Source organism: Sinohyriopsis cumingii, chromosome 1 (genome assembly GCF_028554795.1).
Source record: "Sinohyriopsis cumingii isolate HCF-2022 chromosome 1, ASM2855479v2, whole genome shotgun sequence".
Classification (NCBI taxonomy): domain Eukaryota; kingdom Metazoa; phylum Mollusca; class Bivalvia; order Unionida; family Unionidae; genus Sinohyriopsis; species Sinohyriopsis cumingii.
Window position 1 is genome coordinate 184,469,107 of NC_142961.1, and position 144,179 is coordinate 184,613,285.

Genomic DNA, 144,179 nt, shown 5'->3' on the forward strand with positions numbered 1-144,179 from the left:
ATCCCAGGAATCCGGTGATACTGGTAATGGTATCGAAATGTTCATCGTGATGATAGACATGAATGTATTTTCCGTCCTTAAAATCTTGGCCTCGAAACAACAGAGACCCACGCATTTCTTGAGGGTGCACTTTCAAGGTGTAGCGTGGAGCTAGGGCATCTTGCAATTTTTGCATTTCAGGAATGCCACAGGGTGTGTCTTTGGACAGTCCGGCTTGTTGTAACAGGAGTTCTGCTTCGTTTCGTTGTTTGGCTCGGTCCGATCGTTGAATAGTTTTCCAGGTTCTTTTCCATTCTACCGTGTCGTTCTTGTTGGCATAGGTTCGTCCCACCACGATGGCACGAGCTAAACACATCTGGTCTTGAGGGTTGTGAATTCGGACGAGACTTGTTTTGGTGTTGCGAAGGTTGTCCACCAATAACATCTTTTTGCGTCCTGTCCCTTGAGGAAGAGAGACGTGGGCCATTTTCAGTGTGGCTTTACCATCGGTGATGTCAAACTGGTCATTAGATTGTTGTACGTGTTGAATCTTGTCCATGATTTTGGAAGGGGTTAGTTCTGCGGGTCTGCTAAACTCGATCCAAACAGGGGATTTCAAACCGTCGTGATCTATGGATAGTGTCAAGCGATCGTCTTCTTTGGGTTGACATTGTCGCTTGAGTGTGGTGAGCAAAGAATCCCACATCTCGGTGATAAACCCTTCTGCTTTCTCCAAGGGTACGTCGGCCTTGAAATCTTTAAACTTCACCGTGTAGGTGTAAGCCGTGGTTCTAAATTTTCTAGAGGAGCGCTTTTCCGTCTTTCGAATGGAATAGTACTTTTCAGGGTTGACTAAGGGTGGTGAACTTGGTTTAGAGGGTTCGGATTCTGGTTCACTCATGTCCTCTTCAAAATCACTGGCATGAATTTGTGCCAAGATTTCAGCCCTGGTACGAGGCGATAGATCACGTTTCTGCCTCTTACTTTCTTCTTCTTCTTTCTTCTCGAATGAATAGGATCGTTTCATCTTGAGTGCAAAACGTCAAATGACTCAAGTTCAAACACCATAGACTAATTTATAGTCATGGCAAACCAGCGTATATAAAAAGGGTGTGTCTTGTCCTTTCACTATTCATTTCACTCTCAAACCGAGGAGAACGATGGAAGAGACTAGCCAAATCGAACGTTTCGTCAGAGCTTTGCGAGGGGTCATTAGAAAATTCTCTTCAGACCAGCCGACAGACTACTCTCCTTCCTTTCGAGATAAGAGTCAGGATACTTGCTATACCTGTCAGAAGAAAGGGCATTGGTCTTCAGAGTGTCCAGACCGTCAAAAAAGAAAAAAAACAGGGGCTAAAAAAGACAAAAGTCAAGATACCTGTTATTATTGTAAAGAAAAAGGACATTGGTCTCCAGATTGCCCAAAAAAGAAACAAGAGGAGTCAGAAGAAAAGAAGGATTCTTCAGAAGAAGAGAGGGATTCTTCGGAAGAAGAGAGGGATTATTCGAAAAAAGAGAGGGATTCTTCAGAGGAAGAAAGAAGACAATTCTATTTAAAAGAAGCAAAGAAACAGGAGAAGAAAAGAAGAAGGGAAGAAAATGAGGAAAAAACGGTGAAGAAATTAAAAAAACAGAGAGACTAAACAAGGAGAAAGAAGAAGTCAATGAACTTTTAATTAAAGTGTTGTGCTGTGAATTGGATTGTAAAAATGGATAAAAGAATACATGAATGATATAAGGTAAGTGTCTTTGAGTTTTGATTTTAAAATAAGAAGCTACACTCACGCACTCATACACAGACACGTACTATAAGGGTAAAATGGGTGGGGTTTATTTTTGAGTTATTGGCAAATTGAAATTGTATTTCTTTTCGAGAAATGTGGGTGGCCCTGAAAAGGGCCTTTTTATTTTGGTGTAGGGGTGAGTTTAACCAATCAACTTTAACTGCCTTAAGCCTTTGCCACGGCCAAGGCCTACTTCTGATGATTGGGTTGAAATCACTAAGGGTGGTACGATAGGCTTAGTCACAGGGTTGGCGTGTTTAGCTCGGGAAGGTCGTATTCTCTTCGGTCGTGATAAAGAAGTCTGATACATTTGTTTCAGACTTCTTAACTCCGCTAAAATGTCCAACAGTACCGTAGCCGTTTGATTTTCACCCTCTTGTTTCTTTGCTGCTACTTCTTCTTGCTGTTGTTGCTGTTGTTTTTTTCTTACCTCTTCTTGTTGCTGTTGCTGTTGCTGTAGGAGAAAAGCTTGTTCCGCTTCCTTTTGTCGTTGCATAAATTTCTCCAATTCTTCTTTCTGTCTCTGTCTAAAATTCTCCACTTGCGGTAATGAAGAAGGTAACGAAGGTTCCGGAACAAATTCTTGCGAGGTAAGAAAATCCACAAAAGCCCAATGTACCTCTTCTGAAAGTAAGTCCGGGTTCCCTTGGGCAGTCTCCCCTGCTGGTGCACCCCAATGGATCGTTTTCTGAGTTTCCGTCATGTTGAATCACTGTCGCATAGATTGACTGCACACAAGCGCTAACGAATCTATATAGACCACGTGACGTCACAGACTGCTCTCTTCGGATTGGATGCGAGCTGACTGAATTTTGTAACGCGTGTTCGGATTGGTGAATGAATTCAATCGGTTTCAATCCTTCCTGTACCTATAAATAAGCGCAGTTCACTGCATTGATTCACCTATTCTCGTCGCTTCAAGATGTGGACCACAGTTGAGTCATCCACCCTTGTGTCTTCGATGATGTTTAGGACGGACATGCTCATGTATGTCAGGTCCAAGTGGACTGTTGTTGATAGGACAGATACTAGTCAATGGATGAGGAGAGTTTACATAGAAAGACAAGGATGTCTCAAGAGGGTACTTGTGTATGGACCGGCAGTTAGAAGGAGTTTAAGAAGAAGAAGAAGAAGATGTGACAGATGCCATCTATGTTAATATTAATATTAACATAAACCCAAAGGCCCTTTTCAGGGCCAGCCATATTTCTCGAAAAGAGATAGCCTTTCCATTGCCTACCCTTTTTTTAAATTTAAATTTAAATTTAAATTTAAAAAAATAAAAAAAAAATATCCCATATTCAATTCCCCTTGTCCCTAGACAGACCCAAACTCTATTCCCCATGTTCAATTCCCCTTGTCCCTAGAGTGACCCACGATTTTTCTCCATGTTCAATTCCCCTTGTCGCCAGAGTGACCCACGATTTTTCTCTATGTTAAATTTCCCTTGTCGCCAGAGTGACTCACGATTTTTCTCCATGTTAAATTTCCATTGTCGCTAGAGTGACCCAGGGGTCTCTGTAATGCTAATTCCCATTGTCGCTAGGGTGACCCCATTTACTACTACAATGAATAGAAAATTGTTTGCATTTTTTATTTGACTACAACTTTTATACATATAAGGAATATACGTCTATTGGAGCCTTCTCATTCTTTTCATCTTGAGGCCAATTATTTACATTAGAACTCATTGTTTAAACATTAGCGAAAGTTGGTAAGAAGCACAACTGTTCATATATCAATTCAAGTCTGTAACAAATAATATTGTTGATATCTCTATTCAATTCTATTAATGTTCATTGACCCTTACATCTCACATTATGTCGTTAAACGATAATTATGATATATTAGGCAATACATGACACTGCCTGCTCAACTTACTGGACTCTATGTCAGCTGAAGTGGACTTCAAAGACACTTGCAGCAGTAGTGAATGCGGCATTTAATGAAAGCACACTATAGGTGGCTATGCAATTGAAATGTTTCAGCTATTAGTACTACAATAGAAATCAGTTAACTATTTTTTAAAGATAATTTTGAAGACACGAACACTTAAATGGAGTCTCTTAAATGAAGACAGAAATAAAATGATAAATATATTAAGTTTCATAGCCATGCAACTGTATGTTATTATTTGGTAACATAGATTAATGTATACCGTTCACAAGTGCCAACATATATATTTTATTTTCTTATACATAGTTTATTACCCAGAAGATCACATGTGGGTATACAAAGCAAAGGATTGGACATAAGTTTTTCAACTTGCAAGTGTTACTCCATTATAAACATAATTAAAGAACACAAATGAATGAGTTCTCGAAAAAAGTCACGACAGTTTACATACATACGATGAATTAAATAAAAGAGATGAAAGAATGATAAAGTCAGAAGGATAGTGATTCGTGTTAACTGGAATGTAAAATTTTAAATAACAATGGGGATGAAACAAAACGTAAATATGTTTCTGAATCTTTTTCTCTTAAAAATAAATTTCTGCATATAAATCTTATACAACTAGTTCGATGAATTTACTTCATTTCTGTAACGTCTCTTACATTACAGTATTTTCGTCTACATTACTGTCCATTCCTGTCCATTACTGTCCATTACTGTACACAACTGTGTTTAGGGAGACCGTACATTGCGATGATTACATTACACGCATTTTTTTTTTTTGGGGGGGGGGGATTTCTGCCACAATTTTTACAATCGACAGCGATATATAAGTTTTATCTGGAAGTTCATGATGACAGTTAAGGTGCAGATCAGTCAATAATCTTGATTGACACGACTTTGGTTAAAAAAATTACCATAAAATCGTCGTTATTTTCTCTCCTACACTTTTCTATCTATATTTGTTTTTCTCAGCGTCTTGTAAGTAAGCGGCTTTGCCAGTCAACTACAGGGTCAAAACGGACCGGTACAACTCGAGATCAAATATGTGGTTATCAGAAATTCTCATAAGAACAGATGATTGTATTGGACATTCAAGACAAGAAAACAATCCCATACAAAATCGTACTACTTGCTTAAAGAAATGTTCAATTATGGAACTGTACGTGTGAAGCAAAGTTCAAACATTTTGATTTAATACTACATATAGGGCCAAATTTTTATTTCAATTTATTGCAATATTGTATCGATAACTTTTACAGAAATGTATGACGCAATTGAATATTTGCAAGAAATTGACATAAAAGCAATCGATCATCTCTCTGTGGATCCATACACTATAATGTGAGATATATGAATAGTGCATATTCATACTTTTTTCTCTTTGTTAAACAAAATGGCAATGATTTGTTTATATAAGTACGTATTCCAAGGTCAGTAGCTTCAAAATCTTCATCCTTAGACAAAGTCACAGCATTTGTGAATGATACATAAATTGTTCATGTTGAAGATATTGAAAAATATCATTAAAATATATCTGTAATGGAAAAAGTATAAATGACGATGAATAAAATGTTATAGGTGAAGAGAAGAAAGAGGCACAAGTATCATATTCCTGAAGTTGACCGATATTCGCCTGGGGTAGTTCAGTGGGGAGTGCCTCAGTAATCTACAAAAACTTAAAATCGTATGACACGTCAAGCTCAGTTGAGATTGGAGGCATGGGAAAGAGTTGTGATTGTAGAGACTCGAATTCGCTTCTTAATTGTGATCATCAAAGTTTCCTAACGTATTAAATAAATCTAAGATAGAAAACAAGTAAAGGTAGTGTGAAAAATACAATGCGATCGCGATTCTTTCTGATATCGGTACTACAATCTATGTAATCTGTAAAGGTCCGTTGTTTGCTATCAGTACTTTGTTTCAGTCTGTGTGTTCATTATTACTGACCAGTGTTTTAACCTTTGCAGCTGTGTTTTAACAAAATATGTAAAAATGTCATTGACATAGAAGTGAATAGATGTGTATTTTAGAAAAGCTGTCTTCTTCTTTTTCGTTATATTATTATTATTATTATTATTATTTATCAATCTTTTTAAACGGTCCTTTTTAACCCGGGCCTTTTACGTCCAGGTCCTTTCTGACCCGTTAATGGCCTTTCTGGACCAAGCCTTTTTCAACCCGGGCCTTTTCCGTACCGATCCTTTCTGACCCGTTACCAACTAGCCAATGAGAATCCGGTGCTTTATCCGGTGATTGTATTGGACTTTGTTTAATATTATACATCATATTGCTGTACTAGTGAACTTTATTTATGCATAAGGTACGTACTAATTCTTTTAGCTACCTTGTCACGGGAAAAGTTCAAATTAGCTGCCAAAAAATGAATGTAAAAAAGAGGCCACGGTGGCAGTGTTGGTTCAGTATAACAGCCACCATTTGCATAAGGAATTAACCTGATTGCCTCAATCAAAATCTCACACTCATGTTTTCTACAAAAATCATTAGTTATTTTTTATTTGTATCTTCCTCTTAAAATTATTCTCATTTTTCTGCAATAGGTTATTGTCGGGTGAAAATTAACCAAAATAAAATGTCCAGTGAAACCTTAATTCTTGAAAACGAAACTAGACTAGTTGAGCACATGCGTGATGTATCCGTCTAATATTTCTTCGGAAGGTATCTAACGTTTTAAATGGTGAATCATGAATGCTAATCTACAACTTGTTCGTTTGCAATGACCTCAACAAATGTGGGCATATTAAGTGTACCATTGTAATTTGCATGCTGGTATTTCATTTTTATGTCAGTTATTCAGTAGTGGCTTGAATATGGATACATATACCGAAAAATCCAGAAATGTCGGTTTCGGTTTGGCTTAACATATGCAATTATAATGAAACAACAAACATACTAAGAAAGCGTTGTTTTAGAGGCGACTCAGTGTTAGAATTTCAAACTGTTCTGACCAGGATAAAGAAATTCAGGTAAGAGAGTATTCGTTGAACGTCCTCTCTGTGCCTATCCTTGATTAGTGCCCCCCATTTCTCACGACCTCACGCACTTATTTCGAAAGTCCAATGTTATCAACTGGGTCAATCAATACCTTACGTTGATAGGCATAGTGTCGTAACCTAAAGTGCTGATTAAGAAATATTAGACCAAATAAAACATAGACATGTACTACAATTCAAATGATCGAAAGCACAATCGAAAAGTCATATTTAACTGATGCCATATTTATCGAAATTGTGTGGTCCTGGTGTGAGTGTTGTCAGTTTAACTTCAAAGGCCCCTGTTATATCCTAGAATGTAAGACATAACACATGCTATTTTTGTTTCAACGCGCAAACCATAAATATCAGCGTCAAGGTCTTACATGTATGACTAGTGGGAAAACAGCGGGGCTAACAATTTGATAAGTCATACATTAATACAAGGACACTTCTCTCCTTTCTCGCACTACCTATTTTAGAATCAGCGCTGATATTTAAAATTGCATTTTGCATATCATAATAAATTCGTTACAAATATTTAGCTCAGGCATTCGACTTTGTATTGCATTTAAAATACAGTAACGTACCAACTCATTACTCTCGGACTACCATCGCATGAATCGAATAGGGCGAATTAACCTTCATTTTCAATATTACGGTCGGAGTCTTTCTACAGGACTCCGTCAGGCAGAAGTCGAAGTGAGCGGAGTCTTGGAGTCAGGCTTGTGTGGTAATATATGGTGTCAATATTCTGTTGCTACAAATGGTCTGATTGTTACAGGTCACCTAAGGTCAGCTCCAGGCTTTCGCTCAGTTGTGACCCTATATGCTTTATGATAACATTAGCAGCAGTTGTAATCTAACCATTAAAGCAGTTAGACCAAACTATCTTTTGACATGTATCAAAACATAACATGGTGTCAGAAGTGAAAATGTTGGAATAACTTGGATTTATACCAGTAAGAAGTATATCGCTGTAACAATTCTGAAATTTCGATGCACACGTTTATGTGTTAATTGCGACATCGTGGAAAAACTCAATTAGCCACCTGAAATGGATTTCAATTCACACCATCTAGCAAAAACTTGGAGGAGGTGAGTAGTGAAGGGGGGCACTCTACGTACAATGGGAATTAGCATTAAAAACACCCTTGGGTCAATCTACGTACAATGGAAATTTAACATGGAGAAAAATCGTGGGTCAATCTACGTACAAGGGGAATTTAACATGGGAATAAATCGTGGGTCACTCTACGTACAAGGGAATTGAACATGGCAATAAATCGTGGGTCACTCTACGGACAAGGGAAATTTAACATGGGATTTTTTTTAAATTTAAAAAAAATTTTTTAAAAAAGGGGTAGGCAATGGAAAGGCTATCTCTTTTCGAGAAATATGGCTGGCCCTGAAAAGGGCCTTTGGGTTTTCTTCTTCTAATTTCTTCTTTTCCTCCACCAAGTTCTTATTTTATCTCCTACACTCTTCTTCTCTTTCTTTTTTTTCTTCTCCTCTTCTTTCTTCTTCTCTTCCTCCTCTTCTTTCTTCCTCTTTTCATTTTCTTCTTCTTTTTCAATTTTTTCATTCCATTCTCTCATCCTTATCCTTTCCTCTTCATCCTCCTTTTCCTCCTTGATTTCTTTCAACAGATCACTAATGATTACCTTCATTTTTCGTAAATTGTTTATCTCCATCTTCACTCTATGGGGACTATATGAGTAGTGATCCTCGTTTAGGTTAACCAACATTTGCTCAAACATTCCTAAATTGTCCATGACGTTTTGCAATTTTTCCATTTTGTTAAGGTGGTTTGACGCCATCTTATTTGTATTCTTTGCAGAATGGTTTGAACAACTAATACTGTGGGTTCTTATACGAAAAGCGCGAACGTGAAGGAAAACATCCCCCTGAAACATAAAATGGATCTTACCTAGATTATGACCCAACATCGCGCGTACGTGAAGGAAAACATCCCCCTACTTTCTCATTTCATATAATATAACCCTAACTATACTCTCCACATTTGCTAAAAAACCCATAATCTACTATTCACACAAACATACCTTAGCTCTTACTAACACACCAACACACTAACTCATACCCTCACACTATCATAAAAAGAGTTAGTGTTTATTTTTACACTACTCTACCTACACACATTGGCAAATTAATAGTTATTTCTTTTCTAGAGTATTGGGTAGCCCTGAAAAGGGCTGTTTTTTTAAACTCCAGATGCACCTATCTAATGGTTGCACCTTCCTGGCCTGGCGCCGCACACGCATCTTCTTCCCCAGTCTTCTTTCACCTTTCTTCTGGGGAGCGCAGAGGGAGGATGATTCGCTTCAGCACCCCAATCCTCTGTTTCAGGAATATTAAACGACATCCTCTCTTCTCTTTTCTTTTCCTCCTCTTCCCTCTGTCTTCTCTCCTCTTCTTCCTTCTTTATTCTTGCTTCTTCTACGATAGCCTCCGCTGATAGTTCATTTACTATCCGCCTGGCATATTCCAGGTGCATCTGGAGTTCTAACAGTTTCACTATTCTGCTAGTCATTCTTCTGGCTGTGTTGATCAATCAACAAGGGTAGCTGGACTGCCGAACGAGTTTCAATTTATACTGAAAGCGCGTACGTGAAGGAAAACATCCCCTAAAAAACATAAAATTCATCTTACCTAGATCATGACCAAAAAACATCAACAACGCGCGGACCTAAAAGAAACACTCGCTCACTTTTTTATGCTACCCATCACTTCAATAGACTATCCACATACGCAAAGCAATCCAATCTAACCCAAAATATAAACCTCTAACAGCCCAAAAAAACAAACATCATTTTAATCTACTATCCACACCAACCTACTTTATCACTTACTAACACAATCACACCAACACATACCCTCAAAATTTTTAAGAAAGATTTAGTGTTTATTTTCACACTATTCTACCTGCACACATTGGCAAATGGATCGTTATTTCTTTTCTAGAGTATTGGTTAGCCCTGAAAAGGGCTGTTTTTTGTTTTGCTATGGCATTCTTTTTTAGTTTCTAAGAATGCGATGTCCTCTGAGGATAGACTTTCTGGCAATAGGTCTGCTTCTTCGGAAAGAGAAGAAGAATTCTTTGGTGTCGATACGACAATCGACAAAGCCTCTGTCAGCTTCAGGTTGTTGCTGCTGCTGTTGTTGTTGCTGCTGTTGCTGCTGTCTCTGAAGTCTGTACTTCTCTGTCCATTCTTCTTTCTCCTTGTTCATTTCTTCTCTGAAAAGCTCTTCTATCAGGTCTTCAGTGATTTTTAACATTCTCACATTCTCTATTTCTTCTGGCTTCGGTATCAGACTGTGTCTGACCCTATGCAAATTCACGTAGGCTTCGTTGAGCTTAGCTAGTTTGGAGCACATCTTCGTAGGAGGATGAGTCGACAATGGATGGTTAGACTGGAAACAACCCCGGTTCTTAAAGTGAAAGCGCGGACGTGAAGGAAAACATCCCCCACACGGTTTTCGATTCGCAACGTTCAGTGATTGTCATGAGAGGGATAGTAAGAAATGAAAGAGCATCAATTCAACATTCTTCTAGCTAAACAAAAGACAAAAGCATTTTTTCAAAACACAACATTTTTTATTCAAAAATCACTTAACACTGAACAACAACATTTCTAACATTTTTAACAATAATCCAACACTATAACATCTAACAATTTTTTTCAAATCAGAAACATTTTTTTCTTCAAATACTAACTACTTTGAACAGGGCTGACAACGTTGTGAATGAAATTGTGATTTCCACTGTTGGAAATCATTAGGCCATTGATGGACACTACGTTTCCTAGCTTGAGACAAAAGATAAGCATAATGGTCACAAAACCATCGATCTACTTTCACATCATTTCTAGCAGAAGAACGAGGATCGAAATGAGTCACTAAATGTTCTAAGGAATAGCCCAGGCTGCGATGATGCAGAAAATACACACAGTACTGTCCACACACCAAGGAATCTGTGCCTTGTAATTTCACGTTATTGAATCGGGTGGTTTGAGCATTTCTTCTCATAAAGTCGATGATATCGTCTTCCAAAGGGGGCAATCCGTACGAATCGAAATATTCCACACATCCTTCTTGAGGAAAGTAGACGGCTACCCAGTGGGTTCCTGGGAGATGACTTTCGTCCGTGTTGATCACGTAAGCTTGATGGTCTTTAGGTTTGCGATGAGGGAGTTCATCTTTAGCACAGACGACAGGATTCCAAGAAGCCGTATACGAACTATGGTTCAAAAGGTAATAAAGTTCCCAGGTATCCATTGATTTGTGTTTTTTTTTCTTCTTCACAGGTAATAATAAGTCGTCAATTCGATCCTGACTTTTTGCTTGAAAATGTCTGACGAATAAACGGTTATTCGTTCTGTTTCCTCACTCTGATTCAGGAGAGCTTCGATACGATGGATCTCTTGAGTGGTTAATGGTGGACAAGAATGTTCACGCAAGTCTTTATACCACTGGTGCAACACGTCTTTGTTTGAGATGAGACTCCAAGCTTCGTCCAGATACTCGTCCAATTTTTCTTCTTGACTCAACATCAGGCATTTATCGTGTTGAATTTGACTGGGATGATCGTTTTGACATCCATAACAATTTTTCTTGATCAATTCCGTCATTTTGTCGACCAAGTGTTTGGCAAAACAGGAGACTAAATGGGCTTCTTGTTCTGGCCATCTCGACTTCATCATGACAATTTCTTCGTCTTTGTCTTGGGATTCTCCTTCCACGGTCTCCTCACATTTCATGTCCAAAGTTTCTTCACTAGGTAAAGAGGGATAACAGTCTTCCATGGCTTCTAGTAATCTAGAATGACTTCTCTCAAACTGTTGATTTCTATCGTATTGTCAAATTCTGCATACAGGATCACGTTCAACGTTGGATCAGCAGGGTCTCGATTTGCAAACTGAATTTCCACACGAATCTGGCCAGATTTTATAGGGTGGAAATGTCCCTCGTCGCTGCCTTGGTCTGGAGTGAAATCGAAAGCCCACAAAGCGTAGCCTCCTGCATAATCTTCGTACGTAATACCGTGACTGGTATTGGTTCCTAACTGTCCGGTGGCTTCGTACAGGGACAAGTACGATCTCAAGTAATTGTTCTGGGCAAAGTTAGGCTCAAAGGGTCGTGTACACAAGGTCTTGCCGTCACGACTGACTTCGATTTTGGACACGCTAGAGTGTCGAAACTCAAAAGGATTTTCGTTGTGAAGTCCATTGAAAGCTGAATTCCTGACGATACCAACGATCAAACGCTTGGGTAACTGTCCTTGGAACAGATGATCTTCGATCATGGATCGCTGTCCAACAGGAATGGTGAACGTTTTCACTTCCACACGTCTTATGGGATACTTGGCGGTCGTTCTGCTCAACGTCTGACTGATGTCGTTTCCCACTTTAGGTAACACTTCCACACGGCGTACGTAAAGTCTGGCTTCTTGGATAACAGTTTTGTATTCGTTGGCATGGGCCATCAAATGGAAAGCGGCAGTGCTACGATTCAGTCTCAGGCGAATATCAACTCCGTTCAGTAAATACTTTTCTTGTAACCACATGTCCAAATGCAAACGATCCATCAGTTCTAAACTACGTCCTTGCAAAATTTTAGTTCTACGTGTGTTAAACCCCACATTGTGATCATTCCCATCTTCTGTCAGGGCTGTGTCGCTAAACGTGCCTGCACCTGCCGTGTCAGGTTTCCATACCACGCAAGCATCCAGATGAGTATTCTTGGCTTCTTTTCCGTACGTCAAGAGATTTTCCAAGTAGGCACGATACGGGTAAGTATCCATGCTGCTGCTGACCAGTTTGTTATTCAAGTACAAGTCCACTTCGCTGAACAAGGAATGCATGAAATTGTTGACGGGCGCTACCCTATCATTGGCTCCAGGATTGGTGTTGTCAGTTTTGATCACTTTGACTTTCAAATACAGGTAACTGCTATTCAGATCGATGTAATCTTCGGGTTGTCCTTTGATTTCGAACTCGATGGGAGCGGAATCCGTCAAAGAGGAGACGGGATGAAATTCCACCCACTGGGATTCTTGCATCGTCATCATGGTGGGGGGCATGGCAAACATATCCAGTTCCGTCTTGGAACAAGCACATGACTCTCGGTGCATCATTTTTCTGTGTCTCAATAATCGAAAACGTCTAAGTCTCGAACGGTTCTTCTTTTCTTGGCTTTTCTAGCTTGAAGTCTGGTGAAAGGGTGTTTTCTTCGTCGTCTCTTTCTGCCTTGTCCTTGCTGAATGCCTGACTCGGTAGCGTGCAGGGCATTTATAGGTGTGTCTCGTCGGCCTAAAATGTCTTTACCCGTTTGCAGCAGGACATTTTTGCCTGCCCTCATGAAGGCTTCTTTAGGGTTTTGTTTGTCGATGATGACATTTTGGAGAAATTCTTTGCCTTGCGTCAGTGCCGCATCTTTCAAGGCGTGCAATCCGCGTGTCACCATCGGTTTCAACACCGGGGCCACCGAACGAAAGGCCGATTTTAACATATCTCCTAAACCGTGTCCTCGCTGTCGTGCAACCCCTTGGTACACTGGATACATGACTTGCTTACGAATCGTGAGAGAACCGTTTTCGAAAATGGAGTTTCACCGTGACTTTTCCTTTGGTGAATGGAATATTTTGTCCCAAATCTCCTTTTATAGTAATGTTGACCGTGTCCAAATACGACTTGCTGACCGGCAAATAATGAGGATGGACAAATTCGCGGTGAACGTGATAAGTGTTTCCACCTTCCTCGTCAGCGTTTGCGGCAGAATCCACTTTGAAAGGAATGACACGCAGTAACGGCACGGAGGTGTGTCCCACCACGTTGTATTCCACCACATCGGAGTACACGAACATCAAATTCAGTCCTTGGTTCAGTTCTACTGGGGTACGAAATAACTTGCTAAAAGACTCGTTGTCGTAAACGATGGGTGATTCGCTGTTCTTGAGTATGCTCATTCTCAGGTTCATGTCTCCGCCCAACATGTCAAACAATTCAGGACAAAATAAAATGGACATGATTTTACTCCGCTCAAATTTCATCGAGAAGCGACGAGCTACTTTGTGGTACTCCATGGTGACACTTTTGTTGACATGCTCCAAAGCTTTCCCAAACACACCATTAAACTTGGCAGCTATCATGTTGACCAAATGTTGACCACTGAAATAATAACCTGGGGAAATGAAAAAGTGGTAGGTCCACTTTTGAGTTTTCTCATTATAGGTTTTATTGTCATATATGACTTTCTTATTCAACTCCTGTTGCAATGACTCGTCATGAACTTCCACATGAAAAAAATTTTGATTGGGAAGGACATTGAGGACTTGGGTCGGGTGAATGATTTCCACTAAAGCCACTTCCCAATGGGCTTCGTGATCTAAGGGGATGGCTTGAGGTAATTTGGCCGTGTAACAGCACAACGTGTTGTGGGGAAACACCTCCATGGAACTGTCACTGGGTAAGGTTAAGTAAAATTGGTTTTGGTGACTCATAATTCCAGAGTTCTGTGGCTGTCCGAGGGAATATTAGTGGATGTCAGAGGTGTGTCTCCGCCCAAAATGGGGTTCTGGTTGTTGTTGGAGTGGTGACTGACACTGGCACTGGACACAACGTTCCCGTTTGAGGAGAATTTCAGGGAGGGATTGGGAAGCAGGTAACCGATGCAACTGCTCAATAAAATGGTCCACAATTGTTTGTCTCCTTGTTGCAAACTCAAATTGGCGATGGCTGCCCCGATGACACAATACACCACGAAGATTTGGCAGAAAAAGACGATTTGCGTTTTAGGCACACGTTCTCCACACCACACCCACAAGGGTTGTTTTTGTAAATCTTGCACAGAAGAACTAGGGGAAGAAGGACTGGTCGACGTAGCTGCATCTGCTGCTGTGTGAAAGGGCATGATGGTCACTTCTTCTTTTTATAGTCGATAACTTGCGAAGCGTCGATCCAAGAATCGAAACTGGGTGGATATCCTTTCCAACGTACTTTGACTTCTTTGACACGTCGTTTGCCCACTTTACGGGTTCTGCGTTCGAGAATGCTTTCGATGTCGTACACGTCGTCTTCTTTTTTGGTGACACGTTGTAACTCGGGGAAATAAAACGTTCCTTTGAGTACTTCTCCGTTCATGTCTTCCAATTTATAGACGGCAGGATGACGGCCATGTACTCGTCCAGTGACGCGAAACAGTTCGGTCGTCCAGTTAGGTAAGTAACCTTTGTCGAAAGTGCGTTTGGTTTTGCCAATGCGCACCCAATCTCCTACGGTCAACTCTCCACTTTTCTTGGGGACAGCCCTCGTCGGGGACGTACCGAACAGGCGCTCGAACACCAGCACTTCGTTGTCGGGAGTCACGTCTTGCGGGGCACGTCCGATGCTTCGATGGTAAGATTGGTTGTACGCTTGCACCAGGTGCGGTAAGATGTCGATGTACTTCAGAGTGTGGTGATGCGTAAAATATTTCCACATGCGTTCTTTCAAAGTGCGTTGAAAACGTTCCACGATGCTGGCTTTGGTTTCGGGATTCTCGGTGGTAAAAAAATGAATGTCACGTTTCTTTAATTCTTTTTGGAAAGCTTGGTTCAGAAATTCGGTGCCTTTGTCCGTTTGCCATCGAAGAGGGCGACGACCGCTTTGTTTCAACACCCGTTGCAGGGCTCGCACTAACTCGCTGCTCGATTTGGATGTCAAGGGCACGACCCAGGCAAATTTGGAAAAGACGTCGATGACACAAAACAAATATTTGTAACCACGATTGTAGCTGGCCAAATGAGAGACATCGGCTAAATCGGCTTGCCATTGATGATCGATGCCTTCCACTCGGGTGCGACTTCTGGCAAACTTGCGTCGAATGGGTTTGTGTAAAGTGTAGGTAGCTTGTTCTTGTAACCATCGTTGCACTTGAGGTAAACGGAGACTTTTCAGCCGCGTTTTGGCAGCACGATACAATTTTTGAACTCCTGCGTAACCTGCAGGATGCGAGGGATCGTAGTAAATGCTGGCTAAGACTTTTTCCATTTTTTATTTTGTGTGTTAATAAGTCACCCACTCTTCGGTGATGCTACTTTGGGTGGGACGAAAGGGTGGTTTGGAAACGGATTTACGTGTCCGATGGGCTACGGGAGTAGAAGTCGAAGGTAGTGGTGGTGGAGGTGGAGGTGGCAATGGAATGACTTTGGTTTTCTTTTCTTTTTTCACTTCTGGTTTCCCTTCTTTCTTTTTCACTTCTGTCGAAGAAGGCGTGGACATCATCTTTTTAACCCAAGCTTTCATTTCTTCTCGTTGGGGTGTAGGGGACGGGGTCAACAAGGATCCTGCAATCTTACTCGAAATGGGAGCTGCTGACGGTGTTTGAAACACTTCGCGCATCTCTTCTTCCTCAGGTCTTTGTGGGGTAGCATCTCTGGTAACCCTTGGGGATGGTAGTGGTGGTGGTGGTGGTAATGATGGTGCTGGACTTTTCATCAAGGTCTTAAAATCTTTCAAAGTGGGTAGAGCTGTTTCGTCTAAAGCTTTCTGGTGAAAGAGTTGCAGTCGTTGCAAGAGTTGACCGTACTTTTGCGATTTTTCTGTTTCGGACAAATCTTGGCGATCCATCAAGGACTGCAGTTCGTGTTGTAACTGGGACATCTCGCTCAAATTGGGATTGGGAGGTAAATGCGGGGTGCGTTGTTCTTGCCACCGATGGTATTCCATCCATCGTTTGTAAGGCACTAAAGCTAGTTTTCGTCCTTCCATGGGGTTGTCAGGGATGAATTCTGAGATCTTGGGACTTCCGAAGGCCTTTTTATCTTGCTCCCATCAGTCCTCCCAACATGGTTCCCAAGACTCCTTTTAGTATGGGGCCTAACAAGAGAGGTAAAATGCCTCCACGTTGGACCAACATCTTCTTTTTTTGACGAATGGGAATTTTCTTTTGAACCATTTTCCGAAGAACGTGACGATGTTTGCCTAAGCATTGTTTCTGGTGTTTGGACAAAGGGATCGTGCCTTTCAAAACGTTCAAACAACATTCGCACACGGTATCGATGACCTCTTTGGAGGCCGTTTGAATGAGTTTTTTTCGTAGGGGTGGAGAAGCTTTGGACAGGACAGATAACAGGTCCCCATGTTTGGCTAAACGTGGTGGCAGTCCTTTCCTTTTTTTTCCTTGGGGTTTTCTGGAGGGTGACATTTTTGCTTGTGGGTTCCGGGACATTCACCGAACAGACACTAACGTCGATGACTTAACGCACACCCTTTTATCTTTTTTTCTGGGACTATCGCTTTGTCATAAAGGTGACAATGTTTTTCCGAAAATCGCCAAGGAATCCTCCCCTTTGTTGACACCTCTTTTTCTTGGAACGACTGTGTCTTTTTTTAGGGTAACGTCGATGCTTGGCTAAGCGCTTTGTCGGATGACGCGTCTGCCTTTGTCTCTTTCTTTTGTGGCTTCTTGGAGGTGACATCTTTTACAAGTTCACTGATACCCCGACTTGGTCACAGGTCTTTTTATACTGGAACTCGTCGCCACTGATTGTCTTTACGTTTTATCAGTTTGAGGACAGGCATGACACGTCGTGCAGGGGTACGTAACGGACTAAATCGAGCCAGTTCTTGCTTGGACAAATCCAGTAAACTTTGTAACATGCCCGATCTTTCATGGACTTTGATTTTGGGAGAAGGTACTTTGTGAGCAGCAGCCACTACCGCTAAATTGGAAGGTCCTGCCACTGGGGAAGTTCTTTTGGGGGTCATCAACGGAGAAGTTCTTGGTGTAATCAACGTCTCCAAGTACTCTTCAGTTCCTGGTGACATCAACGGAGAAGTGGACAAACGTGAGGCTGCCGGAGACGCTGTGGTAGGTCGTGGCTTGCGAGTGTAAGGTTGCGTCCTGGCCGAAGTGCCTCTCTTGCGACTAGTTTTCTTCTTCTGTGGACTTTTCTTTTTTTGAGGACTTTTTCTCTGTTTCTTTTTCTGGGGGCTTCTTTTCTTTTTCCGGGGTGATGGTGGTGGTGTCTGGTAAGAGGAGGGTCCTGCCACTGGAGAAGTTATTCTTCTTGGGGACTTGGTCTTTTTCTTTTTCTTCTTGGGGCTTCGTTGGACTTTTGTCTTGGGGATAACTTTGGGGGCATTAGGATCCCATCTTAAGAGTGAGCGAATGATGACCCCTCCTAGAGTACCGCTCCCTCCAGGTTTCAAAATGATTTGTTTTTTGGTTTGAGTGTCGATGCGGGGATCGGCCAGTTGGACCAAAGCGACTTTGTTTCGATCGAAAAAGCGTTTGGTTTGATGAGGAATCTGAATGATTCCTTGGAGTAATTGACGTGCCGTCACCGTGAACCATCGTAAGACTTCTTTGAGACTAGCTTCTAAGACACGGGCTCGTGTTTGTGGATCTTTTTCTCGGCTGATGCCATACAAGGCACGAATCAATTTGACGGGAAGATGCGACTGAAGGGACGTCATGTTCACACTGTGTGAGACAGACGAAAAAGGGTCTGAGGTTTTTATAGATTTTTTTCATGGGTGGAGTGAAATGAAGTCGAGGACGGAGACGTGTACAGGACAGGCCCTCCGTCTTGGCACCAGTGGTGAAACAAGTGGGTACGAAATCGCAAATCCTCGGGGGTCGTAGGTTTCAAATCGACGAGTAAATAGGCGTGTGGAGTTTGAGTGGCATCGTCGTACGCCTGAGTCAGCCAAGGCGTTCCTAACTGTTTGGCTAAGACTTGCACTTGCGATTTATCTCGAGGGCTTTTAAACAAGACCACGTAATGCGCATTGAGACTGATGGTGCGATGGGCTTTACTTTGTTGAAACAAATTTTGGGTGATGTAAACGACACTGGCATTACGGTGATGCCCTTTGCGCGTGAACCACAATTTAATTTCTTCTTCGTCTTCTCCTAACATGTCGTCGAAAATGACCAAATGGGTTAGACGGGAGTCAGAGACGATGCCATCGTCTTCTTTAGGAATGCCTTCCACAAACACGATGGAATCGCCTTGACTTTCTCGCAAGAGGTTGTACGCCGATTGCCACTCTTTGTAACACCACACGATCCGTTGAGGGGGCCGATCGATCAAATGATGTTTATGTTCGATCAAACGTTTGACGAATTCGGTTTTGCCTGAACCGCTAGGTCCAGCAATGAGCATGTTAAAGGGATGGCGAAGATACAAAGCCTCCCAACTGGCACGATCTAAGTGTTCGTCGATGACTTTGACAGTAGAGGAAGAGGGAGCAGAGACAGCAGAGGTAGCCATGGTATGAGAAATGTCACTTGTGACACGAAAAAACAAACAAGACAAGAGTTTATATACTTTTTCAGAACACGTTTATTGAATGTTTCAAATATGAACACGAAAGACAAAAATACATACAACCCAAATAGTGATGTACAGGAATATAAAACACAGCAAAGCGATCAAAGTGGAATATAAACAAGTGTCTGTACAACATGTTTTGGTTAACCAAGATGTCCTAGGGACAGTGTGTAATGTTCTTACAGTCTCTACATGAGGTATTGTCACACAAGTGTCCTCCCGGAATGACCTTTCAGGCATGTCCATGACAGTCCTGTCCTGAAACGAGTGGTTGTTCTCGGTGACGGGTTCTTCTGGCACCGTCACTAACACGGGTTGAAAAGTAACTTTTTTCCTTGAACAACTCTTGTGCATACTGGGCCACTTCTTGGGTCCAAGCCTCAAAACCCCCCTTTTTCCAATCACGAACATCTGTCCAATGGGGATGTAAGTCACAAGCTACACACACATCGTCATACACGTCTTGGGTCGCTAAAAGTTGACGAATCTTTTTTTCCTGTTGAGGTCGAGAAGTATCCAGATGAAAACGCAAGGCTTTGAGCAAAAGGAGTTTTTCGTGACCATTTAAGGCCATGGAGGTGGTAAGTACTGATCGTAAAGAGTCCACAAGGAATCGGCTGGTAAACGAAATCCCAGAAAACAAGTCACTAAGACACACACCACTTGTCGTCCCAAATTGAATGGATATAGTTCTTGTAATAATTGATGGTAATGATCCACGGTTTGAATATGGTCATTGAGTTCCTTCCACGGAATCTGTTGAATGATATGTGACATAATCCGTGGCATGGCAACTTGATTTTATAGTGTCTTTGTTTCGGAAGCAATAAAGGTAATTTCTAACCAAACACGTTCGTTCTCCAGTAGGGAATTTAAATGTTACATACTGTAACTGAAACGCCAGAGTTTGTCTAGATGTTTCGTCTTTTTCTAAGCAGATTCCATGTAACAAATGTTGGTAATCCTTTAACTCGTCTTCCTCAATACGTTGCAGTAAGTGAATCTCCAAGTAACCAAAATTACGAACGTCTAGCCCATCATCATCATTCATATACTGAAAGTATTCAACAAGGTCTGACCAGTGAAAAAATTTCTGACGAATCAGTCCTCTTATACCATTCAGGTACCAGTGGTTAAAGATCTGGTGACGTAACGGATGCAATTGTTCTTTACGTTTCACTTGTATTTTCACCAACTCTCGATAAATCCTTTCTCTCAACTCCTCAGGCAAGCCCAAAATGTACTCTTGTAAAGTATCCATAAGTATATACACTGTTTTTGGAATCGCTGGGTGGTAGCCAATAGCCTCGTTTAACTTTGTGCCTAATGTAATATCCACTCATAATCAGTCTTCTTGTACTTTGGAACAGAGCATAATTTAAAAACGGATGAATCACTTTGAGTTTGCGTTTCACTTGTATTTTGATCAGTTCTCGGTAAATGCGTTCTCTCAACTCCACAGGCAAAGCACGAATGTTCTCTAGCAAAGTATCCATGAATAGGTCATACTAAATCCTCTTTGGTCTGACACAAGAAATGTACTCTTTGCACAAACATGGTTTCACTTCAGTGTCGAATTTAAATCGTTGAGTCACTAATCTACACATTACAATTCGTTCAGAAGTTTCCTCTTTCACCAAGTTGACATTGTGTTCAAGATGTTGGTAATTCGTTAACTCTTCCTCTGGAATTCGATGCAGTACGTTTACAATGATGTAACTACAATCGTCCATACCAAACCAATCCTTTTTAAAACTAGAGGATCGTTGATCAATGTCTGTCCGATGGAACACTTTCAATTGAATCAATCCTTGTATAGCCTTCAGGTACCAGTGGTTCAAACACCGGTGACGTAACGGATGCAATTGTTCTTTACGTTTCACTTGTATTTTGACCAGCTCTCGGTAAATGTGTTCTCTCAACTCCACAGGCAAAGCACGAATGTTCTCTTGTAAAGTATCCATGAACAAATTATTATGGTAAGAAGTTACTTCAATGTCTCGGTCCCACTAAGGGTAAGTAATGACAATTCGGTGACCATCGAGCATGTTCAACGTAGGCCGAATCTTGCGGTTCCCAGTGGTGAAGTGACACACCGCAACTGAAGCACTTGACTTTATCTCCTTCGCCCAAGTAGAAAAATCCGGCTCTGGCTAATTCTTCGGGGGTCGGTCCTCCCAGATACTTTGGCCATTTTCCTTTGAACGATTGAAGACGATTTTCAAAGTCGCAGTATTCCGACAAACGCACAGGAAACGAATATTCGTCTTTCACAGGTTCGTTTCGATGAGGGTTGGGTGACATGAACAGGAGTTTGCTCAGGGCTGGATGACATCCGTAGGGGGGTAGACGTGAAGGTGAACATTCCCCTTTAAAACGAAACCCAGTAAAATGTCCAAGAGGACGAGCAGCATCGCTTTCGCACCCCACAGGTTTGACACGCACAGCATCACTTTCCATGATAGGGGTAGGGGCACTAAAGTTCCCATGATGCTTTACGGCATCGCTCAGGTCACAACGTACAGCATCGGTCCCATCGCAAGGCTCACAATCGCACTCGTCTGCAAACTCCGTTACGCAATTACAATGGTAACCACATGGACAATCACAGTTTCCTTCCGGACATTTTCCGTCGCAATGCATGGGTCTTATCCATCCAGTATTAGTCGCACTAGAGAAAGATACAGCTTTTTTACAATCCCCAAACTGGAACGATGTCTTTTTCAAAGTATTCATCTTGTTCGCTCGGTCTTGGTAGTCACAATGAACTATCGATCTTGCCTAGGGTTCCTTTTTTATATACAGACCAATACCGACGTGACCGTACGGCAACGTAAAGTGATTGGGAAGTCGCACTCGCTTCTGGTACACGATTTGATAGACTTTTTCCAAGGGTCGACTGACGATGTGGTGAGTGGGTAAACGTACAATTTTGTTCGGTTGGTAGGTGGTCACTTTAAAGTTTCCATCCTCTCCCGATTGCAAGGCTTCTTTCAATACCCCAAAGTTGACCACTCGACTGGTACGATAATTCAGAGTCAGTCCTTTCACTTTGCACGTCGTGTGCACTTCTCCTTGTTTGTCCCGGTATTCGTAGCCGTAATTTTTGGGACCGCCACTGACAAAACTTAGAATCTTGTCGTCGGGATGCTCGTCTGTCCAGGCTCCTAAACGGTCTCCTTCGATGTTAGGGTGATGTTGAATCGGGTGATGGATGTAAATGCAACTGTCCGTGTCAAAGTACAGGACGCGTTCTTCTAACAGTTCTAAAGCTTCGTACAATTTTAAGCGAGCATGAGCTGTCACGTAAGCCGCAATGATGACATTTCCAAAAGGGTCGTCTTGTACAAAGTCCAGATCTTCTTCGTAATTGACCAAGATCAAATTCTCTCGAACGACGTCCACGTGTTTCATGTATTTGGTTTTGTCGTGAATCATCTGGAAGTAGCGGGAAGGTTCTGTCAAATATTCCGTCTTGGGTAAACACGGTCGTTGTGCCATTTTACCCCACAAGCAATTTAACATCACTTTGGCAAACGATCGCCTGCCTTCGTTTTTCTCGATGTGGTCTAAAGTGATGCCTTCTTGTTCGTAGTATTTCTCTTTGAATTGTATTTGGTCTTCGGGAGTGTGACACCAGGAAGGATAGCCGCTGGCTTCTTGTTTCAGTTTCAAAAAGGCATCCACGTAGTCGGCGAAAATGCCTTTCTGACTGGGATCACCCTTGCAGTATTGTTGTGTCTTGGGAAAGTGGCAAATTTCGTACACTTCTAACAGTTGGTATCCCATGTCGAGAGCTTTGAACAATTCTACGCTGACCCAGGTTCCCGTCAAGGCCCGTTCTTCCTGGCTGTGCTGACAAGGTTGGTCTTGGTTGCACGTTTCGGCACAAGTACGGCACAAGGGAAACATCAGTTTGCCTTGACAATGGTGAGGTAAGACGGGATGGTAGAGGTTCGTGGGAGGCAAAACTTTGCACTTGATCAAGCCTTCGTATTGTCGAATATTTTTCAGGTCGATGTGTTCCGTCAGCAATTGCGGGTGCCCTACAGGAAAGCGACAATATTTGCACACGTAGGGATACAGCGAACACACGTCCAAGTATTTGATTTCTTCTCCTTTCTCTTCGTCGGCTTGGTACAGCAAACAGGTGGCATTGGTCCTTCCTCCGTACAAACTATCCCTCGGGTTCAGCGGGTCCATGAACTGGTAACTTTCCACGAGGCGTTTAAACTCGGGATCGGTTTTCATACGGTGATCGTACTCGTGTTCCCACATTTCCACCACTTGGTATCCTTGCTGTTCTAACTTTAGGCGTCGCTGACAAGTGTCCTGGTACAAGTCTTCCATGGTTCGTTGCAAAAACTGATTTTTAGTGCCACGGTCAGGGTAACAGACGGGACATCCGTGAAATAAGCAACCGTTAAACTCGTACACGATCTTGGGGTTTTCTAAGTCCCAGCCATCGACCGAATACGTTCCGATGGTCTTTTCGCCTCCTCCGTTGCGGGCATGCTGAATCCACTTGTCTTCCTTGTCGCACAAGTAATGTAACCAGCGTAGGGCTTTGACCGAGTATTGACGTTTGACAAAGTGGGTCGTTTGAGGACTGATGACAGCCACGGTCTTTTCAGGCATGAATCGTTGTCGATACACTAAGGAACACGCTTTGGCAATGGTGCAAGCTTCTTTCAAAGGATCGACCCCTCCGTGTTCCATGAACAGTTCTCGAAATTTTCCACAGCAACGCCGTAAAATGTCCACGTCGGAACGACAATACTTTAGCATTTCTTCCTGAAAGTCGAAAGGGTCGGAGGCGTGAGCCTGGTACCAAGCGTAGAAAGCTTCTCGTTGTTCGGTACGCATGTTGTCGGGGTCGTAATAGTGAGCCTCAGGTAAATGGGGTAGAACGGCGTGTTGATTGGCTTCCGTATTGAAAAAGTGTGGAAAGTACCCTTTAGCCATTTCTGTCATTCCAAACGTTTTAGGCATTCGACTCAAAGGCATGGCCAAATAGCTCATCGAATCTTTAAACTGTACTTGTCCCACTTGCATGAAAATGATTTTGGCTCCGTTCAAAGTTACTTTAGGACGCTCGGTGCCTTGTTCCGTATAGTACCTCAAAAGAAACTGTCCATCGTATCCGGAGAAATTGTGAGCCATCACCGTGGCATGACGATGACAATCTCCGTAACGTTCGATGTCCTCTTGGCTCCACGTCTTGTCGACGGGGTCTAAGGCCCATTGGGCAAAATCGGCTAACGTGTTCGGTCCCCGAAAGATTTTTTCACGCCCTCCGGGTATCTTGCTGCAGTGAGGGCAATGACTGAAGATAGGTTCTTGAATGCACTTCTCGCACGCTCGATGAGCCACGCAGAAATTAGGAATGTGAATGCCGGTCTCTTGCATGCATTCGAAATCGAAAAAGATGAAATTGCCTTTCTTCTTGTGACCGTCCTCTTTCTCTGGTGAGGGTTGGTATTTTTGCACGTAACATTGGTGTTCCAAGTCCACGATGTGGTGACAAATGTGACATTTTTTCTTTCCTGAACATACGTGTGCCTTGGTATTATTGGTACGTATGACTTGTTCACACGTAGGGCACAATCTCAGCAGTTGACAAGCGCATTTCTTCTGTGAACCTTGCGTCTTCAAATGTTGTTGGTAACAGGTAGGGCTGACAAACGTGCGCAGACAAGTGGAACAAGGCACTGGTTCTTCGCTCAGACAGGGTGAAGAGGCCAAACATCCTGTGCATTTCGATCCACAATGTTTGTGTTGCTCTCGATTGTTATAACCATGGTCACATTTCTCACAATAATAAACATATCCCAGGAATCCAGTGATACTGGTAATGGTATCGAAATGGTCATCATGATGATAAAGGTGAATGTATTTTCCGTCCTTAAAGTCTTGGCCTCGAAACAACAGAGGTCCGCGCACTTCTTGAGGGTGCACTTTCAAGGTGTAGCGTGGAGCTAGGGCATCTTGCAATTTTTGCATCTCAGAAATGCCACAGGGTGTGTCTTTGGGCAGTCCGGCTTGTTGTAACAGGAGTTCTGCTTCGTTTCGTTGTTTGGCTCGGTCGGAACGTTGAATAGTGTTCCAGGTTCTTTTCCATTCTACCGTGTCGTTCTTGTTGGCATAGGTTCGTCCCACCACGATGGCACGGGCTAAACACATCTGGTCATGAGGGTTGTTAATTCGGACGAGACTCGTTTTGGTGTTGCGAAGGTCGTCCACCAATAACATCTTTTTGCGTCCAGTCCCTTGAGGAGGAGAGACGTGGGTCATATCCAGTGTGGCTTTACCATCGGTGATGTCAAACTGATCATTAGATTGTTGTACGTGTTGAATCTTGTCCATGACTTTGGAAGCAGTTAATTCTGCAGGGGTGCTAAACTCGATCCAAACAGGGGATTTCAAACCGTCGTGTTGTATGGAAAGTCTCAAGCGATCGTCTTCTTTGGGTTGACATTGCTGCTTGAGTGCAGTGAGCAAAGAATCCCACACCTCGGTGATGAACACTTCTGCTTTCTCTAACGGCACTTCAGCCTTGAAATCTTTAAACTTCACCGTGTATTTGTAAGCCGTGGTTCTAAATTTTCTAGAGGAGCGCTTTTCCGTCTCTCGAATGGAATAGTACTTTTCAGGGTTGACAAAGGGTGGTGAACTTGGTTTAGAGGGTTCGGATTCTGGTTCACTCATGTCCTCTTCAAAATCACTGGCATGAATTTGTGCCAAGATTTCAGCCCTGGTACGAGGCGATAGATCACGTTTCTGCCTCTTACTTTCTTCTTCTTTTTTCTTCTCGAATGAATGGGATCGTTTCATCTTGAAAGCAAAAAGTCAAATGACTCAAGTTCAAACACCATAAACTACTTTATAGTCATAGCAGACCAGCGTATATAAAAGGGTGTGTGTCTTGTCCTTTCACTATTCATTTCACTCTCAAGCCGAACACAACGATGGAAGAGACTGACCAGATGGAACGTTTCGTCAGAGCTTTGCGAGGGGTCATTAGAAAATTCTCTTCAGACCAGCCTACGGACTACTCTCCTTCCTTTAGAGATAAAAGTCAAGATACTTGCTATATCTGTCAGAAGAAAGGGCATTGGTCTTCAGAGTGTCCAGACCGTCAAAAAAGAAAAAAAACAGGGGATAAAAAAGACAAAAGTCAAGATACCTGTTATTATTGTAAAGAAAAAGGACATTGGTCTCCAGATTGCCCAAAAAAGAAACAAGAGGAGTCAGAAGAAAAGAGGAATTCTTCAGAAGAAGAGAGGGATTCTTCAGAGGAAGAGAGGGATTCTTCTGAGGAAGAAAGAAGACAGGTGAAGAAAAAGAAACAAGAGAAAAAAAGAAGAAGGGAAGAAAGCGAGGAGGAAGAAGAAGAGGAAAAGAGTGTGACGGTGAAGAAATTCAAAAAACAGAGAGACTAAACAAGGAGAAAAGAAGAAATAAATGAACTTATTATTAAAGTGTTGTGTTATAAATTGTGAATTGGATTGTAAAAATGGAGAAAAGAATAAATGAATGATATAAGGTAAGTGTCTTTGAGTTGTGATTTTAAAATAAGAAGCTACACTCACGCACTCATACACAGACACGTACTATAAGGGTAACATGGGTGAGTTTTTTTTTGAGTTATTGGCAAATTGAAATTGTATTTCTTTTCGAGAAATGTGGGTGGCCCTGAAAAGGGCCTTTTTTCTTCATGGTGTAGGGGTGAGTTTAAGCAATCAATTTTAACTGCCTTAAGCCTTTGCCACGGCCAAGGCCTACTTCTGGACTGCGTAATGTTGATGATGATTGGGTTGAAATCACTAAGGGTGGTACGGTAGGCTTAGTCACAGGGTTGACATGTTTGGCTCGGGAAGGTCGTATTCTCTTCGGTCGTGATAAAGAAGTCTGATACATTTGTTTCAGACTTCTTAACTCCGCTAAAATGTCCAACAGTACCGTGACCGTTTGATTTTCACCCTCTTGTTTCTTTGCTGCTACTTCTTCTTGCTGTTGTTTTTTTCTTACCTCTTCTTCTTGTTGCTGTTGCTGTAGGAGAAAAGCCTGTTCCGCTTCCTTTTGTCGTTGTATAAATTTCTCCAATTCTTCTTTCTGTCTCTGTCTAAAATTCTCCACTTGCGGTAATGAAGAAAGTAACGAAGGTTCCGGAACAAATTCTTGCGAGGAGAGAAAATCCACAAAATCCCAATTCACCTCTTCTGAAAGTAAGTCCGAGTTCCCTTGGGCAGTCTCCCCTGCTGGTGCACCCCACTGGACCGTTTTCTGAGTTTCCGTCATGTTGAATCACTGTCGCATAGACTGACTGCACACAAGCGCTAGCGAATCTATATTGACTACGTGACGTCACAGACTGCTCTCTTCGGATTGGATGCGAGCTGACTGAATTCTGTAACGCGTGTTCGGATTGGTGAATGAACTCAATCCGTTTCAATCCTTTCTGTACCTATAAATAAGCGCCGTTCAATGCATTGATTCACCTGTTCTCGTCGCTTCAAGATGTGGACTACAGTTGAGTCATCCACCCTTGTGTCTTCCATGATGTTTCGGACAGACTTGCTCATGTATGTCCGATCGAAGTGGACCGTTGTCCACAGGACAAACACCAGCCTGTGGATACGTAGGATCTACGTCGAAAGACAAGGATGCCTGAAAAGAGTGCTGATGTACGGACCAACAGTAAGACGCAGCCTAAGGACAAGAAGAAGACCAATGCGGTGCCATTTATGTTAATGAATACATTAACATAAAACCCAAAGGCCCTTTTCAGGGCCAGCCATATTTCTCGAAAAGAGATAGTCTTTTGAATTGCCTACCCCTTTTTTAAAAAAAATTTTTTAAAAATTTAAAAAAAATCCCATGTTAAATTCCCCTTGTACGTAGAGTGACCCACGATTTATTGCCATGTTCAATTCCCTTGTACGTAGAGTGACCCACGATTTATTCCCATGTTAAATTCCCCTTGTACGTAGATTGACCCACGATTTTTCTCCATGTTAAATTTCCATTGTACGTAGATTGACCCAAGGGTGTTTTTAATGCTAATTCCCATTGTACGTAGAGTGCCCCCCTTCACTACTGAGGTGGAAACAGGCTATGCAGTTTTACTTAGATGTTGTGCTTGCAGATAAAGAAGATAAAGTTTAATTCGGTTTTTTCCTATATATTATTGGTCAAGATGATAGAGACATTTACAACAGTTTACAAATGAGGGCAATGGAACTGAAATAATTGTTCCACTTATCAAGAAGTTTGAGTACTACTGAAGATCAATTGACATTACAAAAATCACTGGCTATTTGCAGAGCAGATGAATAATCCAAAAAGCAGATTCAAAATATGCAAAGCGAAGTAGCTGCATCAGAAGTTCATGTTGTGAAAATGAAGAAAAAAGAAAAGAAAATAGCACAACCAAAGAAAGCAGAAAGTTGTATATGAAATCAGACTCCAGACTATTCAGCTGTGGTAAATCTGGCAAATTACATGCAAGAGGTAGGTATCCAGTGTATGGAAAAACTTATTAGATGTGTAGAAAACATAATCATTTTTTGAAATGCTGCAAGAAAAAAAGGGTGCCTGGTATGCAAAATTCTCCAGTGAAAAAGAAAGAAACATCTTTTGTAGGAAATATGACAAAAGTAAACACTGAAATCAGTGATAAAGAACGCTATGACCTCTGACTCTTCATGGTACTGATGTCAGATTTAAAATTGATACTGGCTTGCAAGTAAACATCATTCCAAATCACATTTTTGAAACAATGAACATTGACAATGTTGAAGTAAAACCAACCAAGACCTGTTTCACAAGCTACACTGGTGACAAACTAATTGTCATAGGCAAATGCAAATTAAACTGCATGAATCAAGAACTTGATTTTTATATAACAAAAACAAATCAACCGCCTATTCTTGGGTTTAAAGCGTCTCAAGATTTGTACTTAATACAAGTAGATTGAAATGTTCAGAGGAATAAGGACAATCATATCATGAAAGAATTTCCCAGTGTGTTCAAGGGTCTAGGATGCTAATTATATTATTACAATCTTAATCGCAAACGTATGGTCAAACGCTAAAATCTTTGTGTCACACGTATAAATAGTAAACATTGGCCTCCAAGCAAGTTGTTGGTGCGGGAAAATTAGAACACGCACCATCCTAATCCGTTATCCTAGCAGGTGAAGGTAAGTGCATTATTTTCTTGTTGAGCATAACTTATTCTATGTAAAAACTAGTTATATCAACGGTTTATTGGTGTTCATTAATGATTGCATATACCGCGTAGTGGAAATCTGAGGTGCCTTCAATACGTAAATTGCCTCCAAAACAAAGATGGCGGACATCGTGAAATACAATGAACATTGTACATAATGTGAATGATACAGAACATTTGTTTTGTAATACATCGAACTTAACATAGTCTCAGAATGTCCAATTGTATATGAAACTAGTATATGTGTGATTTACAGCATTGAAACAATGTAAACCAATGATATGACACATTGGAGGTGCCTCCAATACGTAAATTGCCTCCAAAACAAAGATGGCGGACATCGTGAAATACATTGAACGTTGTACATAATATCAATCATACAGAACATTTGTTTTGTAATACATCGAACTTAACATAGTCTCAGAATATCCATCTGCATATGAAACTAGTATATTTGTATTCATGTAAAATTCGTAACAATATCATGAAAGAATTTCCCAGTGTGTTCAAGGGTCTAGGATGCCGGAAACAAAAATATAATATCACAATTGACAACAGTATGAAACCTGTCATCAATCCATCAAGTAAGGTTCCTACAGCTTTACGAGAAACACTTAAATCAACTTGGGAAGAGATGGAATGGACAAATGTAATACGGGAAGTAGATGAACCAACATAATGGGTCTGTTCATTTGTAGTTGTTGAAAATCCCAAGTCGGGAAAACTACGAATTTGTCTAGATCCAAGAAATTTGAAACAAGCTGTCAAGCGAGAACATTATCAACTTCTTATAATTGAAGATAAAATCACAAAGATGGATGGATCTAATGTTTTCTCCAAACTAGATGCCAATCATCTATACTGGCAAATACTCCTGGACCTTCTTCAAAGACAATTGAGTGAACCAAGAATTATACCAGCGAGACAGAATCCACTTGTCCAACAGAGGTACTGCCTTGCTTCTTAGGAAAAAAGACCAGTACATAAGACTTATAAAAGGGGTTAGGTATGAGTCAGAAAACTGCTTGTACTGTAGAGTGCACGGTCATGTAACACAGCGGTGTCTGCATGGAAAACAGATTCATTGCCATCATTGTTACGAACTAGGACATAAACAAAAGTTGTACACATACCTATAGGTAGAAGGCAATTATTTACAGGCCTATGCAAGACATATCCAGCAACTAAATGCCTTAGAATATTTGTATACTTTTCACTGTAATAATTATAATTATATAAACAGGTTTCAGGCACTATCTGATTTGTGTACAAAGTACAACCTGTTGACATGTAAACAACTATGATACTGTTCATGTTACTTCTCCATCTGAGGCTCCTCGTGTGTCCAATATCAATGTTGTCTTGTAGGTATGTAAATCAGTCTCATATTAAACATTCTCGTGTATCCACTATATGTGGTCATCGTATAACAGATGGATCTTGTATGTTATCTTCTTCATGTGTAAATAATTAAGGCAATGTAAAGAAATCTGTCAATCTAAAAACAATACATTGCATGCTACCTTGTCTGAAAATCAATCCTCTGGTCAAAATTGTCGTGTCTTTGGCGTCCTCAGAAGAGGTCTGCAAGTAGTTAACCTTAATATTCAACACATCCTCCCTAAACTGAATGAGATAAAGTTAATATTACAGCAAACTAGATCAGTCAATATTCTAGGTCTATGTGAAACCTTTCTTTCCGATGATACTGATGATTTGGCTCTCCAAATACAGGGGTTCAGCTTTGAAAGAAAACATAGGAAATCCATTGGGGTGGGGTTATTCTTCTTTATGAAGACAGTTCCATTACTTATAACAGACGTGCTGATCTAGAGACTACTATTGGGGTAGAGAGTATCTGGATCGAAGTAACCCTTGCCCAATCAAAGTCAATACTCATATGTTCAGTCTACAGACCACCTAGTTCCACAGCTGATTGGATTGATAGATTTGAGGTGCAAATTCAAACAGCATTACTAAAGGAAGATTTAGAAACTATCATATTAGGTGATTTTAACATTGACTACATGAAAACTCCACCATTAACATGGATAAGTAACTTTGAAACTTCCAAATTTATTCAGTTAATTAACACCCAAAATAGGGTAACAGATACAAGTGCTACTGTCATTGATCATGTCTATACTGATAAACCTGAAAAGACAAGTGAAATTAAGGTGCCGGTGTATGTATTGAGTGACCACAACCCAGTCTGTATAACAAGACATGTTCCAAAGTCATCTAAAACGGTCAATACATTGAAATACAATACTGGTACTTTAAATAGTTTTATGAGGAAATGTTCTTAAATGATTAAGTTTGCAAACCCTTCCAATCAGTCTGCAATATAGCTGATGTCAACACTGCCTTAGACAAATGGTATCAGATGTTCATTGCCGCATTAGACAAGCATGCCCCAATTAAAACAAAAAGAGTTAAACACCAAATTACACTCAAGCGGATTACCCTAGATATCAATCAGGCTAGGGACCTAAGAGATAATTTCCACAAGAAAAAAGACATGAAAAGCTAAAGAAAGTGGAGGAATAAAATAAGCACCTGATAGATAAGGCAAAAGAGAATTATTTTTCAGTAGCTAATGTTAGTGCAGCTGATGTTTGTTTTATAAGCTAATTAAGGTGAATATTAATAAATCCTCTAGATTGGATGGTATTATATATAGCTAAAAGTACATAATACATTTAAAATACTTCATGTGAAACAAGTTAGGTACTTTTAGTTACATTTAATGAACCTAACTGGAAAGGTTACTGAGTTATATATAGAATAGAATTTGCCATGCTATGTGGAACAAAGTGAAAAATCCATTCCGAGGTATTTATCTGGCCTCGTCTTATACTCAGCATTGACTCATATATGGATGAAGGATGGAGAATTTGCCAAATTTGCTGATTACACTCATACTCTACATCGACTTATAGGCCGGCAAATACGGTATATTCATATGTTGTTTTCCTTAGGTGCAAATAATTAAAATACCCCATGTTTTTGGTTTTGCTGGGATGTTTCCAGGATATATGATTACTTACAGAGTCCACTTTAGAACTAATGATAATTATGTTTATTTCAGACTAAGAAGAAGAGGCCATCACTGAAATATTGTGCAATGCATTTTCCGTTGGCATTCCTTTACTTACTATTCGGCATAGGTCATCTGAAAGGTATATGCAAAGTATTGCACATCCAGCTGTACAGAAACATGAAATCCTAAATCCAGAAGTCCTTGATACTTGTACTGATTTGTTTTAATATGAACTAAATAAATAATACATGAGATGAACAATGAAAACTTCAGGGAGAGAATGCAAACTCTTGGAGATTGTGTTACAAATGCCTCATCACATTTGCCAAGTTGTCATTTTGAAAGAAAGTAATTGATCTAATAGGCGCTCCATTAAAAAGACCAGTCTTTAATAAAATCTGTTTATTACAAAGGTAAAAATCAACCATCAACATATGTAATACAAGATTGTTTTTCTAGTCACAATAGTTTAAGTACATGGATAACAACCAGAATGATATAGGTCAAATACTGCCGTCAGTTCAGTCCAGATCAGATACTTTTAATTTCCAATAACAATATAACCTTTATGTTTTGATGATGCGCTATAACACACAAAAAAAAACATAACACACCAAGCAAACATAACATACCAAACAAACAAAAATATATAGGGTCATTATATGTATTATTTTTAACTGTGTTTAAATAACGAATATAGCTAGTCTAACCCTCATATATATAATTTTTTTCTTTCTTTTTTTCTTAAATTTTAAAGGCTCGTTTGGGATCAGTCATCAAACTAAATGTGAATATGAAGATGCTTTTCTGATGTGGCCTAATGTACCAACTAATGTGAAGAACAAAGCAGTGTACAAGGGAGACACTCTTATTGTGGCATGGTCACGAGAACGTGGATTCACTGAAGGCCCTTCTTATGAAGGAAGACTGAAGCAGCAAGGAGAAAGTGCCTTCTGGATAAGAAAAGCAAATCGATCTGACAGTGGAAACTACAAGTTAATCTACAACAGTCCTACGACTGACATATCAGAAGAATCACTAAATCTTCAAGTCCTCGGTATTTTATAGATCATTCCGCATAAATTTATATATTAAATAAATATATTATTCTTCATAATAGTCGTTAAGTAATGTCTATAAATGTACAATACTGGTATGTTTATGAAAATTAAATCCTAACATAAATCATTTATGGTAACGTTTAAAAATTAACTGATATTAGCAAAGGAAAAGTCATAACCTAATTTAATATGCCTTAAAATAGTTTTCTGTTTATTACAGATTTTCACACAAGTTCATTTTGTGTCATACTTTTAATATTTCTTGTATGGTGTTAACTTCTATTGGATGTAACATTTCTATTATAAAGTGCATGTGTATTTAATAGCATCTAACTGTGAATGATTGCCTCCTGTCAGTGTAATGATGTATATTCCATGGCACTTCCATAATGTCTTATGTGGATAAATGGCACTTCCATAATGTCTTATGTGGATAAATGGCACTTCCATAATTTCTTATGTGGATAAATGGCACTTCCCTAATTTCTTATGTGGATAAACTTTGGAACAGATTATACCTCATTATGGTGTAAATTATATTTCTGCAATGCTTTTAACTACTTTCAAGGTACATAACTCAGCATCGCACAGCTGAACCTTTGGGGAAGAAGGCTTAATAGTCATCAATGAGGAAAATAAAGACGCTTAACATATAACAATGATTTTAAGAATTCAGCAATGAATTGAAAATGACAAAGTTACTACCCATGCATTTAGGACATGCTAACACATTGCTGATAAAGACTCAGGGGAAATATACCATAGACACGCGATAGGTGCATCAAGCATGATTTCAAAGATAGACAAGTGATAGTGAAAAGTTATACATATCTGAGGTTTAAGATGCAAAAGTAAGGTGTCCATAAGGTGTCACAATCAGATCTCACCTTAGAACACCCTTTGCTCCCTTTAACCCTCTGTAAAGATGAAAGGCATTTCATGGTTGTTTTCATTTATTGCTTTTGGTCACATATAACAAACCCCAAGATTGATAGCTGTCCTATTGTAACGTGTCAGGGGTCAAGGTCAAATAAAATGGAATAGATGAACAGATCACCTTTTTACAGTTACTAGATCTCTCCAGTGTAGTATAGTGTCAAGAAATGGTGCGTTCACCTCAGAAGTGCTTATTTAGGTTACAAAATAACACAAAAAAAACCCAAATATAAATAGTCAACACAGTTGATTATATTACTTCCAGGCTTATATGCATTTCCTCACAACATTTAATGCTCAAAATGGTGAAATATAATATTTACAAATGTGCAAAGTGATAAGTATAATAGATGCTTGATAAAGCATGTTGAAGTGACAAAAATTATATCGGTAGTAAATTGCATGTGAAAATCAACATAAATGGTCAATTTATGTGTGAGTGTGTCTGATTTGGATTTTTTTTACGTAGCTTTAGCATTTGTTCATTCTTATCGCTACGATATCTGCAGTGTGGCAGCTTATAGTGATATATAGCACTGGGGTAACATGCTAAAGACATGTAGCATGATGTCCCACCCAGCCACATTGTCCTGACACCGGGCTGACCAGTCCTGACACTAATGTTTTAATCCTGGACACCAAGTGAGGCAGGTTTTCATACCAGTTTTAAAAGTCTTTGGTATGACTTGGCTAGGGTTCGGACTCGCGACCTCCCACATCCAAGGCGGACGCTCAAACCAATTTATCATAATTCAGATAATCACTAATTCAGATAATCCCACTTCCCAAGCTAATTATGCAAAGGAGTATAAGTTAATAGTTCTCCAAAATTTGTTCATATGACATACTGAAGTGGTAATGACTTTAGTCATCCCATCAAGGTTCAGGACCAGATTGGGTTTGTGTTTTAGAGTCAAATAGAAAATATGATAGAGGCACAGTCTGGAACCAGATGTACATAGATAGTAGCATGCACTGGCTGAGACACAGTTTGGGGCGCTCCCCAGTTGTTATCTACCTTTGAGAGGGTGATGTATGTAGGTGAAGTTGTTTGCATTTGAAACATACATAGTGGAGAGAATGTTGGCATACCTCTATGTTACTTTGATGTAATGTTGCTGACTTTCTTTGGATATTGTAGTTGTGGAAATTTTATATGATCTAAGCACACTGCTAACTAAAATGACTGTTCCCTTGAGCTAAACAATCTGCCTGAATTTAGTCTAACGTACACTATCTGTTGCATAGGGAAAATTAATTTTGGCAGACTAGACAGTACCAGCTTCTGAAAGCACAATGAAAGAATTGTCAAATAAATAAAATGAAAAAAAAAATTTACCAGCTAAATTTTTTACAACTAACCTCTGATGTCGAGGAAGTAAAAATTACCAAGTATAGCTAGCAGTGTTTTGAAAGGTGCACATCTGGAGTAAGGCCAACCTTAATACTCTATAACCCATATTACACAAATCAATCATACACTACAATAAAGGGAATGAAGGGTTTTTGAACAATACCGAAGATATTCAAGGTATATTTTAAATAGCCAGTGTAACCAGGAATGAAACCTGGTGAAATTCTTTTTCTTTATTTTCTAACCCTATGCAAAATATGAAACTAATTGGGTGCTACCTTAAAACAAATATGAAAATGTATGCATTTATTTTTCTTGTTTTCAAGTCATCATGTATGTTCTGAACAAAATGGTGCATTAACATTGATGTTATCCATGATATTAAGCTAATTATGCTTATTTTGCTCATGCTTACATAATTTGCCTTGAGGCATGTTTGTGTAAGTATTGACCTTAATTATGGGGAAATTAGAAGTATTATAATATAAGAATAAAGCCAACTTAAATTTAAAACAATTGCATTAATTAAAAAATATATAGTCAGAATGTTTGTTTTCATTTATTTACAATGAAATTAAAAAACATAAATGACGCCAAAGCAAATTCGCTCTCATGCAAATTAAACAATAAGCAAATATTTTAACCTTTGAACTTTATGAACCTCATCTGTTCTGTCCCTTTTCAAACTGTAAAATTTATTGTTGACATCTCAGGAACAATTCTAGCTAGTTTCATGTTCCTGTCTTTCAGAATAACATTGGTTGTTATGTTGGCAAAATGTATGGTGCATTTTTTAAAATAGCTCACATTTTATCACAAAGATGGTGGGCGGGCTGGACTATTTGTTTCTTAAGAAAGGTTATCATATTTTCATATATCTAACTATTCAAAGTGCAGAGATACTGATCCAGAGCGATGGGGTATCATATCTTGCAACATAACACTTTATACAACTTTGATAAATAATATTTGTAACTATAGAGGATATTATAATGGTTTTTTGTGTGTTTAATTTAATATGCAGACCATACTAATACCATTTGAACTTTAAACTAATATATAATATTCCACACAAACACACACAATGCTATAATGATTCAATTATAGTGGTAAGTATCCCCACCTGTCACACAGGAGACCGGGGTTCAATTCCCTGCCAGAGGAGAGTCAATTATAAATGCTGGAAACACAGTTCTATTTGATGATTATTTAATTTCAATTTTTCTTTTCATTTTTACACAATTTGGAATTTCTATTTTTAGTAAAATTTAGATTGCCCCCCTCTGCCAGTGAAATGAATGAAATTCCAGGAAAAGAAGAAGACATTTTTTGAGAGGATGATAATTATTAACACTAAAATAAACGTGGACTTTCTTCAGTATCAGTAAGATCAGTTTCTTTATCTCCCAACTAACCCCAACCTCAGTCCCGACCTCTATCACTCAAGGTCAGGGACTATTAAAAATAAATATGAATGATAAGACAGGACAGGACGCAAGATGAACAGTTTCTTATTTTACTTCCTTGTTTCAGTCCCACCGACAAACTACTGCATTCCAGTTATAACTCAACCAAAAGACACTTTACGTGCAGAACTTCCTGAAGAGGGCTGTGGAATCCCAATGTCATCACCGAAGTGGATGAATGGCACTGAAAACTTTGTCAGTGTACGTATTTGGTTATGCATTATATTTGTTCAGCTATTAAAGAAAAGAGACAATTTAAGTGGACATTTAAGCATTTCAGTAGGTTAAAGCTTTGGGTTAGTATATAATTATTGCAGTGTGTAATTTATGCTCATGGGAGGGTGGCTGGGAGGGTGGCTTTTGATACAGCAGTTTCTTAGCATTATTATTAGCCAGTTCTAATGAAGATTCAACTTGTGTTTTGAAACAGAAACATCTTTATGTAAATAACAATTTGTGTTTTGAGAACAGAATTAGTGAAATCATCTTTTAAGGATATATTTAGAAGACTTTAAGTGCATTGTTTGTATAATTTGTTTGTATAAAATCATTTTGAAACCATAAAATAACCTGCTAACCGGTAATAATGGCAGACATCACAGTATCTTCAAAGTACTTATTAATTTTTGTACAGTGTGACCCCGCTATAACACGCTCCGTTATAACATGAATTCGGATATAACTCAGTCGTGGTGATGCTCCTGAAATTTCATATACATGTATTTTTCTCGAACACGAAAAAACATCTTTCTTATAAGTACAAAAAGGTTTATTGTCATTTTGGGGAATAGATATTGTATGAATAATACAAGACGATTGTGGCTCCTTAAATTTTATATGTATTTGTCTTGTACACGAAAAACTAGGTTTTGTTTTTCTTCTTAAAAGTACGAATAATAACCCATAAAAAATATTTTGGGATCATGTAGGGCTTTGGCAGTGTTGCAAACATAGATTCATTTTCCCCTTTTTGGTGGCAAATATACCTTCTGGCTATTATTTATTTTATTGGCAACATTGTTAGCTGTTTATACGTATATATACAGCCATTGGTTTGGAGTGGTGAAATTCAGAGGCCCAATGAAAGGAAACTGCAACATGCATCAATTTAAGATGGTAACTCCGCCGATGAAGCACGTATTTTACCGCTTACATTTATTACCTACCTACCCCTCCACTCCTGCCCCCAATTTGTTAGGGTACGTATATCATTTTCTTCAGCTAACTAACTTGGTTGCTTATAACATGTACTCTCATCCAGGTTATGTTGGTTGTTTCATACTAGTTGAAACATGTTTTTAGCTGTCATTTTATAATGAGGCATTTCCCCATAGTCTACCCAAATGAGAAGTCACTTCTTCCTAAAGTTCAAGTCTAGATAGACCCCTGTTTGTGCATAATACAGCTATAAAAATATCTCTCTCTCTCTCTCTCTCTCTCTCTATATATATATATATATATATATATATATATGTATGTATGTATATATATATATATATATATATATATATATATATATATATATATATATATATATGTATGTATGTATGTATGTATGTATGTATCAGTAGTGTATGATCTATTCGAAAGAAGGTTATCTTGACTCATATTTTATACTTTTTGCCTTTGGTCGCCTTTTCATGAAAGTTACCTTTCAGGCATGGCTCTTTGTAAGACATTAAATTTATTAATGGCATACATCTTCATAAGTAGGATATTTTCTTAACTTACTCTTACACCTTTATTTGTGATTCACTGACTATGGTTAGTTTTTAAGAATGGATTTTATTTCGAAGATACTAATAATAAGAGGGTTATGAAACTTGGGAAATGGATGCTTTGCAATTAAAAACCTTTAAGATTTAAAATATTATGTATATTTCATGCTCGAATTAAGTAACCTCCTATTTATACATTTTCCCCTAATGTCCTAAGTAATGTAAATGTGGTCAGGTAATTTATTAGCTGGAAATGTTTTTTTGTTTTTTTTGTATTACTATTAAAAAATGTTCTTTCTTAAACTTCCTTAATTACATTTTAGTTAAGGCCATGCTTTGTGTCTGAGTAAGTTGAAAAGTATTGGATGCATCTAGAGTTGCCAAAATGGTTTTCCTTAATCAAACTGTTTTCAGGTGTCTTTTCTTCAAAGATTTGTTTGAAGACATTACTTTGTCATCTTTCATTTAAGTTCTTAATTTATCAGCCTAAAGTATTTTGAAAAGATGTTTATCAAAATGTATTCATATCTACTTTATTTATTATATGACTGTGCCAGCAATTTCCTGCCACCGATTATCCACGCGACATACATATGTCTTTCTGTATGGAGATATTTTCCTAGCACGCTTGTGTAATGTGCAGGTTGATTGTTCTCTTGACCATTTTTTCAGTTCACAGTATTTTCGTTTTGTTTGTAATTTGTTCCAATAATTGAGAGTACTTGTTTAAGCAATTGGACTTTTAGATCTTAGTGATAATGTCATAAATACTCTTTTTGTGTTCTGCAGACCTTTCATCGTCAGCCATTAAAACGGTATATGAACATCCATAATCTACACGTTATGAATATTTTAAGTGTTAAGTGCGAGGTAACAGTTCATTGATCCACAACAGAAACTTTTATTTTAAATAATTTTCAATGCTTTTCCAAGTTTTTTAAATGCATGAATCAGTTCAGATAAATGTCAAATTGTGCCATTCCTATTGTAGATCAAAAATGGCTGTTTCATATACAGAGTCAGTGTGATCTGTTTTAAAATACAGCTTTCATAAATTCTGTATCTACTTTTATGAAAGGTTTGTGGTTCATCTTTGTAAAAATGGTTGAATTTGGGAGTGGCACTGTATATTTAGCTGAATGCAGATTTGTATATATTTGTATCCACATGATATACATAGTTAATACTTTATTCATACTTCACTGTTTTGATCATATTGAATGTAATCAGCAAATCCGCATTTTTTTCTGAATCATTGCAAAATACATATTTGATGTTTTAAATTGACAAATCAGAACATTTTTATTTTATTTTGAATGCTATTTTGCAATGCAACTAGTTTTGATTATAGTATAATACCTTCCAAACTTAGAGAAAATAATGAGTTTGTAGCCTTTATGTTAAGCTCTTCTAATATTCTAATTAGCTTTCGAAACGCTGTCGAGTTTATCACACTGTAGCTTTGTGCTGTTGTTTATATTATGTTAAATAACTGAAATGATTTTATGTTTGTGTTAGATCAGGTTCTATGTGATTAGACTAATTCATGTTTTTTCAAGTAACCTTACAATGTTTCATTACTCTTAACTTTGATGGAAATAATTTAGAACTGTAGAAGACATATATAATTGTTCTGGTACCATTATTCAAGATGGTAATAATTAAAAATTTACAAGTGACCTTATGTAGCATTCTCATGCCCCTGAAACAGATGGTAATAGATTACCATGAAGACCAATGCAAACAAAGATCGATCTATCCTAAAAAATAAGTTGTCTAGCACTCTTATATAGCACATGACTGATATATGATTATACTTTGTGTAATATTATGACTAAATGGTCTTAAAATAATAGAAAAGAGTGAAAAGCTACAAGCTTTGTAAAATTCAATAAATGATTTATTTCCCTTGGCTAAAAGGGGAAAAATGTAAACCGAACTTATAGTATTGCAAATTAAATCTTAAATAATCATAGAATTTCTGATAAAGTCCAAATGTTTAAATTTCTGAATAAACTTTAGCGGTAATCCAAAATAAATCCAGTGCTGTGGTGGCCCATGTCATTGTGATGCGTGAACAGTCTTTTGTTGGATCACAATATTAAATCCAAGAATATATTCTTATTTGAAATTTCAATATAAATTCAAGCTTCTATTCCCAAGAATGTTTGTCTTTAATGAGCACTTTGTGTTTCCAAAGAATAAATAATTTGAATAAATAAATTCAAACCCAAATGAAATACTGGAAACAGTAATGATTCTGCCAAAAGCTCTCATACCATGAGTGAATAATTTCTAGAAATACAAGATTATATAGTCTTCTACTTTACCTCAGATAACAATTAACATTTTCTTGAAAAAAAATATTATATAATGAAAAATTTCATTCTGGAAGGTTCCAAGTGTTTATTAGATAAAATTTTAGTTATAATTAGAACGTCTATTACGAAAATTATAACTAAGAACATAGTAAACACAATATCCTTGACTCAGACCAAGGTAATAATCATATTATTTAGCCCATACTCATAGATAATATACTTGCTATGCATTAGTTATTTACAGAATTTTTTCAGGTCAGGTAGGAAAAGAATTACAAATTTTGACTGTCAAGTCCAAAATTCCATGATCCATAGCATATAATGAAATAGAAAAAAATAACAAACGTTGAAAATGAAATATACTTAACAGTAACTATTGTTATGTATGTTTAATTTGCATTGTTTGTTTGTTAGATTTTATTTTCTTTTTTGATAACTTAGGTTACATGTTTAGGAAATAAAACATTGTATGTTGGACTTAACATTGTCAAATATATCAAGTTTATCTTCTATTTGACCTGAAATATATTTTTAAAAAGTTCTTTAAACAACTAATACATAGCTAAAATATTATCTATGTATATGGGTTTAATGTCAGGATCATTAATAATAGAAGCAATCATGTTTATTTTGGTGTGGGTCTATGTCATTATCATTGCCCTACAATTTACCAAGTGTACCTGACATAGTCCAGATGAAATATTATAATTTAGACCTTCAAATAATGACTAACATTTTATTTTATAAATATAAGATCTTTCTACAAGGTTATTGTCTATTAGGTAATGTGTTTTTTTAATAGAAAATGTTTAATTGCAGCCTGACGTCAGGTGGAAGACTGTAATTTTGTTACTTGAAAGATTATTCATTCATGTTTAAGATCAAGCAGAATTAATTTTTGTAGTGTTGTTGTGTCCGGAAGTTCATTTGGGCTGGAATTATTTCTTCAAATTTCTAATTCAGTAAATATTTACTCTGGAAAGACAAAGTGGTCATAACAATAATATTCTTGGACCACAAACATTGGGATTTACAGTGAGTTCAAACCTGGAATTATATTACTGTATTTCAATAAAAGACTATTGGTACAACAACACTATACAGGCTGCCACTGCACCATTAATACCTTCAGCATTGGCCTTACCTTGGATTTACAGTAATGTTTATTTAGAACTTTCATTATTAGGGCATGTGTCTGTAGTTCTGGAGTTATTTTGGAATTTACTTCGCAATGCTGTATTGTTCCTTTTTTCATTTTCACTTTGCTTTCTAAAGAAATATATTATTTGTTAAACTTTACAAAGCTTGTTGTTTTTCACTCTTTTCTGTTACTTATTTTGAGTACATAGTGTCATAGACTATAAATTAACTTATGCATCTTTCATTTGTACATCCTATACTGTATAAAAGTGAACCAGTGTTAGATTGACACAATTTTGATTATGACAGATACTTGATTTGTTATATTCTTTCAGGGCAATATCAGTGTTTTAAAGTTTGAATCAGGACTTGTGCCAGGGATATACACTGCCTGTACTATTGGGGATTCAATGCAATGTTTCCTTGGGGATGCTCACAAGCTCTGTTCGCATTACACAGGTAAGGCATTTAAATTACAGATTGAACTTGAGATAGAAAGCAAAGAATACAGTTCTCTCTGGGAGGTTTTGTATAGCATGCCTGAATGACATACACTGCACCAGGTGATTGTTTTGGGGGCTTTTTTAAATTTATCAAACTCTTCGGTCATGAGGAATTTTTGTTGAACATCCTATACTGTTCCAGTCACCCACACAGTTCATTGGACTTTGTTCCACTAACCTGTGTCAACTTCTCCAAAACTGATGTGTTTGGCACTTGGCCTGTTACATGGGTGTTATCAATACACACATATATATATAAGACAAGTTGATATAAACAAATTTGTTTACAGCTCTGTTACAAAGCCTTTACATTTTTCAGTTATACTTACAAAGCAAACATTAATTGTAAAAAACAAGATGGATAATATAATCAGCGTGATCTGTAACTTTCTTTGTAAGTCTTTCAGTTCTGATCTTACAAGATTATTTGAAAGCAAAATATGTTAACAAAATTAAAACATTGAAGCACAGTAGACTCTGCAAACAGTGCAAGATTTCATTTAATAATGGAAGCGGTAGGTCAGTATAGAATTGAAGGTCAATAAGGTGCTGCTTTGGAAAAGAACCTCATCTAAAATAATAGTCACGAAATGAAACAAATGAAAATATTTATTTTAAAAAGATACATTACGCTTTTCAAAAGAAATTATTTAATATTTCACAAGGTATGCATATTATTATATTTGGTTTAAAACATAATGGTCCAATTTATTTTGATTTCTTCATTTGATTGCATGAGTATATAATTTATAAATGCTATACAAAATATGAACTTGTTACTTTTCAAAGTTATCTAGCGTATCGGTAAATATGCTAGATTAAGCAATGTAGGTCATTGTTTGCTCATCACAGCTTGTGTCTGACCAATGAAGCATCTGTTTTTGTCAATAAACAGGCTTCTCATTTTCACAGGTCAGTTGGATTAGCACAAAATGGCAGTTCTCAGCTAAACCCTGAACCATTTGAATATGTTTATTCCGACTGCTATGTCATAAAACACAATGTATAATTTTTAAAGTAAGAGTGTGCTGTTTAGATTCACTCTCTTACTGCTAGTCTGATAAACAAATGGAAACTGTCATTATGGAAACTTGTCCCAGCCACTTAAATATTCCATTACTGTATATTTCCTCTGATTTAAGCTGAGAGCAGTGTAAAAATGTCATCAATGTTTCTGCAAGTGAATCAAAGACACATTGCTGGAAAGCAGAAATCAGTTGAACAATCTGAAATGAAACATAAAGACAAATGCTGCAATGATGGCATATGTATTTTAGTTTATGATTAAGTTATTGTATGAAATGTTTTAAAACTGATGAACTACATGTTATTAAATTGGCAAGCAGTACTTCTTGTTGTTGTTCTAAAACTCCGTTAAATATTCCAGTAAACTGTGACAGGACACATTTTAAAAAGACAAAAATCTATTACAGTTAAAGTAAATATTTGGTGACATGCAACTTCTCCAAAAATCCAAATGTTTGTGTTAATATAATATGCTCATCAAAAACATACTTATCCAATTTGGAACAATTTATGATGACTCTGAAAGACGATATAGACCAGAAAATGAACATCTTGTACCTAAAGTTTTTAGTTTTAGTACCCAGCCAGTAAAACAACATGAAATTTCTAGTTTTGCTGAAACAAAACAATCATTAAGAAATTCTGAAGCAATATATGTCAGAGAAGGCAATCCTGTTGATCATTCATATGAAAGTAATGTCTTTCATACCTGTGCAGATACTGGTGAAACAATTCCAACATCGGCTGATTCAAAAGTGTACAGTCAGACAAGCAATACAGTATGATAGAGAATCTACCAACACAACTGTAATCATTTGACCACCTAGAAAGTGAGACTACACTTGTAATTGATGATTATATGGATAATTTAAAAGTGAAATAATCCACTATGTTGATTACTTAGTCTGAAAGAATAAATGAAATTAATAGGTCATATACAGAATGAGACATCTGTTGAATCAGAATCAGAACATACGGAATCAAATGTTTAAATGTACAAGGAGATGTAAGACATAAACAAGTTATCAATACATGACAAAATCAAAACCATTAAACTACTAGAACAGTTGAAAAATGTTGAAAGTAAACTATCAAATGCACTTAAACATGTAAAGAGATGGAAAACTATTTTTGGAGACAACATCAAAAACATAAATGCAGACATTAAGGAGAAAACACTAGTATTAGAGAAAAGACTAAAGATTATTTCACACAAATATTGTGATAATTACAACAATTATTTAAGTTATAGAAACCCTTCATGTATCAACAGTAAATTTTTAAATGAGGTGCAGGGGTATTTGATGATGGAAGTGGTGGTGGACAAGACAAATTAAGTGCAAGGAATAATATAGTTTATATCTGACTCATTTCTAAAATCTATTGGTTTGGTAACATGAAGACATCTACCATAGAAATCAATGAATGTATGTCGAGTATTTGCAACATTTTACTTGATTTTATATTATGTTTTAATATGTATTAATATTAGTTCTTATCATTTTAATTGTCCTGAACTTATATTCTTCCTTGTGGTCTCTTTCTTTCTGAGGCATTCCAGTGTTGTTTATTTTGTTATCTACGCTTTTTAAGTGAACCTTTTCTTTCATCACTCCAACTTCTTGTATGCGCAAGACATACAGATTTACATTCTAGTCCTTGTCGCAATTGTCCAGTAATTTCCATCCTTGCTGTCTCTTCCCTTCTGCAGCATTCATTCAATTATAGAGTTTGAAAAAGATACTTAAGATGTCACTAGGTGCACCAACAAACATGGAATTAGATAAAGTCATAAATTACATTTTCATGAGGCCAAATTAAAATTCAATACTTAATAACAAAAAGGAATCTACAAGAACTAAATTAATGATAAACCTTTGTAGATTATTATTGGGGAGGTGCACAAGGAGGTTAGGGTGGGCTGCTGGCCTAAGATGCTAGCCCCTTCAGATCACTAACATCTCACCACTGTCCACGTGGGTTTGAGTCTCAGCTCAGCCAGGATGGGTATGTGAGAAAGACAGCCAGTACCTTCCTGTGGGTCATTAGTCCTTCCCAGGGTTTTAGATTTCTCCTCTAGCAGATAGTCTGGCCGCCATGTATATCCAAATCAAGGAGTTATTGTACCTAAACACAAAGACTCTCTTTATACATACAAACTCTGGTTGTTAGGGCACCCTCTCAGACTCTTGTTTTATGAGAATGTATTGTGTATGCTACACAATGCTCAATAACATGGTGTATAATTTCCGCTATAGTCGGATATATGCAGGTAAGATTTCTGTAAATAGTCCAGTCAAAGTGTTTACTTTGTAATAGTTATTGTATGCAATATTTCAGTGATTTTAATTGTATAGATGGTTAGTTGGTTTTTCCTACAGGTAAGTGTTCATTACAATCGATACTATAGCATCCACTTTGCAAGTATTAAAGTGGTGTTTCAGTACTTTTTCTTTATTATAGCTACAATGTTGGTCTTCCTCACAGAGAAATTTTCATATAGTGTGTAGCATGGTATGTTCACTATGTGAGCTCATAAGCAGAATTCATGCCTTGCTACACATTGACATATATATATATATATATATATATATATATATATATATATATATATATATATTCTCTGCTCAGCTCTATATTCTCTAGCCGGCCTGTCTGATATATTAATAATAACAATACAAATAATGACCTTATTTAAAGAGGGCAAGACAATTAGCTAAACACTAATCTACTTTGAGGCCCTCGTACAAAGGAATTTATTTATGTTAGCTGCATTTCTGAAGTCACGGTATATATTGGGTTTGGAAGAAGGAAATAGAGTGGGCATTTCTAATCTCAACTGGAATACTATTCCAGAGCAGAGTTCCAGAGTATTGGAAACTTTTTTAAATTACTCCTTATTTGGTTCGTTAATTTTATACTGTTTGGTAGACATGGATCACAGGTGGGGAGTATTACCAGGTAGCCTATGCTGGAATAGTGATTTTAAATATTCAGGAGCATTATTATGAGATATCCTGTACAATTATTTGGCTTTTCTCAAACAGATTAGGTCTTTAATAGGTAATATGTTTAACTTAGCAGCTAAATTTTCCTTGCTTTCTTTATGATTGATATTAGCCTAAATGATCTTTTTTTTTGAAAATGTTCCAGCTTTGCTATGTTTTTATCATTTGAATTACCCCATACTGTATTACAGTAGTCTATATAGGGTTGTATGTAACTGTTACAAAATAGTTTTCTGTGCCTTTGAGGGAGAAAATGTCTTGTTCTACCGAGAAGCCATAAACTTTGAATTGACATTTTACTGATACGTTTGATATGTTCAGTCCATGATAGGTTGTTATCTACCAGAACACCAAGTAGTCTATCATGACAGACTATTTGCAAATTTGTATCCTTCCATGTCAGACATAGTTCATCACTATCAAGATTTGTCCTTCTTTGCCATGTTGAGATAAGTAATATTTTAGTTTTACCAGTATTTACCACCATGCCATTACATGTGCACCAGTTTTCCAGTTTGTTTAGGGCATTCTGTAAAGAAGTTTCGAGTTCATGCTTTGTGTTTTGGATGTCTGACAATGTTGTGTCATCTGCATAGAGATGTGTAGATGATATTGAGTCTCTTAGTAAGAGTGGATGGTCATTAATAAATAAAATGAATAGTAATGGACCTAGGATTGAATCTTGTGGTATTCCATATCTAATCGTTCCAGGTTCAGACAGAACATTATTTATGTAAACATGTTGTGTTCTCTCACTTAACTAAGAAGTAAACCATCTAATTGTTCTTTCATCACACTGGTTGATTTTCAGTTTCTTCAAAAGGATTTCATGATCCACCATGTCAAAAGCTTTCCTGAGATCTACAAATACAGATCCTATTATTCTACCTTGGTCAAGTGCTTGAAGCCATTTATTAGTTAGGGAGATCAAGGCAGTCTCACAGGAATGTTTCTGTCTAAAGCCTTATTCATTAGAGTGTAACAGCAAGTGTTTGGTTAAATATGACATGAATGAGTTATGGACATGTTTTTCAATTAATTTAGACAAGTTTAGTAGTATTGAGATTGGTCGGTAGTTATCAGCATCATCCTTAGAACCAGATTTGCGAAAGGAGTTACTTTTGCAGTTTTCCATATTTTGGGGACAAATGAAGTTGCAATACTTAAATTAATTTTGAATGTTATGCTATCTACAATAGCAGAGGCAGAAGATTTAATGAGTCGTGGACCAATCTGATCAAGTTCTGTAGCTTTCTTGGTATCAAGTTCACTGAGACATTTTTTGACAAAGATTTTTGATACTGGTGGGATAGAGAAACATACCTACTTAGAGATTTTTCTGCTGCAGAACGTTTTCAGTTCATTAAAGTTGTTTTCTATCACCGGTTCTTTTAACTTTGTGGTAATGTTGGTGAAAAAATCATTGAAAACATTTGCAATGTCAGTGTCATCAGTGACTATGGTGTCATTTACTAGAAGTGAGTGACTTTTATTTGCCTGTTTTTTTTGCATTCCTCCAGTGAGTTCATTGAAGACTTTCCAAATGGAGTTTGTGTTGCTCTTTTTGTTTTCAAGCAATGATTGATCTTAAGGTTTTTTTAGCTTTTTTAATCATACTTGTTATTTTATTTCTACATACTTTATACTGTGCATGGTTTCCCATAGCCTTGAATTGGTCTCGTGTTTTCATAGCATCTAGGATTTCAGTAGTAAGCCAATTAGGTTGAATTTCAGTCTTTACTCGATGCACTTTCAGTGGTGCATGCTTAGATACTACATCCGTGAAAAAGTCAGTCCACACTCTCATGGCTTCATCTATGTCATCCAAATTTTGGATCATATTCCATGGAACTTTATATAGGTCATTGACAAATTTTTCTTCATTAAAATGTTTGAACGATCTGTAATTGATCGTTTTGTGTGTATTTGTCTTATTTTTCTTGCATTTAACCTTTCTTGTCAAAAAAATAGGATAGTGGTCACTAAGACCATCATTCAGTACATTGAAACAAGCCACATTGTCTGGTAGGTTGGTATAAATGTGATCAGTAAGAGTGCTCGATTTTTCTGTTACCCTTGTAGGCTCATTTACCAGCTGGTCTAGGCCTAATGATTCAATAAATTCCATCCAGTTGTTCCTTATTTCAGTATTGAGAAGGTCCTTATTTATATCTCCGAGTATATATGTTTCTCCTGTGCTAGAAAATTTTCCATTTGTTTCAAGAAGTTATTATTCCAGATTGCTTTGGAGGAAGGTGGCCTATAAATAAAACCAACTAGGAATGATTTTGCATTATTTTGAAAAATTTCCACCCAGATACTCTCAGTTTCATGTGACTCCAAGTCAAGTCGCTTTTCTACATTTACATCTTCCCTAATGTATACAACAAGACCCCCTCCCTGCTGTCTCTCTGTCTCTACGTTATGGTTTATTGTAGCCTTGACAGTGAAATAGATCATTATTGTGGTTAGCGTTTAATTTGGTTTCAGTGAGAACTAAAACATGTATATTATTTTCCTTGGAAGACAACGATAACTTTATCTGGTCTATTTTTCCCACTATGCCTTGTACATTTAAGTAACCTATGTTAAAACCTATTGTATTTAGTTTCATATCAATTATATGTATGTCATTGTGCAATGGGGTACTCAGTGAGCTTGTCTCCATACTACTTTTATCATTCTGACATCCTATTTCTATATTTAAATGTTCATATATATTGGCATCTTCAAAGTCACATACAAATCCTGAAAATCCATTTACATTTGCATCTACAATAGTGTCCATTGAATAGTTAGAGTCAAGAGTCTCACTAGGTACATTTAGATTTGTTGTAAATGAAGCAATGGCATTCTCCTGTTTGCCATCTTCCTAATATATATTGGTGGACAAAGTCTTTGTTTGTGTCCATATTTATGGCATCTGAAGCACTCAATCTGTTTGCCATGATGGCATACCTGTGTCATATGCCCAGTTCACCACAGTAGAGACAGTACTCTTCATTATTGTGTCTGAAAATGGGGGCATACGTGTTAATATTTCTCAGTAGTTGAGAAGTTCTGTTTCTGCTTAAATGAATTTTGTCTCAGTGGTAGAGACTTAGGTCGACATCCTGGTTCTGAAGAAAGAAAGGTGTCTATTTTGTAATGTACTGTAGGTCGAAGTCTTCACATAGGTCAGTTATCAGATCATTGATTTCTTTGGCCTTGGTGTCCACACGAGGTGCTAGTCATGATATCATTATTTTACATGTATCACGTATGCACCACTTGTAATGATTGTTGGTGGACTACAATACAGACAGCAGAGCAGGGATAGGGGCAGAAGCGCCCATTGACAAATGCGAATGCCATTAGTATACATCCTGACTTCAATGCAGAGGGTCTTTATCCAGTTTGCCTATTCCACACCACACTGGCACTCACTTGGATCATCCACATCATAGTGTCACAGATCACTTGATTCACCCTGTGCCCAGTTTAGTTCCCCAGTATACACAAAATATGGATTTAGTGCGTTTATACACATTTTCCTCAGAGGGAACACTTCAAAGTAACCGTATCCCATTTCAGAACATTTTGTGCATATTTGGACAGTTTCCTCCAGCTACATATCAGATTGCACAGAATTGCGTCAGCAGCATCCCATTCACATGGCGATGATGACGTATGCTCACAAGCTTCATAGTCTTCGCTTGATTTTACTATAACAAAATGAATCTGTTTCCAAGTGTCAAACGAGGAATACTTTTGCTTGTGCCACCAGTTTTATCCTCCCCTGTGCAATCAAAAGACTGGTCAAAACTTCTCGCATCAGTTCCTTTACTAACCAGGATGAATGAACCAGTGTGACATGGCTATGACGCCATTAAGCAGATTTTAGTAGGAGGTTATATAAGACTTACATTTGATTTTTTCAAATGAACATGCTAATTGTACATAAAGACATTGCAGCCAATGGGATGCAAATCCTAGTCAGTATGCATGGACTGGAAGTCATTTAATGACACATAGTCATTGGTGCTGCATTGCAACAAGTTCTGTTAAGGACTTGGTACCGGGTATATTCTTCCAACAGACACAAAATACTTTATCATCTCCTACCTTGAATACCATGGGACACATATGGGATCCCGTTTCTCAGATGGTGCAAGCCCAAAACAGAGAGGACCTTGGGTTACCAAATAGTCCAAGGCCTTTACAGATCACTCACACATCTTCTCTGTCTATGTGAGCTCGAGTCCCAGCTTAACCAGCATGGGTATTTTATAATGTTTGACAGTAGCCTTCCATGGATCATTGGTTCTTTCTGTGCTTTTAGTTTGCTGAAATATGGTGTAAAACTCCGCAAAAACATGCCAGTCCTAAACAGAGCTGTTCAACACCCCTGACATCTCTGGTGGCACTTTAAACTGCCACACTGCAGACGATGTGACACCGTAGCGATATGACTGGAAAATTGTTAAAGCTACGTTAAAATCTAAATCACACACACACACTGTTCAACATCCCCTACCCAACACTGTAACAGCAAAGAGAAATATTCAAGTGCAGGAAAGATATATGTATTGTCCACATTGCCTGAAAGACCATCACAAGACAAGTTTAGATTCTCTTCTAATCTGATTCACTTCAAGCACGTAGAGGAACTACATTCACAAGTCACAGAAATGCTGCCACAATTTGCAAATTTGGGAACTATGGACACAAAAAATAACGAATTTATGTACTTTGAGAGCAAAGATACATGAGTATTACTGCAAATTCATTTGAAGTCACATATAAAAAATGTACTCTGCATAGTATACAATTTGTATTTAACTGTTTAACCCATAACGTGGTGACATCAGTAATACTGCAGGTAGTGGTAGGGGTAGTGCTTGTCACATCAGTCTCGTTTTCATGCAGCCTTTTGTTGATATATCTGGGTTCTTTGGATTCACATGAATAGTTGTTAAACCTAATTTAATTGGCATATTGGGTCATGTGAGATGCATTATGTCATAGTTTGAACCTTGCATCAAAAATGTTTTACAGATGAGTGCTTAAAATATGGGCTGCTTTGAACACCAAATGGCTGATTTCTGACGTGATTCATCTTTAGATAATGATTTAATTCAGAAAAGAATAGCTGATGATGATGATGACAATGATTTTTAAATTTATGAACTGTATCAGATTAATGGAGTTGGGAAAGTTTTATTGAAAATATCAGTGAATGATTTTGAACCAGAAAGTGTGCATGCTGGATGGGCAAAAACAGTTGGCATGCTGGTCAACCCATCTTTCAGTGGTATTTCAAAATTAAATGTAGATAAGGCATAATACCAAGCCTACATAAACAAAGTTGGACCAGTTAAATGTAGAGTGCAATGTTCATTTCTTTTCTCAAGCAATTTGGCCTTGTGGGGTCTTTTGGTGCAAAAAGGTATATCCGTATAAGATTAAAGATCAAAATGAATTAATAAAAATCTAAACTGACATTGAAAACGAAAGTTATTTATATGACTAAAAGATCTTAAAAAGCACACTACGGAATTGATGTACTTAAAACCCTAATAGAGCAGAACAGGAAACTGGCATAATGGTCATCAAAGTTTTGACTTAAGATAATTGATTTGGATTAAAATACAACACAAATGCCGAAAATTAAGTACAACTTGTTTCGCATTGATGTTTCTACTTCTGACTTAAGAAAGGGAAACTTTGGAAGGGTGTATGTCAGTGAAAAGTCTTATTCTGGAGCAGAAGAATCAAAAAGACAATATCTACGAGCTGTAGAAAATTGTACATAACCAACGTATTCAAGCTGGTTAAGCTAGATATACATTTGGCTCTTCAGACTGTGATCTATAGAAAGGAGATCTCAGCACAAAACAATATTCATACACAAATAAGGCACAGATTAAGCTCTGATACAGACAACAGATTAATGCTTATACAACTAGAGCCAACATCTTTAAAATATTTTGATTTCAGTACAGCTATAACAGCGTGAGGAAAGAAAAAAGAGGGATGGATATTGAAGTGTTAGGTAAATTTCGAAATATTACTATTTTCTCCTCCCACTCCTCCTTTTTCTACTCCCCATTTTTGCTGTGACAGTGATGGAGCCCCTTAAGACAAAATTCTGGCAGCATTTCTGAAGCCATCAAATAAACAAATGTCTCTCTTGCACAGCTTCAGGCACCAAAAGAAGTAAAGGAAACAATATAAAGGACACCCTTAGGACACAGCAGACACGGAAGCTGTGCTACTAATCTTATATCTATATGGTGACATGTTTCTAGAGAACTGAAGTTGACAAGAGGCAAGAGAAGGCAACCATAGCCGTCCTAATTTTTCTCTTAGTGCTAACTTCGGTAAAGAAACAAATGACACAATTTTCATGCTTCCCTTTCTAGACATACTAGTGGTGGAAAGGCTTCTATTCTTTGTGGTCCAATGGGAAAGTATTGGCCACGACGATAAGTGGATCCAGCAAGTAGTTTCAGAGGTCCTCAGTTTTACACTTGACACACTATCTGTATTGTCCAGATCAGTTCAGCTACAGACATCCCCAATGACCCATTCAATGCAGATAATGTACAGCAAGAAATCAATAAATATCTACATAAATAGATGTACATATCATAATGTAAAATCGCCACGGTTTTATTTAAGATTGTTCATTGTGCCCAGGTCAATAGCAATCCTCAACATCATAGAGCTAAGCACCCATATACGTTTCATTCGTGCCCCATCATTCAAAATGGAAATGGCAGGGTGGGTTCTAAATACATCTCAGACGTAGGCTTTGCTATTAGTAGAGATCTACAAGGTAGTAGAGTAAATAAACAAAAAGGGGTTTCGTTTATACACTAAATATCTATTCACGTCTTGTGTAGATAGTCAGTATTTTGTGTATATCAATACAGGAGGCTGTTATTATGTTTTGAAATTTTTCTCTGTTGGCTGATAAGACAATCTGTGTTAAATTTTAAACTCCATGTCGTCGCATCTTTTATTTATAAAAATGCTTACTTGTAAAAACATAAAATATTGTAATCACTCTTGTCATACTGGATTTTGTCATTGGTATCTTTGTAAAAGTTAAAAGTTCCTACACGAATAATACATGAATATGAATTTGTCATCAGAAATCATATGTTAACACCATATACTTACTTTAGACTAATGTAACCGAAATCAGTGATCTGCTGCTTTGGTTTGACACTCTGAATCCACTACAAAAATGGATTAGGATAATGTTAATGTACTTTAAATTTAGTAGCAACACGTTCTTGTGTATAACATCTCTTAATCTCTCAGTTGTGATTATTGTTCTACAAACCTCAGTTGTCCATGTAAACTAAGGCAGGTACGAGATTTATATGGTAAGGCATTGGTGTCAGTACTCCAATCAACACCTGACTTGATTGCACTGGTTTATTATGGCTACACTTTTGAAAGGACTTGACACTCAACATTTACCAGTATAATATCTTCTGGACATACAATACAGACTTGACAATCACAATTACCAACAGAATATCCTCTGGACGTAAAATACAGACTTGAAAATCACATTTACCAGTAGAATACCCTCTGGACTTACAATACAGACTTGACATTCATATTTACCAGTAGAATACCTTTTGGACTTATAATGCGAACTTAATATTCACATTTACCAGTAGAATACCTTCTGGACTTACAGCTCCGGTGGCTTAGTGGTTAGAGCGTTCGCCTCGGATGTGGGTTCTGTCCCCTGCCGAGTCAATGCAAAGACTTATAAAAATGGTACTAACAGCTGACTTGCATTGCGCTCAGCATTAAGAAGTTAGTGTTAGGATTGGTCGGCCTGGTGTCAGGATAATGTGATTGGGTGGGACATCATGCTACATGTCTGTGGCATGATGCACCAGTGCTAGACATCACTATAAACGGGTCACACTGCAGACATCGTAGCGACATGATTGAAATTTTTTTAAAGCTACATTAAACATCCAAATCACATTAAATCACACACCCTTTTGGGCTTGCAATATGGACTTGAAAATCACATTTACCAACATAATATCTTCTGGACTTACAATACGGACTTGACACTCATACTTACCAGTAGAATATCCTCTGGATTTATAATTTTTCAGATCTCTAAATAGGCACTACATATACATATATTATGGAAATTGGCTATGAAATTTTATTAATGCATTAACATTATGCAAAAGAATTAAACTCAAGCATTTAGTCCAAAGCTGTCAGCATACTTTCCTGCCAAAAAGGAACATCCTAGTTTAATTATGGCACACTAAAAAATACAAACTATGCTAGTGATTCCCTTTCCAGGTTATCTTTTCACATTAAAATGACAGAACTTAATTGCTACGAGAACGCTCTCAAAATATAACCATATACATATACTTGAATGTACTCTGAAACAGACTTGATCACTATTCTGCCTGATGTACTCAAAATGTCATGATTAATGTACTGATGATTAAGGCTCAGTCTAGTAGCGAAGTTCTCCATTTATAACTGTTCAAGAAATACCCCATTAAATGTTAAAAAACTTAATTAGTTCCAAACTAATAAGTAAAGTACCAAATTTATTAAATTCTTATATGATCTGTTCCTTGAATTATCATTTAACCAGATAATCATTTATTAAACAAAACCAGTCTCCCAAGAAGTTCGACTATCAAATGTTTTTATTGCAATTGAGAAGCATTCAATAACTGTGATAACATAATATGTAATTACCAAGGCGTTGATAACATGATATGATGTTACCAAGGCTGTTATAACATGATGTGGCATTGCCAAGGCTGTGATAACATGATATGGCATTACCAATGCTCTGATAACATATGTCATTACCAACGCTGTGGTAACATCATATGGCATTACAAGGCTGTGAAAACATGATATGGCTTTACCAAGGCTGTGATAATTAAATATGGCATTACCAAGGCTGTGATAACATGATGTGGCATTACCAAGGCTGTGATAACATGATATGTCATTACCAAGGCTGTGATACCATGATATGACATTACCAAAGCTGTGATAACATGATATAGCATTACTAAGGCTGTGATGACGTGATATGTCATTACCAAGGCTGTGATAATTAGATATGGCATTACCAAGGATGTTATTACATGATATAGCATTACCAAGGCTGTGATATCATGATATGGCATTACTAAAGCTGTGATAACATGATATAGCATTACTAAGGCTGTGATAACATGATATGGCTTTACCATGGCTGTAATAATAAAATATGGCATTACCAAGGTGTTGATAAAATGATGTGGCATTACCAAGGCTGTGGTAACATGATATGGCATTACCAAGGCTGTGTTAACATGCTATGGCATTACTACGGCTGTGGTAACATGATATGGCTTTACGAAGGCTGTGATAATATGATATGGCATTACCAAGGCTGTAATCATATGATATGGCATTATCAAAGCTGTGATAATGTCATATGGCATTACCAAGGCTGTAGTAAAGCATACACATGAAGCTGATAACGGCCTCTCAGTGCAAGATATTATCAAAGGTTCAAACATGAAGGTCCATTCTGAGCAAATTGAAGTCTCCTTTGATCCTTCTTTACTCAAGATAAAGATTTGTTACTACTTTGGTCAGACAAAAATCACTGGTCTTCAAATGAGGTTTTACCACTAATGCTGAATTATATATTGCTGAACAAAGAAAAGTCAGACAGGACTTGAGTAACTGAGTACAATCTCTATGTAAAGTTAACTTTGTATGTTATGAATGTGTGACTGTTATGGGGAACAAATCTACGATCTAAGGAAAGATTAATTCAGCAATCAAACTTTTGGTTGTACAAATGTCTCAGACTGTCAAATAAAACCTCTTAAAGTCTCCCTACACAAAAGTACAGTTTCAAGATTGAAAACAGAAAATGCTGACATGCAAAGCATTTACCAAATTCAGTATGGGGCAGGTGAAAATGTTTCTTTTGTTCAAGCATTTGTTATATATAGTCTATAACGAAAATAAAAATCTATCTAAAGTCAAATCTAAACAAGTGCATACATGGAAGGTTTGCCTCAAATGTAAATGCATATTAACATTTTCATATTTCTTGCCCACATACAAAACAATGTCTGAAGATGTAACTATTCATAAAAAATTTAATTTGGCCCATCCATCCATACAAAATTATCTTTAACTCCCACTAAAGTTTAGATTTGTTCCTGTGGAACATTTGGAAAAAGGCACAGTGTCTTTCTGGAGTGTAAATGATTGCTTGTGGACACGCCGACAGATTGGGCAGGCAAATTGGAACCTAAATCAATGTGAAATAGCGGTCTTGTTACAACAATATATACTCAATGCTTAAATGTTTTCCAGCTAGTACATAAATGGGCCTCATGGAGTGACAACATAATTAGGTTGTCAGACCCACAAAGTGTAACACACCATCCTGCCTTGTACTAAATGATCCTTATACGACATCCTAGGAGCACATCTTTAAATAAAATCAACATTTGTCAGTCATATGACAGAACAGTAAGAAGGATGTTGGCATAATTGCCATCTTTGCTCATAAAAGACAGATGTGAACAGAAAATCCTCAACCATACAACTGTACATTAGAGAAATTGTTCAATTTTACTATTGCTATCCACCACGATTGTGACGCATCATCTGTCACACAGATAACGACAGTTTACATTTAGTTAGTATAAGGTACGTAAATGAGCCCCAAGGAGTGACAAAATAATTAGGTCGGCAGGCCCACAATGTACCACACAGTCCTTCCCTGTACTAAATGATCCTTATACAACACCCTAGGAGCACAGCTTTATATAAAATCAACATTTCTCAGTCATATGACAGAAAAGTAAGAAAGATGTGGGCATAATTGCCATCTTTGTTCATAAAGGGCAGAAGCGAACAGAAAATTCTCAAACACACATGCACATTAGATAAATTGTTCAATTTTACTGTTACCATCCACTACGACTGTGGCACATCGTCTGTCACACAGATAACGACAGTTTACATTTAGTTAGTATTAGGTTAAAACTTGTGCTGAGCACACTTATTTACAGAAGCGAACATGGATCACCTATGCGAGACACAAGGGGTAACTCAAAAGCTTCCACCTGAGATGCATGTGGAACATTCGGTACATACAGTGGCAGGACAAAGTACCCAACACAGAGGTTCTGGGACGCACCAATATGAACAGCATGTTCTCCATTCTCAGCAAGAGGCGCCTTCACTGGCTCGGCCACGTCAAGAGAATGGACACAGGCCGCATCCCCAAGGACCTGCTATATGTTGAGCTAGCAGAAGGTGCACGACCGACTGGATGGCCATGCCTACATTACAAAGAGATCTTGAGGAAGGACATGAAGCGGGCCAACATCAACATCAACAGGTTCTGATTTATAAACAAGGAGATTTTGACAGATGTGAACAGAGGAGTTTAGTGAGCTTCAGGAGATGTTTGCACCATTGTATCTGCTTCAGTCAATCAAAAATCCAGGTTATGTAAATAAGAAGAGTAGGTAGATCCCTCTGGTGTAAATCAGGAGATGGCAGCAGCTTTTCTGGATGAGACTCTGTTACCATGCAGATCAGTATGACATATTAGGTATATGTAGAATTGTATTGGTGCAGTCATTCATAGGAACTGGCAGATCAATCTCTTTTCATGCATGTGATTATTTATTAAATCAGGCTACATGCGTCACTTCCTATCTACCTACCACATACTTACCTACCTACCTATCATATATAAATAACCTGTCAGTCCGTTTTTCTGTCAACACTGCTATTCTTACTGGATACTGTATCTAAAGTTTCAGAAATACAACCTCAGAATCAAAGCAGTTCTATGCCTGGTGGGATAATAGCAACCATTATTGTCCTTGCATTGACTGTGATCACAGCCATTGTTTTGGTATGTTGGAAGAAGGAATACATCAGAAGGAAATTATGCAGTAAGTATATTGATAATTTTCAAATTACTAAATCAGACTGAACCAACCATACTAAACAATATATGGGAAAATTTTCTGTATTGTTCCATAGCATTGCAAACCGATTAGTAGGATTTTTTTATTTCAGAAAACTAGGTTTTGTAAGTAGCTTGACAGATATATTTATTAAAGTTAGTTACGTGAGAAAGTTTCAAAGTTCAACAAACTGAACAAAGCATTTTTCAAAATGTGTAAGAACATTTATTTGTAATAAATGGTCCATTTCCCAATTAAAGCATTAAAATATAATTATAATGAAACAATTTTATATAGAAAACAACATATCTGGGTTGAAATAAACCTTCTTAACCAAACAATTTAAATCAATTTTCTGTTGTAATAGTTGCTGTTATTCTTTTAATGTAACATTAACTAACCTTCATACTCGCATATAGGTCAGGTGTTGTGCAGATAATTTTATTCTTGCAAAGTAGGGGTCATGTTACAACATATACAAAACTTTGATAAATCCAGGGGTAATACTGTAAACCAAGAGAGGTTTGTATTACATAGAAATACTGTTAATTCTGATATTTTTTACTTGCTCATACCCATTCAGAAATGTGTTTATGGTATGCACTATGTTGATTAGTTTCTTGACGTATTGATTAGACAGTACTTGTATCTACAGCTATCTGGTTTGTAATAATTTTAAAATTTAATAGACAATTAAATATTACATAACATGTGTCATCTGTCTGTTGTTTACTGTGAGTGTCTGCTAGTAGGTATATTGCTTCCAGTTTGCTTCATGTCTGAACAACCTGTACTTGTATTATATTTCATGCTTTGCTGTATAAACACTGTTTTTGATGCAAATAAAAGCTTTGATTTATTTATATTTTCCTTTGCCATAGATTTGAATTAATTCCCATCTGATAATTTCCAAGCTAGTAGTGAATAGTAAAGTTTTGCACTTGTTTGACCTTAATCCCTTAACTTGTAAAAGCAATATCTACTTTGCTTTTCGATGTGACAACCCCTTGAATGAGCTGTGAGTTTGATACTTGTTCAGTGCCAAGTAACATAATGTGGTTATTTAAACTCCCTGTGATCTTGCCACATAATTGACATATGTTCATTTTCTGCCTTTACTAGATTTCACAAACTGTATAAGCAGTGTGCTCTTTACAGACCGCAGTCTTTACATAAGCATTTCCATATGACAGTGAAGCCAAGGACACCTAGTTGGATGATATTTTTAACTTGATGATGACGATTTACAATGAATACATGATATTTAGGATTTCAAAACTTACATGTGGATGAATTCTTGGACTTTGTACCAGATGACATTAGGTAGTGACGTTTATAGGATCCTGTGAATAAAAGAAAATGTGGACTTAAAAACTTTGATTGTTGTTACTAAGATGCATGAAATGTAACATATTGCTGGACATTTTGAATTGGATTATTCTGAACAATTTTTATTGGGATGTGACCTGTACTTGAATTCATGAATTTATCATGGATTTAAAATGTCAGGCATTATGGATTTTAATGAATTCAAAAGTTTATTTATACTATAATTGTTTTATGACTCGGTGGTCTCAGTTTTAGGACTGGTTGTCTTGCTGTCAGATTAATTTGTCTGGGTGGGACATGATGCTACTTGTCTGCTGCATGATACCGCAGTATTAGAGATCACTGTAAACTGCCACACTGCAGACATCATAGCGATACGACTCAAATTGTTAAAGCTGTGTTAAAAATCCAAAGATACACAATACATTTTATATCAAAACTCCAAAGGTAAAGAGTATTCCAAATGAATTCCAGTAATATTGAATTGGTTGATGTATCACACTGATGTAATCCAGAAAGTCTCTGAATGAATTAACAATAAACCATAGAATAGTGTTTTAGTCCAAAACATCAGTGAGCACTTTGTAATTCCACTGAATAATTTAAGTAAAGATTTTTCTCAGATCATATCTGAAAACAACAGTAAATGATTCTACAGGTTGAACTTAAAAGAAGAATGAATAATTACTCACCTCATCCCATTCTATATATATCAACTTGACCAAAGACACAATACAATGCCAAGATGTGGATCATTTTAATGAAAACTTCCATCAAATTGTTAACAAGTCAACTGCCAGAACATTCAAAGTTTGTAAAAAAAAAAGGTTAGGCATTGAACTCAAAGCAAACATCTTTATAATAAAAATGACAAAAGTCAGGTAAGCTAAAACTATACCCTCAGTCATTGACAAACATCAAGCAGACAATATAAATTAAATACACATAACACTTGTATTTTACGCTGGTTTTGTATTTATTTTCTTATCTATCTATCTGTTTGGCTTGTTTATTTTTCCAAAAGGTAACTCTGAATTGCTGATAACATGTGAAGCCATCAGACAGATCAGATTTGGAAAATACACCCTGACTTGATGGATGGTCAAGGAGAAATTTACTTTTTGTAGGCATCGAAGAGGGGGAGGGGTTTAAATTGTAATTTAGTTGACTTATAAATGGGTATATATGGTAATTATTTAAAAATCTTGGTCAGTGGTCACAACATTGTTCATTTTCATTTACAAATTCAGTTTTCAAGAATCACACCATTCTTTGTTGAAAATGTGCTGACAATTCATTTTTATGAAGAAAAATGTTTGAGTACCTTCTCATTGCAAACTGATTTGTAATGTTGAAAAGTCAGCTGTACAAAAGTTCATGATAACGATTATATGTACTAGTTAAATACTATTTGGCTTTAAAATACTTGGATCCAGCTTGGACCTGGACTTCTTTTGATTAAAAGGACTCATAAACAATGCCGTGCATTTGCACAATTAATATAACTTGCATTATGGATAGAAAGTAAAATCATGGTTCCAAATTGTTAACACATACTGAAGATTCAAATGGAGTGATGCGAAATTTCTTGCACACAAAATTTACTAACATTCAATTGGCATATTTCAAAATAATAGCAGAATCACCCCTGTAGAACAAAGGCAGTTTTAAATGCTCTGGGTGTACTTGTCTCAGTTTAAAACACCCCGGTATTAAATAGTTGGCGATGAAGACACCTTCAAATGTACAAGTGCATTAGATGTTTCAGGGATCATTCTGTATGATCCACAGTGTTTGATCATCCAGTACAGGATCGGTGGAGTCTTTCAATCATATGGATTGAGTAGTTTAAGGTGTCAAACTCAAAGTGGGATTGAGGTGTTTAAGATGTCAAACTCAAATTGGGATTGAGGAATTTAAGATGTCAAACTCAGAGTTGGATTGAGGAATTTAAGATGTCAAACTCAGAGTTGGATTGAGGAATTTAAGATGTCAAACTCATATGGGATTGTGGAGTTTAAGATGTCAAAGTCCAAGTGGGATTGTGGAGTTTAAGATGTCAGATTGGGACTGGATTGTATGATGTCAAAGTCTGAGTGGGATTGTGGAGTTTAAGATGTCAAAGTCAGAGTAAAATTGACGAATTTAAGATGTCAAATCCAGAAAAGTCATCAGTTAAGTCATCATATTGATACAGTGGGACAGTATTTTATGTGTTGATACAGTGTTACAGAGTATTTTATCTCTGTTGGTACAATGGTACATATTATTTTTTCTGTGTTGTTACAGTGGTGTAGAGTATTTTATCTGTGTTGATACAGTGGTACAAAGTATTTTATCTGTGTGGATACAGTGGTGTATAGTATTATATCTGTGTTGATACAGTGTACAGAGTATTTTATCTGTGTTGATACAATGGTAAATATTATTTTATCTGTGCTGATACAGTGGCACAATATTTTTCTTTGTTTATACAGTGGTAAAAAGCATTGTATCTGTGTTGATACAGTGGTACAGAGTATTTTATCTGTGTTGATACAGTGGTAAAAAGCATTGTATCTGTGTTGATACAGTGGTACAGAGTATTTTTTCCGTGTTCATACAGTGGTACAACGTATTTTATCTGTGTTGATACAGTGGTACAGAATATTTTTTCTGTGTTGCTACAGTGGTGCAGAGAATTTTATCTGTGTTGATACAGTGGTACACCGTATTTTATCTGTGTTGATACAGTGTTACATAGCATTTTAGCTGTGCTGATATAATGGTACATAAAATTTTATCTGTGTTCATACAGTGGTGTATAATATTTTATCTGTGTTGAAACAGTGGTACAAAGTATTTTATCTCTGTTGAGTCAGTGGTGTAGAGTATTTTATCTGTGTTGATACAGAGGTACAGAGTATTTTATCTATGTTGGTACAGTGGTACAACATATTTTATTTGTGTTGATACAGCGGTAAAAGTATTTTATCTGGGTTGATACAGTAGTACAGAGTATTGTATCTTTGTTGATACAGTGGTACAATGTATTGTATCTGTGTTGATACAGTGGTACAACATATTTTATCTGTGTTGATACGGTGGTGCACAATATTTTATCTGTGTTGATACAGTGGTACATATTATTTTATCTGTGTTGATACAGTGATACAAAGTATTGTATCTTTGTTGATACAGTGGTACAACGTATTTTATATGTGTTGATGCAGTGGTACAGAGTATTTTTTTGTGTTGATACAGTGGTACAAGTATTTTATCTGGATTGATACATTAGTACAAAATATTGTATATTTGATGATAGTGGTACAACGTATTGTATCTGTTGATACAGTGGTACACAATATTTTATCTGTGTTGATACAGTGGTACATAGTAGTTTATCTGTGTTGATATAGTGGTACAGAATATTTTATCTGTGTTGACACAGTGGTACAAAGTATTTTATCTGTGTTCAGAATTGTTCAATAATGTATCTAAATATTGTGTAATGAGTATTGATATCCGTAAAGGTTGTGATATTCAGATTTTTTTATCTACATGTTTGTGTATTCCTTGGTGAAGTGTATGCCATTATCTGTAATTATTGGGCTTTAGTAATTTATCTTTACCAAATGTAAAAGGAAAATATAAATTTTGGGAAGTGATATGAAGTTATCAATGACGTCTTTTGCATACACTTTAGCAGGTGCCTATCATTTTAGCTTTTTAAACTGCTTTAGTTTTTGCATGTTGACAGTTCATATGACATCTTTTGAAGAATCACAAGTTTTCCTTAATCAAACACTGATCTGAAGGGGACTTATCTTTTAAAGTGAGCATATAGGTCCATTTAACAACTTGAGAAGATACCATAATAGAGGCATTAGTAAGCAAGGCATGTCATTACTGCTGCGTGAGATGATTTTATTGTAATGTCACACTTTAATCAGGATGTAAACATTAAGGTGGTCCTACAGGGATGTTGATGCTTACAATTTTACTATCTGTCATACATGTACTATATAATAATTATATTATATTGTTATATAGTACATTATGACAGATAAATTGTAAGCAATGATACCAGCCCATGTGGGTGGTCTGAGATCCAGGAGACCAAATATTTTGTATAGCTGCAGACCAATCATATATAAGCATCACTAGCTCATCAGAACTTTAATACAATTTTTAAAATTAATTTTCATATTTATTTTTTTGTATTTCCCTGAATGGAAGAAAATGTGCTTTCTAATCCTAGAACATCTGAACAGTCTTAAAAGTGCACAGATGCAAGCCTACATTAATCAGTTTGTGAAGGGGTGGTGTAACATTTAACAGGAAATCTCCAATTCTAGCATGCAGTATGCTGATCGCCATTCTAAGCTTGATCTCAGTCAATCAAATATTTGACTGTTCTCACTCAACCATAGTTAAAACTTAGCATCAATAGTATTCGATTATCATATGTTCTAAATGCTACGAGTTTACGTATGGTTGAAGACAAGAAACAAGTTCTATAGGGAATTCATCTGCGACAAGGAATGTTGCACAACAGGGCTTTAAATATTTCAGTTCCAAAACGGACAGAAATTTTGATATAAATAAACAATTTGGGCTTTCCAGATTCGCTGAAAAAGTCTTGGCTGTGGGTTGAGTATGGTGACAATAGGTCATGTATATTCTGTTGAGTATGGCATACACAGAGTTTCAGCCAGTTTTTCAAGTGCACGTCCAATTTTATAACTGATCCATTGATATCATGTGAAACGAGCAAATAGCAAATTGTATTCTTCAGACAGGCTATTGATAGTAAATACAAATACCCCTCCTAATCATCAAGGCCTTGATCTTGAACCTTTAAAAAACTGAGTGCACAATGAGATACTCACCACATCAGAGGGACCAGAACTAGTTGATTTCTGTCTCTATGAGACCATTGCCTACTGTTTTTGTCTTTCTGATAAAGCAGAGCATTTGACATGTACATTCTGATATGTTAATATGTTAATTTGAGGTTTAGCAATCTGGCAAGTAGTCTGAGTTTTCTCTGACGGTACCAACTATATTTTGAATATTTTGACAACAACAAAAATGTAAAAATCTGTAATGGTATTAAATATCTATGAAAACTTGGATTCTCTGCTAAGTAAACTCTTACTTAGTGGGCTACAGACTGCATATAGATTGACTTAATATGTGTTTTCCCATCAGTTTTACTGAATGAGCTTTGAATGGACAATTTTGTTCTATTTGGGTGTTAGAATACATTTAGATTTGAAGTTTTGGTAGACTGCAGCAATGAGATTCAAGGAGGGCCAGTGGCATGATCAGGTGATATGAAAATTTCAAAATGGTATGGTTAGTAAAATATTTCTATAAATAAATAAGCAATAAAGTAGTTGTCTAAAATTTAAGTTCATTTTAATTTTGTTATTTGTCCTGTATTTCATTTATGGTAATTCACTGTAATACACATCTGCATGTCAGACTTTGCTATCATGGCTAAAGCGGACCAGGGCAATTTAGGGTCTTACAGACCCTGAACCATTGAGTCTAAATCAAACATTTCAAGCCTTGATCTTTGATAATCGGTTCCTTGCAACTACCATTACCAAACACTCCTAATGCCATTTTCATATAATGTTTTTAGTTTGATTAAAACTCAGTTTAAATCTTGCACATGCATTATTTTTTAACTGCTATAATATATTTGGCTTTAACCCTTATATGGAAACAAACTAGTTTTCAGGGCTTGACAATGTAGATACAGAACAATGTTGTCTGTGCCTACAATTTTTACAGAGGGAAAACATTTTGTGTCAAGTACGTATTCAAGTTAGTGTGCATAATAGAAGGCCTTACATTTGGCAGGTGTTAATCTAGTGTCTTCAGTGAGCATGCATTCATCTTCATTTTTAGCTGATGTTTAGCTGAGGGCATGTGTGCATCTTTCCAAGATATATTTTTGTATTGCTTTCCAGAAGTAAAAAACATAATTGTTTACCGACAGACCCATGAACACTATGTAGATGCTTGCATTGAGGGGCCATGTAGTATTGTAGGTGGTTCTCACATTAGTACTTGGGTAATAATATCTGATAGCACACAGTGGTCATTCCTGTTAGTAGCAATTCGAATGCTGATTATTACAGGAAATGATATTATTGCCATGCATTTAATTGCTGTCAAAAAAGCCATCAACAACATGATGATTCAGCAAGAGAATGTGACATGTCAAATGTCACATGAAATGAGGCAGTTTTTCATTGCTTTAGTGTCTCAGCTAGGTAGGACCCCAGAATCGTATCATAAACATATAAAGCGACAAGGAAACCTTCAAAATTAAAACTTATCTTTACCTAGGAATTGAACAGCATCCCACAATAAGAAATCATGAGATTTGTCAAATCCATGGGATAGAGATGGTGCAGATATTGTGGTTCCAAATTGTGTCACTAGGGATTTTAAGTTTGTGACTTTTCCTATTTTAAAAGGGGCCCTGAGTGGCCGAGTGGTCTAAAGCGCTGTCCATTATGGATCACTGCCATCTCACCTCTGTCTGCGTAGGTTCGAGTCTGGGTATGTGAGAAAGCTTGTCAGTAGCTTCCCGAGGGTTGGTGGTTCTTTCTGGGGATTTCCTGGATTTTTTCTCCACCATTAATACTGGCCACCATGTGTGCTGAAAAATGGCATTAAACCCTACAACTACAACAACAACATATATTAAAAACTTTGATAATCTGTCCACATTAAATCAAGTGAGGTAGAGATAAATTAAAGAAATACACAATTTTAGTAGATAATTGTCATTGTTAGTGATGAAATTCGTGTATATCAACAGTAGAATGGTTTGCAAGTAAGCTATCAATTCCATATGTATTCTTTTGATTATATATATATATATATATATATATATATATATATATATAGATATAGATATACACACAGTCAAACCTGTCTGAGCAGTCACCTGTCTTGAGCGGTCATCTGGACACAGCGTCCATTCTGATCCCCTCCCCTCAGGCAAATTTCCTATATGAATGTCATGTTAGCACCAGTCACCTGTCTTTGACAGCCAGAAGCAATGTGTTTCTCAAACAAGCAGTGGTTTCAACTTCTGTCATTCCTGGAGTACATCAACAGTGACCATTCCAAGTATGCAAATTAAACTTCTTTTGTTGATGACCAAGGCATTGTGTATGTATATATATATATATATATATATATATATATATATATATATATATATATGTATAGGTTTATTGTGTGAATCTGTATTTAAACATTTCACATTTTGATTATACTTACGGTAATCCATTGAAACTCTAAGGTATCTGACGAAGCACTACTATTCTTCAAGCAGAGAGCACATGTATATACGATAATCAAGTGATACAACAAAACCATCGTAGATGTGCTCTATTGTTGATGACTCAAAGTTTATTCAAGTATCTGCAAAAGCACCAGGTTTCTGGTAATTCTTGAAATGATATGTTGAGAATTATGTGTCATTTTGTTCTTTTAAAAACAGTGTGTAACTTTCATTTAATATAATCATACTTTTGGATAGGTGTTTATTGCTAATATCATGGGATTATTGGTGCTATGTGGATTGTGAGATGTATGTGTGAAGTGTAAATGATGCGAACCATGTTATATTTTATCAGTGCTATAGTTTCATCTCATCTGTCAGCGGATAAAACAGATACTTGTGCAATTAGAATACAGTGCATTAAGCAACCATACAAAATTTACAGTACAATATCCCTTTCAAAAATATCTAGTTCTAACCGTGTTTATGATATTTCAGTAAGAATAACTTGTAACAGGGTTTATATGGTCTTCGAAGGTCTTTGAGACTTTGGAAAAATGGGGTAGCATTTTCAAGACCTTGAAGGTTTGGGAAAATCGATCAGATTACCCTGAGGTCTTTATAAGTGTTTGAAAATTGAAATAAACATCAAAATTTTAATTTCTTTCCATAATCACAAAATTGTCCAAGGTTGTTAGATTCAGATATATATAGTCTTACCATACCAACCCGTTTGTTTGTAGCCACCCCCCCCCCATGGATTTCAATAATGGAAACCTTTAATGTGATAAAAAGTGCAAGGAACTTAGTTAATTCATTCATTCATTGATTTATAATTTCAAACCTGGATGTGAGTAGAGTGGCCCTAACAATGCCATCATCTGCGCGTTTCATGCTTAACATTAGTTTTCAGTATAATAGACGGACATGCTCGAGATCCATTTCCAGTTCCTGTTCAAGTCCATTTTCAGCAAAGGGTCATGTGCACGACTTCAGATGTACACATGTCATCTGCTTCTGTTATTTAAAATGTCGAATCAAGCAAAGGAAAAGAATGACAACAACAAATATGGCTTTCATGTGGACTTAACAAGCGGTTTAATTTCTATGTTCATATGTGGAAAGGAATGTAATTCAAAACTCTTAATGTTTTAGTAATTTACGGAAATATCAGGGAGTTACCAAATAGGATGAATTACGTCACTATTTTTTGTCAGATGGAAATAAAGCAATCCATACTCTATGCAATATGGCGCCACCTTAGTATGGAAAGTCCGTTAAGCATGATATGTGCAGGAGATGCCAGTATTAGTGCCATTCTGGTCAAGTCAGGTTATAAATTATAAATCAGTGATTCAATTGACTTAGTTCAGTGCGTGTTTTATTACACTAAATGCTTTTGTTATTGAAATCAGTAGGGGAATACAAACAAACATTGATGTATAGACAGACTGTAGTAGAGTTTTCCTGGTTTCTTTCTTTTGATGACCTGTTCAGTTTCATTGTTGCCACAATAACAAACGAGCATTCGTTTGGCCATCCAAAGTTTCCCTTGGCAGCGACTTCAATAACACATGCACTCTTCATCAAAGCAAGCCAGAAACACCCTTCATCAAAGGAAGTCAGCACAATAACTATTTTCAGCACGTTTTTTGTTTTCTAATTTCATGGTGTTTATTTTTTGTAATCATATTGTTATATATGTTTTTAGGTGTTATCTAATGTTGTAAAGCGCTTAAAGCTTCTAAAGATTAGGCGCTATATAAAGTCCTCATTGTTATCATTATTATTATAATCACAAATAAAATTGCCTAAGGTCATCAGATTTGGATGTAGTCAGTTTTCCTGGCTTCTTTCTTTTGATGAATTGTTCAATTTGATTGGATGAGTCCATCAGCTTTGGCCAGTCAAAATGTTCATTGCACTAATTCATGAATTTTTTATCATGACTGTAAAGGTGGCGCTCTATAGTTTCATATTTTGCATAGGATTAGAATTTTAAAAAGAAAGAATTTCCCTGGGTTTCCTCACTGGCTATACTGGCTAATTAAAAAAGACCTTGTATATCTTAGGTATTGTTCAAAGAACCTGTAATTCCCTTTATTTTGGTGTATGATTAATGGTTGTAATGTGGGTTATAGAGTATACAGCTTGGACTTACTCAGATGTGCAGCTTTCAAAAACTGCTAGCTCCGCTTGGTCATTTTCAATTCCTGGACTTAGAGGTAAATTGTAATAAAAAGAGTCGATACCTTTTATTTGCATTTTATACATGTAGTAATTCATCTATTGCACTTTCAAAAGCTGGTATTGTCTAGTTGGCCAAAATTCGTTTTCCCTATTTTAATAGGTGCTAAAGATAGTGTACTTTAGACTAATTGAGGCTGATTTTTTAGCATAAGGGAGCAGTCATTTTAGTTACCAGTGTGCTTGGATCATGTACAGTTTACACAAGTACAGTATCCAAAGAAATGTCAGCCACATTACATAAAAGTAACATTCTCTCCACTGTACATGCTTCAAATGCAAACAACTTCACCTTACATACGTCACTCTTTCAAAAGTACATAATAACTGGTGAGTGCCCCTTTTAGCCAATTGAATTTTGGTTATATTGAACAAGCACTCACTCTGTGTCAAATGCACATTGGATAAGATCATAGGAAAAGATGACAGCAGTCTCTTTACTTTCCAAAATGATAGATTGAAGAGAAAAACCAGCAACTATAATAATGTATTTAAAGCAGTGCGGATGTCTATAAAGAGGACAATCTATTTTGTATTAAATCTGATGCATAAGTTACATATTTCTAAAATAACAATGAAGGTTATCCTATCTTCCAGATCATTATAAAGCAATTTTAGGAAATTAATTATTGTTTGAATTTCATCATTAAACAGTAGTGTAGTATTTTGCATTCATTGTTTTCTCATATAACCTGTATACAAAATGTAATAGCGAAAATAGGTCTTGGAAATCTATGTTAGTGGTCTTTGAAAGTTTGGGAAAAGTCTTTGAATTTATCATTCAGTGTTCAGTATGAACCCTGTATAAATAAATTTATTTTATCTACTTAGTGTTGATAGAAGAGGAGACTGTAGAGTATAATCCTGATGAAGGAAATGCCTTGATAGGAGTGAAGACCTCAGCAAAAGGTAATCTGAGTCATGTTGTAAGATGTCTCTGTCATATGCATTGTCTTACTTACAGTTAAGTTATACAGGGTCATGCCTTATTTTAGTTAATGATAATTTTCTTTATGACTTGTAGCCTCTGTTTCATATTGTTGTCCTTTGTCTTTTAACATGAGCTGATTATTCCAAATCCTTGGTCAGTGTATTCATTAAAAGACTTGCTTGCATTCATTCCCACATTGTTATCTTGTGCTTCACTTAATTCTGTTTTGAGAAGGTGCTCATAGTTTGTTTTTGTGAAAATTGAAATGTTGAGTATGTTCTCTTCAGAAATTATTTTTCTATATCTGTGATCTGTAATGTTGAAACACATCTGTCAAAAGTGCTTCTATTATGTTTGCTATGTGTCAAAAGAGGTCATTTCCTAATTAAAAAGTGTAAGGGAGCAATCTTGAAATTTAGAGTGAATGTTAGCAGCAGGGAAGTTGTACAGACCAGACGTTCCAGACCAAATAAAGCCTCCTACGAGAACTTTCTCCGTAGAAGCCTCAGATTTCAAAAATAAGCCTTCCCACGAAAATTAATTTGCGTAAATTCAACCCTGATTGCAATTTTTGTGTACAAAATCGATGATTCTAGACAAGGAAAAAAAGGGGGGGGGGGAATTTATTCCGTCGACGAAGTTTGCAAAGTTTGGCTGCGAGTCTCATGAATAAATTTGATCAAGACCGATTCGATATCTACTACGCGGATCATGAAGATTAATCGTGATGAAACCATGCGGTGTTGCCTGGGCGCGGCTGAAGAAATTTTTGAATTTGTTTATGTCCATATCGCCGTTGCACCAAGTCTGATGAATATTTCTCAACGTGTGAGTATCGACACCATTGAAAACCGACAAAATGTTACAATTGTCCCTAATGACTTTCGGAATTTGCGTATATCGCTGCGTCACGTAAATAACATCGGTATTCTTGTGTCTGCCACGCGAGAATATCCTAGCCGGATTAGTTTGCTTATCCAGCATAACATCATCGAAAACAACAAGATTATTAACATCGCCATCTAAATTTTCCACTGATGGAGCTTCATTGATGTCTGTGATGAATTCGATTGTGCCTTCGTCGGTATTGTCGCTAAATTCCTTTAGCACTTGATAACAACGCTGATCATCAACGGATGGCGCAACCAAATACAACTTATCCCATTTTAGCCATCGCATTATCAAATTTAGCAACAACTGCGTCTTTCCAGAACCGGACGGGCCAATGATTATCATCCTTATCGAATTCGGTAACACCGCGTTGTGTTTCACCTGCTCGCGTCGCTTCGTGGCTGAAAAATCAATTACATTCATGTTACTAGAATACATGGATCTATATTGTGTTAAGTGTCGCACTCACACAGCTACGATAAATCCAATCGAAATTGTCACACGCAATAACAGGAACGCAATTGCAGGAGAATGCGAAGTTTGTAAGACACGCAAGTTTAAATTTGTAAAAAAAAAAATAGAAGAACCGGAGGAGACATTACCGCCTCCATGAAAAATCTACCTGGGTTGCCCTGGGCGAAATATCCCGGAGAAAAGCATCTGCCAGGATACAATTACTGCGGACCCGGCACGAGGCTTGATATAAGACTCAATGATAATAATCAACCAAATCCCGGCGAAGATCCAGTAAACGCCATCGATAACGCGTGTTACTATCACGATCTTGCGTATCGTAGCGGGGATTTACAACAAAGACATCTCGCTGATATTAGGCTAATTCATGCAATAGACGCGATTCCTGACAAAAGTTTCAAAGAAAAATTGGCAACTTGGTTGATAAAAGGCGCAATGAAAGGTAAATTAGTATTCGGTGCTGGTAAATAATAATGGAGCAGATATATTATTCTCCGCGAGGATTCTGGCGAGGAAAATCAGCAATTGCCAAACTCGCTAAAGCCGCTAAAGTAAAACAATCCACCGCTGAATCGTGGTTATCGAAACAGGCAGTCTGGCAAATATATCTTCCTCCGCCTAAGAAAATACCATATGCAAGTTTCACCGTCAGTGTCCCTAATGAAGTCCATCAGGCTGATTTAATGTTTCTTCCTTACGATACCGTCGACGGAGTCACATATAAATATGTCTTGACAGTCGTTGATATCGCCAGCAGGTATAAAGAAGCCGAGCCGTTATCGAATAAAACAGCAACGGAGATCGCTAAGGCGTTTAGCGAAATTTATTCACGATCTCCATTAACATGGCCGAAGCTTCTCCAGGTTGATCCAGGTCGAGAATTTCTTGGCGCGGTTACTTCACTGATGAAAAAGAATAATGTTAAAATCCGTCGCGGTATTGTAGGTGTTCATCACAATCAGGCTATCGTCGAAAGATTCAATAAAACTCTTGCAGAACGATTATTCGGATATCAGTACGCGCGCGAATTTATTCAAGATAATCGATCTCATGATTGGGTAACAAGATTACCTCACGTGATTAACGCGCTAAATAACGAAGTAACTCGAACAATAGCAATGAAACCCGCAATTGCAATTACAAAATCGAATATACCACTAAAGCGAGATTCCACAATTCCGCCTGTGCTAGGTAGCGTCACGGTCAGGTATTTATATAAAGAAGGCGAGGCCGAAGGAGGAAGAAAAAGAGCAACCGATCCAAATTGGAGCGTTACGACACATAAAATATCAGCCGTAACAAGATCGTCAGGGAGACCAGCAATTTATTTCCTAGATTCGCTAGCGCCACAACGCGGATTTACCAAGGAAGAATTACAAATAATACCGAAAGATACTCAACTACCGCCAGCGTCATTAATGTGAAACCGAATTCTACCTAACTGAGATAATTTTCTTACTCTTGACACGGCTAAATACACTAAATTTGACCAGGAAATTCTATCATCGACGATCCAAACTTGGCCATCCACGGTTAATCCCTGCGACGAGTGTATCGTTGTTGCATATCCTAGTTTCCATGGCGATCTTTCTGCGTTTATCGCGTCATTAACAAGATTAATATCAACAAGAATAATATCATTCAGTACCAAGATCTTTTCCTCTCCGCAGGGTAAAGTAACACTAATATTTTGTTTCCTGGTATCAGCGGGCCTGTAACACAACGGCACCTGTAATGTTGGAAATTTCTCGCAATGCAGCTTAAATAACATTTCCTGAATAATATCACGAATAATTTTCCTACTAGCAACGATCAAATGATCGGGACGCCACAAATTTAGAAAAATATCCATCGGAGTCTCGTCGATTATTCTTCTCATCACATCGCATTGAAACTTATTCGGTTGTAATCGAATTATTTTTTTGAATTCGGTCAGTAAAATATCATCGGATCTATAATCGGCGTCGATTTCCTCATAATAGTCAACGAAATTCCTGAGCCATTCGTGAGGAGATTCACCATCAATCGGATCAGGCTGGCCATGATCTCCGCACATTATCACGGCGGTATTTTTCTCCTCCAGCCAGATCAGGAACGATTTTAATACAACTAAATTTACTGTGCAAATTTCATCAAATATTATAATTCTGTTGATATATTTATTTCCCATACGAGCCGAATCCCATAATCCACCGCTGTATTTGAAATAACTGTGATACGTACAAGAATCAACGCCGCGTTGCTTTATTTCTCGCCCTAATCTGTGAGTTGGAGTCAACACTATCATATCAGATTTCGCAAATAAATTTATCACTCGCGTTGTTTTACCGCTACCACCAGGACCATTTAGGTAAACGAATTTACTACGTGAAATTGGATCAAATGCGGATGCAGCCGTCGATATTTCCTCAAATTTATCTTGATGAAATTTATCGCAATCTTCGACATCGGCGTCCTCACAGTAATCTAGGATATCTTCGTTTTTTATCCTCCAAGTGCCCCAAGAACCATCAGCGATTAAATTTTCTAGCCTATACTGATATTTCTTATCGATATAAAACGAGTCCGTTGCGACCCTTACCGCGATATCAGAAAATTTATTTATCATCGACAGTAAATTTATACTCACATAAGCGAGCATCGATGATCTCAAATGCGTATACTGCGCTGATTCTCCGTCAAGGTAACTAATTACGGTACCTAACTTTACTCCGTCAATGATAATATTTTCTCTGTTGCAGAATATTCCTCGCGATACCGTATCGGCAATAATAAAATCCATTTCGGCATCGTTGATAAATAACCTAGCGTGTCGGTGTTTATGATCAACGGATCCTCCTTGAGTAAATTTGCCAATTATTTTTCTTCCGATATCTTTCGCGTTTTCACAATCCGTCGGTAGCCACACTTCAGTTTGTTTTCTATACGATATAATCGCCTCGCTCACCGTCAACGATATTAACATTGACGAATCCAGCATATATCTCAACAACACCGTAGGAACCCATCTGCGTTGAGATAAATGCCGACCAAACCAAATATAACAAATTTTATGTAAATTTTCAGCAAACTCGAATGAAGTAACACAAGCGAATCCGGTCATGACAAAATCAGGCAACGGTCCGTTAATTGCTACCCTTGTCATTTCGTTGGTGGGATGGCCGAATTTAGCAAAATAATCCGCACAATCGCCATATCCGAGGAAACTTCCAGGATAGCACGCGCTCATGTCAACGGATATCATGTCTTTGAAATAATATTTGGTATTCCACAATCCGCCATGGCCGTATTCGATACAGCTAAGTTGAATATCAGCGAGAAATTCGTTTCTCGTAGGTTTCCATGAATTTCTTTCTCTGGCAGCGTGAGCAGCAACAGACGGAACAGTAAAGCAGTTCGTTAATAACTGATCAGGATTTGACGAATATTTCGCCGCGATATTTTTCATAGATTCATGTAATTTTTCATCTCGATAAATATCCCCTCGAGGCAAGATAAACTGATCATACCTTTCTTCGCTCGAGAATAACCAAACCGATATCGGATCAGATGCGGCTAATATTTTGATATATCGGAACATAGCATCAGAATTATCCTTTGCGCCTTCCACGGGATAAAATTTAACAGCGCGATTTCGCGGAAATATCATTACCGATTGTGACCACGCATGTGAATTATGATCAACAATTTCGATTGGTACTCCTCGAGATCTATACGGTGACGAATATAATATTTCTCCCGATAGTGTTTTCACCGTGATAGGAAATTTAAGTTTCTTACTCAACACAGCAACATCATCAATCGATGCGCCATCAACAACTGTCTTCGCCCACGCGTTAATTTTATCCAACCTCAACTGAGTCAGACCAGATCCACGACGAGCGTTTTTCATGTGCTCGATAACACGCTCAGCCACGCAGTTTATCATTGGAGATTCTTTCATCGCAGGTAGATTTTTCATGTCAGGATTATTATTTAGCCGATAAATTCCATAAACAACTGCACTAGATGGATATGCCCTAGCATAATAAGGACCGTCAATTCCCAATAATAATCCTGGCTTCGAATTTTTATCAAGAACAACATTTTTCTTACCGCCACGCACGGGATCTCGTTTATTGCGAATAATCCAAGTGTCGTCAGGCATTTGTGCAATAAATTTTATTCCAAAGATAAATCGCTCCTCGGAATGCGAGTTTTTTATATGCTCGATTATCTTCTTGGCCCGTTCCAGATTCATCGTAGCATCAACAGAGTTAGTTTTCCATGTCGACCAAACATGAATCCCCCCATCATCGAAAAATTCTTTTTTGGCACGATCAACCTCAGGTATAATATATTCTGCCTCATCAAGATCAAATGTATCCATTATTATATTTTAGACAAATATTTAAATTATAATATGCAATGCAAATGGATACCAATCGGATCAACAAAATCATGCGACAAATCCTGCAGAGGCGATTATTGTGGCGCTCACATATATGCGATTCGACGAGGCAGTAAAGGACCACAGCGGTGCTTAGTTTGCCAAGTTGGCACTCGAGGAAAAACTCGATTGTGTCTGGCTTGTGGAGGGAAAAATTATCGGGAATTGCGGCGATATTATGAAAAAAGATCCTCGTCGATAATAACATGCGAAGAAGATTATATTAATCGATTCAAGGCAAATTACGATTTAGACAAATGGAATATTGTATATGGAACTGAAATCGACGATTCCTGCAATGAAAATCACACACGAGTTTAGATCTCATCCTACGATCAAGGGATACGAGTCATCATCAGATGGTATTGTCAGAAATATCAGAACGAAGAAAAATGCTGGTAAGGTTGGTAATTCGGGTTATCTCAGATTTACTGTCAGTGAGAATAAAAAAACGAATTATTTCTGTCACAGATTTGTGTTCGAATGTCACAAAGGACCTATCAGGGATGGTCTTGTTATCGACCACATTGACGGAAATAAACTTAACAACAAAATATCTAACCTTCGCGCAGTAACTCCAAGTGAAAATTGTAAATTTAATGGCGGATACAGAATACCAAAGGCAGTTAAATCAGTAAATAGAGAAACAAATGAAGAAATTATATTCACGTCGATGAGCGCCGCTGCAAAATATTATAATATTAATCCAGCATCGGTGCATCGTGCGGCAGAAAAAATAACTAGCGCAGCTTTTTCCTACAAATTTGGCGAGTGGATCGAGTTTTACTATATTCCGATAATATCCGAAGAAAATTAATTAAATATTACAAAATTAATATAACATGAATGAACAAACCATAAACAATATTATCGAAGCTATCGATGACCTGAGAAAAAAAAATATAAATCTTCCCTCGGAGTTGGACACGAATAAAATCCGATCCGAATTCGAGACGATTGTTCAGGGGAAACTTGAATACAAATACACGCTGCCGTCAGAGTACAAATTAATAAAAAAGATCCAAATTGCCATGTATCAATCACTTGCGACAGTCAGCGATGATCGCGTCGAGGATTTTGTTAAATTATCGACGCTGGTGGAAAAAGCTAGGTTGATTTTATCAGACGCATATGAATCAAGAAAAATTACAAGCTCACGCGTCAGACAACTGAAAAAACTTGTCGATGAGAGCAAGGCCAAGGAAATTTCTGATCCTTGAATTTTCCTGAAGATTTCCGCAAACAAAAAAAAAAAAAAAAAAAAAATTAAAAAAATCTTCCAATTTTGAAAATTTCCCCGGTTTTTATTTATTTTTTTGGCCCATTTTTCCCTGGTGTACAGATTCAAAAAATCTGCGATTCTCACGATTTTACCAGCAGATTGATACTTATCGTTTCCCCGCGTATATCAAGCAAATTTCCTTTCTGATCTGTTAGTTTGAAATTTATCCTTGACAACAATCGATTGTGGCATCGCAGGTAAAACGGATTTACTGGTTCTTTTATTATCAAATAACCAGGAGAAGCGCTAGGTGAAAACGAATACAAGATGAATCCCTGCTGTGCTTGATTTGACTCTGACGAATCAACATTGTAGCTGCCCTCGACAACATCCGCGTGAAGATAAATCGCGATAACTTCTGTTATATTGACGATACCTGGCGAGATATGTCGCCCTTGCCCGGCGGGATCATTATTATGCCTGAGAATTAATTCCGATTGTATTTTTTTAGTCCACGCGGCATGTAACTTCGGAAATAAATCATCGATGGTATCAGTAACAGATTTTCTCATTTTATCAACATCATAATCGGGGAATTTGAAATTTGGTAGCGTTTCCTCGGTTAATCCAAATAATGTCATAAATTTTTGTTTTTCTCCTGAATTTTTGATCAACTCGAATTTGCTAATAGGAAGAACATAATCGGCAATTGATATATCGTCGACTATCGCCTGAATAAACATACCATGATAATATTCAACATCATTCGCGAGTTGATTTAAAATTTTCACGCGTCCGATAATTTCGCTACATGAGCCTGATTTATTTAAGATGCATTCATGAAAGGATTCCCGCAATAAATTTAAATGTAATTTATGTTCTTGATTAAATTCGTCGAGGGTTCTTCTTACCAAGATGCCTTCTATGGGGGCTATTATCCTGTTAATGTGGGTAGCGTCGAAGATTTTCACACCGGGGGGAATTTTAGGAAGAGGCAACCACGAGAGAATTTTTTCGTCCCTAAAATTAAAAGCGAACACCATCAGGTTAAATTTGTGGTTGTTCATGTAGCTGATGGCGCTATCGATCAGAAATTTGTGTTTGATATCTCCGTACCATCCTTCGTCGGTGGTAAAATCTGATTTTTTTGGCTCCGGTAGTTCTGGAGGAGCTTCCTCGTACCAACCTGGAATAATAAAATCTGATTTTTTTGGTTTTGCTAGAGGTGCGATTTCAGGCCAACCTAATATGGTCCTAATCGATGATTGGTAAATATCTACCATGTACGGCGATTTCACTTCTATCATCGATGACAGTGTTGGTTCATGCGCAGATATCTTTATTCCCGGAGTAGCATCGCCGGTTATATTTGATATTCTACTGGTAAATTCCTTATCTAGCTGATCAATTTCGTAACTGCCTGTTGGTATGCCAACGACGATCCAATCAGGTGTTCCATCGGGTTTGCTTTTGTTGGCAAAAACAAGTGAATTGTTTGATAATAATCTGCCAAATGATTTCGATCTAACATTGGGCCAGCTGTTATAGACACGCAGTTGTGTTAGTGCAATTTCATTAACGCTGATTGGTGTTGGAAAATTGATGCTAAATTCTGGACTGGTTGAACTTAACGATATTAGTGTTGTTGTCGGCGGTGTCGTGTTTGTCACGATCTGAGCTAGTTCGGACATTATTAATATTCATTTGTTCAATCTCGGAGTAAATACTGATCATCGAGGAAAATTCTGGATCGGAGATAACGCCATCGTTGAGACTTTCAGAAAGCAGCGATGATAATTTCGAATACGCGCTGTTGACCTTGGATAGTTTACTCGTGTATAGAGACAATTTCTCACTCGTGCATGAAGATATCTTTTTTGCGATGATATTGAGAACACCAGCGATTGTCGTTGTTGACGAGATTATTATCGTTGCTGCGATCGGCGCGATTGTTGTTACCGCGGATAAAATTATTCCAGCACCAGCGACTATTGCACTTACCGCGTACACAGCAACATCGATGGCAACTAATCTACGCTGGTATTTCTTTATTTTTACCTGATACTCGTCGAGTAGCTTTTTTAGCGAATCCTGCCATGAACACGCCTGATTGTATCGGTAATCCGATGCAGTCATTTATTAGTTAATTTACCTGACTAATTGGATTCAGTGTGATAAATATTCGAATATTGCATGATAAGGCGTTGGTTCTGTCGTGGTTCTATCTGGTGGTTCTATTGTAAATATTTCCCTGGTATTTTTCTTCATGGAAATAATAAAAAATCCAGGATAATATTCATGAATTTCATGAAATCTGGTTGTTACCTTAAATTTTATCTTGGAAATATATTGTACTCGATATACGCCATCAAACGGCGCGACAAAAGTATCAAGATTTCCAAGGGGCGTCCATGTGGCTCCCTTTGTTTGTACCACAAGTGGCATAAAATAACTAGTATCTTCTGTCATTAATTCCACTGGTGTATAAATACGCGCAAATCTTTCAAGATTCATTGACGATATTTTTGTGTTAATATCGCTAATTTTTGTAGTTGCGTCGAGAAGATCCGAGCTCAATTTTGGTATATCAGTGGCGTAAACGAATCTATCGATCTTTTGGTCAATAGCTCTGTCGTACACTGATGTATCGACCTTTTGACGCGCTAATTCACGTACCATGTTAATTTCATCGTTGATTTTTTTTATTTTCTCATCTGTCGATTCACGCATCGCGTTAAACCCCTTGGTAAATTCGGGAACAACAAGATCGCTGAGTTTATTAATTTCCTTGTTGATATCGTCGATTGTTGCTCTCTGACCTAACGAGATATTTATTTTGGTAATTTCCTCGTTAATGGATTTTACTCTCTCGATGAGATCGCTGTGTGATGTTCTATCGGCTTTTTGAAAAATTAATGCGCGTGCCGATTCAATATCTTTGTTGATTTGGGCGATATCTTCGTTTATTTTCTTTGTTTTCTCGATGAGATCGCTGTGTGTAGTTGAGGAGGTTTCGATGAATTTTTTTATATCCTCGTCGAGTTTTTTATTGAGATTTTTTGATGTATCGTCTAGTTTTTTAAGATCGTTAGTTAGCTTGGTAAATCTTTTTATCATTCTGTCCTGAAGATCGTCGTGTAATGCTTTATCGACCTTTAGAAGCATCGCCGCTGATAGCTCTTTGTCGGATTTTTCTACATCCGCGATATTAGCCTTTAGTGGCAATACCGCTAATAGATCAGTAATATCAGCTATAGATTTCAACACTAATTCTGATTGACGAGTAAATTGACTGATATGATCATTATATTCTTCTCGCTTGATTATATCAGTTATTTTCACGTTGCTGGTTTGTAATCTTCCTTCGGTATTTTGAAAAACAGCAACTTCGCCAGGATCCACCTCTGACAGCGATAGAAGATTGTTAATATCGCTCTTGGTTGCGAACTTTGATAGATCGACGTCAGTCACTTCTGCTTTTTCCTTCCTGTAGATAAATCTACCGTAAATATCAACCATGATATTTATCTATGACATATTCAAATACAATTTTATGATACGGACCGGATGATTTTGAAATTGCATCGAGGACGTTAATTGATTCAGGGCCGCATATTGGTGGATCCGCTAATGTCTGCGTTGGAAGTGTCGAATACCAAACCGGAAGTTTCAGCGAAGACACATAGTTGATAAATTCATTTGGCGGTGCTAATCCGTACGAATCAAAATAAACGACTTCGCGAGGATTAATCGCGTAGGCAACCCAGTGTGTGCCAGGGCCGGTATTTTTATCGAGATTAATTATTCCTGTCTCGGTAGAGTTTGGTTTGTCTGGTAGTTGATCTCGCATAAATACACCTCTGAAAAATTTTACTTTTTTATTCTTTATTTCGCTAAGTAAATCTAAATTTGAATAGGCCGTGCTAATCTTAGGCCGGATCCGTATGGGGGGCGTCTTAGATAAAGGCCGTTCCCCTTTTTTTTACTGTATCTCCCTCCGGTAACTTTTCGCATTACTGTGGAGCCTAATTCAGAACCTAAACCTCCGAGCGCGCCTAATCCGAATGCCTTTCCAATCGCCGGAAGAGCCATTTTCGCTAGCCCCAATAGAGCAGCAGGGAAAATACCGCCTGTTTTGACCATATCTCTGATGGCGCCTATGGAAAGGCTCACATGAACGCCAGAATTTGCTGATTTGGCCTTGGTAAATCGTTCACGTTGACCTCTAGTTAGCGACAGTTTGTTAGGCCCACCGTGAATCTGATCGTTTTTCAGTGTTAATTTCATACCGCATCGCTTTGATATCGCTGTTTGGAGTTTTTTCATCTGACCTGGGGTCAGAGTTACACTGACGTGTTCGTATGGCATATTAATAATCGCTTAATCTAAATTTGGAATTTGTCACATGTTTTCGACAGGAGCGTCAATAATTCTCATTCTGCCGCTGATGCCTTCCAAGATCATTGTTCTATCACCGAGAATCACCGCGATGGCTCTTGCTACTTGTCCACCTGTGTCAATTCTGGCTTTGAAATGGATATCAACGACGGATTGTTTTACCAAATCGAGATGCTCCAGGGAAAAGTAATAGATAGGATAGCGAGTATTAAAATCCAACTGTGATATTTGCAATCCGGTATCGATATTTTGATCGCGGCCCATGAAACTTAGCAATCGATGATACGCGCGAGCAGTCGAAAAATTTTCAAAATCGATGGCTATTTCCTCCGATGGTTCTTGTTGCCCGTTTATCCTTAGTGAAACGTTTGTTGCATCGAATCTATCGAATATCATGTGACTGCGATCTTGATTATATCTATCTGCAGATTGAAGGGCAACAAAGATATGCCTAGGTGCCGAAGCGCCCTGTTGTGACGCAATTCGCCAGGTAAATATTCCGTTGATATTAACATCGCAGGAGTCGGTCATCGTTGTCAGCCAGGACATGACGGATTTTCCGCCTTGATTCATGAATGATAATAATTTTTCTTCCTCTAGCATCGATGGAACTATCGCTGGCATCCACAAGGTAAATTTAGTTAGGATTACCTTGCCTGCATCACCGGGATCTCGCCAGATGGCTTTGTTATTGCCAGCAGCGTCTCGAACGAAAGTTATCGTGTGTTTTGCTCCGTAAATAACTTTTCTGAAATGCCTGCAAAATCCAAAAATATGAGATAGCGGAATTGCGCAGGAAAATCTTCGTTCATTTCCCCTTAACATAGCCCTTCTCGTGGCAAATCCAAGGTTATAATTGTCCTTGATGCCGATCACCACTGAAAGAACATCGGCGGGGGCGGCGCCAGCGGCATTTCTCGGCCTACCGATACCATACGGTAAATGTTCAGGGTCATCGGAGTTATCTTTGGCGAACATCATACTAGGACCGGCTGACCTGGTAAAATCATCCGAGTATCTCGCTAGTCCTATTATCGTCGTTGCTATATCAACGTTGTCCGTAATTGATTCGATCTCTCTTCCGTCGATCATGTAAGTGGCGCTCTTGAATAATGCCATAATACCGTTGTTGACAAACCCAATACTAAAATCTGCTTCATAGTTGGTATTATCTTCTTTTACAATTCTCCCAACAACCTCGATATATGCCTCAGATGGAAGAAAATACCTTGTTGTATCGTGGACTTGAATTTCCAAGCGATTATTTGTATTTGGGTCAACTGCATCGTACGAGAAATACTGGAAATCCCGCACGGATGTATCCCTACCTACAGGCTCGTCCATGTCGAACACTTCATTTGACACTTGTGCGAACATTTATTATTAAGAATATCATCTAAAACGAAGACCACCTCCTGAAATGAAACTTGTATTTGCTAGATTTGTCTTAGCAACTTCCCTTGCAAGATTTGTATTTGCAATTTCCTGCGCTATATTTGTCTTAGCAACTTCCTGCGCTAGATCGTTTATTTTTTTATTTGCTGCGTCGTTTATGGCTTTACTGACTTCGGGTGGCATTTCTCTGGTGATGGGTAATTTGACGGGTTGTTTTTTGCGCACTAAATTTAATATTTTACTTTTGACAGTATTGAAACCCTTGCTGGCCAAATTACCGATACCAGAAATGGCAGTCTCGCCGATCTTTCCTATTGCTTTTAACCCGAACTGTTTGATCACGGGTCCGATTTTAGGTATTATTCGCGTAACGAGACTTCCAATGATATCACCGAATCCATTGCCGTGGATATATTTGTACACGGGCAATCTAGAGTTTACTATGCGGACCTGTTTGGGTCTGCGCTGATGTTTGTGAACAATCATGTTATTTCAATTGTGTTGTTTTAATCGATGAGCTCATCGACAAGTTCTTTGTAAATGTGAGAATTGATGATGCCACCGCGGAATAACCGCTGACAAATATCTGAGGCTTCGTTGATTACTTCGCGAGAGTTATTTCCGGCTCGTTTTCCTCCGATTAATACCTCGAGGCGAGACACGTCGTTGACAACACTGTCAGGGCAAATTGTATATCCGCTTCCTGTCTTTGGTTTTGGAAATTGCGATGGCGATAACGCTTCCTCGAATTTTTCTCCTGACGATGTCCCTGATGACGACGTTAGTGGCGAATATATTTCTGGTGAAGATGAAGGGGTACCCTTAAAAAACCAACCCTCTGTTGGATCAATACCCCATCTTATTTTGGGGGAAGGTAAGGGACCCTTCCAGTTTGTCAGGTTGGGGTCGAAGGGGGGTAATGGTTCGGGGGAGGGGATGTAGGGCCTGACTAACGTATAAACATCTCTAGTAGATGGTGGACTTTTTGTCGCTGTCGCTATTTCTCTAGTAGATGGTGGACTTTTTGCCGCTGCCGCTTTTGTTGATTTGTATTGATCAACCTTCAATAAAAATTTTGCAAAATTTTCATCATTGTAAACTATCGGTTTTCCTAAACTACCAAAATAAATTATCGCCTGCCAATCAATTTCTCCGACTTTATCAGCAATATCTTTTCTCAAAAATAAATTTTTAGTTTCCTGAGAATCATCCGCAGCAACTACCATTTTTTTAATATCGTCATCGATTAAATTCATATGTTCTTTGTTCAAATAACTATCTGCGGGTAATTTAGGATCAATTATTAATGAGCCGTTGTACACAGATGGTTTATATTCGCTTGGTTGAGTTACTGATTCCTGATCACTCTGATCTTTTTTCTTTTTTGATTTTCTCTCCTTTTTCTGAGGTGGAGTTCTTTCTTTTGGTCTAGCTCCTAATTCCTCTGGTTGAATTATTGGTTCCTGTGGTTGAATTATTGGTTCCTGTGGTATTACCCTTCTCTTCCGTGTTTTAGCTTTTTCTTCCTTCTCCTGTTGTTTTCTTTCTTTCGCTTGCTGCCTTTCTTCCTTCTCCAGTTGTTTTCTTTCTTCTGCTACTTGCTTATTATATCTTTGTGTGTCTCTTGCTGCTTCTAAAAATCTCCTGTAACGCGGATCCGTTACCATACTCACATGTGTTTTTCCCGAGTAAACTTTATATACCATGTTGTACCAATTATCACGAGTTCCATATCTTTTTTTTCCTATTGCAGTCAAATATTCATTTCGATCGCTAAAATAATTTTCTGCAAATTCGCCAATTTGATCTATGGTATACAGTGCCGAGAGCGGTCGTGATATCATATCCCATCCCTCATCGGTGAAATTTTCTCTTAAATTCTCGATATTAAACTTCCCTTTTATCATTACAGGTTTTCCTCTTACAGGTTTTCCATTATCTGCTCCAGAATCAATTGCAAGTTGTTGCCCCTGTTGTGCTGCTGCTATTGCTAATCGCTCGGGTAATGTTCGTGATTGTTCCTCAATACCTTTCAACATAGGAAAAATTCCCTTTTTCCTGGTATCTGGATCTTTTTCGTCGCCAAATACAACTTGCTCGATTGTTCCGGTAACTGGCTTCAACCATTTCGATGATACCTCGGAAATTCCATGTTGTACATCTTCGTAACCACGAACATTTCTCTTAAATAATCGTTTTGTCGGGATAAGCTTCTTTAATGCCGCTAATTGCTCTCGCGCTAATCTGGCAGAATGAGGCTCTCCAACTGTACTAGCTTTCGGACTCATATTATTTTCAACTATATTGTTTTAATGCGAGGTAAAATTAGGATCAGCAGCCAAACTTTGCAAACTTTGTCGACACCAGAATAAATTCCCCCCCCCTTTTTTCCTTGTCTAGAATCATCGATTTTGTACACAAAAATTGCAATCGGGGTTGAATTTACGCAAATTAATTTTCGTGGGAAGGCTTATTTTTGAAATCTGAGGCTTCTACGGAGAAAGTTCTCGTAGGAGGCTTTATTTGGTCTGGAACGTCTGGTCTGTACAACTTCCCTGCTGCTGAATGTTAGATGACAAGGTAACTCATCTGATGACGTAAAATGGGTTTATATCTGATTGCATAATTTTACTTCATGTTACTCGACTACTGCAGGTTACTCGACTAAACAATGCATATATACATATTACGTTTAAGAGTGAAAGAAGTCAATTTTATTTTGGAGTCGAGGTGAACCAAAGTTAGGCTATTTCAATTCTGCATGATGACTTGATTTTTGTAAACTTACCTACAGCAACTTACAAGTTATTTGTCCATTGATGATATGAAAAAAGACTATCAGTTGGGTGATCAGTAGTTACAGTCTATCTAGCCAGGACTTAAAAAAGAAAAACGACACGTAGCAGACTGGTTGATACTTTTGGATGTAGTCTTTTGTATAGGTTGATGAAAATAATGCTATTTTAAGTATCCTATCAGTTTTTGTGATTTTATAAAAATAAACGAAAGCATGTTGGTATTGCTATTAGAACTTTGTTTCTAGATCGTCATGGGTCTTGTAGGACTTATTTATTCTCATTCTTCCAGATACTTGCTTGCTTGTAGGACTTATTTATTCTCATTCTTCCAGATACTTGCTTGCTTGTAGGACTTATTTATTCTCATTCTTCCAGATACTTGTTTGCTTGTAGGACTTATTTATTCTCATTCTTCCAGATACTTGTTTGCTGAGTGGATGCAGATTTATTAAACAACATTAAAATGCACAGAACAAGAAACCTAGAGTTATATATCTGGTCTCTAAATTTGCTTATAATATATTTAGAAGGAAAGCTTGTAAGTGAAATTAATTTCTTTTCCTAGCACCAGCAGAAGCTGTATTGTATAATCCCAGTGAAAAAGATGTCTTGGTGGATGAGGAGACCTCACCAAAAGGTAATCTGAAGTATATTGTAATATGACTGTGCCATATTCCTTTTTGTTTGTGAGGTTGGGTTAAATACCATATATACTTGCTTATAAGTCAACCTTTTTTTACTAACAAAATTATTTATGCAGAGTGGTGGTCATGTTATAAGCAAGATAAACAAAAATACTTTAAAATCTGACTGTACCATGATGGTTGTATATCTTGGGACATTATAAGTCTTGGGACACCCATAAATATTTTCAAAACTATTTTATCTATGACTTTCAACACTTTTGCATGCAAATCAATCGATGTATAAAAATTCAATGAAGAAGTTTCAAAAATAATGCTTTGAAAATAATTGTTATACTGTGAAAACTTGGTTTTAATTTGTTTTTATGTTAGCAACCATAGCCATTGAAACACATATGGTAATCATGCTAATGTTATTGAGCACATGGAAATTAAACGTCAAAGTGCTCGGTCACAAGACAAAATTCCCTCTTACTCAAGCTATTTTCAAGGTTTAAATGCATACAATAACTAGCATGGATTGCTGTCAGAAAACAACAGAAAAATCTGCTAATTATAAACGAAGGAGATGCCAAAATAACCACCTTGCCAATGTATATATTTTTATGTTCAAACTTTCTTTCAGTCTCAAAATCCCAATTTTGTAATTTTTAATCTTTCTTAATTATTTTTTACAAATTCCATGCCTAATGCCAATGTGATCGGTGAACATATTTGAATGAGAAAGCAATTTGAAGTAAATTGTTTCTTAGAAAATACTTAACTGATCACATTACTTGAAAACTCGTCCAACCACCCTGTCATGCACACATCCACAATGGTATATCACTACGCTTAAAAACTAGCAACCCCGTTTGGTGGGAAAGGGAGATAATGGGCAAGAGTTATTGCCCCTTGTCTATATGATGCAGATACGAAAGTCAAATTTGCATTTTTTTATTGGGGTTGTATTCTGATATCCTAACATTAATGTAATCAGGCCAGCATTATTGGAGTAACGTAATGTACTCAAAAAATGTGCTTTTTAATGCTTTTGTTTGAGTCCTTGAGTATTAGCTGTCAAAGTCAGTGCTGCTGTTCATATTTGTTTGCTTGACCTTTTACTAGCGGGAAACACAACAGACATTTTTATCACTGCAAAGGCAACACAAAAACTTGGTTACCATAACATGCACTTCTCATGCCTTGTTAGGAAACGATGAATGAAATGGACAACTATATAGAACGAAATTTTTCACTGAAATATTTTAATATAAGCAAAATCATTTCTTATTTAATAACATTGGAAAACAAACTAATAAAAATTTACCATATGTGTAATAATGGTAATTTTTTGCATTAATTTGGCTTGAAACAGTTCCAAGAAAACATACGAGATTCTTGAATGTGAAACCACTTGTCATAGATTCATTCTATTTTGATACTGCATACTTAGTGGACCAGTCTGAATTGAAAATAATTGGCACCAGATATCATAAAATAAGGGGCTGTATTGATGTGATTGTTGGATGTTATATGACTGAAAAATGAGGAGAGGGATTTTGTTAAACTTGAAAAACATGTTGCACCGGACCGTTGTTAAGGGACAAACCATGGCAGGTCAAGGATGCTACAACAGTCATTATTTTGTGGATTTTACGACTATTCTCGAAAGATACTGTAGACATGTGGACTAGTTAAAGTGAGTGTTATGTATAAATATTTATCCATTTATTTTGTGTTTATACTCTTCCACATGGATTTAGCCAATTTAAGACAAACAGTTTAACTGCAGATCCAGGTAAGTAGCAAAAATAAATGTACATTAAATAAAATAAATATGTACATTTTTCATACAATGTTATATAATTATGGCATGTAATACATATATTGCTCTTTTTATGCTCAGATTACGCTTTTTGTCACTTATATTAGTAATAAATTACGCTTATAGCTCTTTTGGGGGACTGGCATGAGTGAACCTACAACAAAGCAGTTCAGGTTCACATTTAATACGATTTCCCTTTGATTGCATACCAAGGTAACCGATCATTTGGATTGATGGGTACCTGGTAGAAACTTCTGTAAATTTTGACATCTCTATCTACCCCGAAGCAAAGGTAATTAAATTGCTAGAAGAAAAGAAAGGTGAAGGCAGTTATGGTCTGATATTTCTAAGAACTACAAATTAGGTTTCTTGTATAATAATGGTTTGAACTGTTACCAATGGCTTCCAGATTAAATGGACAAATGTTACAGACTTGACTGTACTACATAAATTAAATAAATATTTTTATGATCTCCTTGTAAAGAAAATAAGGTGAGAATTCTTACGCAGTAATGAATGCATATTTACACATCCTTTCTTTTATTCAATACAAAATTCATTGCTTCATATATTTGTCATAAGCAATATAGGAAGTATGAATATTCTAGGATCTTCAAGCAAAAATGATAGTTTTGACTTAATATAACCATAATCAAATTTGCTTGAGATTAAGTTTCATCATCATTAACAGAGAATGAGATGGCAGATTGTGAGAAAATTTTTAAATTAGAGGAGAAAACACCAGCAATTAGCAGCTAAAATATTTATGTCCATGCCTTATATGTGTGTGTGTGTGTGTTGTTTGGCATTGTTACATAATTTGATTTAATAATGTATCCAAGTGTCTAAGATACATGTAAATAACTTGACCTATTATATTGTGAAAATGAAGCTTTCTAGTAGTTTCATATAATTTCTGTTCTTGAGAAAATGTATATGGTGTTACATAAAGACCATAATTGTCAATCGGTGAAATACTTCTGTTTGAAACCGATTTTTGTTGCGTTCACAAATTGTCTCATTTGGAACCAGATTTTGTGTTTGTATTTTAGAATTTCTGGCCTTGGATTTAAAGTAGACCAATTCAGACTGTACACTGATAGATGTCTCGTTGCAATAAGTATAAGTTTGAGATTTGGAGTATAAAATGACCAGGAGATGAAAATGCTGGATCCAATATGCCAAATAAAAACAAAAAAAGTAACATTTTCACCCTTCTGCACACACACACATAGGAGATAGCCAATCAAAAACAGTGTATTTTTTACACCTGAGCATCTTGTAGCAGCCCCCAAAACTGCATTTTCTACCTTCATTCATGCTAAAATGGAAAGAATCTCAAGTGGTCAATTAGTTTAGGATATTGTAAGGTTGAGACCACTAATGTCTGTATAAATGAGTTAGATATGAACATAGTTTTTTAATTTTACAGGTATGCAAGCCATCACAAGATATTTAATTAACCAATATAGAACTATGACAGCTGTACCTCTTTCTCCTTGCTATGAAGAGAACTTTGAAGATGTTTCAAAAGTGTACTGTGACTTGGACATCATTAGCCTGGGAGAAGATGTGGAAGGTATGGAATATATCAATCCAACAGTTGCATCGTGCAAGGAAATACTTGGTGGTGATGATAAGAATGTAGGTGCTGCAAACAATGTTTGGCCAATACCGGCCGTGATTCTTGGTGAATGTGGAAGTGGAAAATCCAGTTGGTGTAAGAATCTAGTTAACAAGTGGTGTGATTATCATGACAATAATGAAACGAATTTAAAAGAAAGCGACTTGGGTGTTCCAGAGCTTGCAAAATTCGACATTCTCTTGTATATCACATTACAAAATAAAGGAGAAGGTTTATCCTTCCTGGAATACGTAAGGAATACTTTATTTGTTAATGCTGCTGATTACTTTGAATACATCATTAGTTGTAGTTCGCAACCTATGACATCCATTCTTCTTTTGATTGACGGTTTTGATGAGGTGACATGCGATCTTAAGCAGAGTTTGAACTTATTAAGGGAGAACATACAATGTTCGATAGTTGTTACATCCAGGTCCAATGGTTTAGATTGTTTGCAAATGAAACCACTACGAATATTCCAGATACAGGGAATGAGTCCCAGTAGATATAAGGAATATGCAAAGAAAGTTTTACACATTCTCAGTGAACGACGTGTCGAAAAACTAAATGTGGATCTCTTTTGGACGTTTGCAAAAAATATCCAAGTACTCAACATGTGTCATCTCCCTCTACTGTGCTTGTCTTTGATAAAGTTTTGGATTGAGAGTAAAGCTCTTTCAGTTGACCTAACAGATGTCCTTCTTTCTATTATTGAATATTACCTGCGACGTGCTATGACCAGGGAAAAGTACAAGACGAATATTTACAAAGTTTTGGAGCAGCAGCACTTCGATATATCCAAATTTATTGCAAAAACAAAGCATAAGCAATACCTGAGAGATCATGGCTATCTGTTGAAGGTTATCAGTAGTGAAGCTGAAAAGCTCTGGTATTCGCAGATGCAGGTCAGTGCTGACAAGAACATTGCAGAAAATCAACCCAACACAATGGACAATGGGATTGATGTTGAGTTGTGTGTTGAAATGGGAATTTTGAAAAAAACATTTAGGGAACAAATGGAAAGAAAAAGAGCCCACATTACATTCAGTCATCCTCTGTTCTTTGATTTTTTTGTAGCGTCATCGATAGCATTGGAAAAGCGAGATTCATGTACAAAATATATGACCTCGACAAAGGCTGTTGTCGAAAATAGTTATATGATTCACATGCTGTGTCAACTTGCACCAAATACTGGACAGGAAGTCATAAAGGGTATAAGTGAGCTTAAGCTTTTTAATGAAAATAATGAGAAAGATATGGATACAGAACGTATGTTGTTAGTCCAAAAAATAATATGCAATATAGAATGTAAGGACCCCCTGTTACAGGGTGGGACGCCAGTCAAATGGCTTCAGACATTAATGTATACAGATGAGCTAAGCAGTGCAAAACTTTCAATTCTTACTGAGGGGTTGAAATTCACAAAAGAACTTAGTCTTTCTTCTGCAGGTTTATGAAAATAGAAATGAATGCATATTCCGACTGCCCATATTGTCCAAGTTACACGCTCTTCAAGTAGATGTAGAAAATTGTACATTATTGCTACATGAAGAACAGGAATGGAGCAAAGGAATTTTTTCTGAACTACTTAAATTTGTGCTAAAGTCTGTAAAGATTGACGTAAGAACAACAGGATACATTGTGGAGGCACTTGGCTCTTGCAAGGATCTCCTTACGCTTGAACTTTGCCCCAAAGATGATGCAGATGAACAAATACTTACAGTGGATGACTGGAAGGCATTTCTCTCCTGGGGAAGTCTAGCAAATGGTATTGCGCATATGACAAAACTAGGCATAGTCCGCTTGTATAATCTTACAATTGGAAAGCATTTATCTACATTAATTAATAATCTATGCAAGTGTCCAAAGCTGGAAATTTTAGATCTCTTGAATTTGAAAGAGACAGACATGGAAGAGATACCAACAATTAATACCAGTGATAGAATATTGTGTGACTGTATGCACCACAGAGTGAAGAGTTCCATAAAAAGTTATAATATCCCCAAGACAGTACTGCTCACAAAGAATACAATGTCTGAAAAGTCTTGGTTAGTACTTAGTAAGCAGTTAGAGACTTTGTCTCCCAATATTTTACATGTAGATCAGGTATATCAATCAGGTCTGGTCCTGAATGACCTCTTCCAAGGAATTGGCAGGTGTAAAAACCTAACTATTCTGTCCATTTGTTGCATTCATGCTGGAAATGATTCAGTGGAATTATCTGGCTTAAAAGCTCTACACAAGCTTAGGAAATTGACCGTATGCAAAATTACATTACCAGATTCATCTTGGAAGGAACTGTGCAAAATAATTGGCAAGCTAACCAAATTAAAAGAAATATCACTGGCTCATTTGGAGATGAAGACTTGTTTTATCAAGGTACAAAAGTTATCAAAACTGATGCTTCTTGAGATGATAGAAATAGAACTGGAAGAAGAATTGTGGACAAAGTTAGCAAACAAAATCATGTCATTGCCCAAACTGAAAAAGTTGCAATTGATCTCTTGTAAAATATCCAGGAATGGATTTTCACATTTCTTTGATGCATTGAAACATTCTTCCCTTCATGTGATGAATACACAGGCATCAAATATTGGGGAAGGTGGTATGCTTTCCTTGGATATGGTTGCAACATCAAAAGATGTCTCTGCAAGTTGAATAGAGAATTTCCAAAAAACAGAAATGTGTTTCAAAATAGCTGTCACAAACAATTGATTTGCAGTCTCTGTGCATATATATAACCATACTTTTTATGATGTATAGAGATGTGCCAACAATATTGCCTGAAGAATTTACTTCACAGGTCTTGGATAAAAGTTGGGATCCACAAATGTCACTTAATGAAATTGTTTTCCAGACATTGCAGTGTATTGAATGAAATGTACGCCAAGCAACACTCTGTCTAGTTCACCTATCTTGTCAGTACTCAGTCCCAAAACATCATAATCAGTGATGAAGTTAATGCCAGCATTGCAAAGACTAGCGCAGCCTTTGGTAGACGACATGGGAAGGTCTGGAACAGAAGAGGCATTAGTCTACAAAGTTGAAGGTGTACAGAGTGATAGTACTCCCTATGCTATTATACGCCTGTGAAACTTGGGCAGTGTACCAGCGCCAGTTGAACTTTTCCACAAAACTTGCCTCAGAAGACTCATCATCATCGAGTATCAAGACAGGATTCTGGATACTGAGGTTCTTGCCTAAGCAACCCTGCCCAGTATCTACTCCATCTTAATGCGATGGGCAGGCCATGTAGCTCACATGCCAGACCACCAGCTTCCAAAAAAGATCTTTTGTGGCAAGCTTGAACAAGGTAAATTCAATAAAGGAGAAGAGAGAAAATGATATAAGGAAGCTGTGACACGTGACAGCAGACTGCCCAGGATGGGGTCGTTTGGCACTCGTCAATCACTAAAGGTGCTGCAGCTTGCAAGGCCAACAGGACAGCTGCGGCAGAGCAATGGAGGCAGGCCCGGAAATCCTGAGCCAGTAACCCACGATCAACGTTGCTACCATCCCATGTCCACAGTGCCAAAGAACATTCAGGGTTCACCTACACACCCACATAATATTTGTTCCCACTAAAACACTGGATGAATAAAGTGGTCCTCATCAACGTGATAGACGAACTATATATGTCAAGCAGTTTGTTCTAAGAAAAGAACTGTGGACCATGTTACATTATGCATATTTTTACAGCCAACTAATTCACAAACCTGACTAAATCATATGAGCTTAATGACTTGGTGCCGTGTCAGTCATACAATTGTTTGTCTACAGCGACCAGATGGAGAACCCATTTTAGTATTCTGTAAAATTGTGGGACCAATTTATTTGTTTGAATCTTTCTTTGAAAATATTATACCAAACGTTCAAGTACACTTCCCTAACTTCTCTAGCAACTAAATGGCCTACATAGCAATAAGAAGTAAAATAATTTTTTTACTTTTTAAAATTGTCTAAAGCAGTATTGATAATTCTTGGGTGAAATGTATCTAAGGATATGCTCCATAAAAATTGTGCAAAGGGTGATTTTTTAAAACACTGGTGCTGCCACCATTTCATTTATTTAAAATCCCTGACCCAAAATTCAACTTTGGTAGATATGGACCTTTCATTTACTATTCAGATTTACACTATGAAGGCTGATGTGAAAGTATTTATGGTTCTCACAAGTAAAAACATCATTAAGCATTAAATAAGATCTAAGATTTACACTATGAAGGCTGATGTGAAAGTATTTATGGTTCTCACAAGTAAAAACATCATTAGGCATTAAATAAGATCTAAGATTTACACTATGAAGGCTGATGTGAAAGTATTTATGGTTCTCACAAGTAAAAACATCATTAGGCATTAAATAAGATCTAAGATTTACACTATGAAGGCTGATGTGAAAGTATTTATGGTTCTCACAAGTAAAAACATCATTAAGCATTAAATAAGATCTAAGATTTACACTATGAAGGCTGATGTGAAAGTATTTATGGTTCTCACAAGTAAAAACATCATTAAGCATTAAATAAGATCTAAGATTTACACTATGAAGGCTGATGTGAAAGTATTTATGGTTCTCACAAGTAAAAACATCATTAGGCATTAAATAAGATCTAAGATTTACACTATGAAGGCTGATGTGAAAGTATTTATGGTTCTCACAAGTAAAAACATCATTAGGCATTAAATAAGATCTAAGATTTACACTATGAAGGCTGATGTGAAAGTATTTATGGTTCTCACAAGTAAAAACATCATTAAGCATTAAATAAGATCTAAGATTTACACTGTGAAGGCTGATGTGAAAGTATTTATGGTTCTCACAAGTAAAAACATCATTAGGCATTAAATAAGATCTAAGATTTACACTATGAAGGCTGATGTGAAAGTATTTATGGTTCTCACAAGTAAAAACATCATTAGGCATTAAATAAGATCTAAGAAACTGCATCAGATGTTTTAGTATATGACTATCAAATAAAGTTATCCTAATTTGGCTGATTGATAAATGTAGATAAAAATAATTTGTTTTTAAAAGCAATTAATCGATTTAGGTTCAGTTTGACATCACACATTATTGGATAGGGTTTCAACCAGGATTTGCTGGTTGAGGGATCTAATCACCATTTTGCTGCCATTTTAGTGAATAGAAAAAGATGGTATCCACTGAGTTTATATTTACACGTTTGCTTCACTTCTAAGGTACTCAGCTCTTCCACACCAGATAAACAATATCAGGCCTGAATGAAACATTACACTCAAGTCAGAAGAGTTATAATACTACTGTTCTGTCTAACCAAATATATACACATCTTTGTATATAATATATATGGGGTTATGGATACCTTTTGTATAATGCATGTGTTCTCAGCGTTAAGAGACATTTTAGAGAGAGTTCCATTATATCCCAGTTTAATAACCTGATAATATTTCAAGTCCATGCAAGCTGTTATACTTGAACCTTTTTTGAAGTAATATATACAAAATGTATACGAGATGTGTCCATGATACTGAGAAAGTTCTGAAGAATACATTAACCTGATATTTGCTATAAAAATTCAGCTTGAGTCCCAAAAGTCTTGGGCACTGTTTCACAAGACAACATTCACCAGAGATTTCCCTAATATTTTATGTACAACTTTGTATGTGATTATAATTGTTCTGTAGCAAGAATTATGTATGCTTTTTTCATAAGTTTTCTTTAGATTTATTTGTAATTTATGTCAAATTCCATACAGTCATAAGTGCAAAGAGTGTTGTTAGTATGTTGGTGGATAGCACAATTCAGACAGCAGGTTATATTGAGATGACCCCCAATATTTCAGTATATATTGTTCATGGCTCTTTTCTCAAGAAAGCTAATTTTAAACACCTTTTAACACAGTCTTCATAAAAGAGTAGCATGTAAACACTTGTTCACATAGCAATACATTTTACTGTATTGGTTAATCCAACAAAATATGAACAAGTGTGTATTTATACAGGATTTAGCAATTAACCATACAATGTGAAATTAATAAAAATTATGCCCATAATTGCCCAAATGGCACTGTACGTATGGGAACCAAAATTAAGATTCGAGTCACATGAACAAATTTTGTACTATTATGTCAGATAAATAGCTTTATTCCCCCTTGTTGCCACAGTTAATTTTTTCAGACATCCATCATGTCAACTTCCTTTGCAATTCGGCAGAAATGCCTACTATTATGCAAATTTAGTTGTGAAATGGGTATCTGCGGTAGATAGGACAACATCAGATGTACAATAACCCCCAGTTTTGTAAGGTTGTATGGTCCAAACTAAGTGGAGTTTCTTTTTCTCCATAATACTTCTTGCCTCTCCCTCCACCCCATTATTTAAATTGTACGGTATTAGGTATAAGCTGAACACATCATATCAATAAATAATGCCCTGTATATCACCCAAAATAGCAAAGTCATGTGCTTGCCAAGGGAATAAAATCTGTAATTGCACTGATTGCTGTTAAGATGCAGCTTTTTATTTTTTACAGCTTTAAATAGATATCCTCTGGTAAAACTTTGTTAACTTCATGTACTTCTACTTCAGAGGTTGCATTAATCATTTCACTATATATATATATATATATATATATATATATATATATATATATATATATATATATATATATTGACAATTCAGTTTGTAACTGTCTTTTATGTCTATGGCAATTCGAAAACTGAAAGGAGGAAAATACACATGCGGCAACAGTTACAGGATTTACAGAAGGTTGTTTGAGAAAGAACCTCAAAAATTGTGGATGTTTACATTTTTGAAAGCAGTGAATCAAAACACAAAAATAGAAATAAATAATAATTAATAAAGATAAACTATACATGGGAAGCCTTAAAAAATGTTATAAATGTTTGTAGCAAAGGCTAAGCACAATTCAAAACAGAAATACTATAATAAACAGAAAATATTTTCAAATTTGCCTTTGGTTTCCTAAATCCTTGTACCTTGGGTAAGTTATCCATGGTATAAAAGACTGGGCAGATGTTAGTTTAAGAAACTGTTTTAGCTAGAAAAATATAATCCCTCAATAAAACATGTATCATGAGAACTTTAAGTTTTATTAACTTCATGTTAAGTGTAGGTTTTCCAGTCTTACATAAGTTGTGTGTGTTCACCCATGGCATTTTATTTCTTTTAAATGACAATTATACTACAATTCTAATAATGTGACAATTATATGAGAGACAGAAATGTTTTGTCCAAATATTCCCATTCCCTTCCCAGTGAAAATGAAATGGTTGTTCTCTTAAATGGCAGTTCCATATGGTGAACATGCTAGGGCAGGCATGTTCACCCCACAGGTTGCATAAGACATGCTTTATCGATTGTATATCATACTGTTTGATATCTGTACCATACCTCGGAGGAATTTGCACATAGCTGAGCTAGGGTGATTTCTTTGATATTGTTGTCTACACCATAAAGCATTTTGTTTTACTGTCCCAGCTATAGATACAAATTGTAATTCAAGTAATAAACCTTAATAAATAATGCGACAGCTGCGTTCTTTGTATTTTGGCCTAAACACAGTGTCACAAAGGTTAGTTCGATTTGCGTCACTCTTTATGAGATTGCTTTTGTATGAGACAATAAATGACATGCAGAGTCTGGTACTGATAAATGATCAGTTATTTCTCTACAAGGGAGACGATAATGACTCTTGTCATCACCATGTAAAATAAATACCAAGTGAAGAGGCAGTATCCTTGTAGAATTTATTGAGTTTTTTTGTGTGTTTTTTTGCCAAATAGCTAAAACTTCATTTATCTAGGTAGCATACTATTACTGCTAATAAATATTCCTGTGAAATAATAATAATAATGATAAACTACTAATAATGATAAACTAATAATAATAATGATAATGCTATTTGGTTCATATTACATAAATTTGTTATGAATGATGTTTGAGTGTTAGGCTTGCCTTCTGAGGTCACCTAATTACAAAGGCCACATTTGCCATTTCCCATGGATGAATCGTGTAGACAGGTCTGACTTTATATAGATCTGTATTGATTGAGACATTTCCTTATGTTGTTTCATTTGTCTAAAAAGGACTTGATGTATAATCTTTAATGTTGCTAGTTTCATTCAGTTCCAATGTTATTGCAGATATTTAACTTTTTCTTACAGCATTGTATATAGTGCTGAAATTTAAACATAAATGCCAGACACTTGGGAATTTTCTTTAATAATGAATTCTTTGAGAACCATCTTTACATCCCACAAATAAAAGATTAGCATTTCCTTTAATGATTTAAAATTGTATGAATGTAGTTCAGTAGATTATTAATTTCTCTCCTGCTGATGATTATCATAACACCCAAAAGAAAGTGTTAGAGGATATACAATGTAGAATTTTAATACTGAAGGAAAGAGAACGTTGACAAAACAAGGGTCAGCACTAATGTTGAAGTCACATGACAAATGATAAATACATTTCTAATATAGATCATGTCTTCTATTCATCAACTTGACACCAGGAATTGTATTTCTACAGCTTGTTGACGTCAGATGCCAAGAACATGTTTACTTGCATTATATACATGTAGTTGGTGTGGCTATCAGAATGTTGTTTCTAGATCATCTTGACTCCTAAAGTACATATAGACCCCCACTATTGCAGATACTTGCACAATGGGAATATAGTGCATTAAACAACCATACAAAATTTATAGTAAAATACCCCTTACAAATATCTAGTCTCTATACATGCTTATATTTCAGTAAGAATAACTTGTAAATTAATTTACTTTGTCTCCTTAGTGTTGATAGAAGGGACCCTAGAAAATAATCCAAACGAAGTAAATGCCTTGATGGGAGAGGAGACCTCAGCTGAAGGTAATCAGAAGTATATTATAAGATATCTGTGTCATATGCATTTTCTTACTTACAGTCAAGTTACACAGAGGAATGCCTTATTTTAGGTAATGATAATTTTCCTTATAAAAGGAATCAAGTATAATAGTAAATAATCTATTCATACAATTTAAAATAGACCTTATAACTTGTAGCCTCTGTTTCATATTGTTGTTCTTTGTCTTTTAAGATAACATGAGCTGATTATTCAAAAACTAGCAACACCTTTTGGTGAGAAGGGTAGGTAATGGGTAAGAGTTATTGCCCCATGTCTATATGATACAGACACAAAAGTCAAATTTGCATTTTTTCGGGGCTGTAATCAGGAGGAAGCAGGCTGATATCCTAACATTAATGTGATCAGGCAAGTATTATTGGAGTAACATAATGTACTGAAAAAATGCAGCTGTTTGAATCATTAAGTATTTTTACAGTCAGGGCCATTGTTCATGTTTGTTTATTGGACTCTTTTTACTACCGGGAAACCCAACCGATATTTTTATCATGGCAAAGGCAACACAAAAACTTAGATAAATCAAGTATATTTCCTTTTTTATGATGTCTTTGTAATATAAGTAAGGTGAGAATTCCAATGCAGTGGTGGATGAATATTTTCACATGCTTACTTTTATACAATGCAAAATTATTTGTTTTATAAAAATGTTAACTGCAGATCCAGGTAAGTAGCAAAATAAATGTCCGTTGAATACAATACATATGTACATTTTTCATAAAGTTTTCTTTAATTATGGCATGCTATATATAAATTCCTCTTTTTATGCTCAGATTACGCATTCATACTGCCTATTGACTGTACAATACATTTTAAAAAAAAAAATGATTTATCTCCGTTGAGATGGAAGCTCTTCACTACCAACATTCAACAAGGGTGTTCGCGGATAAAGTAATCTTTGATACTGATACCTTTATAAAGGCAACCTTTCAAAAGGGTAGGATGATATGATGTATGGTTAAATAGCCTGTGCAATTAACAGAAGCAATATTGGATATCTGTTGTACAAAAATCCTCCAAATGACACAGTTTTAAATATTATGAAATGGGTATCCAGTTGGAAGAATATTTAAAAGATTTCCCTAATAAACTAAAGTGTACTTAAGCATTTTGCAATTTAGTTTCATAAACTGTAAACTACCTGGTAAAACTTGCAACTGGAATAAATTTCCATATGAAGAAAGAACATGTATCAAGTGTTAAAATAATGACTTCGGTGATGAATTCTATTGCCTCTTTGAGAGTGAATTCAGATCACCCCATTAGATGGGAGGGTATGCATCCACATCCTATCAGGCATCACCTTCTTTCAGTTTAAATTTAATCTGAAATAAAGATGACCCCCTGCAGGTACCTGTCTCAATGTGTTGGGGTTGCTTTAATTTGCCAACAGGTTTTTCAAATTCTTTTGTTAATATTAATAGTCCCCAGATATTGAACTGCCAAGGTGGCCATACACACTGAGTGGACAGAAGAGTTCTAATTCAAGGGGAGTAACCTAGTTTCTGAAAATGCCTATTGACAGTATTGTGTTGACAATACTTTTTTAATGTGTACTAACTTGAGTCTTAGATTCTATAATACATACATACATTGTTATGTGTATTTAATTTTCACTGCTTGCTTGTGTTTTTAGTTTTTCTATTTCATAATATGCTATTGATAATATAACACTGGATGTTGGACATGACTTTGTCCAAAATCTAATTCATTTTCTACTGGATTTGAATCATTGATTTTTTAAAATTCTGTAAACACCTAATGCATAGCTGAATATTATTTATGAGTAAGGGCTATTATTAGGATCATTGTTAATAGAAGTAAACATATTTATTTGGGCCTGGGCCTAGGTTAAGGGAAATCCCCTATAAATATACCTGGCCTACCTAATACATACTGCATTCTATATTATAATTTTAGTAACAGACCTAATTTTAACAAAGATTTTATTTTGTAAATAATAAGAAGCTTCTAGAAGGTTATTTTCCATTACATAATATCTTTTTTGTTGAGGAAATGCTAACTGTGACCTCGGGTCAGGTAGAGGACTAAATAATCTTGTTTCTGGAAAAATTACTTATTCATGCATTAAGATCTTAGCAGAATCAATATTATTATTTTTGTGTCCAGTAATGCATTTGGGCTGGAATTCATTCATTTAAATTATTTAATTCAAGTGATTATTCTCTGGAAATACAAAGTGCTAAATAATAACATTCTTGGAAAAGAGACTTGAATTTATAGTTAAATTTCAAATTAGGATATATGCTTGAATTGTGTTAATGTGAGTCAACAACAGAATGTTGACATATCACCACTACACGGGCCACCACAGTCACATCAACACTTTCAGCATTGGATTTAGTTTGGATTTGCACTAAAGTGTATTCAGAACTTTAATCATTGGGACTTGTGTCTGTAATTCTACGATTATTTGGGATTTAATTTGCAATACTATAAGTTCCTTTCTTTTACATTTTCACTTTGTATTATAGGCAAATAAAATATTTGCTGAAGTTTACAATTCTTTTTCCTCTCATTCTTTTCTATTACTTATTTTAAGACCATAGAGTCGAAATACATGTATATGTATTTAAATTTAATTATTTTTTTCTAATAATTTATGTCAGCACCCATTAATAGGAGGAAAATATGCACAGTACAACAGTTATATGACTTTCAGAGGGATATTTCTTGAGAAATAACAAAAACATTGTGCATGGTTGCAATTTTCCAAAAGTTAATTTAAATAAATAAAAATAAAATATACATTACAAGCATTGAAACATAAATAAGAGTTGGTTTGTAACAAAAGCTAAGCACAGTTCTATGTTAATTTTCTCCACCTGTCATATTTACTTCATTTTGCTATATGTAGATACAAGTTTCCTATATGTTTTTGATCTTTCAGCTGTATTTTGATGAACTAAACTCATAAATTGATATGTAACATATTTAATTTTGATGCACACAGTAGAGGGTTTGAAGCTAAGTAGCTCTAGTAATTTTGTTTCTTTTGGTGCCATTTTCTCATCTTGTGAATATTGATTTCAGAAAAAAGGTATTGATTTCCAGTTTTCATCATTTTTACTCAAAATGGTGCATACTGAATCTGTATAGATTTTGATTGCGTTGGAATAATCAAACTTATTCAATTAGGCTGCTGAAACAATTTAATAATTCTATTATATGCTGTAGAAGCCAGAGAGAGAGAGAGAGATATTAACTATTGATCTTTGTCTCTTTGTTATCAAAAGTTTCTAATCTGGTAAAATACTGTCATGGGTTTAATTTGATTACACACACCAAATGTGTTAGTTCAGGACTAATCATGACATATCTGCATTTTGTCATTGATATTGGGATGTGATTGGTTTACTTTAATTGCATGTCAACAAATGTCACAATTCAATGGGTCAATTCTGAAGGTCTTTCAATCTTAAGTTCTAAGAGTGTGATAACACTAGTTATCTGTGTCACTTGGGGGTCAGTAGTATTCCCAGCGGTTGAATTTAACACTGTAACGGCACTTAGGATGAAAAGTGTTCATAGGATCAAGAGTGCTTTATTGGGTCAAATGGTACCAGTGTTATAAGTGGCTGACCTCAATTGGGTGTGATCCAAAGTGATTGGCATATTTCACCAATCCAAATGCGCGTTATAAGATTCAGTCAGAGGGTAGAGTCTTGATTCCAATCAGAAGAGAGCTACGTGTGACATCCCATGCAATATATCGTTGCGCTATGGTCAGTGCGCATTGAATCAATGAGAATAGTTGGAGCATGGCGGAAACTAAGAAGATGATGTATTGGAGGGCGCCTGCAATTGAGATGAGGAGTGATGGCACAGCGGCTAGCAAATCCACCGCAGTTACACATCCAGAAGAGAACGATTTTGATTGAGATTTGGCTGATTTTCATTCCTCTTCGCAAGAATTTGTACCGGCCCCAGTACATTCATCACCTTCTCCTTCCTTATCTAGGTAGACGCTTTTATACAGAGGCAGATATAAGAATTAGATAAATTTTTACAACAGTAGAAAGAGCAAGAACAAACCTTTGTCGTTCAAAAGCAACAACAAGAATAGAAGAGAAAGTGCAAAGGAGAGAAGGATGATGAAAGTCAATTGGTGATGGTGCTACTAGACATTTTGGCATAGTCAAGGTATCAGAGACAAATGAATCAGACATCTTTAATTAGACCTAAGAGAAAAGTCCTTCCCGGGCCAAACATACCAACGGAGTCATCACTACTCCTATACTGATTATCCCTGAAATACCAGCAGCAGCAGCGATCACTACCACATCATCCACGTTAGAAGGTGAAGAAGTAAGGATTGTTCATGGCAAGGATATAAGGCAGTTAAATATCATCGCGTCGAGTTCAGCAGTTTGTTAAAAAGCAACACCCAATGGTCCTTTTCAGGGCCAACCACCTCTCTAGAAAAGAGAGACTAATCAAACTTTGGCAAAATCAAGTAGAACTAAAATCCCTTTCTCATGATGTTTGAATAATGTACGTGTGTGTTTGCGTGTGCAATGGACCTTATTATAAAAAATGAAGACCAAGAGACACTTACATTTTTTCAGGTATATTCTCTTCTAGAAGTCACAATGAACGTTTTGTAAAAAAAGCCCATTTGATATTAGTAGTAAAGGGGGCCACTATAGCCTCAATGGAAATTAGCATTACAAGACCCCCCTGGGCCACTATAGCCTCAATGGAAATTTAACATGGAGAAAAACCCTGGGCCACTATAGCCTCAAGGGAAATTTAACATGGAGAAAAGTCTTGGGCCACTCTAGCCTCAAGGGGATTGAACATGGGGAAAAAAGCATGGGCAACTCTAGCGACAAGGGAAATTGAACATTGGGAATTGTAACAGGGTCCAGACCTGATGGGTCTATGGAAAGGGAACAGGGGGAGAGGGACATAACACACACACACACACACACACACACACACACGCACACGTATATAAAATAATAATTCGGGGGTAGGCAATTGAAAGTCATTCTCTTTTCGAGAAATAGGAGTGGCCCTGAAAAGGGCCTTTGTGTTTCTTCTTCTTCTTCTATTTCCTCCACTTCTTCCACCAAGATCTCACTTTTTCCATTATTCCTTTCTTCTTCTTCTTCTTCTTCTTCTTCTTCTTCTCCTCCTCATCTGTTATCCAGTCAGGATGACCCATGGCTCTGAACTTTTCCTGGACTTTGATCCAATTGTTGTTTAGCGGCTCAAACTCTGCCTCTTTCTTTTTGTTTTCCTGATCTTTTCTTTCTTTATTCCATCTCTCTTTAATCTTCTTGACCTCTACCTCCATCACTTTTCTCATCAACTCCTCTCCTTTCTTCAGTCTGTCCAGACCTCTCTCCACAAAAGAGCACTCTGTCCCATGTGACATATTTTCAAGAAAGCACCTGACGTTGCTTGCATTGTCAAGTGCTTCCTTTAGGCTTCCCACTCTGACATAGGTGGGATTTATCATACCTCTCAATCTCTTTTCCTCCTCTTCTATCATTCCTGCTATCACTTCTTTTGCTACGTTTAGGCATTTAGCGTAGTACAGGTACTCTGCTATCTTCCATTCTTTTTCTAGTCTCTCCACTACATAGATACCATCCATTATCCAATAGTATATATGTACCAAGTTGTTAAACAACTGACTTGCAACCACCATCTTCGTTTTTATTATTCCGTAGAATGGTTCGAACATCAAACTCTGTGGGTTCTTATACTGAAAGCGCGGACGTGATGGAAAACATCCCCCTAAGACTTAAAATTGATATTACGTAGATCATCACTTAAAACGCGCGGCCGTGAAGGAAAACATCCCCTACTTTTCTCATTTCATATAATATACTATCCACATAAGTTAAATCAGCAATAAACTAACCCCAAATCTACTATCCACACACACACACACACACACGCAAAGAAATAAAATTAAACCCAAATTTACTATCCCCACAAACGTACTTGAGCGCTTACAAACAAACACACACACACACACACACACACACACACACACACACACACAAAGAGTCAGTGTTTATATACACACTACTCTACCTACACACATTGGCAAATCGATGGTTATTTCTTTTCTAGAGTATTGTGTAGCCCTGAAAAGGGCTGTTTGTTTTAGAACTTCAGATGCACCTATCTAATGCTGGCACCTTCCTGGTCTGGCACCACACACACATCTTCGACTCCAGTCTCTTTTTACTTTTTGTCTTGAGAGTGCAGAGGCGGGATGATTCGCTTTAGCACCCCAATCCTCTGTCTCTGGTATCTTGTAAGTCATCCTCTCCTATTTTCTTTTCCTCCTCTTCCCTCTCTCTGCTCTCCTCCTCTTCCTTCTTTATTCTTGCTTCTTCTACGATAGCCTCCGCGGACAGTTCATTTACTATGCGCCTGGCATATTCCAGGTGCATCTGGAGTTCTAGCAGTTTCACAATCCTTGTACTCATTGTCTTGCTGTTAACAGGTCGACGATGGGTTGCCCAACTGACGATTAGTTTTTAAGTTATACTAAAAGCGCGGATATGAAGGAAAACATCCCCTAAGACACAAAATTGATATTACCTAGATCATAACCCAACAACGCGCGGACCTAAAAGAAACACTCACTTTTTTATACTACCCACCACTATTCTAAAAATGTTCATTAATCACTTCAATATACTATCCGCATACTCAAAGCAATCTAACCCTAAATCTACTCTCCCCACACGTCAAGCAGCAAAAAAAAAAAAACAAAAAAAAAACAAAACAAAAAAACAAAACAAAACTTGATCTTAATATACTATCCACACCAACGTACTTGAGCACTTACAAGCACACAATCATATACACAAACACAAACACTCACACTATAAAAGAGTCAGTGTTTATATACACACTACTCTACCTACACATATTGGCAATTGGATTGTTATTTCTTTTCTAGAGTATTGGGTAGCCCTGAAAAGGGCTGTTTTTTTGTTTGCTATGGCAATCTTTTAGTTTCTAAGAATGCTACGTCCTCTCAGGATGGACTTTCTGGCGATAGGTCTGCTTCTTCGGAAAGAGAAGAAGAACTCTGGTGTCGATACGACAATCGGCAAAGCCTTTGTCAGGTTCAGGTTGCTGTTGCTGCTGTCTCTGAAGTCTGTACTTCTCTGTCCATCCTTCTTTCTCCCTGTTCACTTCTTCTCTGAAGAGCTCTTCGATCAGGTCTTCAGTGACTTTTAGCATTCTCACGTTCTCTATTTCTTCTGGCTTCGGTATCAGACTGTGTCTGACCCTATGCAAATTCACGTAGGCTTCGTTGAGCTTAGCTAGTTTGGAGCACATCTTCGTAGGAGGATGAGTCAACAATGGATGTTTAGACTGGAGGCTACCCCGGTTCTTAAAGTCAAAGCGCGGACGTGAAGAAAAACATCCCTCCACGGTTTTCGATTCGTAACGTTTAATGAGTGTCATGAGAAATATAGAGAGAAGTCAAAGTGCATGAATCAACATTCTTTTAGTCAAACAAAAGACAAAGGCATATTTGTTCAAAACACAACATTTTTTTTATTCAAAATCACTTAACACTAACCAACAACTCTAACATTTTTTAACAATAATCCAACAATATAACATCAAACATTTTTTTCAAATGACAAACATTTTTTCAATTTACACTCTACTTTAAACAGGGTTGGCAACGTTGTGAATGAAATTGTGATTTCCACTGTTGCAAGTCATTGAGTCATGGATGGACACTACGTTTCCTAGCTGAAGACAACAAAACAAGCATACTAGTCACAAAATCAACGATTTACTTTCTCATCGTTTCTAGAAAAACCATGATCAAAATAAGTCACTAAATGTTCTTTTGCTGATAATAAGTGATCAATTTCGATCTCAACTTTCTCTTTGAATTTGTCAAAGAGGGCTTTGATGTAATGGATTTCTTGAGTCGTTAATGGAGGACAGAGATGTTCACGCAAGTCTTTATACCACGAACGTAACACGTCTTTTTTAAACAGACTCCAAGCTTCGTCCAGATATTCTTTGAATTTTTCTTCTTGACTGATGTTTTGACATTCATAGTAATCATGTTTCATCCATATCGTAACTGTGTCTGCCAGGTATGTAGCACAGTAGGAGACCAATTGCTTTTCTTGTTCTGGACATCTCGACTTGATCATGATGTCCTTTTCGTCTTTGTCTTGGGATTCTCCTTTCACGGTCTCCTCACATTTCATGTCTAAAGTTTCTCCACTAGGCAAAGAGGGATAACAGTCTTCCATGGCTTCTAATAGTCTAGAATCACTTCTCTCAAACTGTTGATTTCTATGGTATTGTCGAATTCTGCATACAGGAGGACTTTCACTGTGTGATCTGGAGGTGGATTTGCAAACTGAAGTTCCACACGAATCTGGCCCGATTTTATAGGGTGGAAATGTCCCTCGTCGCTGCCTTGGTCTGGAGTGAAATCAAAACCCCACAAAGCATAGCCTCCTGCATAATCGTCGTACGAAATACCGTGACTGGTGTTGGTTCCTAACTGTCCCGTGGCTTCGTACAGGGACAAGTACAATCTCAAATAATTCTTTGCGACACCAAAGTTGAGCTCAAAGGGTCGGGTACACAAGGTCTTGCCGTCGCGACTGACTTCGATCTTGGACACATTGTAATGTTGAAACTCAAAAGGATTTTGATCGTGGGTTCCGTTGAAGGCTGAATTCCTGACGATACCGCTTGGGTAACTGTCCTTGGAACAGATGATCTTCGATCATAGATCGCTGTCCAGCGGGAATGGTGAACATTTTCACTTCTACGCGTCGTATCGGATACTTGGCGGTCGTTCTGCTCAACGTCTGACTGATGTCGTTTCCCACTTTAGGTAACACTTCCACACGACGCACGTAAAGTCGGGCTTCTTGAATGATAGTTTTGTATTCGTTGGCGTGGGCCATCAAATGGAAAGCGGCACTGCTACGATTCAGTCTCAGACGGATATCAACCCCGTTCAGCAAATACTTTTCTTGTAACCACATGTCCAAATGCAAACGATCCATCAGTTCTAAACTTCGCCCTTGCAGAATTTTCTTACGACGGTCGTTAAACCCCACATTGTGAGGATTGTCATCTTCTGTCAGGACTGTGTCGCTAAACGTGCCTACACCTGCCGTGTCAGGTTTCCATACCACGCAAGCATCCAGATGAGTATTCTTGGCTTCTTTTCCGTACGTCAAGAGATTTTCCAAGTAGGCACGATATGGGTAAGTATCCATGCTGCTGCTGACCAGTTTGTTATTCAAGTACAAGTCCACTTCGCTGAACAAGGAATGCATGAAATTGTTGACAGGAGCTACTCTAGCATCGCCTCCTGGATTGGTGTTGTCCGTTTTGATCACTTTCACTTTCAAATACAGGTAACTGCTATTCAGATCGATGTAATCTTCGGGTTGTCCTTTGATTTCAAACTCGATGGGAGCGGAATCCGTCAAAGAGGAGACGGGATGAAATTCCACCCATTGGGATTCTTGCATCGTCATCATGGTAGGGGGCATGGCAAAGAAATCCAGTTCCGACTTGGAACAAGCGCAAGACTCTCGGTGCATCATTTTTTTGTCTGTTTCTCAATAATCGAAAACGTCTAAGTCTCGAACGGTTCTTCTTTTCTTTGCCTTTCTAGCTTGAAGTCTGGTGAAAGGGTATTTTCTTCTTCGTCTCTTTCTGCCTTGTCCTTGCTGAATGCCTGACTCGGTAGCGTGCAGGGCATTTATAGGTGTGTCTGGTCGGTCCAAAAGGTCTTTGCCCGTTTGCAGCAAGACATTTTTGCCTGCCCTCAAGAAAGCTTCTTTAGGGTTTTGTTTGTCGATGATGGCATTTTGGAGAAATTATTTGCCTTGTGTCAGTGCCGCATCTTTCAAGGCGCGCAATCCGCGTGTCACCATCGGTTTCAACACCGGGGCCACCGAACGAAAGGCTGATTTCAACATATCTCCTAAACCGTGTCCTCGCTGTCGAGCAACCCCTCGGTACACTGGATACATGACTTACGAGTCGTGAGAGAACCGTTTTCGAAAATGGAGTTTCACCGTGACTTTTCCTTTGGTGAATGGAATATTTTGTCCCAAATCTCCTTTTATAGCAATGTTGACCGTGTCCAAATAAGACTTGCTGACAGGCAAATAGTGAGGATGTATAAATTCGCGGTGGACGTGGTAAGTGTTTCCACCTTCCTCGTCAGTGGCCGTGGCAGAATCCACTTTGAAAGGAATGACACGTAGTAACGGTGCGGAGGTGTGTCCCACCACGTTGTACTCCACCACATCGGAGTACACAAACATCAAATTCAGTCCTTGGTTCAGTTCTACCGGGGCACGAAATAACTTGCTAAAAGACTCGTTGTCGTAAACGATTGGTAATTTGTTTTTCTTGAGCATGGCCATTCTCATGTCCATGTCTCCGCCCAACATGTCAAACAATTCAGGACAAAATAAAATGGACAGGATTTTACTCCCGTCAAATTTCATCAAGAAGCGACGAGCTGCTTTGTGGTCTTCCATGGTGACACTTCTTTTGACACTCTCCAAAGCTTTCAGAAACACGACATTAAATCTGGAGGTTATGGTGCTCACCAAATGTTGACCACTAAAATAATAGCCTGGAGGAATGAACAAGTGATAGGTGGTGTACTTTTGATTTTTTGTGCCAGGGGTTTTCTTGTCATATTTGCCATAGGTATCCAAGTACTGTTGCAATTGTTCGTCATGAACTTCTACATCAAAAAAATTTTGATTGGGAAGGACATTGAGGACTTGGGTCGGGTGAATGATTTCTACTAAAGCCACTTCCCAATGGGCTTCGTGATCTAAGGGGATGGTCTGAGGTAATTTGGCCGTGTAACAGCACAACGTGTTCTTGGGAAACACCTCCATGGAACTGTCACTGGGTAAGGTTAAGTAAAATTGGTTTTGGTGACTCATAATTCCAGAGTTCTGTGGCTGTCCGAGGGGTTGCTGGACGTCAGAGGCGTGTCTCCGCTCAAATTGGGGTTGTTGTTGGAGTAGTGGCTGGCACTGGCACTGGACGGAAGGTTTCCGTGGTTCCCGTTCGAGGTGAATTTCAGGGAGGGATTAGGAAGCAGGTAACCGATGCAACTGCTCAATAAAATGGTCCACAATTCTTTGTCTCCTTGTTGCAAACTCAAATTGGCAATGGCTGCCCCGATGACACAATACACCACGAAGATTTGGCAGAAAAAGACGATTTGCGTTTTAGGCACTCGTTCTCCGCACCACACCCACAAGGGTTGTTTTTGCAAATCTTGCAGAGAAGAACTGGGTGAAGGAGTGGTCGACGTAGCTGCGTCTGTGTGAAAGGGCATGATGGTCACTTCTTTTTATAGTCGATGACTTGCGAAGCGTCGATCCAAGAATCGAAACTGGGTGGATATCCTTTCCAACGTACTTTGACTTCTTTGACACGTCGTTTGCTTACTTTACGGGTTCTGCGTTCGAGAATGCGTTCGATGTCGTACACCTCGTCTTCTTTTTTGGTGACACGTTGTAACTCGGGCAAATAAAACGTTCCTTTGAGCACTTCTCCGTTCATGTCTTCCAATTTATAGACGGCACAATGACGGCCATGCACTCGTCCAGTGACACGAAACAATTCGGTCGTCCAGTTAGGTAAGTAACCTTTGTCGAAAGTGCGTTTGGTTTTGCCAATGCGCACCCAATCTCCTACGGTCAACTCTCCACTTTTCTTGGGGACAGCCCTCGTCGGAGACGTACCAAACAGGCGCTCAAACACCAACACTTCGTTGTCGGGAGTCACTTCTTGCGGGGCACGTCCGATGCTTCGATGGTAAGATTGGTTGTACGCTTGCACCAGGTGCGGTAAGATGTCGATGTACTTCAGAGTGTGGTGATGCGTAAAATATTTCCACATGCGTTCTTTCAAAGTGCGTTGAAAACGTTCCACGATGCTGGTTTGGTTTCGGGATTCTCGGTGGTAAAAAAATGAATGTCACGTTTCTTTAATTCTTTTTGGAAAGCTTGGTTCAGAAATTCGGTACCTTTGTCCGTTTGCCATCGAAGAGGGTGACGACCACTTTGTTTCAACACTCGTTGCAGGGCTCGTACTAACTCGCTGCTCGATTTGGAAGTCAAGGGCACGACCCAGGCAAATTTGAAAAAGACGTCGATTACACAAAACAAATATTTGTAGCCACGATTGTAGCTGGCCAAATGAGAGACATCGGCTAAATCGGCTTGCCATTGATGATCGATGCCTTCCACTCGGGTGCGACTCCTGGTAAACTTGCGTCGAATGGGTTTGTGCAAAGTGTAGGTAGCTTGTTCTTGTAACCATCGTTGCACTTGAGGTAAACGGAGACTTTTCAATCGAGTTTTGGCAGCACGATACAATTTTTGAACTCCTGCGTAACCTGCAGGATGAGAGGGATCGTAGTAAATGCTGGCTAAGACTTTTTCCATTTTTTTGTGTTTGTGTGTTAATAAGACACCCACTCTTGGAGGATGCTACTCTTTTTCTCTTGGGGTATTTTCTTGGATTGCAATGCTTTGCGTGTGCGACCGGCAATTGGTGTTGAAGAGGAGGATGTCTGAGCGGGGGATATCGGTTCTTGTTTCACTTCTGTCTTCACTTCTGTCTTCACTTTCTTTTTCTCTTGTGATGAAGAAGGGGTGGCCATCATCTTTTTAATCCATCCAATTCTGGAGGTAGGTGGTGTTGTTAACTTGCGTACTTTTTCTGGTGGAGTTTGAAACCCTTCTTCTTCTTCTTCTCCTTTTTCTGTCTTGGTCACTGGTAGTGGTGGTACTGGTACTGGTACTGGTGATGGTGCTGGACTTTTCATCAAGGTCTTAAAATCTTTCAGAGTGGGTAGAGCTGTTTCGTCTAAAGCTTTCTGGTGAAAGAGTTGCAGTCGTTGCAAGAGTTGACCGTACTTTTGCGATTTTTCTGTTTCGGACAAATCTTGGTGATCCATCAAGGACTGCAATTCGTGTTGCAACTGGGACATCTCGCTCAAATGGGGATTGGGAGGTAAATGCGGAATGCGTTGTTCTTGACAACGATGGTATTCCATCCATCGTTTGTAAGGCACTAAAGCTAGTTTTCGTCCTTCCACGGGGTTGTCAGGGGTCAATTCTGAAATCTTGGGACTTCCGAGGGTCTTTTTATCTTGCTCCCACCAGTCCTCCCAACATGGTTCCCAAGACTCCTTTCAGTAAGGGACCTAACAAGAGGGGTAAAATGCCTCCACGTTGGACCAACATCTTCTTCTTTTGACGAATGGGAATTTTCTTTTGAACCATTTGGCGAAGAACGTGACGATGTTTACCTAAGCATTGTTTCTGGTGTTTGGACAAAGGGATCGTGCCTTTCAACACGTTCAAACAACACTCGCACACGGTATCGATGACCTCTTTGGAGGCTGTTTGAATGAGTCTTTTTTCGTAGGGGTGAAGAAGCTTTGGACAGGACAGATAGCATGTCCCCATGTTTGACTAAACGAGGAGGCAGTCCTTTCCTTTTTATTCCTTGGGGTTTAGAAGAGGGATGCTTTCTGGAGGGTGACATCTCTGAGTCTTCAGCACCAAAAACACTGATACCCCTACTTAGTCACAGACCTTTTTTATACTGGAACGCGTCGTCACTGATTGTCTTGACGTCGTATCAACTTGAGGACAGGCATGACACGTCGTGGAGGGGTACGAAACGGACTAAATCGAGCCAGTTCTTGCTTGGACAAATCCAGTAAACTTTGTAACATGCCCGATCTTTCTTGGACTTTGACTTTGGGAGCAGGTACTTTGTGAGCCGCAGCCACTGTTGCGAAACTGGAGGGTCCTGCCACTGGGGAAGTTCTTGGGGTCATCAACGGAGAAGTTCTTGGTGTGATCAACGTCTCCAAGTACTGTTCGGTTCTTGGTGACATCAACGGAGAAGTGATGGAACCTGAGGCTACCGGAGACGCAGTCAATGCCGTGGCAGGACGTGGTTTGCGAGTGTAAGGTTCCGTCCTGGCCGAAGTGCCTCTCTTGCGACTAGTTTTCTTCTGTGGGCTTTTCTTTTCCTGGGGACTTTTTCTCTATTTATTTTTCTGTGGGCTTCTTTTCTTTTTCCGGGGTGGTGTCTGGTAAGAGGATGGTCCCGCCACTGGAGAAGTTCTTGCGGACACGGGTCTCTTTGGGGACCTGGTCTTTTTCTTTTTCTTCTTGGAGCTTCGTTTGACTGTTTTTTTTGTCTTGGGGAAAACTTTGGGAGCATTAGGATCCCATCTTAAGAGAGAGCGAATGATGACCCCTCCTAGAGTACCGCTCCCTCCAGGTTTCAAAATGATTTGTTTTTTTGTTTGAGTGTCAATGCGAGGATCGGCCAGTTGGGTTAAAGCGACTTTGTTTCGATCGAAAAAGCGTTTGGTTTGATGAGGAATCTGAATGATCCCTTGGAGTAATTGACGTGCCGTCACAGTGAACCATCGTAAGACTTCTTTGAGACTAGCTTCTAAGACACGAGCTCGTATTTGTGGATTTTTTTCTCGACTGATGCCGTACAAGGCACGAATCAATTTGACGGGAAGATGCGACTGAAGGGACGTCAAGTTCACACTGTGTGTGAGACAGACGAAAAGGGTCTGAGGTTTTTATAGATTTTTTGTGGAATGAAGTTAAGTCGAGGACGGAGACGTGTACAGGACAGGCCCTTCATCTTGGCACCAGTGGTGAAACAAGTGGGTACGAAATCGCAAATCCTCGGGGGTCGTAGGTTTCAAATCGACGAGTAAATAGGCGTGTGGAGTGTGAGTGGCATCGTCGTACGCCTGAGTCAGCCAAGGCGTTCCTAACTGTTTGGCTAAGACTTGCACTTGCGATTTATCTCGAGGGCTTTTAAACAAGACCGCGTAATGCGCATTGAGACTGATGGTGCGATGGGCTTTACTTTGTTGAAACAAATTTTGAGTGATGTAAACAACACTGGCATTACGGTGATGCCCTTTGCGCGTGAACCACAGTTTAATTTCTTCTTCGTCTTCTCCTAACATGTCGTCAAGAATGACCAAATGGGTTTGACGGGAGTCAGAGCCGATGCCATCGTCTTCTTTAGGAATGCCTTCCACAAACACGATGGAATCGCCTTGACTTTCTCGCAAGAGGCTGTACGCCGATTGCCACTCTTTGTAACACCACACGATGCGTTGAGGTGGTCGATCGATCAAATGATGTTTATGTTCGATCAAACGTTTGACAAATTCGGTTTTGCCTGAACCGCTAGGTCCAGCAATGAGCATGTTAAAGGGATGACGAAGATACAAAGCCTCCCAACTGGTACGATCTAAGTGTTCGTCGATGACTTTGACAGTGGAGGAAGAGGGAGCAGAGACAGTAGAAGTAGCCATAGTGTTAGGAATGTCACTTGTGACACGAAAAAAACAAGACGAGAGTTTATATACTTTTTTCAGGACACGTTTATTGAATGTTTCAAATATGAACAACACGAAAGTCAAAAAATACATAAAAGCCAAATAGTGATGTACAGGAATAAAAAACACATCAAAACGATCAAAGTGGAATATAAACAAGTCTCTGTGCAACATGTTCTGGGTAAGAAAGATGTCCTAGGGACAGTGTGTAATGTTATTACAGTCTCTACATGAGGTACGGTCACACAAGTGTCCTCCCGGAATGACCTTTCAGGAATGTCCACGACAGTCCTCTCCTGGGTGACGGGTTCTACTAGTACTGTCACTAACACAGGTTGAAAAGTTGCAAGGCTCACAAGCGCATTCCACTTCAGAAACCCCACACTTGAATTGTGCCTTTCTAAACTTGTTTTGTGTTTCTCTGAAAGTATTCATCTTGTTCACTTGGTCCTGGTAGTCACAATGAACTATCGATCTTGCCTATGGTTCCGTTTTATATACAGACCAATACCGACGTGTCCATACGGTAAGGTGAAATGATTGGGAAGTCGCACTCGCTTCTGGTACACGATTTGATAGACTTTTTGCAAGGGTCGACTGACGATGTGGTGAGTGGGTAAACGTACAATCTTGTTGGGTTGATAGGTGGTCACTTTAAAGTGTTCGTCCTCTCCAGACTGCAAGGCTTCTTTCAATACCCCAAAGTTGACCACTCGACTGGTACGATAATTCAGAGTCAATCCTTTCACTTTGCACTGCGTGTACACTTCTCCTTGTTTGTCCCGATATTCGTAACCGTAATTTTTAGGACCACCACTGGCGAAACTTAGAATCTTGTCGTCGGGATGCTCGTCTGTCCAGGCTCCTAAACGGTCTCCTTCGATGTCAGGGTGCTGTTGACTCGGGTGATGGATGTAAATGCAACTGTCCGTGTCAAAGTACAGGACGCGTTCCCCTAACAGTTCTAAAGCTTCGTACAGTTTTAAGCGAGCATGAGCTGTCACGTAAGCCGCAATGATGACATTTCCAAAGGGTAGTCTTGTACAAAGTCCAGATCTTCTTCGTAATTGACCAAGATCAAATCCTCGCAAACGACGTCCACGTGTTTCATGTATTTGGTTTTGTCGTGAATCATCTGAAAGTAGCGGGAAGGTTCAGTCAAATACTCCGTCTTGGGTAAACACGGACGTTGTGCCATTTTGCCCCACAAACAATTTAACATCACTTTGGCAAACGATCGCCTGCCTTCGTTTTTCTCGATGTGGTCTAAAGAGATGCCTTCTTGTGCATAGTATTTCTCTTTGAATGTCTTTTGGTCTTCGGGAGTGTGACACCAGGACGGATAGCCACTGGCTTCTTGTTTCAGTTTCAAAAAATCATCCACGTAGTCTGCGAAAATGCCTTTCTGCGTGGGGTCACCCTTGTGGTATTGTTGTGTCTTGGGAAATTGACAAATTTCGTACACTTCTAACAGTTGGTATCCCATGTCCAGAGCTTTGAACAATTCTACGCTGACCCAGGTCCCCGTCAAGGCCCGTTCTTCCTGGGTGTGCTGACAAGGCTGGTCTTGGTTGCACGTTTCGGCACAAGTTCGGCACAAAGGAAACATCAGTTTGCCTTGAGAATGGTGAGGTAAGACGGGATGGTACAAGTCCGTGGGAGGCAAAACGTTGCACTTGATCAAGCCTTCGTATTGTCGAATGTTTTTCAGGTCGATGTGTTCCGTGAACAATTGTGGGTGCCCTGCAGGAAAGCGACAATATTTGCACGCGTAGGGATACAGCGAACACACGTCCAAGTATTTGATTTCTTCTCCTTTCTCTTCGTCGGCTTGGTACATCAAACAGGTGGCATTGGTCCTTCCTCCGTACAAACTATCTCTCGGGTTCAGGGGGTCCACCAGCTTGTAACTTTCCACGAGACATTTAAACTCGGGATCGGTTTTCAAACGGTGATCGTACTCGTGTTCCCACATTTCCACCACTTGGTATCCTTCCTGTTCTAACTTTAGGCGTCGCTGACAAGTGGCCTGGTACAAGTCTTCCAAGGTTCGTTGTAGAAACTGATTTTTAGTTTTACGGTCAGGGTAACAGACGGGACATCCGTGAAATAAGCAACCGTTAAACTCGTACACGATCTTGGGGTTTTCTAAGTCCCAGCCATCTACCGAATGCGTTCCAATGGTCTTTTCGCCCCCTCCGTTGCCGGCATGCTGAATCCATTTGTCTTCCTTGTCGCACAAGTAATGTAACCAACGTAGGGCTTTGACCGAGCATTGACGTTTGACATAGTTGGTCGTTTAAGGACTGATGACCGCCACGGTGTTTTCAGGCATGAATCTTTGTCTGTACACTAAGGAACACGCTTTGGCAATGGTGCAAGCTTCTTTCAAAGGATCGACCCCTCCGTTTTCCATGAACAGTTCTCGAAATTTTCCACAGCAACGCTGTAAAATGTCCACGTCGGAACGACAATACTTTAGCATTTCTTCCTGAAAGTCGAAAGGGTCTGAGGCGTGAGCCTGGTACCAAGCGTAGAAAGCTTCTCGTTGTTCGGTACCCATGTTGTCGGGGTCGTAATCTTTAGCCTCAGGCAAATGGGGTAGAACGGCGTGTTGATTGGCTTCCGTATTGAAAAAGTGTGGAAAATACCCTTTAGCCATTTCTGTCATTCCAAACGTTTTGGGCATTCGACTCAATGGCATGGCCAAGTAACTCATGGAATCTTTAAACTGTACTTGTCCCACTTGCATGGAAATGATTTTGGCTCCGTTCAAAGTCACTTTAGGTCGTTCGGTGCCTTGTTCCGTATAATATCTCAAAAGAAACTGTCCATCGTATCCGGAGAAATTGTGAGCCATCACCGTGGCATGTCGATGACAATCTCCGTAACGTTCGATGTCCTCTTGGCTCCACGTCTTGTCGATGGGGTCTAAGACCCATTGGGCAAAATCGGCTAGCGTGTTCGGTTCCCGAAAGATTTTTTCACGCCCTCCAGGAATCTTGCTGCAGTGAGGGCAATGACTGAAAATAGGTTCATGAATGCACTTGTCGCACGCTCGATGAGCCACACAGGAATTAGGAATGTGAATGCCGGTCTCTTGCATGCATTCGAAATCGAAAAAGATGAAATTGCCTTTTTCATTTTTGTGACCATCCTCTTTCTCTAGTTGGTATTTTTGCACGTAGCATTGATGTTCCAAGTCCACGATGTGGTGACAAATGTGACATTTTTTCTTTCCTGAACATACGTGTGCCTTGGCATTATTGGTACGTATGCCTTGTCCACACGTAGGGCACAATCTCAGCAGTTGACAAGCACATTTCTGCTGTGAACCTTGCGTCTTCAAATGTTGTTGGTAAGAGGTAGGGCTGACAAACGTGCGCAGACAAGTTGAACAAGGCACTGGTCCTTCGCTCAGACAGGGTGGAGAGGCCAAACATCCTGAGCATTTCCATCCGCAATGTTTGTGTTGCTCTCGATTATTATAACCACGGTCACATTTCTCACAGTAATATCTGTATCACAGGAATCCAGTGATATTGGTAATGGTATCGAAATGGTCATCGTGATGATAAAGGTGAATGTATTTTCCATCCTTAAAATCTTGGCCTCGAAACAACAGAGGTCCGCGCACTTCTTGAGGGTGCATTTTCAATGTTTGCATTTCAGGAATGCCACAGGGTTTGTCTTTGGACAGGCCCGCTTGTTGTAACAGGAGTTCTGCTTCGTTTCGTTGTTTGGCTCGGTCCGATTGTCGAATAGTTTTCCAGGCTCTTTTCCATTCTGCCGTGTCGTTCTTGTTGGCATAGGTTCGCATAGGTTCGCCCCACCGCGATAGCCCGGGCTAAACACATCTGGTCATGAGGGTTGTAAATTTGGACGAGGCTACGCTTAATGCTGCGAAGATTGTTCACCAATAACATCTTTTTGCGTCCAGTCCCTTGAGGAAGAGAGACGTGAGCCATTTTCAGTGTGGCTTTTCCATCGGTGATATCAAACTGGTCATTGGATTGTTGCACCTGTTGTGTCTTGTCCATGACTTTGGAAGGGGTCAGTTCTGTGGGTCTGCTAAACTCGATCCAAACAGGGGACTTCAAACCATCGTGTTGTATGGATAGTGTCAAGCGATCGTCTTCTTTGGGTTGACATTGTCGCTTGAGTGCGGTGAGTAAAGAATCCCACATCTCGGTGATGAACCCTTCTGCTTTCTCTAAGGGTACTTCGGACTTGAAATCTTTAAACTTCACCGTGTAGGTGTAAGCCGTGGTTCTAAATTTTCTAGAGGAGCGCTTTTCTGTCTCTCGAATGGAATAGTATTTGTCAGGGTTAACTAAGGGCGGTGAACTTGGTTGAGAGGGCTTGGATTCTGGTTCACTCATGTCGTCTTCAAAATCACTGGCATGAATTTGTGCCAAGACTTCAGCTCTGGTACGAGGCGATATATCACGTTTCTGCCTCTTACTTTCTTCTTCTTCTTTCTTCTCAAATGAATTAGATCGTTTCATCTTGAAAGCAAAAAAGTCAAATGACTCAAGTTTAAACACCATGAGCTACTTTATAGTCCTGGCAGACCAGCGTATATAAAAGTGTACGTGTCTTGTCCTTTCACTATTCATTTCACTCTCTACCTGATCACAACGATGGAAGAGACTAAACAGATGGAACGTTTCATCAGAGCGTTGCGAGGGGTCATTAGAAAATTCTCTTCAGACCAGCCTTCAGACTACTCTCCTTCCTTTCGAGATAAAAGTGAAGATACTTGCTATATCTGTCAAAAGAAAGGGCATTGGTCTTCAGAGTGTCCAGACCGTCAAAAAAGAAAAACAGGGGTTAAAAGAGACAAAAGTCAAGATACCTGTTATTATTGTAAAGAAAAAGGACATTGGTCTCCAGATTGCCCCAAAAAGAAACAAGAGGAGTCAGAAGAAGAGAGGGATTCTTCAGAGAAAGAAGAGGAAGAAGAAGAGGAAGAAAGCAGACAGGTGAAGAAAAAGAAACAGGAGAAGAAACGAAGAAGGGAAGAAAGTGAGGAGGAAGAAGAGGAAAAGCCTGTGAAGAAATCTAAAAAACAGAGAGTAAATAATGACACAAAAGAAGTGAATTAACTTTTTTAAGAGTGTTTATGTTGTGAATTGAATTGTAACTATGGATAACAGAATACATTAATGATAAAAGGTAAGTGACTTCGGGTTATGATTTTAAAATAAGAACCTACACTCACGCACTCATACACAGACACGTACTATAGGGGTAAAATGGGTTGTTATTTTGAGTTATTGGCAATTGAAATGGTATCTCTTTTCGAGAGAAGTGGGTGGCCCTGAAAAGGGCCGTTATTTTCTTGGTGTAGGGGTGAGTTTAAGCAATCAACTTTAACTGTCTTAAGCCTTTGCCACGTCCGAGGCCTACTTTTGATGATGATGATTGGGTTGAATTCACTAAGGGTGGTAAGGTAGGCTTAGTCTCAGGGTTGGCGTGTTTAGCTCGGGAAGGTCGTATTCTCTTCGGTCGTGATAAAGAAGTCTGATACATTTGTTTCAGACTTCTTAACTCCGCTAAAATGTCCAATAGTACCGTGACCGTTTGACTTTCACCCTCTTGTTTCTTTGCTGCTTCTTCTTCTTCTTGCTGTTTTTTTCTTCTTACCTCTTCTTCTTGCTGCTGTTGCTGTAGCAGAAAAGCTTGTTCTGCTTCCTTTTGTCTCTGTATAAATTTCTCCAATTCTTCTTTCTGTCTCTGTCGAAAATTCTCCACGTGCGGTAAAGATGGTAACGAAGGTTCTGGAACAAATTCTTGCGAGGTCAGAAAATCCACAAAATCCCAGTTTACGGCTTCTGAAAGTAAGTCCGGGTTCCCTTGGGTAGTATCCACCGTCGGTGTACCCCCATGGATCGTTTTCTGAGTTTCCGTCATGTTGAATCACTGTCGCATAGATTGACAGGGCACAGGCGCTAGCGAATGTATATAGGCCACGTGACGTCACAGACTGCTCTCTTCCGATTGGATGCGGACTGACTGAATTTCGTCACGCGTGTTTGGATTGGTCAACGAACTCAATCCGTTTCAATCCTTCCTCTCCCTATAAATAAACGCAGTTCAGTGCAATCACTCACTCACCTATTCTCGTAGCCGCAAGATGTGGACTGACGTTGAATCTTCCACCCTCGTGTCTTCAATGATGTTCAGGACGGACATGCTCATGTATGTCCGATCCAAGTGGACCGTTGTCCACAGGACCAGCAGCAGTCTGTGGATACGAAGAGTCTACATAGAGAGACAAGGTTGCCTGAAGAGGACTCTGATGTATGGCCCTGCTGTAAGACACAGCTTGAGGACAAGAAAATGCCACAGATGACCTTTATGTTAAGGGCATATTAACACAAATCCAAAGGCCCTTTTCAGGGCCACTCCTATTTCTCGAAAAGAGATTGACTTTCAATTGCCTAACCCCGAATTATTATTTTATATGTGTGTGTGTGTGTGTGTTTATGTCTTCGCGCGTACGTTGTGTGTGTGTGTGTGTGTGTGTGTGTGTGTGTTATGTCCCTCTCCCCCTGTTCCCTTTCCATAGACCCATCAGGTCTGGACCCTGTTACAATTCCCCATGTTCAATTTCCCTTGTCGCTAGAGTTGCCCATGCTTTTTTCCCCATGTTCAATCCCCTTGAGGCTAGAGTGGCCCAAGACTTTTCTCCATGTTAAATTTCCCTTGAGGCTATAGTGGCCCAGGGTTTTTCTCCATGTTAAATTTCCATTGAGGCTATAGTGGCCCAGGGGGGTCTTGTAATGCTAATTTCCATTGAGGCTATAGTGGCCCCCTTTACTACTGATATTTCTTTCACTCGCTGTCTCTCCTTTTGAATGCCTTCATCTGCACATGTTCTTCCTTTGTTTCTTCTTGTGATCTGTATTTCTTGCCTGTCTTAATAGGAATGCATTCTTCATCTTTGGGACCCATTTTCGCCTTCTCCTTCCCATTCACGTCCTTTCGCTTATTGTGTTCCTTCTCTTTTTTTAGGGCACGCTGAAGACTAATGTCCTTTGTCATGGCAATGATAACAGGTGTCTTGACCATTGTCTCTCTTTCCTCCTGTCTTATTTTGACGTTGTTGACAATGCCCTTTGTCCAGACAGATATAACAAGTATCTTGACGTTTATCTCGAGAGGAGGAGTAGTCCGTCGTCTTCTTTGACGTACTGAAGTATGCTTTCTCGTGACTCTTAGCAAATCTCTGACCAACAGGTCGATGTGTGTGGGTTCTTCCATCTTTTTGATCATTAGAGAATTGAATGAATACCCTAACTCTGAAACACTAACCCTATATCTAGGGACCTGCTGCATGTGAAACCTAGTCAAACGAAAATTGTGCAGTCAAGATTAAACGGTTCCAGTGAGAAATTAGACGAAAGCGAGAGGCAACAACGTGCCGAATCGCGGCGATAAAACTGTTAGGATAACAGAAAAAAGATTACCAGCGAAGAAAGAAATTCGTTTGGTACCTCATGAAGATTATTCTTTTACAATCTAATAGCCCCAGACCTGACTTCCAGAAAATCTAGAAACAACTGACATATGTGTCAACGAAAGGTAAAACACATACCACCTCCACAAGACTTCCAGAAAATCTAACAACAAATGACATGTGTAAGCAAAAGCTAACACACACACAGAGGTGTTTTCTGCATTGGGTGACAGTAGATTGGGCGGTAGTTTAGTCTGGAGACTAGTGTTTTGAGTGATGGACATACAGAGAATTAGCATTACATTGCGCAGAGAGAGAAACAAGAAATGTAAAAGACAGAAACGTTGGACACCATTTTTGGTTGTTATTTTTGGCGTTATACTAGGACAGAGATAATTGAATTTCTGAAGACATCGATACATTCTATGTGAGAAATGTTCATTGTTTTCATTCATTCAGCAATTTCATGAAAATGTAGTGTTAAATTTGTTGTCAACTGACTGAAAGTAACATTTGCTGTATATTCCAAATTTATTGATGTCATGTTTTTTTACAACGCACATTTTTGAGTTACACTGATGCAAGGTTTCCGCAAAACTAAGGACGGGAACCCCCTCCAAATAAAAACAAAACGAAACAAAACAAAACAAACGGCACCCAAAACACGCCTTCTTCAATCTGCAGCCTAAGCCGAGAGATAATAGTGGCTGTGTGAGCCATTCGGATTCTAAAATACACTTTAGGGTCTATTGAATCCTTTCCATTCTTGCATACAGTTTGCTGTGAAGCTATCGTGGATGAAGAGGTCGATGATGTTCGATATGAACGTTTCTTCTGTGTGGAATGGTTCATTTTTCTCAGCGTTTGGACCAGCAATGAAAGGTCAGTCTTGGAAGGCTTCCCCTTTTTATAATGAGCAATATCGTCGTGTCCGTAAGGTAAAGTGTTGTAGTATGGAAGTCGCACTCGTGGCAGGTATTTTTCCATGGCGTTAGTAAATAAACAACTAAGATGTGGTACTGCACAATTAATCTGATCGTAAGCGCAGCATCTCACTTGAGTTTCTCATCGGACTTAAGTCCCTCGTTCGCTTATGACTGTGAAATGATTTATCTTTCTAGGTCTGCGTTTGTGAAGTGTTGGTCTTGGAAGTCTTCCCCTTGATATGGACCGATTTGGACATGTCGGTAAAGGGAAGTTGTCGGAAAGTCACAGTCGCCTCTGGTACACGATTTAATACATTTTTTTTCTTCCCAAAGGGTAACTGATAACTTCGTGAGTTGGTAACCGTGCAATTTGTTGCGGGTCGTAGGTGGTCACGCTAAAGTGCTGATCCACTTCAGACTGAAAAGCTTCACTTAGCACAATAAATTTCACCACTTGGCTCGGTTGATAATTCCGCGTTAATCCTTTGACTTTTTAGTTGGCGTGCAATTCCCATCGTTTGTTTAGGTATTCGTCATATTTAGGACTGCCAATAACATACCTCAGAATCTTGTTTTCAAGGTGCTCGTCCGTCCATGCCCCGAAATGGTCTTCTTCGATCTCAGGGTGAAGATGATAAGGGCGATAATGTAGATGCAACTGTCCGTGTCAAAGTACAGGACACGATATCTTAACTGGTGATAAGTTACTATTATAAGCGTACAATTTTAAGCGAGCGTGGGCTGTCTGATTACTCTTTTCTCTTCAGTATGCTTATGCACTATGCACACATCCTTCACCTATTTGTCATCAAAAAATGCCAATGGCTGTTACTTGTTCTTGTCATGGTATCCAAGACAATGCAACAAAGCATTTATTGAGTTTGCTTTAAACTGATGTAAAACAGAGAAATGTCAATGAATTTTCCAGCAATGGATAATTGTACACCGGCCGTCCTTAATGATCCTGATTGCAATCATCATTGGGTTAACAATAAAAGCCATCATTGACATATATACAAACTTGCCAACACTTTTAGAATTTTCAGGCATAACCATTCAGATGGTTTCATGGTAGGCAATGCTTCAAATGAATTCAGAAGACTTGTATTGCTTGACGAATCTATAGTTATACTATGTATGCTTCTTATATGGATAATGTTAACTCTCACAAATTATTTCCTCACCTTGGGAAATATGTTCATGGTTACGTCAGTCAACATATCTGGATAGCAGACATCCTTAGAAGCCGGAATATCGTCGGTCAACCTAAAAATAATGTCATCAGTGTTTATTTATCTGTTACCTTCCGTAATGAGATTCCTCGACAGCCTTAAATATAATGTAATGGAAGAATCCGTTAAAAAGTTACTCAGAAGAAGATAATGTCATAAAATGTAAGATACAAGTATTTATGGTGATATAATAGAACCGAAAGACTATTCATCTAAGTACACATAAAATATGTATAGAGAAATGATATAGTAATATGTTAAACCTTTCAGTTTGTACATATATAGTTCAGTCAAAAGTATAATGTTAGGTTTTTCTTTCTGGAGGATTGATAATGATAGTTTCCAATTACTTTACATGATTTTATAAATTCTCCCCACCCCACCCCTCTCTCTCTCTCTGAAAAGAAAATAATTCTGGAAGATTATATATGTTTTATACATTTATATCTGATGAAGTGAGTAATCATTGAAAAAATATAATGGTTATTATGTCTTGAAAGCAAAATAAAAACACAGTACGCATTGAAATATGCATAACATTATTCAGTTGTTTATCTTAGGTAAAAAAATCATTCTTGATTAAAAATAAACCTACGTATCTACTCTAGATGTCCAAAATTTCTACCCGGTCACTCATATAATAAGAGACAGATAGCTATTGGGGATAACATCATCACGATTAGAAATACCACATGATCTGGGAAGGGTACTTAAACGCTGGCCTTAACTAGTGGGTCAACACAGAGTTCACATTGCATCTGGAGGTGTTACGTAGGTAATGCTTGTCCTTTTGTCAAAGCACAGAAACCAAAATAGCTGAAATTACCCTCTACCTGTTGTTATTGTTGCTGCCGATTTTCTTGTACGAGCAAGAAAAGGACTTAGGACTAGGTACACGGAAAAAACCATTATACTGATTTATATCTGTGAAATTGGTTTTTTACATTAACGAATCTTACTATTACAACTTCCTGTATTCTTTTTCAGACACAAAGAGACAAATACATACATAGAATGCCTCTATATCACAAAAGTCAACTCACTCATAAATCTACTAGTGTTTTCATTAGGGCAGTACACCTGGAGACGTGCACATAAACACCACACACGCACACATAATTTGATTTAATAAAACTAGTAATACTTCTCAAAGTCTTCCCAAATTGCAGTAATTATTGTACGTTATTGCTTATGTTCTAACACCTGATCTAGGAGTAATTTATTTTGTATGAATAGAAATTAGTTCCTCAAGTATTTTGTGAAGAAAAAACGTTTTGAGGATCAGCAAAGGATGTAACCTAAACCACCAATAGGATCTCTGTTGTTCAATTTTAGTAAGATTATTGACAACTGATACGACTATTGTAAGCTTTAACAGTTGTAACCTTTCTCTGCTATTCTTACAGACTATTGTTCCCATTCACATGTTCCTTTTTTGAAGAAACGCGCTGTCAAACCCACTTATTTTTCATAATTTTTACAAGGTATAATCTACAGAATTATCTCGTTGTTGGCCATAAAATTTATTGATAGTGTGTACGTACCCTATTATTGTGCATATCTTTAGGAAACAGGTAAAGGAAAGTTTTGTCAAAAGACACAAAAATGACACAAGTTTTAAGCTTAATTGGTAATTTAACTAAAATATACTGTGCATGGTATATTTTTTTAAAAGAAGACAGTGAGTCCATTAATTTGCCGTAATCGCCAAAGATAAAAATTATCCAGGTTGCGCTTTAATGTGCTAGAGATGATATTAAGCAAAAATTAAGTTTTCTTTTATGTTTTGTTTTATATCTTAGTAAGTTTTATAGAAAACACTTTTCAATATTGGAAAATTGTTATTTCAATTCCAGTCACAAGATTTAACAATGAAACTACTGTGGACGTTAGTACATGTTACGTTTCAACCATCTAATATGAAATCAACAGGATGCTGCTACGTAAACCGATAAAACCTGGGACATCTTTTAATTTTCCTGGCTTTTCCATAGGATTCCCAACCCAACGGTTAAGAATTTTTTACATTAAAAAATGTAATGCAGATGTGAAAAATATACACAATGCTAGGCACATGGATGCATACTACATCTCTGTTGTCTAATACGCTCTTAACAGGGTGTTTTTCAGTTATTATTTGCGCGTAAGAGTTTCTAATTATTCTGAAGAATTACTGTTCTAAGATCATCCTATACAAATTCAGTATAAAAATGTTATTTTATTTTGCATGAATTTAAAGCAAAAGCAATATAGGTTGAAATTGTTCACAATTTATAATTATTTATACTGTTTTGTACTTTTGCTGAGAAATAATTCCACATATAAGCAGTTGTTCATACAAACATAACTGTGACGAAAATCTACTTTGTCACAAAATCAACTAAACGATGTGACTTGTGTGACGTCAGACAATCGTAAATGGATTGGATATGTAGGTCTCAAAATAAACACTGTTTAAGATAGACAAAATCAGTTATTTTTTATGTTGCTGTTAATTTGAATATTTCAAACATAGCATCCTGACACTAGACTGGATTACAAAATTAGCAATATTCAGCAGGAATTTCTGTTGGAACTTTCTTTTTATGATTCGCGTCAAGATTCAGATCAATAAATGTCCTTTCCGCGCAAAGCCAAGCACGACCGAGAATTAGAGATGTCATAAAATTGGTCCGGATTGGGGACATTACTCTTTTGATGCGTGTGTTAGGTCCTAGACACGGTGAAAATAATTTGAGAAATTATTATTTGCACGTAGGAATTATGTATAATTTTGAATGTGTATTGGTGCGCTTTCTCAGAAGTGTGAATGTCAGCGAACACTCTCTTAATACGAAACTGATTGTTATAACAGCAATTTATCATACACCTTCACTGTGAACACGATGTAAAATATTATTGCCATTTCAATCTGCTTGAAAATTGCCGCTTTTAAAATTAATTTTGATAATGATAAGTGAAAGGTTGGTAGTATTTATTCGTTCTTGTTATGCGAAATTACCACATATGCACATCTGGTTTTATTTTAGGATTTGCTTAAATTACGAAATTCATCAGTTGTCCAATCCTTGTATAGAAATACTGAGAATGGATTATTTATGTCTTTCATACATAGTTAGCTGAATATTGTCGACCTTTCTCTGAAAATTGTCAATATGTAAGCTTTGAAAGAAACATTAGATAAACAGTATATAATTTCAATACGAAAAGAAATTAAGAAATTTTATCAAAGCAATGGTCGAAATAAATACTGAAGTCAGAAAGACAAATGATAGAAATATACCTTATTTTCATATAATTACTAAATTCCTTGTTTTTGTTTCTTAGAACTTACTGGCTGAACATCAATAATGTTTATATATCAAGAATACGTAGTTCGTGTTGCTATCATACCTTCGTTTCTGATCATCTATTTTCGTATATTGTTATAAATTGATATTTTATATTTCTTCCATGAGCTTGTTTTCTGTGGGAGAAATACAGTGTATTAAACATTAGAAACGCAAACTATGAATTGAAAAATCGGGTCTGTAAACTTGCTTTTGATATTCAAATACAGAGAACTAGTAAGTGTGTTACGAGTCTATGCTCTTAAAATAAGTGACAGAAAAGAGTGAAGACAACAAGCTTTGTAAAATTTAACAAATAATTTATTTCCCTAGAATGCAACGTGAAAAAAAATCAAGATGGAATGCGAAGACGTCAGTAATAGTCAGCGTTGTAATGGTGTGTCAGCAGTGTCTTCTTGAACCACAGATAATATTATTCAGTTTTCAATTCCGTACAAATTCCAGAAAACGTCTTTGTTCAAGAATTATCAGAGTACTTCTGTATTTCCAAGAAAAACAATCACTTGAATTCAATAATTTGAAGAAAAATAAAATACAGCCGAAACAGGCTCGCAACATAATACAACTTGACATGTCAGATGTTAAAGCACGACTGATAGAACTTTTATCAGAAAATCAGTTATACACCAAATTAAGACGCAAAACAGATTCCCGGAATGGGTTAAAATTGTCATCCCTCTGGAAAAAAATAGATGTTTGTTTACCTATGTTTATTTACTCATGGGTTCGAGTCTCGGATCAGTCTAATGTGGGTATGTGAGAAAACTTGCCAGTAGCTTCTCGTGGGTCGGTGGTTCTTTCATGGGTTTTCCCGGGTTTTTCCTCCACCATTAATGCTGGCCGCCATGTATAGCCTATCGTGTGTTGAAAAACGGCGTTAAACCCTACAACAACAACCTATTGACGGGTGCTTGATGTCACATAGTCCAGGTATGACCTTGACTAAACTTAACGAGTCTTACTCTGGGAGAGATAATACAAAAAAAAATAAATAAAAAACGGTTGTTTACTGAAACTGTCACTGATTTTTGGAACAAGGTCAGCAACCTGAGACCATGTTTCATTTATTCAGTTCTGGACAAGGTCAAGTCCAGTAAACAATGTTACATTAGAATAGCATTAACAGAATAAAGTTGTAAAAATCGAACAAACAATTAAAATAAACATACTTAACAAGTGGGACTATCTTTAGCGTAAAAATCGACCAATGTTACTGAGAATAATCCCGAGGAAGAAAATGCCTTGATGGAAGGAAAGACCTGAACAGGTCCATTTTTGTATGTGATCAAATTAAACAGGGTTAAGCCTTCTATGCTATGAACTCAGGGAGAATCGTTTTTGCTAGTCTCCGTATTTTCTTCTTCTTCCTCTCCTTATTCTTTTTTTACTTTACCTGTCTTATTGTTTACTTCTTGTCTTTTATTTCTGCTTCTTCTTTCATTAAATAACCTTCCTGCTACTTCACCATGAAATGCTATGGCAATATAGACTAAAACTTTATTTTCCTTTTTATATTTTTCTAACCACATTTAGCATGATTTCGTTTTACTCTTCTATTACTTTCATTTTCTTGAAGCATTGCTAGTTAAGAATGTTGAAGTAACTTTCAATGGCTTGATTAATGGTATCTTTTTGTAAGGTCATTGCGTTTACAAACTCTCTGCTATATACGTACAGAGATTAATCGGAAGATTGTCATACCATATGTTTCCTTGGGAACAATATTATTTACTTGCTCATAAATTATGAATCGCGACTTCTCTCAGCTACACTTGACATACCACTTTCAATTGCTATATAAAAGATCACTACTGATTTTGATATAAGTCCCGCCCCAAAAAAACCTTTAATCAACACAAACTCTGGTATTTAATCGAAGCTCAAAAATTAATTTAGACTGCAAACAGTCAAGAATTACAACAACTCATTACTTTATTGACAAGGTTTTACATCCATGCATTACTCTACATTGAAGGAAAGGTATGTTTTAAAACTCAACTAAACACCAAGATGACTATGACCTGATATTCGAAGCAACAATTAAAATAAATTGGTTGTCTCGTGAAATAATGATTTGGACTCATTTAAAAGAATCCTTCAAATTAGGTCTATTGACTTTAATTATTTCTATATATTCTGCAATGGATAAATAGTCTTCCCGTTTTAGGATCTATCTGTATCGTATAAAGGAGAAGGTTCTTATGCAAAGTCAGGTTAATGTTTTCACATACATTTAGTCTTCCATACACGACTTCCTTTCCTTCATATGAATTAATGTTTTGTTATAACCAAAATAGGCAGAAACAATATTATATGATCTTTAAGCAAAGTTGGCTTTTGCTTAATGTGAACACAATTGATCTAAAGTTTTAAAATTTAATTTACACATCCTAGCATCGACAGAGCTGGAGATGATATATTTAAATCCAACTTTCAAAACGCCTGTCATTGGTGACTTAAACCAAAGATCCTTTTTTTGTAATTGAGTAGCGATGTCCATGCTTTATTTATGTGGTCAACAATAATGTCTAATTTCATTTAATAGTTTACGCGTGCAGTACCACTATGTATATTTCGCCCACTTCCATAATGAAAACGAAGATGTGTGATTTTTGCGTAAGATTTATTAATGTTTAAGAAAATATATCTTCTATACAGTTCATTCTTTACAAAATGCTTGACTAGTTTAATATTACCATTTGAAAATCAGAAACGGAATTCACTATAAACAATATTGACCGAGATAGCACAACATGTGTTGTCATAATTAAAAGTGAGACAATTAATATTGGTAAATATGCAACCAAATAAGATAAGTGATTAAGACATAAACGAAACATAGTTTAATTACATGCAGGTTACTAAGGTATCAAAAAATATATATTTTAAAAATCAAACGCCCAATGCAGTATTAGAAAATGAGGTAGGGTTAGACAAAGTCATCCAGACAGTTGCATCATGTAAAGATATACTTTGCAGTGATTATATAGACAAAGACACATCGGATGGAGCCAGGCCATTACCAGCCATGATTCTTGGTGAAAACAGAAGTGGAACATCTGCTTGGTGCAAGAATCTTGTTCATCAACGGTGCTAAATATAAAAACGTACCGAAAATAATTTAAACGTAAAGGACCCAAGTATACCAGATGCTGAAAAGTTTGATATTCCGATGTATATTCCCTTGAAAAAGAAGACAGAAGGCTTTTCACACACACTGAATATTTGTAGAAACAAATAATGTTCCAAAACTACAGGCTATTTCGAAAGTACCATGAATTATATTTTGGAACATAGGACACCCGTTCTTATTTTGATTGATGGCTTGGATGAGGTGTCATGCAGTCTTGAGCCCATATTGAACTTATTGAAAGATTAAGTTTTCCAGTGTTCCATAGTTCACACATCCAGGCCTAATTGTTTAGAAAGGAATATGACAGATGTAAGGAATATGAGAGATGCAAATAATATGCCAGATCTAAGGAATATGCCAGATCCAAGGTATATGACAGATCTGAGAAATATGACAGATATGAGGAATATGACAGATCGGAGGAAACTGACATATCTGAGGAAAATGACGTCTCTAAGGAATATGACAGATTTAAGGTACATGACAGATGTAAGGAATATGACAGATCTAAGTAATATGCCAGATCTAAGAAATATGTATGCCAGTTGTAAGGAATATGACAGATCCAAGGTATATGACAGCTCTGAGGAATATGCCAGATCTAAGGAATATGCCAGATGTAAGGAATATGCTAGATGCAAGGAATATGCCAGATCTAAGGAATATGACAGATCTAAGGAATTTGCCAGCAAAGTTTTAGCCATTCTCGGTCAGAGGCGCGTTGAAAAACTAAATGTTGGCTTGGCATATGTTATACTCTTCTTTTGTACTTGTCTTTGGTAATGGTTTGGATCGAGGGTAAAGCTATTTCCGCTGATTTAACGGATGTCCTTCTTATGATGATCGAATAGTGCTTACTACGTGATATGGCGAGGTGTAAGGCGAATAGTAGCAAGTCACTGGAGGGGCAACACTTTGATATTTCAATATTTATTTCAAAGAAAACGAATAAACAATTATCTTGGAGACCATGGCTATCTTTTAAAAGTTATCATTGGTGTAGCCGAAAGCCTCTGGCTTTTGCAAATCGATGCTGACACCGAAAATAAGGGTGTAATAAAGGAAACTGACACAAAAGATGATGTCGATTTTTTTTTATTCAAACTGGAATTTTGGTGAAGACGTTTAGACAGAAATTGGAAGGAACAAGAACCCAAATTACCTTCAGTCATACGTTATTGTCTGACTTTTTCTAGCGTTATCAATTGCCTTGGGAGAACAACTCTCATTTAGAAGATGTATAATAACGAAGAAGGATGTTGTCAACAATATTTATATGATTCACATGCTCTGTCAAATCTCGCTAAATAGGGGACAGGAACTGATAAAGAATATGTCAGATTTTTGACAGAGATAATAAAAAAGATTCTAATGAGAATACAATGATTTCACATGAACAATTTGTTTGCAAAATACAATGCGAAGATTCCAAGGGTCTGCTTGTTGAGCGATTTTAGGCTGGGTGCCATAAATGCAAATTTAACACGGTATTTACGACAGGGATGTAAAATTGATTGATGGTACTCTACTCTTTCTAAACTGGATAGGATACATATGTGTAAAGAGAGTTTTTAGGCGTCATATATTTCGTAATATATTGATGAACGTACACATGATTCCTGACCTTAGTGGCTTGAAATCGTTTTCTGTAACAATAACGCACATCCACCTAGATGTAAATATCACGCGGTTAGTGTATGGACAGCTTTTAAAGAACTTACTGTACTTTTTACTGTTTCACTTTAATGCAATGAAGAAATTCTTAATGATGTCATAGCCATAAAATAGAAAGATTCGACTGCAGAAGCTGTTTAGAATTTACATACGTCAGAAGACTTGAACACAATGAAATATAAGCTATTCCAGAACTGAAAAGGATGCCGATTCAGAGACTGTGCATAAAAGTGTTACTTTTAAAATGATTACTTTATGGACACTTTCACTACAATTACTGTTATCTAGGTATTTTCCTTTACACAGGGCTATGATACAAATACTAAACCGATTTGTGACTTAATCTATTGGATATACCAGTCTGTATCATGACTGCGAAGAAGAGAAAAATAAATGTTAGAATGTGTTGAAGTGTTTAGTGAGAAGCTAGAAAATATATTTTAAAAAAACTTACCCCTATTTTCAGGCACAAAACATACAATAATCGTGAATCTCCTAAGAAACTCACAGATATTCAGGACGAAAGAAAGGGACCGGTTTAATGAGAATAAAACCCAAACACACCCTCCAAAAAAAAAAGCAAACACGAAACCCAGTCTTTGTCAATCTTCCAAACAAACCCTTGTTTAAAACATAAAACAACTTGTCAAATTGAAAAACAAACAAAACATACTCTGTTCCTTTGGAGTCATGCCGATGCCTCCCCTAATACGAGTAGTATATTGTCGATCTAGTTTTTTTAAAAAAGAATTAACTACGCACTGCCAGGCCATATCCTATCATCAGTGCCTCCTAAATCATAATAGCCATTGTGCACGAAAAAGTGCGTTTTTCAGTTATCCAAGGTGTTTGCAGAGGCAGTTTGCGACGCTATGCTGAAATTAGACTATTTTCATGAGAAATTATATTCTTACTGGAATACTAACTCTGAAAGATAAAACATGATAAATTGCAGTATGTAATCTTACATGTAGCTGGCAATAATTCAAACTACGGTAGTGACACTGATTCATCCAAATTGGAGAAGAAGTTCTAAAGGAATATCTCTCGGCTTTTGTCGAGCGTAAATGCACATATGAACGTAAATGATGAAATTATTAAAGCACTTTGCATTGACCATAGTATAACTTCAAACATCAACTATACCACAGACAGTCTTCTTGACAGCCTCTTCATACAGACTGGCACCATCTACATAAAAAGAGCTTTGCAATTTTTCTTTCAAAATGAATAAATATGTTTAATATTACAACTAAATCACAACCATACTGCTCAGAGAAGCTTCATGTAAAACGTCATTTTCGGAGAATCATCCAGATCAGCGTCTTTAGCCAAAAAGCGCTAGTAAACGTTTTCGTGGCCGCATGTTGACTACCGCTTGCATCAGAATTATAGGCACCCAACAAATCTTAAATTGTAGGAAATATCACATATCAGACTGCCAGTATTGTGATCATTTAAATTCTGGTCCATTGCTATACAATAAATATTTTAAATAAAGCTTGCAGTAATTATGTTGATGTTAATATTCATACCAGTTAAATATTTCTTTCGAGTTAGAGGCTGTCTGTAATGTTACGACTACCGCTTCATAAATATTACGCTTGCATCAAGAACTATGCAATACTGACACCTCTTCAGGGGCTAATGCTAACACATGTCCAAAGTATAGCTTTGGGTTTAACCCCAAAGGTCCAAAATAGATAACCTTAACATCATAATCTTTATCTCTATTTAGATTAAATAAAAATTAACTTGAATTTCAATAACTCAGCAGATATTTTTGACTTGCATAAAACCATGTTAACTAACTCTAGTCATGACCATGATGGTAAGTGGCTTCCGATTAGAGCGAATAAGTCTAATAAGATATTTGGCGGATTATTGTTTTATATATCTAGCAAAAGTTAAATATAAACCAAGGTGTGACCTAGACACACAAGAACATGAATCAAACTTGACTGAAATATGAATATTCAAGGAAAATGTTTATTATGTACTGTATACAAAATACTAAATTGTTTACATGCCTGGAAACATACTTTTGATAAACTTGTCTCTAAAGCACTGCATATAAATTTTGAAATTCTCATCATTTGCTGTTTCTACATAGATTATCCCGACTGCATTAAAATGGTCAGACTCAATTGAACTGATTTAAAATAAATAATTAGGACAATATTTCGCATTACTGACCATACCTGAGCCATTATTGCTCATGTCTATGTAAATAATCCTGGAGACAAAAGTGATAATTATAGCCATTATATACTCCTTAGGTAATAAATAACCTATTTCTTTTAGAAGGCGCAATGTTTAGAAACCACGTCAAAAAACCTGACACAGCAACAATTAGAAGGTACTTAAACATCAATGCATACTATTTTGTGTTTGAGTTCAATGTAGACTTGCACTGAGTTGCTTTAGACTGCGAAACTGTTGCTAGCTGGAGTGTATGGTGTGTTATCAACAGACATTTTATCACCCTACTTAACATACTTAATCAAGGCAAGTATGACGCTCTTTGCTATCAATCAATCTAGAAGGACAATTCTAGATCCAGTCCCACTAATTATCGACCGATATCTATATTTACTTTTGTTTCTAAAATCGTTGAAAAGCATATACATAAGTACTTACTTCCTGACAAAAAGAAATACAGCCAGATTAGCGCTGCACATCCAAAATTCTTTTGAAAACATTCTTACCATACAGCTCTAATGAAGCTTATTGATCAGTGATATTCAACGTTAGAGAAAAGAGACTTTAAATAGTTTACCTTCAGTTTAATAAAGCTTCTGACCTGAGTGATTATTCTATTCTTCTGCAAGAAACTACACTTCTATAGCATGGTTTAACTCCTGGATGATAATTTTGATAACAGTATGATCTTCACATGTAACAATTTAGGGAAATGTGCAGAGAGAATTAAAAATAATTGATAACTAGTGCGAAACGAAACAAATAATGACCAATCTTATACTACATGCATGAAAATTGAGTCTGGACAAAACCGTGCGAATGTACGTCAGACTGTTATGCATTTATATTCAAAGCAAAGTGTAGTGGAATCATCACATTAAAAATAACTGTTAATTTTCTTTCCTTTATATAATGTATCACCTCCCACCAGATGTTTAATATCTGCATTGCGTATCATCCACATTACTGATTTGTCATCTGTGGGTAGAATTAGTTAGGAAAACTGAAAGACTAACAAAACGTATGAAGAGTGAGAATATAATCATTTCTTAAGCTGAATTTGAACCTCGCTATGCATGTATTTACAGAGAACAAAACTGGCTCATTGTGAATCGAACAATTAAATGCAATACAGATATGATATTTTACAAACTAGTCAACAATGCAATTTTTGAACATCTGACTTCTCCGACGATACATATCCCTGACACATTTAAAAACAAATATTTCCTATCTAACAGCAAGTTATATGTATCCTGATCTCTGTCAACTGCCGTTGCCAAATCCTCCTTTTGCTCTGTACCTAGTCTGTGGAATTTATTTACCTTCATTTCTTCATTTAAAATTGTTGTTATGTTGATTGGGGTAACCTATACATCTTTTATATTGACCAGCGTATAAACCTGTGAGAGAAATGTTATTTATTGTAGTAAATTGTTTTGTACATGTATTTGTGTTTTTGTGTGTAAATTATATCCGTGGAAACAGTATATGTCATATAAAATGCAATGTATTTTTATCAGTCTATACTATTTAATTTATTTTTACTGTTAAGCGTGTTAGGGTGAATGGGAAATCGCATTTAAATCTAGTACAATCTTGTGTGTGTGAGTAGGTATTTGTATTGGGTTTAAACATATTATATTGCCATATTTACAGCATGTGGGGTCGGACTACAAGTTATCACAACTTAACAACACGCCTCCTCCAATTACACAAGTAGGTCAATGAAAGGTGGCAAGGGCTAACAGTACGTGAATATACGTATGCGTTGATCGGATGGTGCTTGAAATTGCATAATACATGCTGCATTTGGCAACTTCGTAATCCAAATTGTATATGAACGCAGTCTTGCTCTGAAAAAAAATTCAGCAGACAGTGTATTTTCTTTAACAAAAGTTGTTTTCAGCGTTGAACAATTTGGCTCTGATGCCTTAAAACGAAAATTCACGTTTTATGGTCCACTTAATGTTAGAAATGTCTTACTGTTAGTTACCTCCGTCTTCACTACGCATAAGTAAATAGTACTGCAGTTTCCACAACATTTGATTCTGTTCTTACAAGTATTGAACTCAAAATAGTCAGTAGAAACAGCAAACAATATATGTTAAAAAATCGTATTCATTTCTTTCCTAACTTGTTATCGTTTCAAACATTGAGCTTGTCTCCAAGTTTTTGACAGGTGCCAGTGGGGGGGGGGGGGGGTCGGAATAAGTGAACAGAAATCTTGCGTCATCTAAAATGAATAAGATTGTATTGTATAACGTACCTGGGAATTACCAATTTATCACATAATGGATGAACTAACTAACAGGGACGTACATAGATTATTGTTGTTTGCAAATGAAGTATAGCAAAATGATTTACCATTTTATACTCAGTTACGTCATGACACAACCCATTATAAGCGGAAATTAAAGAACATAGAGTTAACTCTGCTGCGGTGCATTTCTCCACATATATCCGAAGATACCGCTTGCTATTATCCATACAGTAAGGTTAACAAAAACAAATTTCATAAAATTTAATTTAGTCGATCTTTCTTCACGTTTAAAAATCATTAACGTTACAACTAATGGGCTTGCATTGTACTGTATTTCCGTGGAGTAAAAGGGTTATTTTCAGATTTATTTAAAGTATACATTGTGTATGCCTTATAGGAAATGTGTATACGCTGCTTCGTTTTCTCCAAAACAATGAAAACTAAATATAAAATTTAGAGAAAAATATTAAAATGATCAGTTCAAGGTAAGAATTGATGAACAGAACTACATATGAGCTTCAAACTAGACAGTATAAGCCAATATAAAGCGTCCGAAAACAAGACGATAGAAGCAGGTTCGACTATTTGAGTAACAGTTCATTCCTGTTTATTATACTAACCTTCTGAATGAGACAAATAAAAGATAAAGTTAATAAATATGTTTTTCTTTTTAAAGGCACTTTTATCATTTTATTGGTTATATCGAACTCTCGACATCCGCCCAAGTATGTCCTTGGGAAATACGTTTAGCTCCTATTTTTCCGCCATGATGCAGCCAACAATGTAAAAGAGTGCCGTTATAAGAAGTGACAGCACAAACATCCCCATCGTTATTACAACGCCAATCCTTTACCAGGCATTTTTCCCTGTATCTAATACAGGATATATAATAATAATAATAATAATAATAGTAGTTAAGTGGGGCACCCTAGGGACAATGGGACTTAGCATTAAAAAGACCCCTGGGCAACTCTAGGGACAATGGAAATTTAACATGGAGAAAAATCGTGGGCAACTCTAGGGACAATGGGAATTTAACATAGAGTTTGGGCTTGTCTAGGGACAAGGGAAATTGAACATGGGGGGAATAGAGTTTGGGCTTGTCTAGGGACAAGGGGAATTTAACATGGGAATAAATCGTGGGACTGTCTAGCGTCAAGGGGAATTGAATATGGAGAAAAATCGTGGGACTGTCTAGCGTCAAGGGAGATTGAACATGGTGGGATTGTCTAGGGACAATGATGGTAGAGGGTCAAACACAACAGAGACAGAGACATACATACACTAGTACAAGCGTGAGATTTATATATAAAGCATTACCAAGACCTGAAATCTTGTTGGGGTGTTCAAAAATTTGCATAATTGTAATGATGCTATAAATAGCTATAATCAAGGAAATGCTCAACGACAAAATGGATGTGACTAAAAGTAACGCTAAAATGACGAAATTGTCCCAGAATTTAAAGGAAAATAAACATATCCCCGAAAATTAAGTTACAATGGTTTAGACTAAAATGGATAAAATTAGTAACTACTTACAATATCAACTTCTGTGACGATCGTGAATAAATACCTATGTATCTATAATCAGCTGAAATTCCTATGAAATCCCACTATCTATTTACAGCTCCAACTTGTGGGTTTTTTCTTTGGAAAATCCCACTATCTTTTTATAGCCTCAGCTTGAGTGACGTTCCTGTTTATGAATTCTAGTATATATGTATAGCTACAAAATGTGGAAATCCCCAAGTCGATATTTATAGTCTCAAAATTTCCAGCGTCAGTGACGTCACTGTACTGAACACTAGGGGATAAATGTCAACAGTGTTGCAAGTGGCTGACCTGAATACACGCTACTGCAGGTAGGTAGGTAGAATGTATCTGATAGGGATAAAGTGAGTTTTTTTAGGGACAAACAGAGACCAATACACACACACACACACACACACACAACGTACGCGCGCAGACATACGCACACACACACACACACACACACACACACAGAGGGAAGAGGAAAAAACAAACCCCAAATATACTATCAACACAGAAGGGAGATAATACAAACCCCAAATAAACTATCCACACAAACGTACGCGAACGCATACAAACCACAAATATACTATCAACACAGAAGAGAGATAATACAAACCCCAAATAAACTATCCACACAAACGTACGCGAACGCATACAAACCACAAATATACTATCAACACAGAAGGGAGATAATACAAACCCCAAATAAACTATCCACACAAATGTACGCGAACGCATACAAACCCCAAATATACTATCAACACAGAAGGGAGATAATACAAACCCCAAATAAACTATCCACACAAATGTACGCGAACGCATACAAACCCCAAATATGCTATCCACACTCGGGAGGAAGAAGAAAAAAACAACCAAATATACGATCTACACAACGTACGCGAACAAACACACACACACATACACACACACACAGAGGGAAGAGTCAAAAACAAACCCCAAATATACTATCAACACAGAAGGGAGATAATACAAACCCCAAATAAACTATCAACACAAACGTACGCGAACGCATACAAACCCCAAATATACTATTCACACAACGTCGCAAACGCATACAAACCCCAAATATGCTATCCACACTCGGGAGGAAGAAGAAAAAACAACCAAATATACGATCTACACAACGTACGCGAACACACACACACACACACACACACACACACACACACACACACACACACTCACACACAGAGGGAAGAGGAAAAAACAAACCCCAAATATACTATCAACACAGAAGGGAGATAATACAAACCCCAAATAAACTATCCACACAAACGTACGCGAACGCATACAAACCACAAATATACTATCAACACAGAAGGGAGATAATACAAACCCCAAATAAACTATCCACACAAACGTACGCGAACGCATACAAACCCCAAATATACTATCAACACAGAAGGGAGATAATACAAACCCCAAATAAACTATCCACACAAACGTACGCGAACGCATACAAACCCCAAATATGCTATCCACACTCGGGAGGAAGAAGAAAAAAACAACCAAATATACGATCTACACAACGTACGCGAACAAACACACACACACATACACACATACACACAGAGGGAAGAGTCAAAAACAAACCCCAAATATACTATCAACACAGAAGGGAGATAATACAAACCCCAAATAAACTATCCACACAAACGTGCGCGAACGCATACAAACCCCAAATATACTATTCACACAACGTCGCTAACGCATACAAACCCCAAATATGCTATCCACACTCGGGAGGAAGAAGAAAAAAAGCAACCAAATATACGATCTACACAACGTACGGGAACAAACACACACACACACACACACATACCCACACACAGAGGGAAGAGGCAAAAACAAACCCCAAATATACTATCAACACAGAAGGGAGATAATACAAACCCCAAATAAACTATCCACACAAACGTACGCGAACGCATACAAACCCCAAATATACTATCAACACAGAGTGAAGAAGAAAAAGTTTTTTGAAAGCACCTAAGCCCTCACCTGCAATGACCAACTCTGCCAAACACCTACACCCCACCCCCACTCCCAACACTACAAAACCCATTTAACCCGTTATTTTATGGCATCAGTGTGTGATTTAGGAAACATCAAGACACAAAATGATGGATGAATAGACTGACTATTGTTTACCGACTTGCATGCCTAAAGAGCGTGCGTGAAGGAAAACATCCTTCCATTTCAATTCTAACTAAAACATGATCCAGAGGGATAGAGAGAGGTGAAAGAGCACAATTTCATAAAGTGTGAGTAAAAACAAAACACGCCATCCTTATTATACAATGTCAAGACCAAGAGACACTTACGTTTTCTTTCTGGTCTATTCTCTTTTAGAAGGTAGTATGAAATTTCACATCAGGGCCAACGCATCGGCTCACATTGTCAATTTTTCCATTTCCATGTCTTTACTGGCACAAGTTCTTCATCATCTTCAATTTCTTCTTCTTCTGAATCCCTCTTCTCTGTTTCGTCTTGTTTTTGTTTCTTCTCTTTTCTCGTAGGGCACTCTGAATTCCAGTGTCCTTTCTCCTGACAACGATATTAGGTATCTTGACTTTTGTCTCTCTTTCTTAGACGAAGCAGGTATTCTGGAGACAAATACCCATTTACCTTTGCAGATATAGCAAACTTCATTAGCACTTACACACTTTCGTATGACTCTCATCAAATCAACGATCAAAAGAGTAAGTTTTGTTGCCACTTTCGCATGTGAATTATGCTTTCGTATGACTTTTAGCAAATATTTGACCAGCAGGTCGATCTGTGCTGACTCTTCCATCTTCTTGATCGTTTGAGAGCGGAATGAATACTCTGACGCTAAGACACTCTCCTTATATACAGAGACCTGCTGCGTATGAAACCTAGTCAAATGTAATTTTGCAATAAGATGAAACGATTTCATTGAGGAAGTAAAAAGCAATGATGTACCGTATCGCCTCACACAAAACCTGAAGTGTTAGTTCAAATCCGTGTCAGCGATTTCGAAGACGACATAACTGAGCTTTAATCAATGCTCTCCAATTATGCCACAAAACCACGAGTCCTGATTCACGCCAAAAGAAATTTCGTTCGGTCCATAAAAATAGTATCATATCTGAGAAACGCAAAAAGGAACTTCCAGAAAACTGAGAAAGACGGCTTACACCTACAACGTAAATGTATGAGTTCAAGTAGTGCGTAAAACTTAGTCAAATTAAATTTTTATAGTCAAGACGAAACGATCTCTTTTCGAACAAGAAAGCAGACACCAAGCGACAATGGCACAACACTTTTCAAAATGTATATTATCAGAGGTTTGTTCTAGCGATCTGCACGGTTAAATTAAATGTTGATGTATTTTGCAATAAGACGGACACAATTTCCATGGGATCGCCCATGGTACGATTGTTCGTGCATTAGTTTAATTTTTAAAAATATTTTTTTATATAAATCGCCTATAGGATAGACCCAGTAAAGCATGGCCATTCTCGTCACTGTGTGAATAGCTACTCAAGTCAATTCGAAGCGAACGCGGTAAGAAAATAAGTATAGCCAATGAAATGGCTTACAACGGGTGATGCATTGTTTTGTTCTAGGACTGTGTGGCATAATAATCCCTATGTTCTTGCGTTGTTACCATTACAGTGCAAAATTCCCCAAAAAAATTTGGGGAACTTGAAGCTATGGCGATCGCTTGAAGTTCCCCCAAAAAATTTCAGGGCTACCCCATACTCTCCAAAAGAAATAACATTCCATTGCCTATGATATGTTAGTCAGTTAGAAGAAAAAATACAGAAGTGAGTCTATCAGCACATGATTTCTTTATCTTGGTTAGAAAGTGTGACTCTAAGTTGTTCGTTTCCGTCGCTTATCAAAATTTTAAAAATAGTAATGTTCTGTAAAAAGTGAGTGAGTGTTTCTTTTAGGTCTGTGCGTTTTTTTTTTTGTTGGTGATAATATGGATAATGTAAGTTCGGGTACAACGAAATTTAAAGAATTAGGCCCAGAACTCGGTGTGGAGGGAAGAAATATACGCAACAGCAGCGGGAGCAAGAAATGCAGACCTAGCCAGTTAGCACTGAGGCATTCTGCGTTTGACAATGCCTTTGATGTCGTACACGTCGTCTTTTTTGGTGACACGACTTGATTTAAAATAAGTACGGGCTAGCGTTTTGGTGAGTACTTAACATCCATGGCTGTCTTGCTGAGCACCTTTTTCCTCCTTTACCACGCTCGGACAGAAAAATGAGTGTGTGGTGAGACAATTCCCACTCATGTTTAAAGCCTTTCAGTCAGGTTGTTAAGGACTAGTTAGTCCTACACCTGATTGGCTAAATTTAAAAGTAGTCTGTGAGTACATAAAAGCCTGGGGGGATGAGGCTCTCTTTCCTTCCCAGGAGTAATTAAAAATCACGCGGTGCGTTATTAAACGAGTGATACATGCTCCATTAGAGCGAAAATCACTTTAATTCAAGTAAGCAAGCAAGCAAGTTCGGGTACCGTCTCTAGCACTGTCTGGGTTATTTTCTTTCTTGCAAGCCCCTATGTTCCACTTCTGTTTGTGATAATAACTTGTGATACTTCACATTTTCTAAAGTGGAAATCTTTACAAGCCGTACAAAATACAAAACTTATATGACTTTGGCTTTTGACACTTGCACAGACTCTTCACTTTATAAGTGTCACGAGAAAATTGTATATCCCATTTTTACCATTTTCAAAAACACGCACACACTTGCAGCTTGACCAGAAATATGTACATCTTGTTTTGTGGATAAGTCACAGACAAGTCCAAGCATATATAGGTGGTTATGAACGTTAGGAATATCCCCTCATTTTTTCAGAAATATCAAAGCTTGTATGTGCATTTTCCCTTTTCCACTCTATATTAGTGCTTAGATTTGTTCCAAAAAAAAAAGAAAAAAGAAACGAAACAATTTTGAAGAAAAAGAAACAACTGAATTTTGAATTCAGGTTTCTCTCTGTTTATAATTTTTTTCAAGTTGATGGTGCATGACAGAGTACATTCGCCTACCTTTCCAAAGTGAGAGGCATTTCTTCACATGTCATTGCCTTTGTTAAATTCGGTTTCATTGGTTAGTTATCGTTAATCTTTAATTTTTTTCATGCATTTCTTTTTGATAGAAGATTTAAGGCTTTCTATTGTTGTAACGGTATTTATGTTGTTTAGTCTGTTGATGAAATTATCTATAGCAAAGTGCTTAAGATTTTTCAGTTTCTTTTATTATTTCAAGCCCTACAAAAGGAGACCAAGTTTGTCTTCAAAGACGATTGAAACTCTAAATTACACGGGCGTGAAGGAAAATATCGTTGTGTTTGATCTAATCATGCTTGCCGTATCTCTTTGTGTTTTAGAGGTCATATTTCTTCTTAAGTAAATACACGCATCAATAGACAGACAGATTGGGTCATCATCCTTGAGTTTCACTGTACTTTCGGTTCTTTACTTCATACAAGCCCCAAATGTATTAGTTTGAAAACGAAAAGATAACATGCCCCTCAATACTGTAACACGTCTGTTCTGACTCTACCGATGTGAGTGTGAGTGTTTATGTCGAAATGTTTAACTGAGATATAAAAAAAATGGTCAGTTTGAAAACGCGAACCAATACTGTGACGCTCAGTATTTTGATGTGGTAAGAGGAAATGGTACAACACACACAAAGAGGGCTTGTAAGTTCACATTTCAGTCTGTCTGCACTGTAATGGTAACAACGCAAGAACATAGGGATTATTATGCCA

The 144,179-nt window shown here is 37.6% G+C and overlaps 1 protein-coding gene across 1 annotated transcript; it reads left to right on the plus strand.

Annotated features, from left to right (window-relative positions):
- Positions 1 to 5,878: 5,878 nt before the first annotated feature.
- Positions 5,879 to 97,807, plus strand: LOC149808522 (uncharacterized). Its single transcript, XM_089978445.1, has 10 exons — positions 5,879 to 5,982; positions 28,316 to 28,502; positions 32,314 to 32,404; positions 33,023 to 33,322; positions 37,150 to 37,283; positions 42,597 to 42,720; positions 58,642 to 58,782; positions 70,499 to 70,576; positions 86,771 to 86,842; positions 90,089 to 97,807. The coding sequence occupies exons 2-10, from the start codon at positions 28,494 to 28,496 to the stop codon at positions 91,735 to 91,737; spliced, it is 2,598 nt and encodes an 865-aa protein (XP_089834571.1). The 5' UTR covers positions 5,879 to 5,982; positions 28,316 to 28,493; the 3' UTR covers positions 91,738 to 97,807.
- The last annotated feature ends 46,372 nt before the right edge of the window (positions 97,808 to 144,179 follow it).

Coding starts and splice junctions, on each gene's coding strand:
- LOC149808522 (XM_089978445.1), top strand. Junction 42,721..58,641: donor GCTCTGTTCGCATTACACAG/GTAAGGCATTTA, acceptor CTGTATCTAAAG/TTTCAGAAATACAACCTCAG. Junction 58,783..70,498: donor CATCAGAAGGAAATTATGCA/GTAAGTATATTG, acceptor TTATCTACTTAG/TGTTGATAGAAGAGGAGACT.